Below are 116,834 nucleotides of genomic sequence, written 5' to 3'. Positions count from 1 at the left end.
CATGGTTTCATGGCATCTATTTTTGCCATCTATTTTTTTCTTCTGAAGATTCTAGATAGGGAGGCTCGAATACGAGAAAGCAAAGAGTGACCTCTCTTTGCTTTAGGTGTTTCTTCTCTGGGAGCCGGACAGGGAGATCTTCTCTCCTCACTGTGTTCTACATCCATCTCTCCCTGATCCGAATCGTCATGTTCAACCTGGTAAGTTCCAGACCTAATTTCAATAGATGAATTTTCATTCTCAGGTGTTGAAGCACAGGTCTGGATCAGATCTTCCTCACTACTTACTGGACTGCAGGACTCAACCCTTGACCCACATGGCAAAGAGGTACTCTTCACATGGGCCATGACAGTCAAAGATGACTGCTGACAGAATAACTGACATATACAGTTGAAGTCAGAAGTTTACATACACCTTAGCCAAATACATTTAAACTCAGTTGTAACTGCTAAGGATGGGCAAAGGAGGCGGGAACCGGCAGAACAGTCAGCATACCGTAAATGACATAAAAGAACTGAAAGATAACATAAAACACATAGACGCACATACACAGTGACCGCGAGTGTCTCTCTCTCTCTAGAACGGCTCGTTTTAATCCCCCTCCCGGCTGATTAGGTGACTCAGCACCGGCCATACACCCTCACGGCCCGGCCACGCCCTGCTCCTCATCACACTCCTCCACCACCCGATTCAGGCCGGGAAAACCTCCGGCATGACGTACTTCCCTCCCCTCCCTTCCTGGAGGGGAGGTGTTGCCCTTCCGGCCATCCTTCTGCCAGCAGGTCTTCCCTGCCTCTCTGGAGCCCTGGGAGAGGTGAGAGGAGGGACAGGGGAGAAGGAAAGAGCGAGGGGGAGAGATGTAATGAAGCCCATCTACCCACATCACTCAAGAATCTTTTTATTAAGGGGTCAAAATTAACTAACTAAATCAGACAAATTTGCTGGGAATAAAATGCCCAAATACTTAATGCCCTGTTTGGGCCACTGGAAGGCGCCTGGCTGGAAAGCCGTTACTGGGCAGTACGCTGTCAGAGCCAAAGCTTCGGATGTAGACCAATTGACTCTGTATTCTGAGAACTTAGAAAACGATTTAATAATTCTGTAGAGGCAAGGCATAGATCTAGTAGGGTTGGAGACATATAATAAAATATCATCTGCGTAAAGCAAAAGCTTATGCACCATACCTCCCGCCACCACCCCTGGAAAATCACCTTCCCTTCTTATCGCGGCTGCTAATGGTTCCAGGGCAAGACAGAACAATAGTGGGGAAAGAGGGCAACCCTGCCGGGTGCCCCTATCCAGAGTAAAATAATCTGAAATTAATCCATTCCTTTGTACCGCCGCTACCGGGTGTCTGTAAAGTAACTTAATCCATCCAATAAAAGTATTCCCGAACCCATATATTTCCAAAATCTTAAAAAGATTATCCCATTCTACCATATCAAAACTCTAGAAGCCTTTTAAGCATGCCTTTAGGTAGCAGGAATTGGCTGCTGGCATCAGGAGCCCCGCTCTCCCGTATAAAATCAGGCAGCAGCTCATTTCCTCTTCAGAATAAATAGCTCTGAAAGATGAGCTGGGATTGTGGGGCCATCCTGGTCTGTATCTCTCTCCTTTCCTTCAGAGAACCGAGGTTACACTAGGTAACCAGACTTTTTCTTTCAGTCAAGTCATTTAGAAACAGACCACTCTATGGGAGATGTTTTAAACACGCCCCACAATACAGTATACATTATTCATCCATCTCCATAATCGAACTTCCTGCCCCTAGAACAGCATGAGCCACATTAGACGTGGATGTGGATGCCTTCGACTCAATTCCAACAAAACAGATGTACTAATTATTGGACCAAAAAACTCTAAAAATAAGCCGCTAAAATACAATTTGACTCTCGATGGATGTACTGTTACATCATCTTCTACAGTGAAGAATTTATGTGTTATATTTGATACCAATCTGTCCTTTGAAAATTACATTTCCAGTGTTTGTAGAACAGCATTCTTTCACCTCAGAAATATTGTTAAATTATGACACATGCTTTCTGTTGCTGATACTGAAAAACTCATTCATGCGTTCATGACCTCAAGACTAGATTATTGTAATGCATTACTGGGAGGATGTCCTGTAAGTTAAATAAATAAACTACAATTAGTTCAAAATGCAGCAGCCAAAGTGCTGACTAGAACCAAGAAATATGATCATATTAGCCCCATTTTATTGTTGTTACATTGGCTACCTGTTACATTTTTTGCTTTGAATGGTCTAGCTCCGCAGTACTTAAGTGACCTTCTACCATGCTATATTCCATCACGTTCATTACTCTTGCAAAATTCTGTAGATCCTTTTCCTATTTGCCTCCTAAACTATGGAATAGTCTCCCTAACACTGTTCGGGACACAGACACACTCACTCAGTTTAAGTCGAGATTAAGACTCGTCTATTTAGCCAGGCATACACATAATTTATCCATCAACTCACAATTAAGCTGTGTTAGGTCTGCCAGAACCAGAAACATTTATCATGATCTATAATTCTGCAAAAAAGTTAATGGCATCTACGCTAATATTAATCTATTTGTTTCCCTGTATTCAGATCCCGAGGTTACCAGAGCCGACCAGATCCAGCTCCGTTCCTGCTTGGTGTCGGACTCCACTGCTACGTGTCTCTGAGTGATGCCGACTAAATGCAGCCAGCCAGACATCACTTCAGTCTATTACGATGGACTTCAGAGGATGAACTGATGCAGGCTCCAACCATAAGACATGGGATACATCATATGCCACTGTCTGAACCTTGGATAGACCTCACTGAAATGACCTGCCAGTTAAACTGAAATGACCTGCCGGTTAAACTGCGATGCACCTCACAGATCTCTGCCTGCATTACTTTGGTCTATTGATGGACTACACTCTTAAAATGGAATACATAGATTATCAATTAACTGCCAACAAAAGCCTTCATCAGCCAACTAACAAAGGACAATGCATCAATGTGAACTTCCGCAGTTAATCCAGGTTGAACTTCAAAGACATTAGTCATTAATCTTACAGTTCATACAATACATCTTTGCTTAAACACTGGCCCATAACACTTACTTAGTTTACACATTTTAAACCATGACTTGCACTGCACATAATTAAGTAATATTGCCATTATATTCATGCTGTTTAGCCATAGGGGAACTGGCGCCCACAGTGAGCCTTGTTTCTCCCAAGGTTATTTTTCTCCATTAACCAACATCTTATGGAGTTTTGTGTTCCTTGCCACAGTCACCTTCAGCTTGCTCACTGGGGTTCTAAATACAGTTATTATTTAATTGATAAATTATATATTTTTATACATAATTTACAATCATATTGAATCAAACTACGCAATGATGGCTCTAAGACTTTACAGATATTACAGTTTCATTTTATGTTAATGCATGATTTTCTGTAAAGCTGATTTGAAACGGTGTGCGTTGTGAAAAGTGCTATACAAATAAATATGACTTGAAATTTTTTGTGAAAAACACTGTTTTTTGTTTTCAGTGCTTGTGTTGCAAATATTAATTGGGGCAGTGATGGAACAGGGCTCTTGGCCTTTAATATTTTTGTGCATGTTAGAGTATTTGTGTGACATGAACACAGAATTGATTGCCTTGGGGCAGTGAGAACACACTGTGGGCCTTTCTCTGAACTTTGCCATTTTCAACAGACCCCTCACTACAAGTGGGGATAACTTTGAACGAGGGGAGACAGGGCAAACTATCACCGGCCTCACTCCTCTCAGGGGATCGCGGGGCAAGCACATAGCTACCCCTGCTTCTTCTTTTTCACGGGGTGGTTGCGTCCCTGAGGTCTCTCCAGTGCAGGAGGATGAGGTCTCCTTGCCCAAGCTCCTTGTGGGGCAGCAACATTAGGAGCATGCTAATCAATGATTAGTTTAAATCACTGGTAATTAGAATACAGTTACATTCAAAAAGTATTTTGATTACTGAAGAGATTACTTTGCATTTTATTGTAATTTGTTTCATTTAATATTTAGTCCTTTTCAGATGTAAAACATTTATACATATAAATGATGCGATCCAAAGTGCGTTTGAGCAGCGGTGAAACACTTTCTTATGATGTGTTACATTCATACGAGCAGACAGAGAAGTATGTTTGGAGCAGAAGAAATATAAATAAATTACCAGCTTTACGCTAAGCTAAAATGCTATTTCTAGCCATTTTACATGCACGTTACCAGACACGATCATATTTTTTTATTAAGAAACTTAACGTTGGATCATAATTTCTTTTTTTCTAGAAAGACCTTTGATATTAGGGCAAAAATCAAAATTGTTGTATTGTTTTCCTGTAAAAAATATCTAAAAATCCTTAAAACAAGATCAATTTGATTTATCTTGCTTTAGAAACAACATTGCATAAGATATTTAGGTTTTTCAGAGAATGTATTTTTAACATGTGTATTTTGTCTTACTGTACTGGCAGAGTTTTTATAGTCAAAACAAGTGAAAAAATCTACCAGTGCTGAAGAAGTAATCCAAAGTATTTAGAATACGTTACTGACCTTGAGTAAACTAACAGAATACGTTACAAATTACATTTTACAGCATGTATTCTGTAACCTGAAGAGGAATACATTTCAAAAGTAACCCTGCCAACCCTGTAAATGTGTGTGTTATATATATATATTTTTTGCACAGTACACTGTATATATATATATATATATACTGTACTGTGCAAAATTTTAGGCACTTGTGAAAAATGTTGCATAGTGAGGATGTCTTCAAAAATAATGGCATAAATAGTTTTCATTTATCACTTAATGTCATTCAAAGTCCAGTAAACATAAAAGCTAAATCAATATTCGGTGTGACCACCTTTGCCTTTAAAACATCACCAATTCTCCTAGGTACACCTGGACACAGTTTTTCTTGGTTGTTGGCAGATAGGATGTTCCAAGCTTCTTGGAGAATTCACCACAGTTCTTCTATCTATTTAGGCTGTCTCAATTGCTTCTGTCTCTTTATGTAATCTCAGACTCACACGATGTTCAGTGGAGGGTTTTGTGGGGGCCATGACATCTGTTGCAGGGCTCCCTGTTCTTCTATTCTAATCTTTCTATTTGCAAAAGTAAAGTTTGTGAGTCTAACATTTATATTTCCTACTGACACACTATATATATATATATATATATATATATATACAGGTGCATCTCAATAAATTAGAATGTCGTGGAAAAGTTCATTTATTTCAGTAATTCAACTCAAATTGTGAAACTCGTGTATTAAAGAAATTCAATGCACACAGACTGAAGTAGTTTAAGTCTTTGGTTCTTTTAATTGTGATGATTTTGGCTCACATTTAACAAAAACCCACCAATTCACTATCTCAAAAAATTAGAATATGGTGACATGCCAATCAGCTAATCAACCCAAAACACCTGCAAAGGTTTCCTGAGCCTTCAAAATGGTCTCTAAGTTTGGTTCACTAGGCTACACAATCATGGGGAAGACTGCTAATCTGACAGTTGTCCAGAAGACAATCATTGACACCCTTCACAAGGAGGGTAAGCCACAAACATTCATTGCCAAAGAAGCTGGCTGTTCACAGAGTGCTGTATCCAAGCATGTTAACAGAAAGTTGAGTGGAAGGAAAAAGTGTGGAAGAAAAAGATGCACAACCAACCAAGAGAACCGCAGCCTTATGATTGTCAAGCAAAATCGATTCAAGAATTTGGGTGAACTTCACAAGGAATGGACTGAGGCTGGGGTCAAGGCATCAAGAGCCACCACACACAAACATGTCAAGGAATTTGGCTACAGTTGTCGTATTCCTCTTGTTAAGCCACTCCTGAACCACAGACAACGTCAGAGGCGTCTTACCTGGGCTAAGGAGTAGAAGAACTGGACTGTTGCCCAGTGGTCCAAAGTCCTCTTTTCAGATGAGAGCAAGTTTTATATTTCATTTGGAAACCAAGGTCCTAGAGTCTGGAGGAAGGGTGGAGAAGCTCATAGCCCAAGTTGCTTGAAGTCCAGTGTTAAGTTTCCACAGTCTGTGATGATTTGGGGTGCAATGTCATCTGCTGGTGTTGGTCCATTGTGTTTTTTGAAAACCAAAGTCACTGCACCCGTTTACCGAGAAATTTTGGAGCACTTCATGCTTCCTTCTGCTGACCAGCTTTTTAAAGATGCTGATTTCATTTTCCAGCAGGATTTGGCACCTGCCCACACTGCCAAAAGCACCAAAAGTTGGTTAAATGACCATGGTGTTGGTGTGCTTGACTGGCCAGCAAACTCACCAGACCTGAACCCCATAGAGAATCTATGGGGTATTGTCAAGAGGAAAATGAGAAACAAGAGACCAAAAAATGCAGATGAGCTGAAGGCCACTGTCAAAGAAACCTGGGCTTCCATACCACCTCAGCAGTGCCACAAACTGATCACCTCCATGCCACGCCGAATTGAGGCAGTAATTAAAGCAAAAAGGAGCCCTACCAAGTATTGAGTACATATACAGTAAATGAACATACTTTCCAGAAGGCCAACAATTCACTAAAAATGTTTTTTTATTGGTCTTATGATGTATTCTAATTTTTTGAGATAGTGAATTGGTGGGTTTTTGTTAAATGTGAGCCAAAATCATCACAATTAAAAGAACCAAAGACTTAAACTACTTCAGTCTGTGTGCACTGAATTTATGTAATACACGAGTTTCACAATTTGAGTTGAATTACTGAAATAAATGAACTTTTCCACGACATTCTAATTTATTGAGATGCACCTGTATATATATATACACACACACACTACCAGTCAAAAGTTTTGAAACACTTTACTGAAATGTTTCTCATGATCTTAAAAATCTTTTGATCTGAAGGCGTATGCTTAAATGTTTGAAATGAGTTTTATAGTCAAAAATATAATTGTGCCAACATATTAATTTATTTAATTACAAAACTAAAATTTAATAAAAAAAAATAAAAATTTTTTTTTGGAAATGGATGACTTGGACAAATAATAAAGAAAAGCAGCCAATAAGTGCCCAACATAGATGGGAACTCCTTCAATACTGTTTAAAAAGCATCCCAGGGTGATACCTCAAGAAGTTGGTTGAGAAAATGTCAAGAGTACATTTCTGCAAATTCTAGGCATAGGGTGACTACTTTGAAGATGCTAAAATATAACACAGTTTTGATTTATTTTGGATTTTGTTTAGTCACAACATAGATCCCATGGTTCCATTTATGTTATTCCATAGTTTTGATGACTTTACTATTATTCTAAAATGTGAAGAAAAAAATTATAATAAAGAATGAGTAAGTGTTTCAAAACTTTTGACCGGTAGTGTATATAAGCTCTACTATTTAGATTTCATAATTTAGTATAGGCATTGGTAAATCATGTTCAGTTGACGTATGGTCAGTAGCGGTTTTAACCACCATGTAAACCACGCAATTGCGTGGGCCCCTGGACGTCGAGAGGGCCCCCACACTGGTAGGGAAGCTACGCAAAAACCGCTTGAAGTGCCAAGTTGTTCTGGGTACACACGCAAGCATGCCATTGTCAGCGTTCTCAGAGTGGTTCACGTTAGAAACTGCCGGGTTCAGGTCATTGGGACTTTGGGTTTGGGTTTGTAATTTATAAAAAAATATATTGGCCTTCCGAACTTGTTTCACTCACATGCTCAGATACGCGGGAATGGAAATCATTGTTTTCCTATGTAAACGTTCAGGACGAACGTCCTTGACTGCCTCGGTGTTTCTCCAGTGTGTCACGTAGTGACTGGCACATTTTTAGACACTGTTTGAAGTTAATAAGAACTTCAGATTTCAAAAACGCACCTTGAGACACCTGCGTTCTGTTTCATTCGTTGCGCTGCGTCTAAACTGTTTTTAGCGCAGGTGTCACAAAGATTTAAAGGTGCTATATGTAAGATTGACAACAAGCGTTTGAAATGGGAACTGCAGTCCAAATTCAAAATATTTGAGAGTTGCCTGCCCCGCCCCAGACTCGAAGCTCATGTGAGTTGCCAGAATGTTGACACGCAAATTAGCCAACTCCGCATCCGTTTTAAAGGATTTCTGGGCTTTAAGCTGTCTCCATCTTCCAAAGGCATCTCCAATATTTATCCTTGTTTTGCTGCGCCTCTGGTCATGGTGGTTTTTAGATGGATGGTGAGGCTTTTTAGGTCAGGTGGAATCTCTGATCCAGTTCGTTTGCTGGCTTCCATGGCTGCAGCACACAGTGTTGTTTGCCTGCAAACTTGTTCAAATCTGGCAACCTGCCGGTGTCGAAATACTTTTGGTGAGTGGGCAGTGGGCGGGATCACACAGGCCAAAACATAAACAGAAATTCTGGCCCGGAATGGAAACTTCAATGTAGAATATACTGGCTGTAGCATTGTTATTGGAGAAGCCAGTATTTCAACTTAGCATGTTTCCTAATTCTCTAATGACATATTATGGTCATTTTATTATTTAGTACATTAACAAATATTACATATAGCACCTTTAACGTACTGAACCAGTTCAGGTTACAAAGAGGTGACTGTTACGATGCTTAACATTATTCCAGATTGTTCTGCACCAAGCAAAGTTTCAGCGCTTGATAAACGGCAATATTTTTTTACCCTTCTGCTCTAGTGTGCTGAGGGGCCGCCGTGCCTTGTGTGTTTATTGTTACTGTTATGAATGTTGCCTACGGTGCTTACAAAAAATACAGCCTTTTGCAACATGGTGAACAACACACTGCAGCATCAGAATATAAGCTCCAGTTGATAGTCCAGATACTCAGGTGATATTTCACCCCACGCTTCCTGTAGCACTTACCATAGATGTGGCTGTCTTGTCGGGCACTTCTCACACACCTTACAGTCTATCAGATCCAACAAAAGCTCAATGGGGTTAAGATCCATAACACTCTTTTCCAATTATCTGTTGTCCAATGTCTGTGTTTCTTTGCCCACTCTAACCTTTTCTTTTTGTTTTTCTGTTTCAAAAGTGGCTTTTTCTTTGCAATTCTACCCATAAGGCCTGCACCCCTGAGTCTTCTCTTTACTGTTGTACATGAAACTGGTGTTGAGCGGGTAGAATTCAATGAAGCTGTCAGCTGAGGACATGTGAGGTGTCTATTTCTCAAACTAGAGACTCTGATGTACTTATCCTCTTGTTTAGTTGCTCATCTGGGCCTTCAACATCTCTTTCTGTCCTTGTTAGGGCCAGTTGTCCTTTGCCTTTGAAGACTGTAGTGTACACCTTTGTATGAAATCTTCAGTTTTTTGGCAGTTTCAAGCATTGTATAGCCTTTATTCCTCAAAACAATGATTGAACAATGAATAATTATTTTTTTGCCATTTTTGACTTATAATTGACCTTAAGACATGCCAGTCTATTGCATACTGTGGCAACACAAAAACAAACACAAAGACAATGTTAAGCTTCATTTAATGAACCAAATAGCTTTCAACTGTGTTTGATGTAATGACAAGTGATTTTCTAGTACCAAATTAGCAATTTAGCATGATTACTCAAGGATAAGGTGTTGGAGTGATGGCTGCTGGAAATGGGGCCTGTCTAGATTTGATCAAAAATTATTTTTTTCAAATAGTGATGGTGCTGTTTTTTACACGAGTAATGTCCTGACTATACTTTGTGATCAGTTGAATGCCACTTTGATGAATTAAAGTAACAATTTCCTTCAGAAACAGCAAAATCTGTACATTATTGCACACGTTTGGCCGCCATTGTGTGTTAAAATCTTCCTATTTTCATTTACTAGCAAGTCTAAAGCCTTGCTTATATGCCGTTTTCATGGGCGTGGATTATGATAATTGTGAATGAATGTGCTCGCGTGCTCTATTTATGAACATTTGGAATTCACTAACATACACAAGTTGTACTTACAAATCTGGGGAATACGAAGCGTTCATGAATCTGGTGGAAGGTTTTCGCGGCAGCTCCGTTTTACACGGAAATTGCTCCCAATAATTTTGTATATTTATGGAATTTTCATGAATGAGGCCCATTTTTTTAATTGTTTTAAATATCCTGGAAATTATCACATTTATTCTGAGACAAAATACTAATTTGTCATTTTCTATTTTGTTCAAGGTGATTATGTAAGAAAACTTCAACAACTCTCCAATAAGTGAAAGGATAGTATTTGGGGGTAAAATCCCCACTGTTGCAAGGGCAACATAAATTTTTGGGGTGAAAAGATTTGTTATGCAAACTGTTCAAAGTGGGCTCACATCGACTGATCCAATCACAATGGAAATTAATTTGTTTACAGAATACTTAAGTTGTAATAAAATGTCAAATGTGATTGAAATGAACAAGAATTATGCCCCGTTTTGTTTTTTTTTGTTTTTTTGTTTTTTTTTAACTCAAAAAAGCATCTTGCTCTCTCTGAAGTATTTGCATAAGTTGACAAATTGTGCACTATAACTATTGCCCTGGTATCTACTCTATATCAATATAACCCCCTTGGGGGACTTTTACCCCAGTTTTGGGGTTTAAAGTAATTAATTATATTCAGAACAACCTTCTGTTATTTCTTTTAACACAAATTTAGTTGCTCCATTGATATTAAATAAAAATAAATCTATTTCTTAAATCTTGAGACACATTGTGACCAGAAAAAAACTAATTTTCCTTAAGGTGTGCCTATAGCCCTGTTGTACCATATACGTATTTATATCTATACACTGGCGGCCAAAAGTTTGTAATAATGTACAGATTTTACTCTTCTGGAAAAAAATTGTTACTTTAATTCACCAAAGTGGCATTCAGCTGACCACAAAGTATAGTCAGGACATTACTGATGTAACAAACAGCACCATCACTATTTGAAAAAAGTCATTTTTGATCAAATCTAAACAGGCCCCATTTCCAGCAGCCATCACTCCAGCACCTTATCCTTGAGTAATCATGCTAAATTGCTAATTTGGTACTAGAAAATCACTTGTCATTATATCAAACACAGCTGAAAGCTATTTGGTTCGTTAAATGAAGCTTAACATTGTCTTTGTGTTTGTTTTTGAGTTGCCACAGTATGCAATAGACTGGCATGTCTTAAGGTCAATATTTGGTCAAAAATGACAAAAAAGAAACAGCTTTCTCTAAAAACTTGTGAGTCAATAATTGTTTTGAGGAATGAAGGCTATACAATGCTTGAAATTGCCAAAAAAAAAAAAAAAAAACTTAAGATTTCATACAAAGGTGTACACTACAGAAAGAGATGTGGAAGGCCAGATGTACAACTAAACAAGAGGATATCAGAGTCTCTAGTTTGAGAAATGGACACCTCACATGTCATCAGCTGACAGCTTTATTGAATTCTACTCGCTCAACACCAGTTTCATATACAACAGTAAAGAGAAGACTCAGGGGTGCAGGCCTTATGGGAAGAATTGCAAAGAAAAAGCCACTTTTGAAACAGAAAAAGAAAAGGTTAGAGTGGGCAAAGAAACACAGACATTGGACAACAGATAATTGGAAAAGAGTGTTATGGATCTTAACCCCATTGAGCTTTTGTGGGATCAGCTAGACAGCCACATCTATGGCAAGAGCTACAGGAAGCGTGGGGTGAAATATCACCTGAGTATCTGGACAAACTGACAGCTAGAATGCCAAGGATCTGCAAAGCTGTCATTGCTGCACGTGGAGGATTTTTTATTTTTTCCCCAATTTGGAATGCCCAATTCCCAATGCACTCTAAGTTCTCGTGGTGGCATAGTGACTCACCTCAATCTGGGTAGCGGAGGACAAATCTCAGTTGCCTCCACATCTGAGACCGTCAATACGTGCATCTTATCACGTAGCTTGTTGAGCGTGTTACTGCGGAAACATAGCGCATGTGGAGGCTTTACGCTATTCTCCGTGGCATCCACGCACAACTCACCACGTGCCCCACCGAGAGCGAACCACATTATAGCGACCATGAGGAGGTTACCCCATGTGACTCTACCCTCCCTAGCAACCGGGACAATTTGGTTGCTTAGGAGACCTGGATGGAGTCACTCAGCACGCCCTGGATTCGAACTCGCGACTCCAGGAGTGGTAGTCTGCGTCTTTACTCACTGAGCTACCCAGTAATAGTAATAGTAATTTTTCACATTATTAATGTCCTGACTATACATTGTGATCTGTTGAATGCTACTTTGGTGAATAAAAGTACCAATTTCTTTCCATAAGAGCAAAATCTGTACATTATTCCAAACTTTTGGCCACCAGTGTGTATATATATATATATATATATATATATAATGAACAATATTCTTACATATAAATGTGGGGTATTATGGTAATCAGTGGCACTTTGTGTGCCAGTAATCATTTTGGGCAGAATAATGGTCTTTTGCAATGGCTATGGGAATCATATTATTAATAAAAAATTTCACAATAATTAGTGCTGAAGTTACACATATATAATTGAAATGGTCTGGCTTAAAGTCTTTTTTAAATGTTTTTAAACTATATTGTAGTGTTTTCTAAAAATTTAAAAGCAAACTGTCAGTGCCTGAATGTATGGATACATATTTTCTCTCTCTGTTTCCTTTTTTTTATGTATTCTGTCACTTTTTATTTGCCTATACGTTATTGTTTGCATAATTTAAACCATAACGTTGGTAGCATGTTATTTATAGTACAATAAATACGATCAATCTCAATGTTTTTCACAAAAGAACCAATAGATGGCGATGTTGACCTTGTTGTGCCAAAAATTCAGACAAGAGAAGGAGTGTCAATAACATATTTCATTCACTGTTGTTCTGTGGGTTCATTGAATCATTCGTAAACATCACACTAAAAAGTCTGACTAGCTAATTTCAGTCTCATTAGATCAGCCGTAAGAAAACAGCAAACACCGGCTCCCGGTAAGACATATTATTCCTATATTCCCGTGTTGGTTGAAAGGTCTCGAGCTCTTTTGCTTTAGTTACTATATGAACCAACCATAGTTTCTGACCAAATACAAAGTTACTATGATTGTTACCACTGTGAAATCATATTAAACTCAAATAAATATGGTATATTCTTCAAAACGTGTAAGAAGTCACACAATTTCTCTGTTATTTTGTTTAATCTCTTGATGTAGTTGATTCCAAGTTACCACCATTTTATTGCATGAACAATGACTGTTTGACATTCTCGCTGAAACTTTAGCTAGCGTTTTTCTGAGGGTGCTTGGCTAGTTGCCATTTTTTAGCTGTTGACTTGTCTTTCAGCTGTCATTCAGTCCCCAGTCAATTCTGTTTAAAACAGGGATTAAAAACGAAATGTTTTCATTTCTGTTCATTCTGAGTAGAAACGGTATTTTTTTCCCGTTCCGGTTCCGGCGTTCACAGCCTCCTTTCCAATCGGTAACCCGTTAGCCTAGAACAAAGTTAAAGAGCGGTTAATAACGTTAACTGGCCGGTGGGTGATATACCAGGTGCAGTGTTACTAGATCTCTCAAGGAAAAAAAGGGACCTGATCTGGAAAAGCAAGCTCAAAATAAGAGACTTGCCTCAACCAAAATAACTAAAAATAAGCAATTAAATTTTTTTCCCATGTGGGGGAATTCTAAGCATAGAAATAATAACAAGCTAAGTATACAGTAGCCTATATATAACTATATAAAATAATGTCTTTTCAATAAATGGATTCTTAATATTAAATGTATTGCCTAAAATATTTCAGAAATACATCTGGCCATCTAAAATTAATTCATAGCCAAAATCTCTCTCACCTGCATGCATGCACACACTGCTTAGGTGTGTTTGGAATAAACGTCATCTTATGCAGGCCATATTATTATTATTATTATTATTACATTTAATAATTATATAATTATTTTACTTTAATAATTTGTTTTAATTACAGATCTGCTTCTCATTCAGAACCTGGCAGCATTAAATCTGTATTAATGCTCATATCTAACAATAATTCAGTAAAGACTTGGAAACAACTGAGAAATGTACTTTTTACATCTATATTTTTCCTTGTATCCGGATTAAGCGTGCATGTTTACGTAGTCGTTATATATAGTTCACGAAAAGGGCTTTAGCATGTCACAGAAGGCTTCATCCATAATGTGCATTAAGGCAAAGAAATGTGTGATGCATCAGTTTCCTTCAGAAGCCTCATTTGTTGGGCAACAGGGAGTGGTGTAATTTTTCAAATTTACTGTGATAAACCATTTAGACTAATAAAAAATGTTTTAAAAACAATGTTTTCACACCGGATCAATTGAAAGGGACTTCGTTCCCGTTTTCAGTTACGTTCTGCAAAAAAAATCAGTTTCCTTTCGGCTTTTGTTTTCATTCCTTGTAACGTTTTCAGCCCCTGGTTTAAAAAGGATCCCAGTTGGCACTAGAGGTCAACCGAAAGTGAATCGATCTAAGGTGGTGGAAAAGGCAGATAACCAGTTAATCGGCAGATTTCCTTACTATGGCGGTCACAGACACTGAGGCTACAAGAGTCCAAAATGAATAAAATCCCAGATGCAGTTTATTATTCCACCAAAATACCAATAATAACCAGAAAAAAAATCAAGATTTGGTGCATAACATGGAACTGGACTTGGCTCCGTTACAATGTGCTATATGTAAGTATTTACCAAATTAGGCTTTTTATAGCCTAAATATTCACTTCATAAAAGGTTTAGTTTAATGAGGAATACGATTTATTATTATTCACAGGATATGAAGTTGGAGACACAATGTACACTATATGGCCAAAAGTTTGTGGACAACCACGAATTTGGTTACTCCATTAAATCCAGTAATGGCTTGGGCTTTTTGTGCTTCCAAATTTGTGGCAACTGTTTGGGGATAGCCCTTTTCTGTTCCAGCATGACAATGCCCCTGTGAACAAAGTGAGGTCCATAAAGAAATGGTTCACTGTGTCTGGCATGGAAGAAATTGACTGGCCTGCACAAAGCCCAGACCTGAACCCCACTGATCACTTTTGGGGCGAACTGGAACAGCAACTGTAAGTCAGGCCCCATCGACTAACATCAGTTTCTGACCTCATTGATAGCCTTGTGTCTGAATGAGAGCAAATCCCTGCAGCCATGTTACTACATACCGTATAGTGGAAAGCCTTCCCAAAAGAGTGGAAGCTGTTATTACAGCAAAGGGGGAAATTGATGCCTAAGGTTTTGAAATCAAATGTTCATCAAGCACATATGGTGTACACAAACTTTTGGCCATATAGTGTATGTGCTGACAGGGGAAGTTTCCATATACTCACATACTCACGCTTCAATTTATAATATTGGATTTAAAAATCAAAATATGCATTGATCAATATAACCAATTTTCCGAATCAGTAGTTCCACAAAAATAACTATTGGGACTGATTAATTGGTAAAACCGATATATCGGTCTAGGTCTACCTGTAGTTGTAACCTCATGAAGTTAGCTGAGAGAATGCCCAGAGTGTGAATAGCTGTAATCTAGACTGAAGGGTGGCTACTTTGAAGAAGCTAAAATATGCGAGTGTTGATTTACTTAACATTTTTGATCACGACTGAATTCCCATACCTCCACTTGGGTTGTTTCACAGTTTTTGATGATGTTACAACAATAAACAAGGAGAATGATAAAGAGTGAGTAGGTGTGTCAACTTTTGACTGGTACTGTATACAGATTGATCATGGATGTGCCGGAGACCAGTCATTCTCAAGATTCACCATCGGATACCGCAAACTATTTAAATGAGTCCAGCGCGCCCTTAACGCCGCACATGTTGGCCAAAATTGAACGGAACAGACAACGTGCATTGATGCTCAGACAAGCCAGGCTCGCCAGCAGACCATCTTCAGCTGGAGAAGGTTTGTTATATGCCTAAAAACATCATGAATATTGCATCCGATAAATGTGTTGATTCCAGAAAACTGTACAATTGCGCGCCTTTTTATTTAGACTTTACAGGTGCTGGTCATATAATTAGAATATCAAAAAGTTGATTTATTTCACTAATTCCATTCAAAAAGTGAAACTTGTATATTATATTCATTCATTACACACAGACTGATATATTTCAAATGTTTATTTCTTTTAATTTTGATGATTATAACTGACAACTAAGGAAAATCCCAAATTCAGTATCTCAGAAAATTAGAATATTGTGAAAAGGTTCAATATTGAAGACACCTGGTGCCACACTCTAATCAGCTAATTAACTCAAAACACCTGCAAAGGCCTTTAAATGGTCTCTCAGTCTAGTTCTGTACGCTACACAATCATGGGGAAGACTGCTGACTTGACAGTTGTCCAAAAGACGACCATTGACACGTTGCACAAGGAGGGCAAGACACAAAAGGTCATTGCAAAAGAGGCTGGCTGTTCACAGAGCTCTGTGTCCAAGCACATTAATAGAGAGGCGAAGGGAAGGAAAAGATGTGGTAGAAAAAAGTGTACAAGCAATAGGGATAACCGCACCCTGGAGAGGATTGTGAAACAAAACCCATTCAAAAATGTGGGGGAGAACCACTACGCACAGACGTATGCAAGACATGGGTTTCAGCTGTCGCATTCCTTGTGTCAAGCCACTCTTGAACAACAGACAGCGTCTGAAGCGTCTCGCCTGGGCTAAAGACAAAAAGGACTGGACTGCTGAGTGGTCCAAAGTTATGTTCTCTGATGAAAGTAAATTTTGCATTTCCTTTGGAAATCAGGGTCCCAGAGTCTGGAGGAAGAGAGGAGAGGCACACAATCCACGTTGCTTGAGGTCCAGTGTAAAGTTTCCACAGTCAGTGATGGTTTGGGGTGCCATGTCATCTGCTGGTGTTGGTCCACTGTGTTTTCTGAGGTCCAAGGTCAACGCAGCCGTATACCAGGAAGTTTTAGAGCACTTCATGCTTCCTGCTGCTGACCAACTTTATGGAGATGCAGATTTCATTTTCCAACAGGACTTGGCACCTGCACACAGTGCCAAAGCAACCAGTATCTGGTTTAAGGACCATGGTATCCCTGTTCTTAATTGGCCAGCAAACTCACCTGACCTTAACCCCATAGAAAATCTATGGGGTATTGTGAAGAGGAAGATGCGATATGCCAGACCCAACAATGCAGAAGAGCTGAAGGCCACTATCAGAGCAACCTGGGCTCTCATAACACCTGAGCAGTGCCACAGACTGATCGACTCCATGCCACGCCGCATTGCTGCAGTAATTCAGGCAAAAGGAGCCCCAACTAAGTATTGAGTGCTGTACATGCTCATACTTTTCATGTTCATACTTTTCAGTTGGCCAAGATTTCTAAAAATCCTTTCTTTGTATTGGTCTTAAGTAATATTCTAATTTTCTGAGATACTGAATTTGGGATTTTCCTTAGTTGTCAGTTATAATCATCAAAATTAAAAGAAATAAACATTTGAAATATATCAGTCTGTGTAATGAATGAATATAATATACAAGTTTCACTTTTTGAATGGAATTAGTGAAATAAATCAACTTTTTGATGATATTCTAATTATATGACCAGCACCTGTAGTTGTATCACTCTTCTTGAAGGGAAAGACTATAATCTGTTTTTTTTTTATGGTGTGTGGAATTTGTCTGTCTTCCCTTAGGTGCTACTTGTGCCAAAGTGGCAAAAACTGTAGACTCTGGTGCAGGGTTCTTTATAGAGGAGGAGACAGCAGTGGATGAACAGCAAGAGAGGAGAGTTGTCCATCAACCTGGTAATCAGAAATGCCATCCATGACTGTAGTCTGGTAGATATTGTCTTTATCAGAATGCTTAGGATGAAGTTAGGTGTATAAAGAAAGCTTCAAGTCATCCCTATTTTAGTCAGAATAAGTACCGGTAACTCGAACTGTGTGTGTGTGTTTCAGCCCCAGTGATGGAGCCTGATTACCTGATGTGTGAGGAGTGTCAAAAGCCATTTATGGACTCTTATCTCAGCAACAGCTTTGATCTGTCTGTGTGTGACAAATGCAGGTACAACATCATCAAACCACCCATTCTGTATTTGAATGAATGAATGTTACATTTATATAGCCATCATGCATCTGTAATGGATATCATGAATGAATGAATTAATGAATGTTACACTCATATAGTGCTTTTCTGAAACTACACTCAAAGCGCTTTACATTGTGAACGGGGGGACTCTCTTCAACCACCACCAGTGTGCAACATCCACCTGGATGATGCAACGGCAGCCATAGTGCACCAGTACACTCACCAAACACCAGCTGTTGATGGAAAGGAGAGAGTAGAGTGATACAGCTAATTCAGGGATGGGGATGAATAGGGTGCCATGACTGATAAGGGCCAATGTGGGGGGATTTGTCCAGGACACCAAGGATACACCCCTACTCTTTACGAGAAATGCCTTGGGATTTTTAATGAGCATAGAGAGTTAGGACCTCCATTTAACGTCTCATCTGAAAGGCGGTGCCTTTTTTTTCAGTATAGTGTCCCTGTCACTATATTGGGGTGTTAGGACCCACACAGACCACAGAGTGAGCACCCCCTGCTGGCCACACTAACACCTCTTCCAGCAGCAACCTTAGATTTCCTCAGGAGGCCTCCCATCTAGATACTGACCAGGCTCAACCCTGCTTAGCTTCAGTGAGCAACCAGGCGAGAGCTACAGGGTGTTATGGCTGCTGGCTAGATGTGATCACGGTATGTGATCATAGCGGGTTATCGATTAGCATTTAATCAGTGTTACAGAGACTAGAAGTACAGTAATTTAGAGACTACAGATGTTATTAGCTGGTGTCACTGGTATGCTGTTGTAGGGTTTGTCTCGGTTTCAGTTTCAGTGCTTCAGTGTGTTTTCTGTGCACCTGCAGTCCAGAAAGAGCTCAAAACAACCACTGTTGTGTGTTTTTGTGTATCAGTATATATGCCTGTGTTTACATAGAGACAATGAAGTGAAACACAAGCTGATATCTCGCACGGAAGCGAAGCAGACTTTCCTTATGAAGGATTGTGATCTGGATAAGAGGGAGCCACCGCTACGATTTATCCTGAGGAAAAATCCTCACAACCCACGCTGGGGAGACATGAAACTCTACTTGAAGACTCAGGTGAGTTCAACATGTCATATGGGTAGGAACACAGTCACCTCTCTATGTTTCTCTTTGTCAAAAGATGTTAAGCAGAACTTAAGCTCTAAAGGGAGAACTGTTTAATTCCTTTTGTGTTGCTTTGTGACTTCATTGTGAACGCATTTGTGACTGTATTGTTAATGTTAAGGTGGTGAAACGGTCTCTGGAGGTGTGGGGCAGTGAGGAGGCTCTTGAGGAAGCCAAGGAGAGTCGAGAGGAGAACAGGGAGGTGCAGAAGCAGAAACGCTTCAACAAGAAAGTTAAAGGTATGGAAGCCTCTTATGCTGTTACTCATGGGTGGCAGAATAGACAGTTGTGTCAGTTGAACCCAAGTCCATTTTTCCAGTTATAAAAGCACATAAATGAATAGTAGTTTTTGTCAAACATGTTTAAAATGATAAGATGAAGACTTACTTGTGGTCTAGAAAATAATGATTTATTCCACATGGGGGTGATAGCCACCATGTTGAGATCACATGATCAGCCACATACTATACATCAGGGGCCAGTTGCTCCAGCTATACGGACGTTACAACTTAGTCTAGTTGTGGCGTAAATGGGCACTAAGTCACAATTTACGCACTACTAAATATTTGAGCATTGCACCATTAAACATAGGTAGGACGTACCTAAGCATTTATGCATTGCTCTCAATCTGCATCTGGCTTTCAGAGCTAAGGCGGGCAGTGAGGAGCAGTATGTTTAAGAAGGATACCAGCATTCACCAGCATGAGTACGGCCCTGAGGAGCTGCTAGATGAAGAGGAAGATCTCTACAGAAAGGTGTGTCGCACCTGTGGACACGAACTTACTTTTGAGAAAATGTAAATGTGTCTTTAACTCCTCGCTGCCGTGGTGGCTACAGTACAGGGAAGACGCAGGGTACAGATTCAAGCTGAAGAGTAAACCTGATGACCATCTTCATGTTTCTGGTCCTCCATCCAACAGCAACATTCTCTTGGCTCTCAATCCAATAACCAATATGGGTTTCTTCTGTTTCGATAAATGGTTGGCTTGAACTTCTGAACTACGATAAAGGACGTTTTTTTTTAATCAAGAAGGAGCCTCTGGTTAACTGTCGCCTTTTTTGCCTTCTGAAGAAGTTAAGAAACACCCTATAATAAAAAACACCCTATAGTAGTGTTTTTGGAGATTAGAGAATGCTGCGCTGAATTTACACACAAGAGGGCACTGTAGAGCTACTATATTCAGAAAATGAAGATAAAGGTGTATGGTGTGTTCTTGGACAAAATGTAAGAACACCTTAATATTGTTACAGTGTTGAGCATACTCTGTATCTTTGAAATGGCAATGGGGAAATGCAAATGACCAACATGAAATATATTGTACCCGATCAACTGCATATTTAATATTTAAAACAGTTTTACCAGAACAGACAATGTTATACTATAATGTTAATGCTAGCAGCACCAAACTGTTCCAAAGTTAAATCTGGAAACATGATCTCATTTCTCAGTCTTCTACCTCATGAAGTCCAGTGACTGTTTGTTCGCAGAGGGATATTGGTGATTCCATTCGTTGAGGGATGCAGCTACTGAGAAATTCTCTCATGGAGTTCTGTTTCAGTGTGTCTGTGTGACCACTGAAAGTATCAGACCTCCCACACTCACAAAAAGCACTTACACACTCATTCCTTAATAGTCACACTTTTACACAACTCGCCTTCAATGAAGTGTCAAATGAGGAGTAGATCATACCTGCTGGATGGAAAACAATGAACTTTGTCTATAAAAGTTGTTTAGAAAAGGACCTCTTGTTTTTAAATAAACTTTATACATATTCGCAAAAGCGTATTTTCTATTATGCTTAATTTGATCGTTTATTATCAGCTTTTATTATGTAATGTCCGAATCAACATCAACACATATGATTCTTCAGGGACCCCATATGTTAAAGGGATAATTATCCCAAAAATGAAAATTCTCTCATCATTTACTCTCCCTCATGCCATCCCAGTGTATGACTATTTTTTTTCTTCTGCTGAACACAAACGAAGATTTTTAGAAGAATATCTCAGCTCCGTAGGTCCATACAATGCAAGTGAATGGGTGCCAAAATTTTGAAGCTCCAAAATGCGCATAAAGTCAGCATAAAATTAATCTATAAGACTCCAGTGGTTAAATCGATATCTTCTGAAGTGATGTGTGGGTGAGAAACAGATTCAAATTTAAGTCCGTTTTTACAATAAATTCTCCTCCCTGCCCAGTAGAGGGCGATATGCATGAAGAATGCAAATCACCAAAAACAAAAGAAGAAGGACTTAAATATTGAACTGTTTCTCACCCACACCTATCATATCGCTTCAGAAGATATGGATCTAACCACTGGAATCTTATGGATTACTTTTATGTTGTGTTTATGTATGTGCATTTTGGAGCTTCAAAATTTTGGTACCCATTCACTTGCATTGTGAGGTCCTACAGAGCTGAAATATTCTTCTAAAAATCTTTGTTGTGTTCAGCAGAAGAAAGAAAATCATACCTGGCATGGCATGAGTATGAGTAAATGATAAGAACATTTTCATTTTTGGGTGAACTATCCCATTAAGGCCACATGCCCAATTTTACTGCAGTGCTTCTGGAATCTTGTGTGTATGTAAGAGAGGGAATGCGTTATGTTCCTTTTGTCGTATAGTTTCCACAGGGGCAGGGTTACAGATGCCTTGCATTACTGACATTATTGATGTTAGCTGTATATCTTGTTTGTTTTTTTGAAGTCTCTGGCCCCTTTGGGCCACCGTTGCAGTACGACCAACCAAAGGATACTGTGACTAGCTCCACTGCTATGCTGAAATGTCACAGCTAGGTGTTTTTTCCATATGTAACACCCTAGAAAATATATATAAGAAAATACTTTGACTAGCAACCAGGTATTTCCCTATAACCAACTTCTTAGTTCCCTCTAAAATACTTAAAATACAAATGTACATTATGTGTTATGTGGACCAATAAGTATGTGCATCCATGTTAAGTAGATGCAATCTCATGAAACCTGTCAAGAACATGTCCTGAAAATAAAGAGAAAAGGTATGCACATCCAACCCGAGTTGGACGCAGGTGCAAGACAATGCAATAATCAAAGAAAAAATGGTAAGTGTCCACACAGAGATTTTATTGGCTTACATTTGTAATGTTTCGACCATTAGGTCTTCATCAGGTAAAAAGATGAAGATCGAAACGTTGAAATTGTAAGTCAGTTAAGTTATTTTTGGAGAAGTAAAATCAGTGTGCGGACAAGAACATGTCCTGGTCATGTTTCGGACCAAGAGTAAAAGAAACAAATTTGCTTAAAAGGACATGAAGCCTATTTTAGGAACTTTTTTATTTATTTTTTTTTTGTATTGGGACATTATCATGACAATATACAATACACCCCTCTCCCTGTCAATTCTCAATAATGTCATGCTAAAAAATAAATAAAATAATAAATTAGTCAAATGGTATTTTTACATCATAGTAATAGTACTTGCTTTACTGCCTTTAATGTGTGATATGAATAAAAAATGTTTTACAGTAATTTATGAAAAATATAAATAAAATGTATGTATTACGGTAATTAGAATGCAATGAGAATCACCACTGAAAATAATGGGAATTACCAAATAATAATAATAATAATAACAAACAAGAAAAATGTCTGAGCACATTATGGTAATGAGAATTGGAGGAGAAATGTATTAATTGTCATGAAAACAATATCAACATACAAAAGAATCTTCCTAAAATAGGCTTCATTGTTTGTGCAAACATAAATTATATATATATATATATATATATATGTAAAATGTTTTACAGTAATTTATGATAAATATGAATAAAATGTCTGGTGGGGGGGATGTTGCTAAATTGTCATGAAAATAATGTAAACATGCAAAAGAAAATATAAATAAATGCAAAATTTGATAATGATAAATGATTTATTTGACTTTGGGCAGAAATGTGACCTGGACATGTTTTCGTGAGTTGCACCCACAGAGCTGCTAATTTATAAGCCACATGTTCAGACCATACATTTTCTGCTTCAGACCATAAATTTCTCCTCATTGAATCTATGAAGTGCACAATAATTTTATCAAGTTTTGTCCAGTGTCCTCAAACTCATGTAAACTATGGACATACTAAGAATGTAAAGTTATTTGACAGTGTTGACATATTAACAAATTATCCAGCTGGAATCACAACCATAATAATAGACCATGGCCTTTCTATACATACATACATTACTTTATAGCATCTACAGGCAATAGACATATTTGTCATTGTCTGATTTGTGCATGTTACAGTGGCATAATATTTGCATGAGCACAAAGTAGCTTATTGCATTTACAGTTAAATGCATTTCTACATACAGTATACCTTGTGCTGTACCACACCTGTTTTTTGGCAGACAGATTGTCTACTGTCTGTGGTGCTTCAACCCAGCTGATAATGTCCCATATAACCCATACTGACCTTTGGGGTCAACGTAAGGGTGAAAGTCCAGGACAGCGGAGTGAGTGTGAGAGAGAGAGTAGGACATACTACGCTAATGTCTGTGCTTTGATTAATGGCACTCATGATTTGCCACCTGCTGTTTTATATGGCCCTCTGTGAGTAACTGATCTCGAAGTGCTTGCGTGCATGGCGTCCACATTTTAAATAGCTGCCTAAATTTATCAGCTTTGTGGAGGTCGCTAAAAATTCAGACACCGACGAGTTTGCAAGCAGCTTGCGAGCTGGTGTGAAAATGACCTCTCAAAACCGTTTATTAGATATACGACTGTCAAAGAGAGGACCCACCTCAGCTTTTCCAACACGTGATGGTAATATACAGTATGTATGAGATCAGGGCTGGCCCATGTACTCTGTATACAAGTGCTTTGCGTGCTACAGCAGGTGTCCTAAATAGCCCTGCACTCGGCTCCTCCACGGCTCCCCGGAGGATAGATTACCGCAGACTGTGGTGGTTCACGCGCAGCTTGGATCACTTTCGGAAATCCACCTCTTTCCTTGTGTTGATAGGCGTACATTATTTTATTAAATTCACAACCCTTAAAATTCATACATTTCTCATCTACTCTTCTGCAACTATTTTCAGGAGGATGAAGTAAGTCTAAAATTGTTTTTGAAACAATAGTGCCCCGTAAAAAATCCTCTCAAGACTCGACAAGGTAAAACAATATTGTTCTAAATAGTACCAAATAAGGGTTCTTCGGCTTGTAACAACAGCAGAACCCTTTTTGGTGCTAAATAGAACCCTTTTTTTCATCCTTTGAAAGTGCTATATAGAACCTCAATAGTGCTAATAAAGAACCTTTTTGATGCTCTATATTTCTGCTCCTATAAAACATTATAGCCTCAATTTGTAACGTTGGGTTCTTGGAGAGGAGATGCAGGAGTAAACACTTTAAAAGCAATCGTTGGAGTGGAACCAACACTAAATCTTAACATCACAACATAACACTTCAAGGACTGACAAAAGAATGGGCAAAACTAGAGGATATTTACACAAAAGGAACTAATGAGGGAATGGAATACAGGTGAGGATAATAAGAAACAGATGGAAGTGATGAGGGCAGTGAAACATGGGAGATGTAGTCCAGAGGAAAATTTCAAAATAAGAGTCCTTGAAGAACGTGAGGGAGACAGACTGTGACACAATTATGGTTTTATATTCAATATAAACACAAACAAACAAATACATAAATAAAAGGCATGTGTCAATTAAGTACTTTTATTTTCTATTTAAATGAAAAATAGTGGAAAAAATAATGTTTTTACAGCAATTGTTAGCTGAATACATTAATAAATTATTGTGATTAAAAAAGTCATTGTGATTAAATAATTACAAATGCATAAATCACTCATTAATATATATATATATATATATACACATACATATTTATATTAATAAATACATCAACAAATACATAATGTGAAAGAGTCAATAAATGCATATGCAAATGAATTGGCAGACCCACATTGCTCCACACATTAAAGCTGGGACAGAAACATGTACATTCTTTTATCTTTTATAGAGAGAGCATTTTTCTTCCATACTGACAACCAATCATTCAAGAAAGAGCAAAGTCCCATGGAAACAAAGCAGATGCAATTAAGGCTAAATTTCACTAAAATATCTGCACAATCCTCTATGATGTCTTCACCATCCATCACTGTGTATTTTTGGTGTAATTGAGTGGCAGCCCCTCTCTGCAGGTAAAGAGATTGTGGGGTCCAACAGCATCTGTCTGAGTAGAAATACACAATTAGGTTAAGAGTCAGTCTTTCAGTATATGTGGACAATACACTACTGAGCCCTTCACAATGTGAAAAAGAAAAAGTGAAATAAAGTGTGATAGGTTTTTTATTTTATTTATTTATTTACTGACTAGTCAGAATGTTTATGCATAAACCCAAGTAAATAATTGAAACATTTCCAAAAATTCTATATGGATCACAAATTCAGTCTTATTCACTCACATGCTTAGTGGAAAAGCGGAGAGAAGTATCCTCACTGAACACAGCTGGAAGACATAGTGTAGCTGCTTTTTAACTGTAAACCTGTATGACACAAAGAAATTACATTGTATTAATTAATTACAGTGTATTGATTAATGACAAAAATAGATATAAAAAGGAAAGGGAGATAAAAAGGGCTACTTAAAACTCATAATCTGACAGCTTTAAGGCAGGCATAGCCTATGTTGTTTTCAGAGCAGACAACTCATACCATCGATGGGATGGATACCTGATCTCACAATAAAAATCCAAAATTACCTCCTTTTTTTTAAGAACATAATGTCAGTATTTTAAACAAAATGACAGCTCACCTCTTGAGTTGGTCACACTTGTATGTTCTGGTAGAGATCTATAAAAAATAAAATTAAAAAAAAAGAATCTTATGGCTAGGAAACCACCAGTTACAGAAAATTTTACTTTGTAAAGGTTACAAATTAAAGCGCTTAATATGGACTTGCTCAGCATTTAGCAAAAACCTTACCCATGTGCTGTGCTCCCTTTATCAAGCAGTGACAAAACTATCTATTGTCTGATAACAGGCATAGTTTTTATATATATATACACGGTGATTTTATATAGCTCAAGACTGCTTGCCTACTGAAGCTAAGCAGGGTTGAGCCTGGACAGTAACTGGATGGGAGACCTCTTGGGGAAACTAAGGTTGCTGCTAGAAGAGGTATTAGGGAGTCCAGCAGAGGGTGCTTACCCTGCAGTCTGTGTACGCCCAAATGCTCCAGTATAGTGATGGGACACAATACTGTACAAAGGCACTGTCCTTTGGATGAGATGTTAAACCAAGGTCCTGACTCTCTGTGGTTATTAAAAATCCAAGGACATTTCTTGAAGGGAGTAGGGATGTAACCCTGGTGTCCTGGCCAAATTCCCCCATTGGCCCTTATCAATCATGGCTTCCTAATAATTCACATCCATTAATTAGCTCCATCACTCTACTCTCTCCTCTCCACCAATAGCTGGTGTGTGGTGAGTGTACTGGTGCACTATCCAGGTGGATGCTGCACAGTGGTGGTTGAGGAGAGTCCCCTGTTCACTGTGTAAAGTGCTTTGAGTATAGTGTCAGAAAAGTGCTATATAAATGTAACGTTCATTCATTCACAACATATCTGTATTTAAAAGTATTATAAGATGTTTAATGGCTTGTCATCAATATTTCAAAAATGCAAATTATGGGACAGAATTCGCAACAAACATTTTTTTTTTTTTAAATGATAGCCTACATTTAAGAACGTTTTCAACTAGTGTTCAGTGGGTTGAAACCAACATAAAACCAGCTGCATTGATTAAACAAGCATTTATGCAATTGGACTTTCAATTCAAAATATTAGGAGATAGGCCAGCCCTTGTGACAACATGTGTCAACTCTCCCCGGCCTCCCCTGTTAATTTATTACTACATAAGTAATTTATCACAATTTAAATTGTCATAATTTATTATTCGTTCTAAACAAGTTCTAAATTGTCCCGAATCGTTTCCCCTAACACATTGCGTTTTGAAGGCTATGCAGTGCGTGAAAGAGCTGGACATCACCACCCTCTTCTTAACAAGCTTCTTCTAGTTATTGAAGAGATTATTTCAGTAAGTTAATACAAGTTATTAAAATACTTTACAGCCTTTTTTCCCCTTATTGGATGTAAGGGGAAAACATCCAATGTCCAGATTTCAGTCTGGACAGCGGTGCGTTCAGAAGTACCCATGTCCCTCACACATCCGCAGTTGTTCTGCTCGCTCTTTCTTTGTTGGATTGTGGTTCTCATGTCTCTTGCCCGGGGCCAACTGGCCTTTCTGTATGGTTGGCAGCAGACATTCACTCTAATACTAGCGTGCAGCTGTCGCGGGCCAGAGGCGGATATTGATTACACTCAGTTGACAACAAATGTTTCTAAAGTCGCGTTATATGTATCGATATGCGCTTCTGGGAGGCGCGCGCCTACAATAGACTTTGTGTGTTTTGCTGTAGCATTGTGTGGCATGACATCATGTCTAATAATACTTTGCATTTACATGCATAATCCATTCTAATTCAAATGCCAGTTATATGTAGTCATCATTTATAGAATTGCAATGTGTGGATTGTCATTGTCATAAACGCGTAATTGGACCAAATAGATATCCGGGGGTTAGCAAGAGTTCGTGCCACATGCACTGTTTTATCGGGACACCGTGGATGCCTATATTGACTAGGCCTAGTCATCTCTCTCTCTCTCTCTCTCTCTCTCTCTCTCTCGTCTGTGTGTGTGTGTGTGTGTGTGTGTGTGTGTGTGTGTGTGTGTGTGTGTGTGTGTGTGTGTGTGTGTGTCTCACTTTCTACCCCTCCCTCTCCCCTCGCTCACTTGGCCCTCGCTCACAGTTCCAGTGCACTCACTCGTACAATCCGTACTGCGGTCCGGTGTCATAGACAACACCATTGATCTCCGTGCGGGACGCCGTTGAGAGCAGATGGAGACTCTTCAAACGGCCAGCTTAGAGGACATCGGACCGTTCAAGAAGCCTCTGGAAGACAAGAAAGAGCACTACAACAGTGGCGATCACAACGAAACAAATTATGTAGACCTGGGCAATCCGGTGGACATGAAGTCAGATAGCACAAAGACAGTAAAAGTCACATTCACAGGCGAAGGAAACCAACTGGCCATCTTCAAATGTAAAGGCGACACCCCCGTCTCCGGAATTAAGAGTCTTGGAGAGCAAGAGGAGAACGAAAATGTTGATAACAGATCATCAAAAGACAGTTGCGCGGATAACGTCGGAATTGAAAAGTGCAGTTCGGAGAGACTTTATGGAGAGCGCGGTCCCCTTAAACTAAATGTTCCTTCGGAGGATGACTTTACAGGTGATGAGGACGCAAAAACTGACAATCCAAAATATGAAACGGAGGAGCTACAGTATACGGACATGTACTTGAACAGCCGCTGCGAATCAAAAGATGGCAAGAGCGCAGCGGACGCAGAGTCCCACTACATAACCACGCACGAGATTCAGCTAACGGAGCAGGATCATGATGTGGACTACGAGTTTGGCCGAGGATCCTGCTGGGATTTCGAGGATGATAATCTAGTATATTCGTTTGTTGACTATGCATCATTTGAGAGCGACGAGACGACACCTAGAAGAATTCAAAGCAAGTCAAAGAGCAATAAGTTTCAGCACACTTTACGCGCAGCGAAGCTTTCCGCCACCGGTGCGCTGGTCAGCACTGAGAGTGAACTTTGCGAATCCGACAAATGTGCCAGCTCGGATGAAGGCGCGAGTAAGATCCAACCCGACCGCAGAAATTCGGCGGGACATATTCACCTGTCGATCAAAACATCCTCGCGGGCTATCAACGACCATGCCACTGTCTTAGAAGAAAAGAATGTCCGCGTTCACACCAAACGCGCGGGCGAGCGAGGTCATTATTCGTTCCGAAGCTCTGACTCCAAAAGCGAGACCCAGTATGACCGCTACTTCATCCCACCTCCTGGTCGCCAACACTTAGCGAGCAAACTGAGAGGAAAAGACATTAACGAATATTCCAGTGGCGCGTCCAGTTCCGTTAGTGAACTGGATGACGCTGATAAAGAGGTGCGCAATCTCACCGCCCGGTCCTTCCGGAGCCTGGCGTGTCCTTACTTTGATGCAATAAATTTGAGCAGCTCGAGTGAGTCCTCAATGTCAGAACACGGACTTAGTATTAACAAATGGTCCGCTTTCGTCGACTTGAATTACAGCAACTTGACACAGGGACGCGAGCAGGACATGCTGGCGCACAAGAACTCTACGCCTCTTTTGGAGGGGAATAAATGCGCCGAGTGTAAAAACGCGAAAGATTTGCTTCCTACTAATGCACAAAAGCCACAAACTAACATATTGTCGCTGAAAAATAACTTGAACTCTCAGCAGGCGTCCTCCGGGTCGTCTAAGAAACTAGAGACAAGTAGCAATCCGGGTGTCAGTGAAACCATCACACTTACTGAAACCTTAAATTTCAGCTGCAATGTCGGAGCAGGCATACCTGCGCGCGAGAGGCGCGCGAAACGCGCACTGAATGCAGTAAGGTCACGTTCCACAGCTGACGTCACGGGCACCGTGCCAAGCAAGCCTGGCTGTGAAGCAGAAAGTCAGCTCCGTGAAACGGCTGAAACCTCGGAAGATACCCACAAGAAAGCCATCTTCGCCTCTAGTCTTTTGAAAAATGTCATCTCCAAGAAAATGCAGCTTGAGCAGGAGCGTAAAATGGAAAGAGGCGAAATATGCAACACCTATCCCACGTCACCATTGTGCCCTCAATCTAAGGATCAAGACGCCAAGAAAGAAAAAGAGATTGTGCAAAGACAGACCCCAGAAACCTCAGATGACCCCAGAGCTGCAACCGACAGCATGTCTCGTGTCTCAGACGACCAGCCACAAGAGAACCCGTGTTTCCTGGGTGCTGAACACACTGAGTCACGCTGTGAACCAGACGACGCCCTAAAAACTCCCCTGACCCCCAGTGAAAAGAGTGCTTTCAAAACCTGGAAAGATGGGGAGGAAGAATCTAAAGCTAAGGGTGATGGAGAGTCTAAGTGCGCGCAGGAGAACACCCCGCCAAACACCTCGATTACGCCCGTGATGAAAAGCAGTGAATGTGTTGAGGGCGAGAGTAGTAAGATGATTCAGATGTCTCACTTGTATGTCCCTAGCTCGCAGTTTATGCCTAAGGAGAAGGAAGCGGCCGGGATTTCATTACATAATCTGAAAGCGTCTGGAGAATTTGCGGAGTCAGATTGTGGAGGGTGCGGACAACTGAGCTCTGGCCAGCTTCAGTGCTCTGCGGACATCGATAAAACCCCACGGTGTCAAAAAGCGCCCGAAATCAAAATATGCCTTCGAAGTGTCAAAGAAAACAAAAGCAAACAGTTGAACATCGCCAACCTTTTAACCCCTATCATACATTGCAACGTCAGCCCCAAAAAGGCGACGAACGAGTCTAAAAGCCATTTGCAAACCGTATCTGACAAAGTGCCGCATTTTATGGTTAGGGATATCAGAGATAGTAAATGTAAGTTCCAGACTCCTATTCACCAGGTTAGAGATGTGCGCAAATTGGTTAAAAGCTCATACAGGTTTGTAGCCCTAGAAAACACCTGCGCTACATCCGGAACGGTCTCCACGACAACAGAATTACGCGAGGAGAGTAAACCTGTAAAGAGGGGACCGTGTCCTTCACCAATGGTGATCAAATGTCAGTCTGTGAATACAAACAGTGTCACGAAACCCCATGAGCCTGTAAATCTGAGAGAGTCCGAGAGTGTGACATCGGAATGTACTTTTAAAAGCGACAGATGCAGAGTTCCGTGCGCAAAGCAGCCTTTGACTGAACAGCCAGAGTTTAGCTTAAAAATCGATGCCAAAACGGCAAAGCAAAAAAAGGAAAAAGCAGCAGACGCCGGCGAGAAGAAACCTGAATCGAAGGTCTCAAATCAAATAGCGCTTGAAAAGTTAAAGGCGGCTGTGAAAACCATGGAGCAACTGTACGTTTTTGATAGGAATGAATGGAAGCGCAAAACGCAAGCGCCGCGACCAGTAACGGACAGTCACGTCCTGTCACTAATCACGCGAGAGGAGCAAGGAGTCACGACCAAAACGGACTTTGATAACGAATATGGAAAAGCTTACAATATGAAACGCACTAGCTCGGCCACAGCCTCTAATGCTGGTGTTGTGATAGATGAAGGTGAACTTTGCATGCCAGCAGGTTCTCACAGTCAGGAAGACGCATCTAAAGTAGTAGCCCAAAGGGCAGATTCTTTCAATAACAAATGTGTGTTTAGTCCGGGCAGTAACCCCAAAGCACCCACCCATGTAAGTACAGTGAAAGAAAGCGCTCAACAAATGTTTTCTAGCAGGGACTATTCTTTTAAATCCCAAAAAGTGCCTTTGTCATTGAAAATGTGTCCTCCTAAAGTAAAGAGTGTGGACGGAGAAAAAGGCAAGAGTACTGTTTCTGAGCACAAGCAACCTCCACACTCAGACTCTGACAATTACCTAACCATCCCTGTTAAAACTCAAGCTTCTGATTCCAAACTCACGCTTCACCCGAAGCCCTCCCTTCAGCCTATGCAACGCTCACCAATTGTCATGGAGCCTTGGTCCCCAGAGAGTCAGACAGCCACAATATATCACCACGCCGTGCCCCTGTCAGCTATGCCTGCTGTACCTCCCGCCCAACCCCAGGTGCTTTGCCTCACACCCCCTGCAGAGCCCCCAGTCCCTCACATCCAGCGGAAGCTGCTGCTGGACCCCACCACGGGCCAGTATTACTTAGTGGACACCCATGTGCCCGTGCAGCCAGCCGCCCAGCGGTTTTACCATCCGGAGAGTGGTCAGTACTTGGACATTCCTTTATCAGTCCTCCCAGTGCCCATGTCTGTCTCACCGGTAACCCTCAGTGCTGCGGCAACCTATTCCCCCACCTACCTCGTCTATCCCTCAACCTTACTGCCACCCCACACACACCCAAATCCCCAGTCTCACTCTTCCACCTGCTCAGAGGGCGAGGACACGGTCGAGACAGGCAGCTTGTATCTGATACCGCCGGGTCCGTTAGTACCCAGTAGCACTAAACCCATCATTAGTATTACATCACAGCAAGGTGCCCGTATTGTTGCCCCTCCCTCTTTTGATGGGACAACCATGAGCTTTGTGGTGGAGCATAGATAACTAAATGTAAGTAATCACTGCATCATATATCCTTGTATAGGTTGTCCCATACTGTAGTTTTTTATAGTTTTGATGTTATATTTCTGTTCAGACATTCTCATAGAACACTTTACATGTGTTGTCTCACATAATCAAACGCACTAACTTTAAAAGAGTTTGTGCACTGTGCGAGTGCGGTCTAGAGCAATATACGGGAGACCGGAGTTAGTTGTCACAAGGGCTATATCACTGCAGTCACAAGGTTTGGAGTCAAAAGTTCAATTGCGCCCAAATGTGTTTTCACTAACACCTTGTTTATAACCCTTCTAAATTAGAATAATTTTTGTGAATTCTTCCCTCCAGAGTACATTATTAGTATCATGATATTTTTGTTATAGAGCCTGGGAAAACAAGTGAACATCATCATACCACACTGGCATACATTCAGGTCAACTATGTTATGAAAGGCAGATTTTCACCGAAAGGTTTTAATGTGTTCTTATAGGATAAATATATTTTTCATGAAAGTCAGATCGGAGCATGTTGTCACATTTTTATCGGGGCAGGTTGTGTTTTAATGTCACAGATGTATACAATTTATCAGTTACAATATTTGTTGGCCAAAACAATATTTTGATATTTTTGTACAATGCCAGTTTTGTTATTGCATTAATCATTTTGTGCTTCATAACTGTTTTACTTAAAGAATCTGCTGAAAAGCCTATTATAGGCCATTTAATGCAGGTATAGATTTAAAAAGAGTCGTAGATTTTGTTTTGATGATTTTGATATCATGAAACATGCGGCACTGATTTAATGCAGGTTCCACTGTGACAACTTACCTCGTGTGACAGGTAAGCTGCTATTGGGGCATGTTGTCACAAAAGGCCAATATGTGTTGAATGAACTGTATCTTTTTTCCTGGCAGTATCAGTAAAAAGGCTTTATGGCTTTTTTGTACACTTCAAGGTATGCGGTTATGCAGAAACTGACTTTCAAAAATTAACCTACCCTGAAAAATATTCTCGGTCTCCCATACATATATGTACAAAGTAAGAAAAGCAAATTCATATTAAATTGTGGTGAGTCAGAATACCTTAAAATGTAATACCATTACATTTAGCCATGTTTAGTAAAATAGCAGTAATATGGAAAAGTGAATGTAAGAATTATTATTTGGTGTGGACTGCAAAAAAAAAGACTTGTCTAAGAGAAATGTGTGATGTCTAACAATTTATACTTATGTGCATGTGTTTATCTATGGGGGTTTTGAGAGTAAGGGTGTGCTCTGTTCTACTCTTTACATTTGAGAAAATTTACTGTAGTAGGTCACCTGGTTATTCCATGCATACAGAATATTTGCATGCTATGCACATTATGCATACTATATACCCCAACAATATAGAGTAATATAGTATAATTCTAAATAGCTCAACAGTGTGTGAAAATTCTTCTCAATCAAAAAAGTGCTTTTTTTTACTATCTTCGATATGCATGTGTATGCTTGTTTATGAGCTTATCAATGTGAACCGTTTATGGCCATATGAGATTGTTAGTATTTAGGATTTTGTGTAGCTGCTGTAGCATGTGTGTGTGTTTAAACATGACATTTATTCACATTTGCAATTTTAACAGGAACACATTGACTAAGGCAGAGTGTAGGAGTAATACCATCCTTTTTAATGCCATGTAATTCCTTTTATTTAAATAAGACATACTGATAGTGTGTAGTATTTTCAATATATGGTCAACATTTTGCATTACAGTATTTACTAAAATTGCATGGCTTTTTTAACTTGATTTATGCTGCCTTACACAGACACAAATTGAACAACAAAGGTGTGTTAAACACAACATTGACAAAATCATTTGACTGTATGCATGTGTGAATGTGAGCTGGAGCATGCATGGGGCATGTCTGTGTGTGTGGAAAGGTCAGTAGGCAATCGAAGTATTTGTTGTGCTGAGGCAGTAGGATGACAGCTGCTGGGGCCGATCAGAGGACCAACAAGCTGCAGCAGGGTCAAACCTTTTTATAGAGAGAGGCAGAGTGAGAGGGACTTTGTATGAGAACTCTACAGATACTAGTCTATTGCATTACTGTCACCACCGATGAAAGAAATATGGCCATTAACTACATACTAAAAGTTTAGGGTAACAGACATCAAGGATTCTAAGTTAAACTTACTTCCATGTTTTGTATCATACCATTCCATTTATCAGGGTTCCCAGGGTCATGAAAAATTTGGAAAAATCAGGCATTTTTTCCAGGCTTGGATGTTAACAAAATCTTAAAAGTCTTGAAAATGTACATATTGAAAATGCTTTTTTGTAGTTATGCTCCAGTCTAATATATTTCATCATATAAATATTGCTCTTGGTTATAGCTGGTGTATAGTAGAACTTGCTTGCAAGCCATAGTGATTTGGGAGCAAATTCTTCTTTTAAGTAGGTAATTTTCAGTTATTTGATTGAAATGGTTCACACGTCCGTCTGAATGAATGATTTGCGAATGAACAGAACAATGTGGAAAATGCTAATAAAAACAAAAATTAGTAATTTGTATATTCTATTCACCCTGTGCTATATTGAAAGCACTACAACAACACATTATTTGACGTCAATGAATAAATTTGTTTCCCCCCACTCATTTCAAAATGACTATTGCAACATGCTCCGAAAAAATTGGGACAGTCGAGTTTTTACCACTGTGTAACATAACCATGTCTTCTAATAACACTTATTAAGCGTTTGGGCACTGAAAACACAAGTTTGTTTAGTCTAGCAAGCATTTTCCCACATTCATCCATTATGCAGGTCTCAGTAGTGCAATTGTACGGGGACTCCGTTGCAGTATTTGGTGCTTCATAATGTGCCACACATTCTCAATTGGAGACAGATCAGGACTTCAGGCAGGCCAATCTAGCATCCACACTCTCTGCTTACACAGCCATGCACTTGTAATCCGGGCAGTACAGTATGTGGTTTGGTGTTGTCCTGCAAGAAAATGCAGGGACGTCCCTAGAAAAGACAGAGTCTGCATGGCAGCAAATGTAGCTCAAAATTTTTTACATATCTGTCTGCATTAATGGTGCCCTTACAGATGTGCAAGTTACCCATGCCATGGGCACTAACACACCCTCATACCATGACAGACACTGACTTTTGGACCTGACACTGATAAAAGCTTTGATGCTTCTTTTCCTTTTTAGCCAGGTGATCATGACAGCTGTTTTTTCCAAAAACTATTTGAAATGTGGACTCGTTGGACCACAAAACTATTCAGTCAGGGCCGTTTCAGACCATTCTGGCACCCTAGGCGAGATCCCTATTGGCGCCCCTGTTCTGGGGGGGTGAGGGGGTGTTTGGGGAGTGGCAGTGGCTTCCACTTTGCCCCCCCCCCCCCAACCAGCAAGTGTCTGGTTTAGAAACGGCCCTGCATTCAGTTACACTGTTCTACTTTCCATCTCAGATGAGAAGTAGACAGCGCTTCTGGACAGTGTTGATGTATGGCTTCTGCTTTGCAGATGCAACGACAAATGGTGTTTTTTTTTATTTTTATTTTCTGTGGGGAACATTGTTTTCAAAGCGCTGGATCATTTGCTGACAAATCTGTTGGCAAATCGGCAAGCATTGACCCAATCTTACTCATGAAGGACTAGGTTTTTTGGAGGCTTCTTATATACTATTACACGATTGCCTCAGCTGTTTAACCTCCTGTTTCACATCACCTTGTTATTTCAACTCGCCTAAATTGAGCGTGTTGCAAAAATCTGATTTGAAATGATTGTATATATATATAAACGAATTAAATTCACAAGCTAAAACATCAAATAATGTATTGTTGTTGTGCTTTCAATATAGCACAGGGTGAATAGAATGACCAAATCACTTATTTTTGTTTTTATTAGCATTTTACATACTGTCCCAACTTTTTCGGAATTGGGGTTGTAGTGTTTTATTCAACATTTGTATTATATATATGAATTAATGACTGTTCTGAGATGTACAGTAGTATGTCCTCTCCATAGCTAGTGTCTAATATACAGTTTATTGTCAAATGCAGTATTAAACAATATATAAAGCATTGTCCACTCTAGGTCTCTAGCAATTTTGCACACTCTACACATGTATTTTATAGAATTTTGAAAAAATAAAAATGAGCACCAGTTATAGATTAAGATAGTTCTTGATCTTTATTGTTCCTCTGATTAGTTTCTTCTCTCTCCTTTTCCTTCTCAGGATGGTCCATGTGTTTGTAGGACTGTGTCCTTTTCCCTTCCACGTCATCAAAACTTTCTCACACGTTTCGCACTTTCCCACACTTGTCTTCATCAATTCCTACCTGCTGTTACCCCCAGATCTGTGGCTTTTGGAACGTTTCCACTAAAGATGAACAACTGCAATATACTGAAGCAGTTTTACAAACTTTTCTAAAAAACATTTGCTTTTCTGTAGACATTATGAGACAACCGTTTTTGTTGCCTATTTAGACTTCTTTAAGCACTACATACTTAAGGGAAATGATGTTCATTAAATTTTCATCTTGTATATAGTGTTTTTATTCTTGTTACTGTTACTGTTTTTATTGTCAAGGTACAGTTTTTATTTACCATGTACATTTTGATTGTGTAAAGCATGGTGTGTGTGTGTGTGTTTGTGAGAGAGAGGGAGAGAGAGAAGGAGTAGAAGGAGAGTAAGAGAGCGACAGTGTTTGGTGTATGAGTGTGAGATAAAGAGACAGAACTAGGGGTGTGTCTGTTTCCTTTAACTGTGATTTGTGAGAGCAGTTTCATAAGATTATAAATGGATAGGGCAATGAGCAATTCTGTACAGTGTCAGTGTATAATGACTGTCATATTATTATAATGGAATTGAAAACACTTCGACACATTTAGGAAGTAATTCAGAATTGTAGCCAAATCTTTATGCTGTAGGACCTCTGTATGTAGTGCAGGCATGTTGCGGTCTCATGGTATTTTGCCTCCACATTTCTCATTCTCTTCTTTTGGTTTTCTTGCTTTCTCCCCTTCCTTTCCACCATCTGTCCTCCTGTTTCATTTTCTTCTATTTTTAATTTTGTTACATTGATCATACATTAAAGATATATGGATCTGCAGGCCAGTCTATATACCACTTAGAAGGAATGCATTGTTGTTATTGTCAGTGCTGGCAAATTTGTTTATTATAAATGTGCTATTCAAATTAACTCCATAAAGTTGGAAAGTCCATAAAGAAGACACTTGATTTAAATGCTATATAATAATAATATTGTTAGTAAAATTATAAAGTCTAATTTTGTTCAATACCTAAAACCATTGTTCCATCATGGGAATTTCTGATTTATATTTTGTTCCAACACAAGGACATAATTACAAATAAATGTTAGGACACAGATGAAACACAATACAAATGATATCCTGCTACATAAGTAGCAATAAATTATAAAACATAAATAATTTGTATGTTAAATATATTACAGTATATTGCTTAAGTTATATTAAGTTGTTTGATTTTTACTTTTCATGTTAGATTGAGTATTTAATTATATCTTGCAGGCCTGAAAATTAAGGCAAATATAAGTAGTTTGACTAAAAACTCTCAAACATCCCACTTTGTATGTAAAGTACCTTAAATGTGATACCGACCCATATCACATTATTGGCACAACAGATTTACTGTATTATATAACAGTTTTGATTTTCATTAACCAGATCAGACCAGTAAAAGTTAAAGGCTCACCCAAAAATGAAAATTCTCTCATAATTTACTCACCCTCTTGCCATCCCAAGTGAATGACTTTATTTCTTCTGCAGAACACAAATGAAGATTAAGAATATCTCAGCTCTGGTCCATTTAATGCAAGTGAATGGTGGCCAGAACTCTGAAGCTCCAGTAAGCACATAAAGGCAGCATGAAAGTATTCCATACGACTCCAGTGGTTAAATCTAAATCTTCAGGAGTGATATGATAGGTGTGAGTGAGAAACATATAAATATTCAAGTCCTTTATTATTATTAATTCTCCTCCCAGCCCAGTAGGTGGCGATATTCACGAAGAATGCAAATCGGCAAAAACAAAAGAAAGTGAAAGTGGAGATTTATAGTAAAACAAATTACTTAAATACTGATCTTCTTCTCACCCAAAGTTTTCATATCGCTTCAGAAGACATGGTTTAATTAAACCACTGGAGTTGTATGGATTACTTTTATGCTGCTTTTATGTGCTTACTGGAGCTTCAAAGTTCTGGCCACCATTCTTTTGCTTTGTGAGGACTTTTTTCTTCTAAAAATGTTCCTTTGTGTTCAGCAGAAGAAAGAAAGTCACACACATCTGGAATGGCATGAGGGTGAGTAAATGATGAGAGAATTTTCATTTTTAGGTGAACTAACCCTTATAGTACATCAATATTTAGAGAACACTTTAGAAAAATCACTTTGAGAAATTATTGAATAATTATTGAAGTATAAACTGACTGTATGAATACCGTGAAATATAGTAATCAAATAAACAACAGCAAGGTCAATCAAGAAGTGTCCTCAACTATGCATTGTTAAAAACACTTCTGACTGGCATATGATGGGTGCAACCTAAAACTTGCCTCAGTATCACTCCAAACACATTCAGTGGAACATGTGCGCCATTGCACTATTAAAACAGGATGTACATCCAGTTTCCAGTGATGTTATTAGTACACCAGTACTAGTGTAGGGATCTAGTGGCCCTCTCAGCTGCCTGTTGTTATAGAATTTGAGGGCAGCTGTAAGAGCAGTGTAAATGATCAGCTGGTATTTGGATTTGTTGGTTTGATTTGATTACAGGTTGAAAAATGCATGTTGAGAGAGATAGTCCATGTTTCAGTATGTCAGCATTTTTTCAAACAACTTCTGACATCTACAATGTAGTTTGCTTGTATGTGTGTGTATGTATATATATATATATATATATATATATATATATATATATATATATATATATATATATATATATATATATATATATATATATTTTTTTTTTTTTTTTTTTTTTTAACAGAGGACTTTGCAGGACTTTAGAGAAATAACCATTACGCCTAGAATATCTGACTGGTAGATTGCTCCTATGGATATGTCATAAACCAACAACAAAAAAATACATTTTACTGCATTTTAATGCAAACTTTTTTATTATAATTCCCATATAGGGACTTTAAAAGTAGTTTAATGTGTTCAAGGTAATTTCTTGCATAAATTCTGAGTGGATTATTTTGAGATTGTATGAAGGTCATGGTTCCTTCACTAATTTTATAACACATCATGTAGCCTTTCTCACACCCTCACATGGCACTATCGACCTCATAAAACGCCCTAACTCTTCAACAGAAACACATAGTTGTTGTGGGGCCCGTTTGATTTACACAGTTGGCTGGGGGTCGTTTGACCCGATGCCAGCGTGCTAGGTAAGTTTTCCGTGAGCTCCTGAAACTTCACCCGCCAAAGGCATTAGCTCGAGCTGACAGTTTGCGGGTTTGTTTACGCGGTCGCCATGACAGCAGCGCCAGTGACAGACACGCGCGCTCAGCTGCTCTGTACCGCGCGATAGGAATGTCCGCGAGAGTGCAGTTGCTAGTTTTCAGTTGCCAGCCGCCCCCAAGCGGAACTCACACAATAGACGTTTTTCACACTCTAGGTTTTGGAACGCGGAAGTAAACGTTTGCAGGGTAAAACTTCGACAGCGGTTAATGGAAGATCACAGCTAATAAAATTTTCACTTGCTCCAAGACAAAAAAAAAAAAACCACTATTACATTTGAATGACTTTCCAGAAGAGGGGAAAAAAAATAGAGAGCGGTGGATTTAGCAAGTCAGATGGGAGAAGATGACAAATTTACTGTCACTCAATTCAATTTCTTTTTTTTATTTTTTTATTTTATTTCAATTTGCTTTATTGGAATGACTGTATGTTATAATGTTGCCAAAGCACAAGTTATAATCAAATCAAACAGAGCAGAAACATGTATATAACATTAATCAACAGATTTAAACAGTGGATATTTAGAACACAGTAATTAACTACCAACTTTAAATCACATGTAACTGATACACAGTAATATACAGTATATTTAATTAAATAATATATTAACTAATGTGTACATTTAAGTGAAAAAGTTTGGTTTAGTGGATCAGAGTTCTTTCTCTCAGGTTGTGACATATTTAGCAGCTGTAGGGGCTATGTGTTCGTTGCAACACAATCTCACGGCGAAATCGTCAGGATTCGTACGACTTTTCTCGTATGAGATCGTGCGACTGCACTCGTTTGAATTCCTATGACTTTTACTACAGCCAGTGACGTCGCTGAACATTGTTTCCATCTAATACGTGACAATTACTTCCTTCTATCACACACAACTGATTGATTATGTTTAGATAAGGGGTTTGGGTAAGGGCATAATATTAATAAGTATGTCCTTAACGCCTTGTACGCGGGACTCGCGCTTACTTCCGCATAAATCCGGGAATTTGCACATGATGAAGTCATATGGTTGGTTCTTTCTCTCCTAATATGATTTGAATTTGTTCAATTTCAGGCAGTTCACATATTTCAGGTAAAGATTCACTGCATTTTGTGAAGAATGTGTTTCTCTAATTGGTATTTTCCACAGTGGTGGAGAAAGTTCATCTCGGTTTCAACCTCTCCATTCTGGCTGTGAACACATGTCCTGTTTTCTCTGGGGAGCCGAGACTTTTTAAGTCTCCATCTTTCTATAGCAAGGTTATAATCACTCAGCCTGTATTGATTCAGGATGTTCCCCTGTTTTACATCTCTGTTGGTGGACAGATATTCATATTTTCTTTATATGCTTCTATAGCATTCTAATTTGTGTTGTGATGTAGTTTCATTCTCCCAATGTTCCAAATAAGTATTTTTATTGTGCTTTATGATTTGGCCAAATTTGATATATTTTATTTCAGGAGTACTGGTCTGTAACTGCTTTGAGCAGGTGAGTTTCAGAACCAGCTGGCTGAGAGGACTGCTTTTGGGGTTCAGCTCTTGGTCTAAAAATGCTTCGTGTTCGAGCATTTGATGGGGGCTTGATTTAAGGTGTTTCCCAAATTTAATAGATCTCTTTTGAATGTGTAAAATTAATGGATATCTGCCTAGTTCGGCTCGGCATGCATTATTTGTCATTTTCTTTTGGACTCTTAAAATGTTCCTACAGAATTCTGTATGGAGGGCCTCAACAGGGTGTTTATCCCATTTAGTAAAGTCGTGACTACAGAGGGGTCCCCAGATCTCACTTCCATACAGGATGATGGATAAAATGACACTGTCAAATATTTTGTTCCAAGTTTTGATTGGGATTTCTATGTTATGAAATTTTCTTTTAATGGCATAGAATGCTCTCCTTGCATTCTCCTTCAGTTTGTTAATAGCCAGACCAAAGCCACCTGACGTGCTCATTTTTAGTCCAAAATAGTCATAATTTAGTGTGTGTTCTAGGGTGGTGTTGCCTAATGTGAAAAATAAATTTGTTGTCTTGATGTCTAGCTTTCTTTTGAAAAATCATCATTTTGGTTTTAATAGGGGATTGACTGCCAGTGCACAGTTTTGGCAGTACTGCTGGAGCAGGTCTAGGTGCTGCTGTAGACCTTCAGCTGTGCGCGACAGTAGCACCAGATCGTCTGCATACAGGAGAAACTTCACTTCTGTGTTGTTAAGGGTGAGGCCAGGAGCTGCAGATTGTTCCAGTGTTGTTGCCAATTCATTGATATAAATGTAAAAAAAGAGTGGGACTTAAAATGCAGCCCTGTCTCACCCCACGGCCCTGAGTGAAGTATTCAGTTCTTTTGTTGCCAAGTTCTATAGCACAATTATTGTTCCAATAAATTGATTTAAAGAGGCCCTATTTTGCTTTTTGGGATTTTACCTTTCCTTTAGTGTGTAATATAGCTGTTTGTGCATGTAAAAGGTCTGCAAAGTTACAAAGCACAAAGTCCACGCAAAAGGGAGTTATTCTCTCCCACAGACAACACTGCTCAAGAACTACACGAAACGGCTGGTTTGTAGTCCCACCATTTCTTCCATAAAGTCTCTACGTCACAATGTAGTAAAAACCGATGCCACTGTTACTGTAGTTACAATAGTGTTTACAGCTGTTAAGGAAGCCTGAAACTCAGTTGGTAAGGGGCAATGCATTTTCGACATGCGGTTGACCAATCACAATAGACTGGGCCAGCTGACCAATCAGAGCAGACTGGGCTTTTCTGAAAGGGGGGCTTTAAAGAGACAGGAGCTAAATCAGAGTGTTTGAGCAGAGGATGAAAATAGGTGTTGCAGCATTGTACAGTATGATTAAAATACATTAAATCATGTAAACATATTCTAGTAGACCCCCAAAATAAAATCGTGAACCTGTAAATTAGCATAATATGGGCTCTCTAAATGATATCATACACTTTACCACCTACACCAGTTTGGAGAATTTTATAGTATAGTCCTTCATGCCAAATGGAGTCACCTTGCAAAAATGTTAGATTTCTGTGTTTGGTGAACATGCTTATCAATCAGAGTGTGTAGCAGATCTATAGAATATTTCATTGATTAGTTTTACTGCCTTGTTTACGTCTGTTAAGGTGGGCTGGAATTGGATATCAAGGAATCTTTTGATGAGGTTGGTTATTTCTGCTGAGTTGATTGTTTTGATGTATTTGATTTCACTATCAAAAGTCCATTCATAGCTTTCCTTCATTTCTATTAGTTCACAAAGATTATGATCAGTTATACTGTGATTGTGGCTTCTTTTCAGGAAAACGTTAATTTGGCAATGATCTGTCAAGTATGTCTGTGGTCTGACTGTGAAAGCACTTGTATAGGAGGAATTCATGTCTGTGATAGCGTAATCAACAACACTCGAGCCAAGAGCTGAGCTGTATGTGAGGCGGCCCAACGAGTCTCCTCGGATTCACCGTTCAGAGGCTTCGACAGAGCTGTACTAACTCCTTACCATTTCTGTACAGCAATGTACAGTATGATAAAAATTATGTTTTTTGAACATTAAAGCATGTAAACCTATTCTAGTAGACCCCCAAAATAAAATTATGAACCTGTAAATTAGCATAATTTCTACCCATAACGTCCAGGAAAAAAAAAGATATAGTTCAATAAAAAAGCTTAACGACTATTGGTGTATGTTGTTGCACTATGCACTACAATAAATTGACATCTAGTTGTATCAAGGTCCTTTTTTGAGATGACACAACAAAACTGTCCAGTCAACTTAACATTTTAAGATGTGATTCTATCAACTGTAATAAGCTGAATCAGCAAGTGTATTTGTCATCTCAACTCGCTTAACAAAGTTAAGTGCTTGAAACCACACAACATACAAAACCACTGTTAGAGAAAACACATTTCTGTAATTGAATTTTTGACTCAAAACCTTACTGAGATATAGCCTGTATGACAACTTCCTCATGTGTCAACTTGCCCTGGTCACCCTGACATACTTTTCTTTGCAATTAATTGCCTGTAATTTACATATACAGTAATTGCATCCCTATGTGTGATATTTTTGTTTTTATAAACTTTATATTTTTTAATGTTTCAAAATCTGCCACAATGTTTGGCATTCAAAATCTAACTTTTTGTCTTTCATTCCTCTGGCTTTCTTCTCCTTTTCTACATTATTGTACCAAAAAATTGCACGATTCTTTTGCTGCCATGCAAGCACCGATAATTCCTTCAGGAAATGTACAGGTAAATCTTGTTGATACAGTTCTCAAGGCTAATACATACAGTAGTGAAATAAACAGACCTTATTTTTCATGCAACCTGTCCTCCATCTCACAAATTTCATATACTGAAGCTTCATTAAACGTTCAATACTTAGCTTTATTCAAGCCATGTTTTTAAAATACACTCGGATACACTGTTAAAAGGACTAACCATATTAATTAGCCTACTTACACCCCCATTATAGATAAATGAAGCCTCAATGATACAATGCATTGTGATACATAAGTATTAATTATCTATAGTATTGAAAGTTACCCCTTCAGTATTTATACTATCCCATACAAAAAGATGATGACAGAAAATAAAAAAGAAACTTTATTCATGAATGATTATGTTCCCATGTACGAGACTGCCATAAATATTTGCAAGAATGTAAACTTCCGATATAATCATGGAAATCAGGTGTTCTGAAATGCCTGTAGAGGGAAAATGTGTGTATTAAAGCCCTCTAATTAAATAAATAACACAGTAGCACCTCAAATACACAGTCCTTCAATGTACCTGTTATAATGCATTTATAAATATTTTATAACAGCAGAATTCTGAAACAAAAAACTCTGTTTTTTATGGGTTGAATAATACCTTCGGATGATGAGAGTGCCATTGGTTATACATAAGATTTTATCAAACTTATAAAAAAATATGAATTTAATTTGTACTAATCATTCTTATAAGGAGAAAACATTGTAGGACTTATTGTAAGGACCTTAAAATAATGCCTCCACAAGCCTGATTGACTCAAGGTTCAAGCACACACACCCACCCCAAAATATACACACTCATGCACATGCAAAAATGCAGAGTGGCTGTTTGTGAAAACCTTTAACATTTGCTAAAGTGTCCGGTGCAGACTCAGCTATTCTACCAGTCTTACTCAAAGACCTTTTTGCACATGTTAGAGTTCTCCTGGTGTAGAGGGAATTCTGAGCCTGGTACCAGCTGCTTTCTGCTCCTTCCTGAGGAGAAATTCTGTCCAGAGGGCAACTTCTCCTGCTTGGACACTGTCTCACTAGATTGCATGAGAGGCAACAACAGGTTAGTTTTGTTACACAAGAAATAAGGGAGTATGGAAAAAAATTTTCTGGGCAGAATTTGAAAAATGAAAAATGTTCTATTTGATACCAGTATGAATTAAAAATGTTTTATTTATTCTAGGGATGTCCCAATAATATTTTTTTGAGAACAAGTACGAGTACCGATCCTTAATTTTTGGTACTCGCTGATACCGAGTCCGATACGGTTTTTTTTCTTTCTTTTTTTTCTGTTTTTCCATATCAACAGTTTATTTAAATTTTTATAATCAAAATGGTGTTTAAATAAATTAATTCATTAAAACTTTAATCTAATGAAAATAAAACAATTAATTTTACAACATAATATTGTATTTCTTTTTATTAAATGAAGTGCTTGTATACAGAACCTCACATCACAATCCATAATACAACACTGGAGTTATAATTTGTCAAATAAAGTGCTGCATAACAGATCATCACCGATGTTAGATACTGCTTACGTGTAATAAAATTACTACTGTTTTTTATTATTATTATTAGTAGTAGTAGTAGTATTACAGTGAATATTACATAACTTTACAGTAGTGATATATTCCTGTCATCATTTTTTCCTATACATTTACCTTTAATTTTGACTGAGCTTTTATTTTGAAGTGTTTTGTGTTGTTTTGATCAAGGAGCTCTGACGTTATGATGGCAGCGTCCCACTCTGGAAAAGCCGGTCGCTACATGACTCAAAGTGATTATTAAACTGCAAAAGGCTGCTATTTAATTAAATAAGTATGTACTCTGTATGTGCCTCATGCTACAACTTGAATCTGCACTCTGTTTACTGTCATCTGCTACAAACAGTATCGGTACCACTATCAGTATCGGGACATCCCTAATTTATTCTTTTTGTGTTTTTCTCATATATAACTCTCATGTATAACAAGTGATATACAATACGTTTTGTAGACCTAGGTTATGATAAATAAGAATGATATGCAATTATTTACAAAATAGGCCTGGATGAGAATAAGAGGACCCATACCTGAAGGGGAAAGTGGTTTTGTCCATCTGCATGCAGACAAGGAAGGGGTACTCGGAAAAATGCACAGTGGTGATGAAGTCCAGGGCAACCTCTGTCTCAAAACTCACCTCCACCCCAGCGCTTACAAAGTCCATATCCACCGTCACGTTACCGATGACAACCAGTGCTCCCCTGCACACACAGTCAAGGGTGAGCTTAGTTAGCACGACTAATACTAACTAACCACAAGGGTCCCCAATGCCTTTAAAACATACTTCGTTATTTGAATACTGTTCAATTTTTTAATTTTACAGCAAATAAAACAAACAAACACACATTTCAGTGCTTAAGATTTGTGTAGACCTACTGTTTTTAGTTATCTATTAATTGCCTACCAAAATTTCAGCCTGATCTCATGAAAATTATGTGGCTGTGGTGACATTTTGCAAAATGAAATTATGTGGTTCATTATGTGTATCACGGCAGTTCCAAGGTGAAATATCCATTGTGTGGTGCTAATAGCAAATTAAATTTCCTCTCAAACTGATGAGGTTTTTAAGGTTAATGATCTATCGAGTTTTAAATCAACAAAACTTACCTCCCTACCCCAAACCTTAAGCCTAAACCGATAGTATCATAAGAGCAAATTTGAGATTAAAAACAGAGGAGTTTTTAAAGGTTAATGGTCTATCAAGTTTTAAATCAACAAAACCGACCTCCCTACCCTAAACTGAGTTGGAAGTGCGACGCTCTATTAGTTGAGTTACCGCGCAACTTGAATTTGCTCAAAAAAGCTTATAAATGTAGTTGGTATTGTAGTGCAAACATTAAAATTTATCGCCTTACAAGTTGTATGCTATAGTAAAAGTGTTTTGATGTCATAAGATAGCATTGTGTGAGAAACAGGGTGAAAAGTAAGTGTTTATAAATTGAAAATCTGCCCTTTTACTCATGATTTGTGAGTGAATAGAATTTGTTGTTGTTGTAGCGCCTCTAGTGTTTATTTCTGCCACAATATGTACAACTGGCCACGTAAAAGTCCTTTTGCAAAAATACCAGGTATAGTAACATGATTCTATGAGACCATGTTGGATAAAGATTTATCACCATTTCAGTCTCTGCTGAGTCAGTTTTGGTGCTTGAGCTCACATATCACATGAGACTGTCTGGCTCCATGTTTCCAACCTCCACCTTAAATGATCTTTTCAACATGGCTGCCCCTGACGAGTGGGCATGAGTGGAGGCATGCTAATCTTGTGTGCCCGAGAAAGCTGTGGTTTATACTAATCCTATACATAGCCTGCCTCTCTGTCTGACTATGTGTGTCTGTGTGTGTAACTATCTGTCTGTTTCCCCACAAGCACATGTGTTTATGTATTAGGTTGTGTGTCTGTCAGCGTGTCTTTGACTTTTCATAGAAGGTAAAGCTTGCCTCCCTGATCCATTCACCTGCCCCTGCCTGTCCTGAGGATTGGCAGATGTAGAAAACCAGATGCCACCTAGAAATACCCGTCGTAAAACAAAGATTAGCAAAACCATAACACTAAATGCGAAACAAAGAGACGTCTACGCAAAACAAAGTTTCACAATGGTAGTGTAGAAATAAAGCTATCTTTAACACCATTAAGTCATGTTCCTCGATTAGTGCTTCAGTTGTAAATATGAAAAATTTGTAAGTAGTCATTAACAGACTTTTTATTTATTTATTTCAAAGCAGTTTACAATTCACTTGTTACAGGTTCTATCTCCCTGGAGCAACCTGGGGTAACATACTGATCACATTCTGAATTCGGCAACAGTAGGTTAACTGTTGAATTCCGCCTGTGCTTACCGAAACCTAATCACTGCCCCCAGTGGCGGAAACTGGAACTGTTGTTTAACGTATAGGCATACGGAAGCTCCAGTTTTCAGGTGAAATGTCCACAGAGTGGCACCAAAATAGAGTATTTTTAGTTGATGTAATGCAGTCAACAAGGATGCATATTAAAGGAATGTTTCAGGTTCAATACTAGTTAAGTTCAATCGACAGCATTTGTGGCATAGCCTAATGTTGATTACCACAAAAAATTATTTTGACTTGCCTCTCCTTTTCTTAAAAAAAAAAGAAAAATAAGAAAAAATCGAAGTTACAGTGAGGCACTTACAATGGCCAGTTTTTAGAGGGTTTAAAAGTGGACATTTGAAAATGTATAATTTTATAAAAGCACTTACATTAATTCTGTTAAAACTCATGTATTATTTGAGCTGTAAATTGTAATTTTTACAGTCATTTTAGGGTTTGTTGTCATTACATTGTCATGGCAACGAAGTTGTAAAATTGGTTAACTTTACACAGAAAAGGTTAGTATGGGATTTTATCACAATAAAGTCATGTTTACACGCATATTGTTTATGTCTTGTGGCTATACTTTTGACACAGTGAGTATTTTAACGTTTCAGAATTGGCCCCCATTCACTTCCATTGAAAGTGCCTTTTTTAAAGGAAAGGAGGGGCAAGTCAGAATTATTTTTGTGGTAATCAACATTTTGCCAAAAATGCTGTCGATTGAGTGTAACTTGTATTGAACCCAGAATATTCCTTTAACTCTACGCCCTAATCCAAACCCCAACCCTAAACCTAAGATCAAAGAAGGAAATGTGTAAGTTTTGAGCGAAAATGCAACTTCTGAATCACACTCACCATTGTTTATGTGAACATGATTACTTCTTGGTTCCCACGGGACCTGAACCTGTGCATCAAAGGATACTTACGCTAGGTTCATTAGCGCTAGTGTGAAAAGTGATCAAGCTTAAACTGATGTCTGATGGGGGATGGTGCTTGTCAGTTATTCAGCTAAAAGTGGTTGATTTGGGGGTGTATGAACTTTCGGAAGCAACATGTCGATTTCCCGTGTTTGTGGTTAAGTGCTTCACTCAAGAGCACAATGGTGATGATGGTGATAATGGCTCATGGTTTGCTCTTTGTAGAGATTGAACCAGCAACCCTCTGATTACAAGCTCTGAGTTTTAACAACCAGATGATTTCAACAGCATACAAGGAAACATAAATTTACCCTCAAATCCTGATATTTACTCTTACTTCTTCCATTGCCCTCTTTTTCCATCTGTCTCGTATCAGCCAAGATGCCTTTGATAGCATCCACAAACAAACAGTGAGAGGGCAGGTGCAGATGTGGCTAAAGATGAGGATTAGCAGCATCAAATCTCTTGGAAGGACAATTGATGTTATATTAAGATGCACAGTCTCATATTTACGACAGGTATTTTGAAAATCTAGAGAAGAAAAACATCTGGCAATTGGGTTCTGTGTACATAGATGTGCAGTTTTAAAAGGCTGAACATTGTGAGTTGTGAGATTGATAAAGAATTCCTACACAAGACAAGATTTGAAAATTTTCTGAAATAAATGTGAGTGGTGCATGCCACTCAAAATCGCTGCTACACATTGTGTGCAATTGAAACGCCACTTCCGTCAGCTAAAAACTGTCAAATGCTTCCATGTAGTAAAATCCATTAGTGTTCCGTTTGGGACAATACTACACTTTTTAAAATTCATACACTAGATGGTCGAGTTCATAGTGTATAGTGTGTCATTTGAGACACAGTTTATAATATTCTGGTCCATACACAACTGCATGGCGGTTTTCCCACCCATTTTGTCATCTGGCTAGCGTAAATCATATTGCTTAGTAAAGAAAAGAGCACACCTCTACTCAATAAGCCGAAGATTTGAGGTATCATTCATGACCTTAAGCAATATGTGCGGGAAAAGACGAATCCTTGAGGTCAGGAGGTTGTTTAAAGGGATAAGATGTTAAGAAGAATATCTCAGCTCTGTAGGTCCATACAATGCAAGTGAATTGGTTCAAAATTTTGAAGCTCCAGAATGCACATAAACAGAGAATAAAAGTAATCAATTTGTCTCCAGTGGTTAAATTAATATCTTCTGAAATGATATGAAAGGTGTGAGTGAGAAACAGATCAATATATAAGTCCTTTTTTACTATCACTCTCCACTTTCAAGATTGCTTTTACATTCTTATTATTTTTTGGTGATTTGCATTCTTCGTGCGTACTGTATATCCACAACCTGGGCAGGGAGGAGACTGGTAAAAACGTAATTATTGTTCTGTTTCTCACCCACACCTATCATGTTGCTTCAGAAGATGTGGAATTAACCACTGGAGTCATATGGATTACTTTTATGCTTTTTGGAGCTTAAAAATGTTGGCACCCATTAATTTGCATTGTGTGGACTAACAGACCTGAGATATTCTTCTAAAAACCTTCATTTGTGTTCTGCAGAAGACAGAAAGTCATACACATCTGGGATGGCATGAGGGTGAGTTAATGATGAGAGAATTTCCATTTTTGAGTGAACTATCCCTTTAAATCCCTAAGCAAGAGCATAAGTGATGCTTGGTTTACCTGTTGTTGACGCTGGTCTTAGACTCTCTGTACCACAAGCTGAACTCCATCCCTCCAGAAATATCAATGGCCAGGCTGCCTTGGAACTCAGCACTGGCTCTTAGACCAGACTGCAGTGGAATTACCTTAGAGAATAGAGTAAAAAAAATCAGTTATGAACAGATACATATGGAGATCTTTCCTTTAGGCGGTGCTCTATAATGAACTTCACTAAAAATGTAATATAATATAATAACTTATGTCAAATCTAATATGGAATGCGATGAGTACATTGAGGTGAATGCCATACCTGTGAGTGATCTGAGAGCAGAATAAGGCCCTTCACCACACTGATTGGGTCTCCAGACATGGAGAACATCTTGGACATCAGGTCACTGTAGCCTTTGAAGAAGGTCACTGGGCGGAGCTGCACATCAAACAGCAGAGCAGACATTCCAGCAAAGGACTCGAGATCTTCTTCCCCCTCATCCGCTGTGGCTGCAATCAGAGACTCCAGACCCTGGGCTTCGATTGTCACCTGAGATCAGCATGGAAGAAAGTAATTGGTGGTGATGGTAAACTGTATACAGGTGCATCTCAATAAATTAGAATGTCGTGGAAAAGTTCATTTATTTCAGTAATTCAACTCAAATTGTGAAACTCGTGTATTAAATAAATTCAGTGCACACAGACTGAAGTAGTTTAAGTCTTTGGTTCTTTTAATTGTGATGATTTTGGCTCACATTTAACAAAAACCCACCAATTCACTATCTCAAAAAATTAGAATACATCATAAGACCAATAAAAAAAACATTTTTAGTGAATTGTTGGCCTTCTGGAAAGTATGTTCATTTACTGTATATGTACTCAATACTTGGTAGGGGCTCCTTTTGCTTTAATTACTGCCTCAATTCGGCGTGGCATGGAGGTGATCAGTTTGTGGCACTGCTGAGGTGGTATGGAAGCCCAGGTTTCTTTGACAGTGGCCTTCAGCTCATCTGCATTTTTTGGTCTCTTGTTTCTCATTTTCCTCTTGACAATACCCCATAGATTCTCTATGGGGTTCAGGTCTGGTGAGTTTGCTGGCCAGTCAAGCACACCAACACCATGGTCATTTAACCAACTTTTGGTGCTTTTGGCAGTGTGGGCAGGTGCCAAATCCTGCTGGAAAATGAAATCAGCATCTTTAAAAAGCTGGTCAGCAGAAGGAAGCATGAAGTGCTCCAAAATTTCTTGGTAAACGGGTGCAGTGACTTTGGTTTTCAAAAAACACAATGGACCAACACCAGCAGATGACATTGCACCCCAAATCATCACAGACTGTGGAAACTTAACACTGGACTTCAAGCAGCTTGGGCTATGAGCTTCTCCACCCTTCCTCCAGACTCTAGGACCTTGGTTTCCAAATGAAATATAAAACTTGCTCTCATCTGAAAAGAGGACTTTGGAACACTGGGCAACAGTCCAGTTGTTCTTCTCCTTAGCCCAGGTAAGACGCCTCTGACGTTGTCTGTGGTTCAGGAGTGGCTTAACAAGAGGAATACGACAACTGTAGCCAAATTCCTTGACATGTCTGTGTGTGGTGGCTCTTGATGCCTTGACCCCAGCCTCAGTCCATTCCTTGTGAAGTTCACCCAAATTCTTGAATCGATTTTGCTTGACAATCATAAGGCTGCGGTTCTCTTGGTTGGTTGTGCATCTTTTTCTTCCACACTTTTTCCTTCCACTCAACTTTCTGTTAATATGCTTGGATACAGCACTCTGTGAACAGCCAGCTTCTTTGGCAATGAATGTTTGTGGCTTACCCTCCTTGTGAAGGGTGTCAATGATTGTCTTCTGGACAACTGTCAGATCAGCAGTCTTCCCCATGATTGTGTAGCCTAGTGAACCAAACTGAGAGACCATTTTGAAGGCTCAGGAAACCTTTGCAGGTGTTTTGAGTTGATTAGCTGATTGGCATGTCACCATATTCTAATTTTTTGAGATAGTGAATTGGTGGGTTTTTGTTAAATGTGAGCCAAAATCATCACAATTAAAAGAACCAAAGACTTAAACTACTTCAGTCTGTGTGCATTGAATTTATTTAATACACGAGTTTCACAATTTGAGTTGAATTACTGAAATAAATGAACTTTTCCACGACATTCTAATTTATTGAGATGCACCTGTATATTTATGTTGTCCAGCATTGTGTTATGCTGATGGCTACCTGAAGGCCATGAAGGAGGGCATCTTTGTTCTGAGCATAAATGTTCATGTTGCTTCTCCTCAGGATGCCAGAGCCAGAGTACAAGATGTCCAAATTGTAGGTGGAAGTGACATCAACCGTTTCTGTTGGAATATATGATTTGAACTTTAAGGTAAAAATCCTTAGTCCATTTCCATAGAAAAGTAATAGCATTCCTTCCCTCAACAAATCACACCATTTGAGATATTAATGTCCATTGTCCAAAGCACAAAGTGTGCTGGATGAGTTTCGCTCCAAACTTTATTACATAGGGTTAGGGATTTGACTACATCTTCATCAAAGTACATCTGCAATACTCCCTTGCAGTGTTAATAAAAGGTATAGTATAAAACAGAAGTATCATACGTCAAAGTTTAAAAGTCAGAAGTCACTTACTTGCCATGAAGCCTGAATAAGCAGAGGAAGACCCAGTCTTTGAGAATCTGTCATAGTTGTGGGAAACCATGTCCTTCATAACTTGCTGTACCATTATGCTGCAAACCAGAAAATAGTCCAGAAAATGAACAACTTGTTGACTAGTTGCAGGACCGAAGATATACATTTTAACCTAATATTTTGATGTTGGCAAAGAAAGTCCATGGATATGAGATGGAAAACTGAAGACTCTGCCAATGTGTGAGTAAAGTGATATACTTGTGTGCAAGAGACCCACCGGGCTGGCATCTCAAAGCGCAGTATGTCTTGGACTTTAGACAGCATGTATTTATTCATCTCATGTGGCAGGTGTCCAATGGACAGCAGGAGGTTCTTTACTTCCATATAGGATGGATTACTGCTCATAATTACATCAGCTGCTGCGGCACGAACATTCTTTTCATATACACGCTGGTTCTGATGGTAAATGCGGTTCAATGTCTTTTTCACCTGTGGGAAAGACAGCATTAAATGTTTTCTGCTTAAAGGAATAGTTCACCCAAAAATGAAAATTCAGTCATAATTTACTCACCATCATGTGGTTCCAAAGCCGTATAACACTTGCTTTTGCAGAAAAGAACACATTTTTAAGACTGCTTTCCTTTCTCTTTTCCATGCAATTACTATGTACTTATTTATAAATTATCATCCTATAATTACTATTAAGGGGGGCTTGAAGCTCTCAAACTTCAAAAAGTTGTTGTATGGATTCAAAAGACTTGGAATATAGCAAGTCTTATCAGTCCCCATTCATTGTAACAGCATGGAAAAGAAAGACCAGTCTTTAGAATTTCTCCTTTTGTATTGGAACAACATAAGTGTGCGTAAATAATGAGAGAATTTAACATTTTGTGTGAATCGTTCCCTTGAAGAGTATTTTTTGTGGTTTGTTAATTTACCTCTGCTGTGATAAACGCAGGGTCGTATCTCTGCAGAGCTGTGATGGCAATGGTGCTAAACCCTCCCACCGCCGACTCTGCATATTTGGTTAGAAGAGGAATGGCCTCTGGCAGGAGAGCGTTCTTCAGTGCTAAAAGGTACATCTGCACCTCTGACTCCACTTGGGTGCTGTCAGGCCCTGCCAGCAACAGCTCCTTCACTTTCAACACCGTCTGCACATCAGAAACAAGAGAAATACAATCAGCCAGCTTGAATGATTCAACAGAGTTTGATTCATTCAATAAAAATTCTGTCATCATTTACAGTACTTACCCATATGTCTTTCCAAATCTGTATGACTATCTTTTTTCTATCAAGATGTTAGGCAGAATGTTAGCGATGACAGCCTCAGTCACCATTCACTTTCATTGCATTTTTTCCCATACAATGATAGAAGATGGTGACTGAGGCTGTCTTTCTACCTAACATCTCCTTTTATGTTATACTGATGAATGTAAGTCATGACTGAAACAGCGTAAAGTAAGGGTGATCATGTTATCCCTTTAAAGTTGATTCAGAGGGCCATGGATACAAGTAGCAATTTCATAATATGAATCTAATAGAAATTTGAATAATAATATAATATTTTGTGGACTCACTGGTAGTTCACATCCTCCACTGAGACAAAGTTTCCTGATCAGAGCCCCCATGATGATCACAACTGACTCCTTAATGTCTGTACTGCCAATCTTTCCTTGAGATACATCCTATGGGGGGAATATAGCAGAGATATTAGGATATTTCATTAAATGATAAACAAAAAAAATCTAAACACATTTAAAAACCTATATCACAAATGTTTACATTGGTAACACTTTACAATAAGGTAGTATTCGTTAACATTAACTACATTACAATTCTTTCAAAGCAGTTATTAATCTTGGTTCAATTCAATTTTTATAACATATCCAAGAACATTTTTAACATTAAGAGTTGTAGATGTTAACATTAGTTCATGCATTATGAACTAACATGAAATAACTATGAACCATTAAAAAATCCAGATATTAACCAAGATTAAAGGTATAGTTCACCCAAAAATGAAAATTCTCTCATTTACTCAGTCTCAGGTCATTTCAACTTTCTTTCTTCTGTAGAACACAAACAACCTCTGTAGGTCCATACTGTGCAAGTGAATGGTGACCAAACATTTAAGCTCCAAAAAGCACATAAAGGCAGCATAAAGGTAGTCCATATGACACCAGTTGTTTAATCCATGTCTTTAGAGGCAACCCTATCAGTTTTGGGTGAGAACAGACCAAAATATAACTCTGTTTTGCATTTTATGTACCTACAGAGCTGAGATATTCTTCTTAAAATCTTCATTTGTGTTCTGCAGAAGAAAGTCATACACATCTGGGATGGCCTAAAGAGAGAATTTTCATTTATGAACTTTTTCTTAAATAAAAGCTGTGAATTTTTTTAAATTTTTTTTTCATTGTTAGTTCATGATACCTAAACTCCATGTGCATGAGAACATTTAAATCTGTGACTAACATTTCAACAAAGATTTTAGGTATAAATCAGACTCTGCTTAATTCAAAGATTCGAAATTGGGAAATCTGACTGCAGATTAATTGGCAGCAATTACAGGAAAATAGTGCAATAAAAAAGAAAAGAAAAATAAATTCAGTGGTATGACCATTTTCTGGACATGGTAACATTGTAATACCCTATTATTGGATATGTGGCATGATAATAACATGGTATGCTTTGAGTAACTTGGAGTACCATAAATATCATGGAATATGAATATGGTAATCATTCAGTAGCATGGTATATCAAAAGTACCATGGTATTAATATCTAATAGAGATCTTACCAGCAGTGACTGTAACATGGTCTCTGTAGGGTGGGAGGCAAAGCCACATGCATACAGGAAGCGCTCTTGTAGGACTAAACCTTCCTTCTTACTAAAGTCCAAGAACTCCAGAATGGCTGAGAGAGATGCTGGAGTCTGAGCGGATGTCACTGCATCCACCAACTGAGGCCTAGAGAGAGAAAGAAAAAGGTGAGAAGTTTAGGAAAGGGACAATAATGGCTACTCCCCAATTCACATATTGTACTAAGCACTTAAAGTATGTACTTAGCTGGTGATAGCAAAATACATACTTTTGAGTATGCATAAGACAGTACGTCAGAATTGGGACATACTATCACGTCATGAAATTGCATCTTGATACCACACAGACACCCTTGTCGCATACTCTTTTCATTTACATGTAGCGTTAGCATCTAGCTAAATTCAGGCTTCATTACTATTTTGGATAGGTAGAATGCAAATTAGAACATTTATTTACAGGAAGCGGAGAAGAACAGGGAAAGAAAACTATCCAAAGTGATGCGTTTACAAATGAGAAAGAGGGAGATAAAATTAAATTAACAGTGTGGTCTTACAATGCAGTCTTGCTGCAGTTGCGCAGTACAGTCAGGATCTCTGTCTTGCTGGCTTTGCGTAGGCTGTGTAGGAGCGAGAGGAAACTTCGTGGGGCTGTCACTTTAGCCAGTGAGTCCGGCTCAAGCTGAGACCTCACAGCCTTCCATGTGTCCATCACCTATTGTATAGCACAACAACAAGCCAATGCCAATATAAATCAGAATGACTATAAACACATACGTGACCTTAAAGGTGCACTCAATTGAATTTTTTTGGTAATTGCTAAATTTTGAATTGTAACGAAATAGCAATAGTAATATTTTTGAAAAATCTGTTTAAATTGATGACATACACTTACAAGAGATTAAGATTCCTAAGAGGAAAAAGAAGCTTTATTCTACACATGGTGCTGGGTGCACATTCATGTGCGTCGCCATGTTGAGATTATGTGACCAGCCGAATATTACTCGCTTTGTCTCAGTAATAATCCTTTGTAATTGTATGCTTTCACTCACAGAATGAATTAAATATGGCTAACTGCAAATGTGCATTTTTACATTGACATCGGTAACTACAAACTTTTATTTTTCACTGATTCTTGGGATAAGGGGCAAAACGTGTCCTACATACAAAAGTCCTCTTTATGTTAAAAATCAAGAAATGTTTAATAATACAAATACTGAAAAAGTTCAATCTAATGGAAATGTGTATACTCAGGGCATTCATTACTTATATTTTAAAATAATTTCATTCAAATTTTTTAAATGGGTGCTCTTAACTTGGAAGCATATGTACTGTAACTTGACCTGTCCTCAGCTAGAGGTCACAGTGTTAAACTGCCAAACAAAGTGTTTAAAAATGCAACAAATTCTTAAAAATAAATATCAAATGAAAGGTAGGGATCTGTAAGATATCAAACATTTCATAAAGTAAACTTTAAATCATATTTCCTAAAAAAAATAATAATAATAATAATAAAAAAAATAAAAAAAACTGCCTGTCAAAATTGTGTCCTCACTTTGCGTCAACTCCGTCATTTTTTTATTATCCTGAATTAATCAGACAATGTCATGGTCAGCTATAACTCCGAGTACCCCTTTCCCACTGACTGCTCATGATGGATGCAACAGTAGGACATGTGGTCTGGCAAGTTTCATTTTTTTTATATTTTACACAAACAATGTTGACGTCTCTGCGGTCACAGCTTCAACATGTCAACACCGTCATCCCATTGTGATCATTTCTGTTAAGAATTGTGGAATAATTTTGGCATTTCAGTTTAGGTCATAGAGGCAGCTTTAACTGAGCAAAAAAACAAAATGGCTCCAGTGTACAACACATGGTTAAGATGGAAAAATATTCAATTTTGTCAACTTCAGAATAGTGTGAAAACAGAAGAAAAAAAAAATTATAGAATGTATTTGATCACTTAACTCCTTTACTGAACACTTTTTTTGGATGGATCAAATTAAAATAGCATGTTTTTAGTGTGTTTGACAGAGTTGACAAATTACAGTACAATTTCAGTTGTCAAATAAATGTCAATTTTCAGAAAAAAAAAAAGAAAAAAGCTTTATTATAAAAACCTGTTCCCTTACATGGTTCATTAGCTGAGACCTTTGTCTACAAATAGAGTATATCCATTTCAAATTAATTTAGTATAAATTTTTTTTTTTTTTTTTTTAATGTTTTGTCCCTTGTCTCATGAATCAGTGTTTTGCTGATTCTGCATCTATGCTACAATGTGTCAGTGCAACAAACACGAATTGTACTGAGTACACATTTAAAAACAAAGTTCACACATTTCCGTTTGTGATCATATAACAACATAACATCAAGCAGTCATGTCACTGTTATCATCAGCATGCACAGTATGCGTACAAACTAAATAGTTAATGAAGCTTACATTTGGGCATCCTTTGCATTTGGCTTTTACTTTCTCCGCTATGACTCCGACAGAGATGAGTTTGTCATTCAGAGATTTCACCACGCTTGCAGCGTCCTTACCAGCCACTTCTCTTGTGCCAACCTCAGTCTTTTTAAGTGTCAGTGACTGCCTGTGGGGAGCCATGAGAGTCAATCAGTTTCATTGACTGATTAACTGGTTCATTCTTTAATTCATTCATCTCTTTTCTTATTTCCTTCCTTATTTCTCTGTTACCTGGACAGGACTTTTGTTGCGGCCGTATGGCGAGCATTGACAGACAAAATATGTGATTCCTCCACATCAGCAGACTTAATGATGCCATTCTCCAGAGTGATGACTGTTACAGAAGTACACTTTCCATTGACACCCAACACCTGTGAAGAGAGTAGTGGGGAGGTGAGGAAAAGCCCTAAACTGTGAATAAAATGGTGTTTAATGAGGGCAGATAAGAAAAGAGTGTTTCTTCTTACTGGGCTGTGGGTTGTGAATCCCGTCTCCTGTGTTTTGCAGGTCTCTAAGTGTTTTGTGCGGATCACCTGATCTTTAGAAGCCTTGTACTCAACTAAACATTTCCCTGAAGTATCAGCCTGCAGATGAAACGCATACATTAGTCGTCCATTACAGATCAAAATATCAATCAACCAATCAGTATGTTCTTTATGCACACCCAAAATGTACAGTATTTTGCATCTATTTACAAATATCCCACAAATCTATGGATAAAAACCCTTAAAGGGGTAGCTCACCCAAAAAATTAACATTAACATCCTCATGTTTTTCTATACTTATAGGACATATTAGGAAGAAAGTTAGTTTCAGTCACCATTCACCTTCTTTGCATCTTTTTTCTTTCTCCATACAATCAAAGTGAATGCTGTCATTCTGCCTTACATCTCCACTTATGAGTTTGGACCAACATGAGGGTGAGTAAATGATTACAGAATTTACATTTTTGGGTGAACTATCTCTAAGTTGAACCAAGCCTCTCTGAATTTGGTTTTGACTGGTGGAGAACTTAAACTCATATCAGACTTTACCTCCATCATTTTCCCAGACTTTAGCTGGATCATTAGCATACTGGCCACACCTCTCTTCAAGTTTTTGATGGTGGCAGGCTCCCCCTTATTGGCATACATGCTTCTCAGCTGGGGAGAGTAGCATCACACAATGAGTCAAATCACTACGAAAAATATTTTGAAATTTCAGGACGAATAATACTCTAACTAACATTAATATATTTATGATGTAGGGAAAACGTAACTACTGATACAACTTTGTTTTGGGTGCCTTAGATGTTTGATTAGTAATTAATATAATGTATATAAATCTGGAAAATCTTTCTTACCTTGCCCATCTTCCAAAGCAATATGAAGGGCCTCTGAAGCATTTCATGCCTGTCTTTACCCAAAATGCTTTCTGGTGAGCTGCCATGGAAGATGTTGTTTTTGCGGGAGCGCTTAACAGCACTCTCAATCTGAACATTTGAGATCTGAAAACAGGACAGGAAAACATGTATGTAATTACAGTATGTTACTTTTCCACTAAATCATGAAGAATAAGAAATATTGGTTCGGAAATGGGATTCTAGCTTACTACTTATTGAATACTGTGCTGTATGCACTTTTTACTGTTTACTATAAATATATATATATTTTTAGTATGCTGCATTATCACATGACCTTGTCACATTGCATGTATGTGGTGTCCAATTATAAACATGGAAATTAAAATAATTATTTAAAAAAAAAATGTAATTACTTTTGTGTAAAAATGGCTTAACATTTGGCAGTTTGATAAAAGAAATTAGACAAAAACAAAAAACCAAAAAAAAATTACTCTAATTCCAGTACATTCATCATACAGTACACTAGTGTGCAGTGTATTCTAGTTGTGTACCGCACATTCTGGCACATATAGTAGGTCATCCGGGTATTCTATGCATACTAAAAATTAGCATACTGTGCACAGTAAACATATTATATAATGCAAAAATTGAAGTAGTATGTTAGTCTGCTATTCCGAACACAGCCATTGTCATTGTCATCTGAGATGTATTTGCTTCCCCTCACCTGCACTCGAAGTAGCTGCTCATCCTGGTTCTCTGGGTTCCTCCAGATGAGGCTGATGTCCACATCACTGTTTATCCTGAATCCAACATTCCCTCTAGTGGATCCCGTTGGCCTGTTCAGCCCGACCTCAGCGCTGTAGCTGTATCTGTAGAGTTTGTCATTATCCAGCCGAGGTCCAGCGCTCGCACCTGAAAAAACACACAAAACAAACTCCTGCTGTGATGCATTCTAGATCATCAACTGCTGACTGCAGGTGAGTGGCATTGTTTACCTATATTAGTGTTACTCAAGGCAGTGTAAGACAGCTGGTTTAGGTCCAGAGAGGAACGTGAAAGGAAAGAGGCATGCAGGAAATGTATTGAGTGTCTCCTAAAAAATCACAAAGGCTTTAAACTCAGTCACAAAGAGGGCTACACTTTCTTACTCTTCCTGAAATCTGATTTTAAATTAAATCCATGGGTTTTATTGATTTAATGCACTGGGTTTACATACATATGCATTCAAATGCATAAGAAAGCAAGTTTAAGAGGCACCCCTAAGGTCTTTCGCTGAATGATGAGAGTAGAAATACAGAAGGAAAACAAATGCAGCTCTATTGTAGGTGGGTGTCAGATAACAGCACACAGTGCACTATGAGCTATTAATCCTCTGGACAGTTATTTGTATCATATTCAACACTTACTGTAGTCTCATTTCATGACTCACCCTCAGTTCTGTAAGTCTGAAAGTTTTAGACTAGAGTCATGACACATTCAAAAAATAAATAAATTTGGCATAAATCAAGGTAATTCCTGAAATAAGGGGCCACGAAATTGAACAAGTCAAAAAGTAGCATGTTAGTAACTCAAATAGTTCTTTTAGTCTGCATCTTAGACTACAGTCAGGACATATTCAAAGTAAATTTTGCATCAATTCAAGTAATTATTGATGTTAGGGGAACAAAAATGAACATATCAGAAAGTTAATAGCTTTTTGTAATTTAATGCTCTGTACAAATATAGGTTGTGTGAACAAGTGGTTTAAGGATCATTGTGTTATAAAGCAATCTAAAATGACCACTCTCCTTTCTGGCAGTACAGTTCAGGCCTGACCTGTAAACACTGACGTGTCACATTCGGATTGCATCACCTTGACTGATTCCGAGATTATACTCTGATTTTATGTCCTGCAACAACTTTTATTTCATTTCATTTCATTAAAACTTAAATAAGAAAAATAAAACAAGAAAAAAAGTTAAGTACTTTAATGATGCCAAACCTCCTACTGAGTAGCCTTTTGGTTTGCAATGATTAACTCAAGCTGGGCACAGAATGAATGAAAAGTAGGCCTAGACCTGATGATTAATAAATTGCCATATAAATAAATTTTCCAGATACCCCAGTGCACAAGTCATTTTTACACTAATATTTGCCTAAGCCTCAAATATGATCATTAATTAAATTTTTTTTTTAAACACTTTTAACAAATTTGCAAGCTTCAAACAAGCAATTCTGTGGGAATAACCTAAACAGAAATTAAACAAAACATATGTTTTACTCCTTAGACTTAATATAATCACTTACCCAAAGATGAGGTACTTAAAAAGGAGGTCACACATAGTAAAACTCCAGCAAGCTGCCGCAGCATGGTTAGCTCGCTGTGTAGTTTGTGCGTTAGAGGTCTACGGGCCAAAGAAAGGATGGGTGCCAGGATCCTTCAGTTCTGTCTGTGTTTATCTGGATTCGGGGGGCAGACTCCAAACTCCACGCTCCAGTACTAAGTACGAGATAACGGCTAATAATTAACCAGCAGAGTTGACTGAGATTTGTCAAATTAACGCTGCTCAGAGTAAGACGCGGTTTGATTTTTATACTAGTATAGGGTCCCAATGGCTTTATCCCGGTATCCCTCCTCCTAGAGCACATCAATCAGCACACAGTGAAAGCAGTGGAATCTCCGATGGAGTGAATGGATGTGTCTCTCTCTTAATCACAATGATCAAACGATTAGGCCACATTTACTTTACTTTTTTGAGCCACATTATTTAAATGTAAACCAAACAAAATGCAATGATTGTTGAGCCTTTTAACAGGTGCTTGAGCTGATTTGGCAAAACTGAAAGATGGAGCCATTATGTGGATGATGTGGTGGATGATCTTTGATGCATGATGTGATTGCACGCGTGCGTAACCATATAATACTGCGGAACCTTTCACCTAGTTCTCAGCTGTAGCCTGGTTATCTGATCACAGCTAGTATCACTTTTTCTCACAGAGCTCAAAGATGGTGAATTCATTTTAACAGTACAGTATAAGGCCTTTCAAAAGAAGAGAATAACGTTTTATTAGGCTTTCTGTTCATTTGGACATGTGACAAAACGAGGGATTGATTAAATCAGGTTAAACTAAGTGCGGCTTTGTTGTTTGATTTTTTCCTGTAAAGAAACCACTGTCTGGACAACATGATCACATGTGAAGTCGGCATGATGTTCCCGATATTTTCAGTACCCTAGGATTGGCGACTGTATGCCGAAAAGGGTTGCCACTTTTGAAGTTTTAAAATAAGGGACACTTATAAGGGGGGGTTAGAAAAAATACATCTTTTATATGTTAAAAATATATTTTTAATCTTTTCGATTATTTGTCTCCTTTATCTTATGTATACATTTTGGTTGGTTTATGTGTATTTTTTTTTTTCTTCCTTCACCAGTACTTGTCTTTATGACTCAGTGATTGTATTCATACATATATAGAAAAAAATCCACAGTTTTAGCACCATTTGAGGACTTTTTGGACAGTCCTTTACCCACCATATGCACATTTTCCAACTTAGCCTATATCAATGTTAAATTAGCGATCTGGAACAATTTCGCTATCTGACCAGCTTAAATACGGGACAAATCGCGTCCCGTATTGATTCGATACAGGACGGATAAGTTTATCTTTAAATACGGGACGATCCCATATTTTACCGGACAGGTGGCAACCCTAATGCCGACGTGCTGACATGCAGCATTCTTATCAGACATGTTTGCAATGGTTTCATTGTAGTTTCCTTTCTACCTGGCGCAATTGGCAGTGCGTTGCATCAGCTGCGTGGGAGACTAGGGTTTAAAGCCAGACAGTAACCACGTTTGAATAATCAATGACGAGCATGATTCGGAGGTTTCACTTTTCCCTCTAACATTACATTTTACTCCTCTAATGGTTAAGGTAATGTTTGGATTTGGGGATAGAATCTATAAATATATGCTTTTCTCTTCATTGTATAATGTCATGTAAAGCTGAAAACAACTTGCTTCACTACTATCTTTTGGCGACCTCTCCTGGACATAAATGGAGCCTACACGTGCCCATATGCCCTACAACACTTACTGCTTTGGCCACTGGGGGCAGTGTTTCGACATTTCGGTCAACGTATGACGAAAGAAAAGTCGGTCTACTATTCCCGATTTCACTGTGAGATCAGGCTGGTCCGGAAATGATCGGATTATTGAATTGAGTAATAGTTCATTAGTTGCTGTTGTAGGCCTATGGAGTAGACCTACTAACTTTATTCACCACTTTATTCATAGGATATTTTACACAAACATTTATTTGTCATGGACGCCGGCCTGGCATTAAAATCAATCAATCAAACAAACAAAAACATTTCATTTTTACACGTTGCACATTGCCTTTATATAAATCTATAATGTGTTGAAATAGCCTACGACACGATTATTTTGAACAAAATAATTATTATGTAAAAATAATTATACACATAATAATAACTGTATGAATATAAAATATATAATAATACTATAAAAATAATAAAATAATTAGATAGCATCAAGAGTAATTAAAGATGGCTTTAAAATGGTTTAAATGTACCAATTATGTTCTTATTAGCTTACTGTTATAAAAGGTATAGGCCTACTAAATTGTTTTTTATTTCTTTTTATATGTATTATGAATTTTTGCACACACACACACACACACACACACACACACACACACACACACACACACACACACACACACACAAAATAAATAAATAAATTGACAAATAGGCCATAATTGGAATATATATATATATTTCCTTTCTTTTAGAAAATTCTAACAGGTGGTTTGTTTTCATTAGATGATATGACATTTCAGTTGGGTCTGACATACTGTAATTTGCTGGTTCATATATGAAGACAATAACATCAATTTGTAGTAAGATTACAGTAGTTCAGCACCACCTCTTGACCCAGGTTGTGAATTACAGTAGGCTACTTAAATCTTACTCAAAGACATTGTTCATCTTAAATAGCTCTTCTCATATAATATTAATAGCAACATTATAATAATATTTGTATTTTCTAATTTGCATTACTATAGTTAAAACCTTGAAAAAAAGACCTTGAGACCAGTTTCCAACAAACATCATTGTTTCTTTCTACACACTCTTATGGCAAATTTTCTAAATTTGTCTAATTCGTATGAATTTGTACGACTTTCACTACAGCCAATGACGCCGCTGGACATTGTTTCCATCTAATACGTGACAATTACTTGCTAATATGTACAGCTTTTCATGAGACTGGGTTGGTATCTTCTTTAGTAAATGGAGCTGTGTTGCTGTTTCTTTTTCTAGTGGTTTTGATTCCTCGGATTCTACATCAAAGAGTCATCCAGCTGAACAAAGATTAACCTTACTTATCTATTACTAGGCCTACTATAAGAACATAATCACTTGTTATCATAAACCTCCTAATGACCCTTTTGATAACCTTTCAGTAACCTCTGAAATGAGCCTTTGAATGTGTTGTAGTCGATATTACCTGATCAGGTTAATTATCAAATATCATTTCGGAATTATTTTGATACCAAAATGTCATACCGATTGTCTGGTCCCTGTGTCTTGTTACTAACATTATGAGGTCATTAAGTGCACTATTAAGAAATTCAGCTCAGTGGCAAGTTCAGCTTGAAACAGCATGCTGCCATATCTGTTTGTAATTCCTCTTTCCTGCAGGTGAGACTTACTGCAACATATTAATGTTAGCGTAATATGATATAATATTTCAGATTTACCTTTTCTTCTAAGAGTGTGCACTGGCCTGTTCCAGTCTGTAGATGGGGATAATGTTCATTGTCCAACAATTCCAGCACCAACAACAAAAAATGGGCCATTATAGTATAGACCACTTTTATAAACCGCCTATATCACAGTGCACGAGACAACTGTATTCAAATGTACACAGTACAAATACAAAAACAAAGCATATCCTGAATTTACAGTGTGTTTACTGTACAATACATCTTGACTTTACTGGTTGCTAGATTAGGGTAAGTGCTGTCATTTATTTTCAGGTTCTTAATGTTAAAATTATGGTGAAGTTTAAGATTCACTCTCAGTCTCACTTCTGACACTATTGTGGTGGATTAATTCTTATAAGAGGAAACTGCTATTCTATCATTACAATATCAATATCCCTTGTCCATTGACATAATTATAGATATATATGAATAACAGATAGCACATGAAGATAAACACATAATTCTATATAAATACATTATATAAAATGACATCTTAATGAATAAAAATCCTGGTTGAAGCACATGAACATAAGGCAGTGCAGGCTCAGTGGTTAAGGCTCTGGATTACTGATCAGAAGATTGGGGGTTCAAGCCCCAGCACTGCCAAGATGCCACTGTTGGGCCCTTGAGCAAGGCCCTTGACCCTATCTGCTCCATGGGTGCCGTACCATGGCTGACCCTGCACTCTGACCCCAGCTTAGCTGGGATATGTGAAAAAAAAAAAGAATTTCACTGTATATGTGCAAAATGTATAATGTGTGATAAATAAATACAATTATAAATGTAATTTTGCTTAGTAAGAATTATTCTTTTTTTCCCTGTCTGTGGGGATTTTTGTCATTTAATTGTGTTAGTCAGGTACAACATTGTCCTTCTCTCATCTTGCCCCAGCAACATGTCCTACCCTCATAAGGGGACTTTTCATTCTGTTCTGTTCATATACATTTTTTTAACCATCAATAATCAAACCTATTACAGATGAAAAAAGACAAACTTACACATTTATGAACGTCTTTACAATAGAAAACAAAATATCCAACCAAGTGTCATATATATTTAAAGAAAGATAGCACAAGCACACTTTTCATGCAAAACATTTCTCAAAAGGAAGTTTATTAGGCTGTAAATGACAAAACAACTGATCTTCTAAATGAGGTCAAAACAGTTTTGGATCCTGTCAAACTGGTTAAACATGTTGTTGGTTACTCTGTGAGGTCATCTGATAATGTCCACTGCAGAGTATTTTGCGTGCAGATAACATTTAGTTTCATATTTTGATATCAAATGTACTGAAATCCATACATTGCATACAGTGTGCAAGTGTTCAAATACGTTTTAGGTCTTTCCACTCTAAAAAGTTCAATACAATTTTGTATACAATGTAAAATGCCTTTTACAGCAGGGCAGTGATATTCCACCTAAACGGTCTTATCTCTATTAGAGTGGATCTGTGCTTTGAGAGGGTGGGAATATCTGTGTGTACTCAAGTGTTAGAGTTCCCACACTTCATAGTGGTCATATAAAGTCATGTGAGTATTGTAGGGATCATTCTGTGTTAAAATGTCTACAAGAGTGCTTCTGTTCTGCTTGCTTCTGCTGCTCACGTCAGGTGCAGTAAACACACTGTCATACATACTTCTTTTAAGATGTGTTGTGTAATCATGTTTTTGTTAATATTGTCCCAGTCAAGATGTGTGTCTCTGTGTAAAACGGCCAGTTGGCATTACATTCTTGTTGGCTGACAGACTAAGCTGAACAGGTTTAATGTTGGAAAATATTTTAAACAATAAAACATTTGTTCTAGGAGCGCAAGGCTTATCAGGCTCAAACCGAAAGGTATGAAGGGATTTTTTGTTGTCTCTGAATGATTAAATTGTGATTTTTATGATCATGCATCATTCAGTGTTTAAATGCATCACAATGGAGTGACTGAAGTTGTCTGCCACATTCATATGTGTGTGTTTGTTTTGTAGCCTGTGTGTTCTGAGATGGCAGAGATCCTGGCGTGTCCAATGAACCTTGCACCTGTGTGCGGTAGTGACGGAAACACCTATGCCAACGAATGCTTGCTGTGTGTGGAAAGACTGTAAGTCATGTACCAGGGTTGTCTGCCATTTAGAACTCTGAATTCAGATTCACTGGCTGAATATGAATTTAGGTAGCAAACATGAAGCAGAATTTGAAATAAGGAAGTAGAATTAAAAAGAATGAAATACATTTGTAAGTGTAGCTTTTCATTGGTCTATACATTAGAATTAGATGTTTTGATACAACATACAGGCAATAATAATATATTACAGCCAAATAAGATACAGCCAAAAGCAATAATGATATTTATGATCAATATTTGAAATGCCACCTATAGATATTAGTATTTATATATATGTCATTATATTTAAGAAATGTGCTTTTATTTATGGAATAACATAAATGGAACTATAGGAATTATGTTGTGACTAAACAAAATCCAAAATAAATCAAAACTGTGTTATATTTTAGCATCTTCAAAGTAGTCACCCTTTGCCTAGAATTTGCAGACATGTACTCTTTTTTTTTTCTTTCTCCTCTTTTCACCACACACCCCACCGAGAACGAACCACATTATGGTGACCACGAGGAGGTTACCCCATGTGACTCTGGGCCAATTTGGTTGCTTAGGAGACCTGGCTGGAGTCACTCAGCACACCCTGGGATTTGAACTAGTGAACTCCAGGGGTGGCAGCCAGCGTCTTTTACCACTGAGCTACCCATTTTCTTAACTAACTTCTTGAGGTATCACCCTGGGATGCTTTTTAAACAGTATTGAAGGAGTTCCCATATATGTTAGGCACTTATTGGCTGCTTTTCTTTATTATTTAGTCCAAGTCATCAATTAAAAAAATAAAATACAAATAATATATATATATATATATATATATATATTTGATAAAATGTTAGTTTTATAATAAAATTAATATGGTGGCACAATTATATTTTTGTCTACAAAACTAATTTCAAACATTTAAGCATACGCCTTCAGATCAAAAGATTTTTAAGATCATGAGAAACATTTCAGTTATGTTTCAAAACTTTTGACCGGTAGTGTATATTAGGTAGGTCTACAGTGACAGTAGATTTTGATGTAATTTCTGTTTCAGGTTTTGGAATGTTTTCTTCACATTCAGTATTTTCAGAGTTCATTTTAATTTTTGTCATCCAAAACCACTTCTTATTAGTTACGCACTCAACAACACTCACTTCAGAACTAATCCAACAGCTACAGGTAATTAGTGTCTACAAAGGCACAAAACCCTATACTAAATCTCACTAGATTGGCATATAAATAGAATTTGATGAAATATCAAAAACAAAAAGCATAGCCTTCATACAAAGAAAAAACATGAACAGAGGCATTTGCTGTGAGGGCTTTTTTTTTTTTTTTTTCAAATGTTTAAATATTTCAAATGTTTCCATAAAAATATGATCTACTCTTGTAGTGTATGTCCCAGTATTATACAGTAGGCTATCCTCCTTGTGTGCATGTGCGTCAGGGCCAGAAATTAACCACAGCTTGGGGCAAAACTACCCCTGAAAGTGACAAAATGCCTCAAGCTCTGGTTAATTTCTGGCCCTGACAAACATACACACAAGAAGGACACACTACTGGGACACAAGATTAGATCATATTTTATTGTACATTTCATAGTTTTAAAGCAGTTCATATTTTATGTCTTTTTCAGGAGAACCAAATCAGAAATTTTAATCATGAGAGATGGCGACTGTTGACCTCCTCCAGAGCAATGCAACACACGGGATCATATAAATGAATGACTAAATTAAAGCATCTGAAATTGAACTGCTGTATTTCTTCAAAAAAGAAATTCAATGAGAAAATTTAGATATTTTGCCAGCATTTCTTTGGTTCTACATAAGCTCGGCTTGTGTATACTAAATTGGATGGTTTTATTTAAGTCAATATATTGTTATTTTTCAATATGACAGAATCAAACCTGCATCTCAGAATAGCATTCTGAGATGATATTCTTCTCACCACAATTGTACAGAGCAGTTATCTGAGTTACCGTAGACTTTATCAGTTCGAACCAGTCTGGCTATTCTCTGTTGACCTCTCTCATCAACAAGGCATTTCGGTCCACAGAACTGCCCCTCACTGGATGTTTTTTGTTTTGGGACCATTCGGAGTAAATTCTAGAGACCGTTATGCGTGAAAATCCCAGTAGATCAGCAGTTACAGCAATACTCATACCCCCCACTAGCCATACTAGCCTATGAACATTAACTGAAGCTCCTGACCCGTATCTAGATGATTTTATGCACTGCAGCCACACGATTGGCTGATTAGATAATCGCATGGATGATTGTTGGTGCCAGATGGGCTGGTTTGAGTATTGTTGTAACTGCTGATCTCCTGGGATTTTGATGAGAGAGGTCAACAGAGAATGGCCAGACTGGTTTGAACTGACAAAGTCTACGGTAACTCAGATAACCTCTCTGTACAATTGTGGTGAGAAGAATAGCATCTCAGAATGCTATTTTGAGATGTGGGTTGGTGCTGTTTTGGCGGCAAGAGGGCGACACAAAATTAGGAAGGTGGTTTTAATGTTGTGGCTGATCGGTATGTGTGTGTGTGTATATATATATATATATATATATATATATATATATATATATATATATATATATATATATATATATATACACACACAGTGTATATATATATATATATATATATATATATATATATATATATATATATGAGAGAGAGAGAGAGAGAGAGAGAGAGAGACCCATACTGTACACCATGTGTTAGGACTGTCATATTGCAGGGATTTTTTTTTTTTTTTTTTTTTTTTTACAAGTATTAAAAATATGTTAACTTATTTCTAAAATTTATATTTTAATGCTTCAGGGCCAATACTCTCCCTTCACAAAGAGATTTGTTTTGTTGCTTAAAGAGTGCACAGCACTCCGATCAAAATGATACTGAAAGAATTAGGTAACACTTTACAGTAGTGTCAATGTTACTTTATGTAATAACACAGTAACATGGACAGTAATGTAAAGTTGGACTGGCAATCATAACAACTGATATGTATCTACTACTAAAATATTGTACCGTAAACTCATAAGATTTTTCTTTGAGTGTACAATCACAGAGAAAACAAGTTTGTATCTCATTTAAAGGCACTTGTGCAATATTCACATTAGTCAGTTATTCCTTGAGGTGTGTTCTTCACCAGTTACTTTATTTTTTACCAGGCTTAATTGGATCTTACCGTAAACATGATATCAAAACGGACTCTTTTACTTTCTTAATTTATGTTCCTTATTTCTTATATGATTTATCAGTGCATGTTATTCCAAAGGAAAACATTTATTGTCCTTGCGATCTTTCATCAATCTGTAATAACATTCTCTTCTTCTGAAACGACTTTTCCACTGTCATCACTTAGGCTGTGTGGTGTTAACCAATAACCAAAGAGCTATTTAGGCATTTTGTAGTCAACTCACGTTTAGGTCCCTTTCATGATTCCATCAATTCTAGCCCTACATTTTTTTTCTTGTTGAAGATCCTCTTACAGTCAGAAAAAACGGTATTGTGAACCACAATTCATGTAGACTTTAAAGTTTACAACAGGCAATTCTCGTGCTTTTGAGGCAGACAGATGCGTTGACCCATATTCTGTTTTTTTACAGCAGGATTCCTTAAATCGGAAATACTACTAAGCATGTTTTTCTAGTTCAAAATAAACAGGTTTCAAATATTTGAAATTATATATACAGTTGGACATATGTGTGTGTATGTATTTCATTTAGAGTTTCCCTCAGAAGAATTTTTGTCCTTCAAATGTTTTCAAGAACACCTATCATTGCATGCTCAGGAAAACAGCATTTCTTTGGGGAAAAAAGATGAAAGTTTCTTAGTTTACTAATTTGATAATTCTTAGTGAACTGTGCATTATGTGGAGGTTCCTTGAAGAGTTGCTGCAAGCTAAATGGCTCTTCCGAGCTCTAGAGGTTTCATGGCTTGCCGATGTCCACTGTTATTTTAGTGTAGAGTTGATCTTTCTCTATATCGATCACTTTATACTTGAGAGAATTGACTCCATCCGTGTTCATTGTCATTTGTGTGTGAGAAATTCTCTTAAATCTATAGAACAGAGAAATAAAGCTTTAGAACTTAATTTAAATGTTCTTTCAGGGCTAGGGTTAGTCTATAGTGTTTATAATTAGCTTTATATAAAAAAATTGAAGTCAATGATATTTTCTCATTTAGATAGCCAAGTAAAGAGACTATGTGTGTCTGGGTCAGGTTTCACCTACAATGGTACAAAGAGCTTACCTCTGTGGGTTTGGCTCATTTTTCTTGTCTCTCATGTGCCGAATCATTCGGCATTTACCAATGTCTCCACTTGGCCTTGATATCTTCATGCCTCGATAATGCAGCCTTCCAAAAGAAGAACATTCATAAACAGATTAAAAAGCAACTAAGTAATATCTTGTGGTCAGTGGCGAATGATCAGACTCTGGTCGCTGCCATCTCACTTGATGCTGAAAAGGCATTTGATATGGTAGAATGGGATTATCTTTTTAAGATTTTGGAAATATATGGGTTTGGGAGTACTTTTATTGGATGGATTAAGTTACTTTATAGACACACGGTAGCGGCGGTACAAACATATTGATTAATTTCAGATTATTTTACTCTGGATAGGGGCACCCGGCAGGGTTGCCCTCATTCCCCATTATTGTTCTGTCTTGCCCTGGAATCATTAGCAGCCGCGATAAGAAAGGAAGATGATTTTCCAGGGGTGGTGGCGGGAGGTATGGCGCATATGCTTTTGCTCTACACAGATTATATTTTATTATTTGTCTCTGACCCCACTAGATCTATGCCTTGCCTTCACAGAATTATTCATTTCTTTAGGATACAGAGTCAGTCGGTCTAAATCTGAAGCTTTGGCTCTGACAGCGTACTGTCCAGCGACGGCTTTTCAGCCGGGCGCCTTCCAGTGGCCCAAACAGGGCATTAAGTATTTGGACATTTTATACCTAGCAAAGTGGTGTGATTTAGTTAGAGTTAATTTTGACCCCTTAATAAAAAGGTTTGAACGATAAGGGCAGGTGGGCTTCATTACATTTATCTATGATTGGAAAGGTTAATGTTATTAAAATTAATTGTATTCCAAAATTCAACTACCTGCTACAATCTCTCCCTGTAAATGTCCCCTTCTCTTATTTCAAGCAATTTGATAGCATAGCAAAGTCCTTCATTTGGAATGGAAAGCATCCCAGATTACATTTCAATAAGTTACATAGGTCGATTGTCAAAGGTGGGCTAGGCCTACCCAAGATTTTGTTTTATTATTATGTGTTCTGTCTCAGACATTTGGCTCATTGGTCGCTTCCACCTGAGAGACCCTCGAGCATATGGCTGAACCCAAAATTATGTATTAATAAGTCCCCTTTCTGCTGGTCAGAGTGGATTGTGAGGGAGGTTAATATACTCGGTGACCTATATGAGAGTGGAGTGTTGAGATCCTTTGAAAATTTGGTTCAACATTTTGGGATCCCCAGATCTCATTTCTTTAGGTATTTACAGCTGCGCCACCTGCTTTGTACTATTTTTGGGAGTAGCATACACCCCCCTAAAGCAGCAGATACTCTGGGAGTGGTGATTACTGCTTTTTGAAAAGGTCATGAGGCATCAGTGTATTACTTCCTGCTAACTCAGAGTCTGGGGGACGGAGCTTTAACTTCTATCAAGAGATTATGGGAGAAAGATTTCAACTTGGTATTGGAGGGAGTGTGGGCTAGGATTCTAAAAAAAATGTCAAGTCTGTATCTAGAGATGCAAGGGTGCGCCTTATGCAATTCAAGATATTACATAGATTCTATTGGACCCCCTCTAGATTGCATAGGTTTGGTCTTAAAGACACACCCACCTGCTGGCGATTTTCAGAGTTGTGTGTGTGACGTGTTGGGTGCTCGGGTTTCGTTTTGCCCCAGACTTTATTTTAGGCGATGGGGCGGTCAACAATATAGGGGATAAACAAATAAATTGGGTTCTGACCAGTGTTATGACAGGCAGACAGATTGTTTTAAGGGGATGGAAGTCGGCTGGAGTGCCCTCATTTCGTGAGTGGTGCGCGGAGATGGGGAGGGTGGCAGCTTTCGAGGAGGCGTCATGTAGAAGGCTGGGGATCTGGGATTCATTTGATGGGAAATGGGGCAGTTATTTGGTGTTTTTGGGGGACTCTCGGGGAGGGGCTGTGGAGAGAGAGGTGTAGTTTTAGATGTGTATGATTATATATAAAATCACACACATACACACACACACTTTTTTATTATTATTTTTATATATATTTTTGGTGTGTGTGTACTTGTGTGACCACGGGGATGTTCGTTGGGGGTCAGGGTGGGGTGGTGACTGGGGAGGGGTAATAGAGGGAGTTAAATGTTGATTCAATGTATATATGTTTTGTTTTTCTTTGTCAACTATATGAATCAGTAAAAAATTAACAGGAAAAAGGAAACTAAATAGCTGACATGGAATACTTCTGGAAAGTTGCTGTGCAGTGTGACATCCAAAACTTTTTAATTAACTCATAGGTCTATTCATTGAAGACTACCAGAATTATATGTACTTTTTAAAATGTAAAAAAATATTAAAATTGTGAAAACTAGAAAATAAAATGAGCTTTTACAGCATCTATAATATATAAATAAACCTAAAACCTTGATGATGATAAAAAGGATAATTGACCGACACACTGTTATGTCCACTTCCCAATTATGAAACCAATGCAAAATTAAATTTCACATTACTAGCCTCACATATAACAGGACTCAGAAATTGTCATTAAACAGTTTTCTATTTTCTTCACCTCCTGTAGATGTCATCGTCCTCTCCTCCCCAGCCCCAGTAGTTATTGGGAAAGCCATTGATACTCTGAAATTGCTGTTTACTCATTGCGGATACACCTCCATAATAATATTTGTATGGCAACCTGTATTAAAAAAAAAGCATAAAATACACCAAAGACTGTGAATACTGGTATATAATACATATCAAACCAAATCTTGATGCCACATTATTATGATCTATATAAGACTCTTCTTTTAGTACATAAATAATTACTTAGAATAAACTACTCATCAAATGAAGCCCTTTCTCCTTAAAGGTCATTGACTGCCATGACTGTAAAATAATCTTGCCTGCAAGACAAGAAACAGCACTGCAATCAAGTCTGTATGACCCCTATGTGTTGGGTTGCTCCTTCAATCTAAGTCTAAGAGAGTTTTTGATTAAAGGGTCAGTTCACCCCAAAATAAAAATTCAGTCATTGTTTACTCACCCCTGTGTCGTTATAACCCCATATGACTTTCTTTTTCTTAACACAATGAGAGAAATTGTGAAAACATTTTGTGCTCAGTGATGTCATACAATGGCAGTTTATGGTGACCACCACTTCGGTCTTCAAAAGCACGCCAAAGGATAATTCAGAAGTCTATTAAATGATTCTATGAGACTCGTGATTGTTATAAAAGCATATGATAAGGTTTGGTGAGAAACAAACTGACATCTAATATATTATTTAGTGAAACTGTTGACCAACCATTGCCCTCTTCTTTGCGTTTATGAGACCGCATGAGAGCAAGTTCAAGCAGACCCGCTCACAAAATATTTTTTCAAGTGAAAACTCATTTTATCTTAAAACAGATCCACCACAGTGACGGAAACAACAGAACACAACACAGTTGCATGCAAACCAGAGAACAGAACTTACTAAACCTGTCTGATGAGATAAGTTTGTAGTCGGAGAATCAATGCATTTCAGTATCATTTAGATCGGAGTGCTGTGCACTCTTTAAGCAACAAAATAATCTCTTTGTGAAGGGAGAGTATTGGCCCTGAAGCATTAAAATAGAAATTTCTCAATCAAACTGAGAGATTTTCTCAGAATATCTTTAACCATATTGGGTTATAACAACACATGGGTGAGTAAACGTTGACTGAATTTTATTTTTGGGTGAACTAACCCTTTAAAAACAAACGGTGGAGGATGAGTTACGCACGCTAGTTTAATACTTAAGAGTTAGAGATTTTAACAAGCCCCTAACCCTAAACCATTAGCTATAGTGTTGCTTGCACTGCAACTAATTTTGACATTTAACTATGTGCCTGACTCTTACCCTTAGCTGAAAAAGAACACTTTTATCATGGGGAAAACATTAGCCACTAGGTAGACCACTAGCTATTGGACTCCAAAAAGGTACATGCGTCCAATGACATACTCCTGGTTTTAAATAGCAACATTCTGATGCTATTTAATGAGTAGAGAGGGTGCATTCCTTTCTTAAATAAATCTTGTTCTGAGGAAAACGAAACTGTGGGAATACAAAGATGTTACAGAGAACACTTTTGATATTGTTGGTCAGATTCTGCTAGAACTATTTTAAATACTTGTAGAGCAAGCATTGAGCTCCAAACCAAATGATGCTGATTAACTTCCTTGACTCAGCTAGGGATTTTTGAGATCTTGTGTGCTACTCATACTACCTTTTCTAAACCCAAACAATTCCAAATAGTTGGATAAGTTATTTCATAAAAAAAATTCCAGTAAATATTATGCTTTTGTGTCTGAATTTTGACAGCTTATTTGATTCACTGCCCAAAAAATAAATAAAAAAAAAAATAAAAAAAAATTACAAAAGAAATCTCTTTAATTTCTCAAAGTTTCTTCTTGGCAGAGAAGTTTACACTCATGTCAGCCAGATGTTTTGAATGCAGTGTAGTGACTGGAAAAACCGACATTCTGAGAATTTTGAGAATGTATAACTGTGAAAACGGACGTGACGCCATGTGAGGATCGGACGTGTGAAAGCAGAGCTCTGTGCACTTTGCTTGTTTTTATACCTTTTAATGACATAAACCGGTGAGATTCGATACACTCTGTTCCATAACTATTCTAGGAGGACAATATGTCAAAGAATTCAAAATCCTCGGGCTCTGGAGACATTTAAAGACATTTACGTGCTCAGGCTGACACCCCTAAGAAGGCCGCGGACCAGGGAGAGCAGTGACGCTTCTCAGGATGTGTAAAAATCTTGGTCTTACAGATATTTGGAAACTTTTGAACCCATCTGGTAGGGACTATAAATGTTTTTCTTCAGTCCATAAGATTTAATCTAGAATAGTTTTTGTTGTTTTTGTTTTTTTTACAAGTCCCTCATTTCATCTGTTGTTGATTGCTCAATTGGAAACATTTTAGTCTCAGATCATGCTCTGGTATGTTTAGAGGTGTTGCCACATATGGATACTGGTCCCCAGTATCCTCTGTGGGCGTGGCTTGGGAGGCACTTAAGGCGGTTCTTAGGGGCCGGATGATACAGTGTGCCTAATTCACCAAAAAATCCAAAGCACAAGAACTCGTGGAATTGGAAGGGAATATTAAAAGTGCCGAGGCAGAGCTGAAGCGCCGAATGTCATCTAATGGCCTCAGAGAATTTACCCGATTGAAATACAGATATAATACTATTTTGTCACGGAAGGTGGAGTTTTGGCTATTCAGGGCTAGACAGTCATATTTTGAGTCGGGGGACAAAGCAGGGAAGCTTTTGGCTAGATATATAAAACAGAGATTCTTTTTCTACCATTCCCTCAGTGAAATCTGCTGGTGTTGAAATTTTTACCTCAGCCATTGATATTAATAATGCTTTTAAAGAATTCTATCTTGATCTCTATAGTTCCACATCTACTGATGAAGATACTAGAAACTTTGTGTAACAATTAGAACTTCCTAAACTTCAGACTGAGCAAACAAATTATCTTGATTATGAGATAACCTTGGAGGAGCTTGGCGAGGTAATTAAGGCAGATAGCTTTGCCGCTGAATTTTTTAGATCTTATGTTAGAAGTTTATACAGAATCATTAAAGAATGGAAAGCTTCCTCCAACCATGACACAAGCCTGGATCAGTTTGATTCTTAAAAATGACAAAGATCCAAACGAGTGTAAGAGTTACCGTCCAATTTCCCTGACCCAGCTAGACGTTAATATATTGTCAAAAATGTTGGCAATACTTCCTCATCTGATGAAGGAAGTACAACCTCTGCTGGGCCTTTTTCACAATGGACTCAATGTGGGTCTCCAACTTCAGGTCCTGTGAGATGGTAGTGCCCAGGAACCTGAATGACTCCACTGCTGCCACAGTGCCATTTAGAATGGTGAGTGGGGTCAATGTTGAGTGTTCCTCCTAAAGTCCACTATCATCTCCACTGTTTTGAACATGTTGAGCTCCAGTTTGTTATGACTGCACCAGTGAGCCAGCTGTCCAATTTCCCTTCTGTATGCACACTGATGACAGTAGTGTTGTCTGCAAACTTCAGGAGCTTGACAGAGGGGTCCTTGGTGGTGCAGTCATTGGTATACAGGGAGAAGAGTAGTGGGGAGAACACACAACCCTGGGGGGCACCAGTGCTGATTGTACATGTGTTGGAAGTGAATTTCCCCAGTCTCACTAGCTGCTGCCTGTCCGTCAGAAAGCTGGTGATCCACTGACAGATAGACAAGGGAACAGAGAGCTGGGTTAATTTATTCCATAGGACAGCTGGGATGATAGTGTTGAAAGCCGAACTGAAGTCCACAAAAGAATATCCTTGCACATGTCCCTGGTCTGTCCAGATGTTTCAGGATTTGATGCAATCCCCATGTTGACTGTATCGTCAACAAATCTGTTTGCTCTATAAGCAAATTGAAGGGGATCCAGAAAGGGTCCAGTAATGTCCTTCAGGTGGGCCAACACCAGTCTCTCAAATGACTTCATGACCACAGACCTCAGAGCGACGAGTTGTTGGAGGAGGGTTGTTGTAGGAGGTATTGGTGTTTGGGTGTAGTGAAGGTCAGAGCGGTTGTGGGGTGTGAGACTGGGCTTTTCAAATCTACGGTAAAACATTCAGGTTGTCAGTCAGCTGTTGATTCCCTACAGTGTTGGGGGATGGTGTCTTGAAGTTAGTAATGTCTTTCAGGCTTCTCCACACTGATGCAGGGTCGTTAGCTGAAAACTTGTTTTTCAGCTTCTCAGAGTAGCTTCTTTTAGCCACTTTAATTTCCTTAGTGTGTTTTTGGCCTGATTATACAAGATTTTATCCCCGCTTCTGTAAGCATCCTGTTTGGCATGACAAAGCTGTCTGTGTTTTGCTGTAAACCATGGTTTGTCATTGTTGAACGTTTAATAAGTCCTAGTAGGAATGCACATGTCCTCACAGAAATTGATATATGATGTTACAGTATCTGTGAGCTTGTCCAGATTGGTGTCTGCAGCTTCAAAAACACTCCAATCAGTGCAGTCAAAGCAGGCTTGTAGTTCCAGCTCTGCTTCATAGGTCCATCTTTTTACAGTCTTTACTACAGGTTTAACTGATTTAAGTTTTTGCCTGTAAGTTGGAAGAAGATGAACCAGACAGTGATCAGAGAGTCCCAAAGCTGCTCTAGGGACAGAGCGATATGCATCCTTTAATGTTGTGTAGCAGTGATCCAGTATATTTCGGTCTCTGGTGGGGCATGTAATGTGCTGTCTGTATTTTGGCAGTTCACGGGAGAGGTTGGCTTTGTTAAAATCGCCGAGAATAATAATAAGTGAGTCCGGGTATTGTTGCTCCATGTCTATGATCTGATCAGCCAGCTGTTGCAGCACTGCATTCACGCATGCTTGTGGCGGGATGTACACACTCACCAGAATAAACTAGGATAACACCTGCGGCAAGTAGAAAGGCTTACAGTTGATAAAGAGCGCTTCCAAATTAGGACAGCACATCTTCTTTAACGTTGTTACATCTGTACACAAACTATCATTGATGTACAAGCGTGTTCCACCGCCTCTCATTTTGCCCGATAACTCTGCGATGTGATCCGCTCTGAACAGCTGGAAGCCCGGCAGATGTAATGCACTGTCTGGATGGTTTCACTCAGCCAGGTTTCTGTGAAGTAAAAGGCAGCAGAGTTTGAAAATTCCTTGTTTGTACGGGTGAGATGTAGTTTGTCCGTTTTGTTAGGGAGAGAGCAGAGATTCACTAGATGAATACTCGGCAGTGCTGTCGAAAGCCGTGCTGTCGGAGCTTGACCAGCGCGCCAGCTCGCTTCCCTCGCTTGCGTCTCATAGCGCACTTTAACACCACAGCTGTGCCTCCGACTAAAATGTCCAGCAAAACGTCCGAATAGAGCAAAACCGGGAAAAGACTGTCTGGTTTGTGCTGCCAAATGTTCAACAGTTCGTCCCTGGTAAAACTGATTGGAAAAAATTACTAAACCCAGGAAAAACAAACAAAAACAACAAAAGAATTGGAGTGCTCCACACCGAGGCAGACATCCGCTGCGCATTCTTCAAAATCTAATATAATTTTTTTTGGGGGGGGGGATTTTTCCCCTTTTTCTCCCAATTTGGAATGTCCAATTCCCTATGCGCTCTAAGTCCTCGTGGTGGCGTAGTGACTCGCCTCAGTCGGGGTGGCAGAGGACGAATCCCAGTTGCCTCCGCGTCTGAGACAGTCAACCTGCGCATCTTATCACGTGGCTTGTTGAGCGCGTTGCCACGGAGACATAGCGCGTGTGGAGGCTTCACGCCATCCACCGCGGCAACCACGCTCAATTCACCATGCGCCCCACCGAGAACAAACCACATTATAGCGACCATGAGGTGGTTACCCCATGTGACTCTACCCTCCCTAGCAACCAGGCCAATTTTGGTTGCTTAGGAGACCTGGCTGGAGTCACTCAGCACGCCCTGGGATTCGAACTAGCGAACTCCAGGGGTGGTAGCCAGCGTATTTTTACCACTGAGCTACCCAGGCCCCACAAAATCTAATATAAATCTTAATGTAATGTTCTTAATTACAAGCAATTAATAACAAGCAATACATTTAATCTGTGATCACTTTGTCAAAAACTATGGCCAGTTTGTGCATTAGTGCAGTCCACTAATAACGTTAGTGCGACCAGCAGCAGGAACGCCTACTAATGAACAACAGTACAGGAACAAGTAGCTTTAAGTGATAAAATCGCTGGCAGTGTGAACACGGCATTTCCTGTATTGTCCTTGTTTGGCTGTTTACCTGATTACATCAGATGAGGTTATATTATGTTATCCTGCTCTGTATTTACAGTTTACACACAATCCCTTGCATCTTGATCTAAATCTCGATCTTCATCCAGGAAAAAGATTTATAAATAGACCCTATCACTGAGTCATCATACTAGCATTACAGTCATTAAAAATAATATTTTAAATCTGTATAAGCTTTTGAATTGACACTTGTGCTTTATCTCAAGGTCATTTTTTTTTTATGTAAAAATGTTTTGGAGAAATGGGAGCAACTGTTTTCTTTAGGCTTCAACAAGGGAAGCACTGGAACTTGAGTTACCACTATGTTTCACATTATATTGAAAAGGGGTGACCGGGGTTAGTTGTAGACACAAGGAAGTTGTCACAAGAGTCACACCTCTGTAACTATAAGGTTTTGAGTTTCAAATCCAATAAAATAAATGCTTGTTTCTCTAGCAGTGGTTTTGTATGTTGGTTTCAAACACCAAGTTCATAACTGTCCTAAATTAGGAAAAATTTTGTGAACTCTATCCTCCAAACTAAAATTCCAATATCTTCAAACAGTATTTTTGTAATAGCTGTTGGGCCAACAAGTGAACACAGGGCCAACTATATAGATTTTAACCCAAAGGTGTAACTGTGTTCATAGGATAAGGGTCATTTTCATAAAAGTCAGGTCAGGATGTTTTCACGTGTTTTAAATGTTGTCATTTTATACAATTGATAAATGACAATGTGTTGGCCAGAACAATGGTTGCACATTTTTGTATTTTACCTTTTACAGTTTTGTCATTTAAAGAATCGTTTTGTGCTTCATAATTGTTTTACTATTGAAATTTTGTTGAAAGGCCTATAATAGTCTATAATAGGCTATTTTAGTAATAGCAGGTTCCGATTGTGACAACTTTACCCATATGGTACAGTATATATCCATAAAAGATTAGAAGACGTGTTAATTGAAAAAATGATATCCTTTTTCCTGGACAATAAAAGCTTTTTTTGTAGTCAAAACTTGACAGAATTAGACTGTTAAAAATAAACCCACTCTGAGAAATATGCATTCGAGTAAAAGTGTGACAAGCCCCGGCCTCCCCATACAGTGCCAAGGTGTAACTTTGATTGTCCTTTACATCACCAGAATGTTAATTTGTGAGTGGAGCGTCATCCTACCTAAAGCCAAACTTGTCCATAGACACAGAGAGGTGACGTGGCTGACTGGAGCACTTGTAGATGTTGCGGTCGTCCATAGGGACGATGTCTACGTCACTGAAGATGAAGCAGTCATAATCGTATTCCTTTAGTGCCTCTACATATCCCACATTGAGCAGTTTCGCTCTGTTGAATGTGACATCTCCATCCTGAACAAGCAGCACAATGGAAACATGTTTAATGTACAGTAACTTTCATGACTCAGATAGTAAAGAACAAGGGAAACACATGACTCTTTTTTCTTGTGATTAACATTTTTTTATTGATTCATATATTAAACAAATAAAAGCAAAACGAATACAAACAGAATCAATACTTAACCCCCTCTATTAACCAAGCCTATATAATCTATAGGGGGTCCAATAAAATCTATGTAAAATCTTAAATTGCATAAGGCGAACCCTTGCATCTCTAGATGCAGACTTGACATTTTATAGAATCCTAGTCCACTCTCCCTCCTCCAGTACCAAGTTGAAATCTTTCTCCCATAATCTCTTTATAGAAGCTCCGTCCCCCAAACTCTGAATTAGCAGGGAGTAATGCACTGATGCCTCATGACCTTTTCCAAAAGCAGTAATCACCTCTCCCAAAGTATCCGCCGCTTTAGGGGGTGTGTGCTACTCCCAAAAACAATACAGAGCAAGTGGCGCAGCTGTAAATACCTATAAAACTGAGATCTGGGAATCCCAAAATGATATAGGTCATACAGGTCACCAAGTGTATTAACCCCCCTCACAATCCACTCTGACCAACAGAAAGGGGATTTAATACGTAATTTAGGTTTCAGCCATATGCTTGAGGCAACATTTCAATAAATGTCCGAATTAAACACTCTGGACACTTGTCCAAACCACGCGCAAATGCGAGATAACGGGGTGTGACTAAACTTCTCTGGTTAGTTTGATAGAAAGGCTTTGCAATGGCGAAATAGGGGCAAGGACTTCCTTTTCAATATGAAACCAGGGAGGGGCTCTCTCAGGTGGAAGCAACCAATGAGCCAAATGTCTGAGACTGAATGCATAATAATAAAACAAAATCTTGGGTAGGCCTAGCCCACCTTTGTCAATCAGCCCATGTAACTTGTTGAAATGTAATCTGGGATGTTTACCATTCCAAATGAAGGACTTCGCTATGCTATCAAATTGCTTGAAATAAGAGAGGGAGACATCTATAGGGAGAGATTGTAGCAGGTAGTTGAATTTTGGAATACAATTAATTTTAATAACATTAACCTTCCCAATTATAGATAAATGTAATGAAGCCCACCTACTCATTAGCTGGGAATAAATGCCCAAATACTTAATGCCCTATTTGGGCCACTGGAAGGTACCCGGCTGAAAATCCGTTACTGGGCAGTACGCTGTCAGAGCCAAAGCTTCGGATTTAGACCAACTGACTCTGTAACCTGAGAATTTTGAGAAGGAACTAATAATCCTGTGGAGACAAGGCATAGATCTAATGGGGTCAGAGACGAATAATAAAATATCATCTGCGTAAAGCAAAAGCTTATGTGCCACACCTCCCGCCATCACCCCTGCATAATCATCCTCCTTTCTTATCGTGGCTGCTAATGGTTCCAGGGCAAGACAGAACAATAATGGGGAAAATAATCTGAAATTAATATGTCTGTACCGCTGCTACCGGGTGTCTATAAAGTAACTTAATCCATTCAATAAATGTATTCTCGAACCCATACATTTCCAAAATCTTAAAAAGATAATCTCATTCTACCATATCAAACGCCTTTTCGGCGTCAAGTGAGATGGCAGCGACCGGAGTCTGATCATTCGCCACTGACCACATGATATTGATGAAACGCCTAATCTTATCAGAAGAGCTATGGCCCAGAATAAACCCCACCTGATCTATAAGAGATGTCATAACTTTACTTAGCCAGAATTTTGGATAACATTTTAACATCTAGCTGGATCAGGGAAATTGGACGGTAACTCTTACACTCGCTTGGATCTTTGTCCTTTTTAAGAATCGGACTGATCCAGGCTTGTGTCATGGTTGGTTGAAGCTTTCTGTTCTTTACTTATTCCGTATAAACGTCTAACAAGTGGAGCCAGTTCTGTAGCATAAGATCTAAAAAATTCAGCAGCAAAGCCATCTGGCCCGGAGCCTTACCTGTAGGCAGGGCCTTAAAAACTCCTCCAAGGTTACCTCAGAATCAAGAGAATATTTTCCTCATTCATCAGTTTAGGAAGTTCAAATGGTTCCACAAAGTTTCTAATATCTTCATCAGTAGACGAAGACGTGGAACTATAAAGAAAAAGATGGCTTGAGGTAAAAATTTCACCACCAGCAGATTTCACTGAGGGAATGGTAGAAAAATTTCTCTCTGCATTATATATCTAGCCAAAAGCTTTCCTGCTTTGTCCCCCGACTCAAAATATGATTGTCTTGTCCTAAATAACAAAAACTCCACCTTCCGCAACAAAATAGTACTATATCTGTATTTCAATCGGGTGAATTCTCTGAGGCCATCAGACGTCATTCAGCACTTCAGTTCTGTCTTGGTACTTTTAATATCCTCTTCCAACTCCACGAGTTCTCGTGCTTTGGATTTTTTGATGAATGAGGCATACTGTATGATCCGACCTCTAAGAACCGCCTTAAGTGCCTCCCAAGCCACGCCCACAGAGGATACTGAGGTCCAGTTGGTCTCCATATAAACATTGATTTCGGCCTTTAACATTAATTGGAAATCAGGATTTTGAAAAAGGGATACATTAAAGCGCCAGCTATATGATTTATTTTTCTCTGTATGTGGCAACACCTCTAAACTCACCAGGGTGTGATCTGAGACTAAGATGTTTCCAATTGAGCAATCAACAACAGATGAAATGAGGGACTTGGATATAAAAAAATTTTTTTTTTTAAATCTATTCTACAATAAATCTTATGGACTGATGAAAAAAAATTTATAGTCCCTACCAAATGGGTTCAAAAGTCTCCAAATATCTGTAAAACCAAGATTTTTTACACATCCTGTGAAGTGTCAATGTTGCTCTAGGGGGCTTACACACTTTTGCTTCACTATGATCAAGGACCGAGTCCATCAATAGATTAAAGTCTCCTCCCAATATTATATCATGAGGGGTGCCAGCGGCTTGCAACATCCCTTCAAGATCTATAAAACAAGCCCTGATCATCAGCGTTAGGTGCATAAATATTAGCCAAAATCAACCTTTGCCCCTGAATTTCTGCTAAAACAATAATGACTCTTCCTAATTTATCTTTACTCTGTTTGAGATATTTGAATTGTAGATGTTTATCAATGTAATGACTCCCCTGCTCTTACTTGAGAGCCAGCACAAAAAAAAAAAAAAAACCCATGTCCACCCCATATCTTCCCAAATTTTTCAGCTTCCTGCGGGGAAAGATGTATTTCTTGAAGAAACACTATATCATATTTTTTACTTTTAATAAAAGAAATAACCTTCCTTCTTTTTATGGGGTTCCCCAGCCCATTCACATTCCACGTGGAGATAAACAATCCACTCATATTAACATCTGACATTGACATTTTAGAAAAAATTTATTGCGTGTCAAAAATAAAAAAGACCACATTCCAACATTTGTGTCACAGTCAGACCCCGAACTTCCCCCAGAACCAAACGAACAGAAAAGAAAAACGTGCGCATTGACCCCGCGCACGACACGCCAACCGGCGTCCATCCCTCTAAACTCAAACAGTCCACGTACACCTACGAGAGTCCCCGTGACAACTCTGCCATCGAATTGCTCAAGTCCAGTGTTTCTATACAAATTTTGTGAGACAGAATTACATAACAGAAAATAATCTATAAAACAAACTCCAGCCAATAGGCAGAACACAAAGAACATGTAGATTCATTCAGTCTCAAAGGTGTGATCCTCCACAAAACAAACTCCAGCTGCAGACCAGCACACACACACAAAAAAAAACAAAAAAAACAACAACATTCAGTTTCCTCAGACAGTCAAACGAATGTTCAGTTAGCCGGCTTCATGAGTGCAGCAGATGCCCTAATCCTTCCAATGTCCTGCAAAAAAAATACTCCACAAAACAAACTCCATCCAATAGGAGGCATAAGCACAAAGAATGCGTAGATTCATCCACAACTGTCCAGAAGGAGTGTTATTCCACAAAACAAACTCCAGCTGCTAGGCGGAACCAGCACAAAAAGAAACAAAAAAGGCGCCCAGCTTCCTCGGACGGTCAAGTGTATGTTCAGCGAGACAACTCACTTGAAGGCACGTGAGAAACACACCATGACTTCCTCAGTCCATAAATTTTATGAAAGACATCGCTTGTTGTGGGCATGTAGATATTTTGGGGCCATCCATCTATTCTCAGCTTGGCCGGGAACATCAGTGCAAAAGCAATCTTCCATTGATGTAAGAGTTTCTTACATTCCTTGAATCGATCACGTTTCTCATTGTTTCACAAAATCTGGGAACAAGATGATGCAAACAAAGCTTTCCTTTGCTCCTCGCCTCACGAGATCTTTATCGGATGATCTCAGAAATTTGGCCAGAATTGATCGGGGCCTGTCTCCCTCAGCTGATCCATGAGCCGGGATTCTGTGAGCTCGCTCGATTTCCAGCTTATGGCCTGTTATGTCGAGCTGACTCGGGAAGAGCTCGTCTATGAATTTTACCATATCTCGGCCCTCCTCATGCTCAGGAATTCCAACAATTCGGACGTAGTTTCGCCTATTACGATTCTCCAAATCCTCTAGTTTTTCCCAAACGCGTTGCAAGTCTGTCTTGGTTGCTAGCAGGTTAGCAGCTAATTCCCTCTCCGATGACTCCAGATAATTGATCCATCTTTCGACGTCCCCAATTCTTGCAACCAACTCAGAGAATTTCGTTTCCATCGCAGTAATCGATCGACATATTACAGCAAGATCCTCTAAGTCAGCAACAACTTTCATCAGCATCACAGACAACTGAATCAACTGAATAATACAGGTTCCTCAGATGTGTAGAGGTATGACAGAGGTATGACAGTCCAGTAAAATATGTTTAATGGATAGTGGGGGCATCTGACAAGATGAGCACTTTGGTGAATTTTCTCCTGATAGTAAAAATTGGTGTGTGAGTCTTGTATGTCCTATCTGGCATCGTGTATAAATGACTTCATCCCAGCGATTATTAAAAGGGAACACATATCTTGTTCCAACAACAAGATTTATTTCTCGTAATTTGTTGTTTAAACATTGATCCCACTCCGACTGCCATTTGTTTTTGATATATACATTCAGAGTTGGTTTCAGATCTGTGGAAGGTATAGGGCATTTTACTGGTTCATAGTTAGTGCTTCTCTGGCAGCTCTGTCTGCATGTTCATTACCGGAGATTCCTGAGTGTCCAGGTACCCAGCAGAAAATAATATTAAAACTCTTTGCTTCAAGAGATGACAGTTTGATTAAAATCTTCACAATTGTTGGGTGATCAGTTTTAGCAGCTTCCAATGCTTCAAGACATGATTTTGAATCAGTTATTATTTAAAAAAAATTAAATTGTGGAGCAGTCACAATAAACTTCAGTGCCAGTAGTAGTGTTTGCCTCTGCAGTGAAAACTGAACTTTGGTCAGGGATGCGGATACCCTGACACAGTTGGTTTGTTGCAAAAGCTGCTGCCACTTTATTTGCAGATTTAGATCCATCTGTGTATATTGGGATATGTTGTGGATATACTGCTCTTATGTCCAGAAATTGTTGATGGAAATCATTCAGATGTGTTTTGGATTTTTGATTCCTTATTAAATCCAAATGGATTTGAGGCTTTTTGAGATCCCATGGAGGAATTTTGCAGAAATGTGTCTGTTCCAAACTGTTTAGATCCACTTTCAGATTCTCCAGATGGGTTTTTATACGTATAAAAAGGATTGGTACAAATCCTTTAAAATTCCATGTTTCCATGTTGTGTCATAGGCTCTCCAAATCAAAGAAGACAGCTTCAACGTGTTCTTTTCTGGTAAAGGCGTCACGAATATAGCTTTCAAGAAAAATAAGGTGATCTGTAGTGCTTCGACCTTTCCTGAAACCACATTGGGCATTACTTATGTGGCGTTTAGATTCCAGTATCCAGACCAGGCGATCATTGACCATCCTCTCCATTGTTTTGCATAAACAACTGGTTAAAGCTATAGGGCGGTAGTTTATGGGGTCATTATGGTCTTTTCCTGGCTTTGGAATAGGTATTATTTCTGCTTCATGCCAGGCAGATGGGATTTTTCCCGATATCCAGAAGGAGTTAAAAATTCTAAGGAGCATTTTCAGGGAAGGGTGGGGTAGATTCTTTAAAAATTGATAGTGGATTTTATCCGGTCCAACAGCTGCATCGTGGGATTTTTTAATGGCTCGCTGTAGTTCTTCCATAGAAAAAGGTTGGTTGTATGGCCGAACTTAATCTTTTATTTTTCTTGTTGAGCAAGAAAAGTTCGAAAAGCAGGAAGGCAGTTCTCAATAGATGAATTGTTTTCGAAAGTTTTTGCTAGAATGTTTGCAATTTCTTGTTTTGAAGTCAAGAGTGTGCCGTGCTGTTTGATGTGTTGTATTTGAGGTCCGTTGTTTTTTCCCTTCATTTTCTGTATCAGGTTCCATGTTTTGTATGATGGAGCACTTGTTGTCATGTTGGAAATTAATCTTCTCCAGCTTTCCTTTTTTACTTCATTTATAATTCGTCTTGCTCGTGCTCTACTCATCTTGAGTTTGATAAGATTTTCAGTTGATGGATGTCTGAAGAACAGTCTTTCAGTTTTTTCCTCTCTTTTATAGCTTCCTTACATGTATCATCAAACCATGGAAGTTGTCTATGTTTTATATTTAAAGATGTTCTGGGGATTGTATCATTAGCTATAGATATGAGCGTTTCAGTGAAACTGTGCATAGCATCTGGGCTGTCTTCTGGAAACCGTGTCAGTTTTTCATGACAGAGGGTTTGAAATTGATACCAATTTGCTTTAACTTGCCATGTTTGTACATTTGTTTCTTCCTCTCTGCCTTTGATGGTTACAATGATTGGGAAATGGTCATTTCCACAGAGGTCAAGCCAAACTTTCCATGATTTGTCTAAAAATAATTCAGGCTGACAAATTGTTAGGTCAACTGCAGAGTACGTTCCATGTCCTGGATGTAAATAGGTATTCAATCCATTATTTAAAAGACATAAGGTGTGGTTATCTATAAAATCTTCAATCTACTTTCCTTTTGTGTTACAGTGATTACTGCCCCACAAAGTGTTATGACTATTAAAATCTCCCATGAGAATAAAAGGAGATGGGAGCTGAGCGATAAGGTGATCTAGGTCCATGTGTGTCAAGTTAAAATTAGGAGGAATGTACATAAATTTTTTCAGGAATTATAGACCTCCTTGGTAGATTCATATGAAAAATTATGATTTTGAACGTCTGTTCGGGAGACGTTCATTTCACAAAACAGTCATGCTGCAGTTAAAATTAGGCTTGCTTGAGCATTAAGTGTCCTTTCAAGTTCTGGCTTTCGTGTGTGGACATGTTTTTAAAATGTCCCTTGGTATCATTAGTTAGCTGCAACATAATGCATGATGCCCAAAGACATGGGGTGTCTTATTCATTGTGAAACTGTTTTCTTAATGGCATGAATCACACTGAAGGTCTAGCCTTTTAATGCACAGCCCACCACTGGCTTTAAGCGCAACATACATTTTCAATAGCAGTGCCCTTATTGGGTCATGTATTTCCAGCCGAAAGTTTTCTTATCAACTTGACAACCACAGTCAATCCACAGTCAATCAAATAAAGAATAATTTTAAGCAAGCGATTCTACCTACAAACATGGCCCAATTCATGCATGAATAAACACAAACACAAACACACACACACACACAAGACAATAAGCAAATCCTCATCAATCTGCATCTTCTTAGTCTGCAAGGCTATTTGCATGCTGATTTTCCATGTTTAAGGTGAACAGACTGTGTAAGGAGGGCAAGAATGACAAAGACAAGTAGAGGAGGAACCTACAGAGGTAGTAAACATAGTATAATCATTTATCTCACAGCGACTAAACTTTTCTATCAAAATTGATAGACACGAATATGTATCATTTGAAACATTTGAATTTGCGCACATGCCAAGACAATGTTATTGAAGTGAACAAACAGCTAATGCAATGACAAATTTAGAACTCTGATTACCACACCAAATCCCTGTATCAGGACTTGACCCAGCATCAAAGACCCCACACATCCATCAGAGCTCAAGTTAGGTTAAAAGATAATACTACATAGCATTAAGACGATCTGGATCTGTCATTATGAGAAGGGCTCACATAGCCACACCCAAACACGCTGAAAGAAACGGGTGTTAGATTCACTGTAGAACATTAAATGTCAATGTCGAATATTAAACCAAGCCTGTTTTTTATGCAAAGCCAAAGTAGTAGCATTTCCATATGTCAAGGTGAATGACTCCTGAAGATGCTTGTCATGGCCTGATTTCTCCTATTTTTTATTTTGGCCTTGTTTTTCCTATTTATTTATTTTTTATCATCTATCTGTCTGTGCACAAAGGTGTGTGATTTTTGTTGTGAATCCCTGCACTGAGGTCACCTAGTACACACATGAATGTGTGTATGTCTTGATAAGCAGTGAGTGTATTTCAGTCAAGTCATTTTTATTTGTATAGCGCCTTTCACAACACACATTGTTTCAAAGCGGCTTTACAGGAAATCATGCATTAACATCAAATGTAACTGTAATATCTATAAAGTCTTCATTGTGTAGTTTGATCAAATACGATTGTGAATTGTGTTTAAAAATAAGTAATTAAATAAGAATTGTATTTAGAAACCCAGTGAGCAAGCCGAAGGCGACTGTGGCAAGGAACACAAAACTCCATAAGATGTTGGCTAATGGAGAAAAATAACCTTGAGAGAAACCAGGCTCACTGTGGGCGCCAGTTCCCCTCTGGCTAACATCATGAATATAATGCCAATATTACTTAATTATGTATAGTGCAAGTCATGGTTTAAAATGATTAAACTAAGTAAGTGTTAAGGGTCAGTGTTTAAATAAATATTTTGTATGAATTGTAAGATTAATGACTAATGTCTTTGAAGTTCATCCTGGATTAACTGCAGAAGTTCACATAGATGCATTGTCCTTTGTTAGTTGACTGATGAAGAGTTTTGTTGGCAGTTGATATGCTCAGGACAGCTTCTCTCTTTTCAACCTTGTTCCTGTCATCTGAGTAAAATGGAGTAACAGTGAACATGTTGTATGTGAGTGTGTTACCTGTTCTATGATATAAACTCCATAATCAAGCTGCTGTCTCTGTAGGACTGGGTGAAGGTAGTGGAGCCAGTACTTTAGGTGTTCATCTCTGTTTCTGAATGGGATGATTATTGCCACTTTTTGATGAGCCACACAATTGCTGGGTTTATACCTGCCGCCCATAAACAGCAGTGGATTCTCTTCACGCACCACATCGAAATGCAATGGCTGTGAAAAATTGACACGCATTGGACCCACTACAAGAGAAACAGGGGGAAGAAAAGTGATAGAGCGCCAACAGCTTTCATAGATAAAAGAATATATGCATGGGTCAATGACGAGACACACATTTTTGGTCTGGATCTATGAAGTTATTCAAGTTAAAATACTCTCAGTTTCTGATTTGATGTTCATCAATCAAATGAGTAACTCTAATAAATACTGTACATTCATGATTCTAAAATTAAAATGAATTCATTTATGATTTATATTAATAAGAATTAATTTTCAAATTACTTTTTATTATCTTTGTTCAGGGACATGCACAGACATGTAAAGGGATAGGGGCTCCTAACCTAGTTGAGGGGTAGTCCCTTCAAATGTATCGGACGGACGGGTTGGTCGTGTGCGTGTACCGCCAAAATCTTAGCCACATCATCAAAGTGGCAGTGGTTTTTTCATAGGAGGGGCACCTCTTCAGAGAGGCAGGGGCTCGAGCCCCCAGAAGAACCCCCTGGATTTCCCTAAAATCCAACTGGTAATTCCAGGAGTTACAGTTAGTGACTGAGAAGAACATGGGGTGGAAAAAACAAACATCCCCCAGTTTCAGTGAGAGAAATTGTTCATTTTAAGCAGGACTATCAGAAACATTTGTACAGTTGCTTTTTCTGCTCAAGCATTGTATTTTTTTTTTTAGTTTTTAGTTTACAACAGGAATTCTACCACAGGATCATATTATGTATATGCAGGGGAGTTACTATAAAGGTTCTGAACTGTCCAATTGCATACATTTCTCTAGCAGCTGTTTAGTACATTGATTTCAAACACCTAGTTCAACACAGTCTCAAATTAGGAAATGTTTTATTATTTCGATCTTCCAAACAAAATTCCAATATCATCATATATCTGCAATAGCAGGTAAATAAGTGCACACAATAAAACAAAGACTGAGTGATGCATTGAGGCAATAATGAAGCTAGGTTGAACTGTTCTAAGACAAGGGTATTTTTCACAAATGTCAGGTTGGGGCAAGTTGTTACAAAATTACAATTTCTGTTGGCCAAAACTGTAGTGGTGTTTTTGTATATTGTATTATTTATATAATAGGTCACATTTCATATATTATTTTCTAATATAGGGCCTATCCATTTTTACAGTTTTGTTTTTTTTTTTGTTTTTTTTTTTTTACTGAAAAGCCATCAAATAGCCTATATTAGATTTTAAATACAGATATGTTGTGGAATATGACGTTTTTAAAACTTTAGATAGGATTTCAAAATTTCATATATAAAAAGAAATTTCTGCCATAAGGGGTATATCACAAAAGGTCAATGAACTTCATCTTTTTACGGTGGATATGCTCAATGGCTTTTTGTAGTCAAGCCTTCAGAAGTACGTGACAAAGACAAATTGACTTCTAAAAATAAACCTACCCTGAGAAATATTCACTGGAGTAAAAAAGCCTGAACTCGACAAAGTGAAAATCTTGTGGAAAGCAGAAAAACAGGTTGACAAAACAGATTGGACAAATAATTCTGTGTCATGTCCAGGTAAACTTACCCAAAAGTGGTGACGTCTCAGGACACGGTTCTAGCACTTTGCTTTCATCTGCGTTAACTTTAAACTCACTTGCATTAGAGAACAGTTTATCTACATCTATTTGTACTGTCCCCTTGGTGTCCTGTCTTATTAACTCCAGTGCGGCTGCTCGAGGACTTTGCAAAGTGACTAAATCAGGAAAGTTTGATGACACTTGCCAGTAATTCGTGTATCTATAACCTACCGATTCTTTTAAATAAAAGAACAACGTAACGAAGGTGTGGACCCCGCTGAGAACGCCGACCACAGCGCATGCTTTAGTGAGAAAACCCACATTCAACACTGCCTCCTGCATTCTCCCAAAATGTTATAATAACTATCAGAGTCCTTTTCTTTTACGCAGAATAAAACTCCAGATGATAAAGATCCACCTTTATCTCGCCGTTCGGTATAATCCTTTTTGTGAAAATTCTGATAAAGAGTGAGCGTATCTCGCTACTGCAAATATCTGCTGTTCAGCTGAGATGCACTATAGTGAATTAAGTGGGCGGAGCAGTCTAAATGAAGCTGTGTCATTATGGCAAGCCGTTTTAGCTTTTATTCATTTACAGGATATGAATTGTTGATATCAACAATTACATTTTCGCTAGTTAAAATTCTAATTCTTGATATCAAGAATGTTATTTTCTCTAGTGGAAATGCCAGTTGTTGATATTAATAATTACATTTCCACTTGTAAAAACGTGAACTCTTGATATAAAAAATGACGTCATCACTCGCAGCAATCACATTCTTGAAATCAAAAATGGAATTTCAACTAGTAAAAACCATAATTCTTTATATCTGTAATTTAATTTTCACTAGTTGAATTTCACAATGACCTCGGATACTGTTGCAAGCCGAATTCACTTTTATTAATTTGCCAGATATGAATTGTTTATATAAACAATTACATTTTCACTAGTTAAAATGCTAATTCTTAATATCAAGAATATAATTTTCACTAGTGGAAATGGCAGTTGTTGATATCAGTGATTACATTTCCACTAGTAAAAACGTGAATTCTTGATATAAAAATGACATCATCACTCGCAGAAATCACGTTCTTGATATCAGAAATGGGATTTCAACTAGTTAAAACCATAATTTTTGATATCTATAATAGAATTTTCACTAGTAAAGTTTCACACTGATATGTCATTCACTCTTATACATCATGATGGCGCTGCGGATGGCCGCCTCGGTGTGGAGCGCTTCTATTGATTTGTTGTTTTTGTTTGTTTGTCCTGTGTTTAGTAATCTTTTTCCAGTCAGTTTTACCAGAGATGAACTGCTGAACATTCGACAGCATATACCAGTCAATCTTTTCCCGGATTTTGAATATTCAGACATTTTGTTAGACATTTTAGTCGGAGGCACGGCTGTGTTGTTTAAATGCGCTATGAGACGCAGGTGAGGGAGACGAGCAGGCACGCTGGTCAAGCTCCGTCGGCAGGGCTTTCGAACAACGCTGCCGAGAATCTTGCGAATATCCGCTCTCTTCCTAACAAAACGGACAAACTACATCTCCTCACCCGCACAAACAAGGACTTTTCAACCTCTGCTGCCTTGTACTTCACAGAAACCTGGCTGAGTGAAGCCTTTCCGGACAGCGCATTACATCTGCCGGGCTTTCAGCTGTTCAGAGCGGATCGCGTCGCGGAGTTAACGGGGAAAACGAGAGGCAGTGGAACATGTTTTTACATCAATGAAAGTTGGTGTACAGATGTAACAACGTTAAAGAAGATGTGCTGTCCTAATTTGGAAGCGGTCTTTATTAACTGTAATCCTTTCTACTCGCCGTGGGAGTTTTCCTCATTTATTCTGGTGAGTGTGTATATCGCACCAAATGCGTGTTTGAATGCCGTGCTGCAACAGCTGGCTGATCAAATCACAGACACAGAACAACAATACCCGGACTCAGTTATTATTATTCTTGGGGATTTTAACAAAGCAAACCTCACACGTAAACTGCCCAAATACAAACAGCACATTACATGCCCAACCAGAGACAGAAATATACTGAATCACTGCTACACAACAATAAAGGATGCATATCGCTCTGTCCCTAGAGCAGCTTTGGGACTCTCTGATCACTGTCTGGTTCATCTTTTTTCAACCTACAGACAGAAATTAAAATCTGCAAAGCCTGTAGTAAGGACTGTAAAGAGATGGACCAACAAAGCAGAGCTGGAACTACAAGCCTGCTTTGACTGCATTGATTGGAGTGTTTTTGAGGCTGCGGCCACAGACCTGGACGATCTCACAGATACTGTTACATCATATATCAGTTTCTGTGAGGATATGTGCATTCCTACTAGGATTTATTTAACATTTAACAACGACAAACCATGGTTTACAGCGGAACTCAGGCAGCTTTGTCATTTTTATTCAATATATATATATATATATTGTCTATTGTGTATTCTATATATACTTTTTTCTTTTCAATATTTATCTATTTTTAATTCAATTTTAATTATTTTTTTAAAGTCTTGTTGCTGTTTTGTATTGTTGTGTACTGGAAGCTCCTGTCACCAAGACAAATTCCTTGTATGTGTTAGCATACTTGGCAATAAAGCTCATTCTGATTCTGATTCTGATTCTGATTCTTATTTAAAACTCAATTATTGATATCAAAAATTCTTTTTTTACTACTTGAAATTCCAAATTCATTTATCAACAATTCTTTTCTTACTAATAAAAATAGAGATTTTATATCAAGAATGTAATTTCTACTAGTGGAAATGGCAATTTTTTATATCAACAATTGAATTCCAACTAATAAAAATGCTAATTTTTGATATCAGTAATTCGGTTTTCACTAGTGACAATTTTAATTTCTGATATCTGTAATGTAATTGTAACTAGTAAGAAAGTTTTGTTGATATCATTAAATACACTCCAAATTATTGATATCTGAATTCCACTTCCAGATATCAGAAAAACCAAATGTAACATGTTGAAATTAAATTAATGATATCAGAAATTACCATTTTCACTAGTTGTAATTCAATTGTTGATATCAAGAATGAACATTTTACTAGTAACAAGGTATTTATTGATATCAGTAAAGGGAGCTCTACTAGTAACAGTTATTGCCTTGATATCTAAAATAGCCTTTGCAACTAGTGAAAATAGAATTACTGATATCTTTAATGTGTTTTTAACTAGTAAAAATACTGTTATTGAGAAATACAATACAAAATTGAAGAAATACAATTTTAACAGGTAAGAATAGCTATGGTAATGAGTTTATGAATATTAATGAGACCTGGTTTTCCCATGAATCCATTTTTGGCACCAATAGTAGCAGGTTAAAAAATGGAGGGAGACATTCCATGTGGTTAAAAACAGCTCGTTTTTTTAAGTTTTATTTTTATGTTTCAGAAACGGAAAATGAGAATTCATTAAAAATTTTCTTTTTAGTCTATTGTTAAAAATATATATATAATAAAAACAATATTACATTTACATATGTGGCCAGCACTGCAACGGCCCTTTCATCTGATTGGCCAACCCGTGCCATCTTCTACTGCTTTAATCCTTTTAGCCAGAATAACAGTTCGTACCGTTCTGCATATTTGGCTTAATTTAATTAAATATTGTACCGAACTACCACTCACTGTAAACTACACATGCCGTATGCGGAAAAGTTTTGTTGCTGGGCACAAAACTGGTGCTGTTGCGAGGTGTTGTCTCTAATGGACGACTCGTAAGAGATCACAAGCCACATCATATGCTGACTGGGAGTTTAGTCTCATATGTATAATATATAATTTTTATATTGAATAAATTGTATGATTTTGTGCTATATTTGTTTTCATGACGTTTTAATAAATGTAATGGCGAATGAGATTAAGGGAGTACAGAAGGAGCAAGTGTAAATTGTATTCAATCCAACTAACATTTTATAAACTAATACCTTAATGAATGCTGCAATATACTGCTCATTATTCATAAATAAGGGTCGTTGGGACCAAATCACCTTTTTAAAGAGTGCGGGGGACATGTCCCCCACATCCACCGTGACTGCTACACCCATGCTGAAAAAGTCATGTATGTATACACTTTTCAAACTGTCTGATTGCACAATTATTTCCCTTCAAATCCGATTGACAGGTAGAACATTCACCCTACACTCAAAAAATATTTTAGCATATATACTGTGTATAACTGTATATATATATATATATATATATATATATATATATATATATATATATATATATATATACATATATATATACATATATATATATATATATATATATATATATATATATACATACATATATATATATATATATATATATATATATATATATATATATACATACATATATATATATATATATATATATATATATACATACATATATATATATATATATATATATATATATATATATATGGACATTTCTCGATACACATTACAAAATCATACAATGTTATTAAATATAAAAATAATATACACCTTGTGGTGTCGATATGAAAAATAAAAGTGGGGTTTATAAACGACAGAGGAAATGGATCATGGGGATGAATTAGTGGTTCTCTTTTCCCCTTGCATATCCCCTGCGAGGTTCCATACTTTTCTTTTTTGAATATTCATAAGGTACGTAAGGAACTTGTAAGCACTCCTCATTACTATGCACATTTCCAAAAAGGAATTTATGATATCTGAAATGACCATTTTAACTAGTAAAAATAACATTTTAACATGTAAGAATTCAGTTACAGATATCAAGAATTATGTTTTTTACTTTTCATATCAAGAATGTATTTTCAATGACGAGTGATGATGTCATTGTTGATATCAAGAATTCACATTTTTATATCAACAATTTGCACTTCCACTAGTAGAAAATACATTCCTGATATCAAGAATTAGCATTTTAGCTAGTGAAAACTGAACTGTTGATATCAACCATTCATATCCTGTGAATGAATAAAAGCTAAAATGGCTTGCCATATGCAAAGGTAATTACAGTTCAACATGTTATAATTGGGATTTCTGATATCTGGAAATTGATTTCAGATATAAATAATTTGGAGTGTAATTAATGATATCTAAAACGTATTTCTTACTAGTAACAATTACATTACAGATATCAGAAATTAAAATTGTCACTAGTGAAAACTGAATTTCTGATATCAAAAATTAGCATTTTTACTAGTTGGAATTCAGTTGTTGATATCAAAAATTGGCATTTCCACTAGTATAAATTACATTCTTGATATCAAAAATTACATTTTTTACTAGTATGAAAAGAATTGTTGATACTTTATGTGAAATTGGACTTTCAACTAGTAAGAAACTAATTTATGATATCAATAATTGTGTTTTGAATAGGAGTGAATAACATATCTGTGTGAAATGCTATAAGTGAAAATTCAATTATAGATATCAAAAATGAATGTTTTTACTAGTTGAAATTTTGATATCAAGAATGTAATTTCTGCGAGTGATGTAATTTTTGATATCAAGAATTCACGTTTTTACTAGTGTAAATGTAATTATTGATATCAACAATTTACATTTCCACTAGTGAAAATTACATTCTTGATATCAAGAATTAGAATTCTAATTAGTGAAAATTGAATTGTTAATATCAACAATTCATAGCCTGTAAATGAATAAAAGTGAATTCGGCTTGCCATAAGTACTTGTAGCAACACATTCAGTAGATGGTTTGTACAGAGGATATGGGCAACAGTGACTGTAGAAGCCATCTCTATAAAATTTGGTCACTTTTTTTTACCTCAAGGAGCTATTTATGCCTTATCTAACCATTAAAATTAGTTGTGTTGGTGTACTCTGTTCTCATTGTTTCAATGATGTTAAATAACATGTTTAACTTGAATCAAGCCAGTTAGTTTAGATGTTATCACTCAAAGCACATTTTTTAGGTTACCTGACAAAATGATTATTATTTTTTCCATATTTTTATTTTTTTATTTTATTTATTTATTTATTTTTTGTGGTGGGTGCCAGAACTTTGAAGCTCTGAAAAGCATAAAAAGGCAGCATAAAAAGTAATCAATATGACTCCAGTGGTTAAATCCATGTCTTCAGAAGCGATATAACAGGTGTAGGAGAGAAACAGGTCAATATTTAAGTCCTTTTTTAATATAAATCTCCTCTCTCACTTTCACTTCCATATTCTTCTTGTTTTTTGGTGATTTGCATTCTTTGTGCATATTGCCAACTACAGTGGACATAGAGAAGATTTTATGGTAAAAAAAAATAAAAACAAAAAAATAAAAAATGGGACTTAAATATTAATGTGTTTCTCACCTACATCCATTATATAGCTTTTGAAGTCACAGATTTAACCACTGGAGTCTTACAGACTATTTTTATGCTGCCTTTATGTGCTTTTGTAGCTTGCATTACAGAGCTGAGATAGTGTTCTTAAAATCTTCATCACGAGGCAGGAGGGTGAGTAAAAGATGAGATTGATGGGAGAATTCCTTTAAGAGACCATGATCAATTGCTTACCCATGGGCTCTTTTCAACTTGTCTACATCGCCCCCGTGTGTTGACTTCAAAGGTCAGCAGCATATCCTTTTATAACATGCTCTTCAGCTGTTACCTGGCCTTCATCTGCATCTAGAACGGGAGTCATTGATACCCTCAGGCAAAATCATGTGAGTAACTTCTGCTTTTGAAACACAGTATTGACAGTATGTAGAGTTTATCTGACATCAATAGTATAATTAGAAAATACATTCTGCTTAGAAAAAAATTGACATTTCAAATGTATTGTTTAGAGATTCAGAGAACTGTTCACATAGTGATTTTTATGATATGATATGTTTTTATTTTAAATTATTCATGGGTCCTAAAACAAAAACTTCACACTAGGTTACTTCACATGAAAATGACAATTCTGCCATCATGTACTCAACCTCATGTTGTTCCAACCTGCGTTGCTTTTGTGCAACACATGAAGACAATGTTGGAAGAATGTTGACACTGCTCTTTTCCATTTAATGAAAGTGAATGGTGACTAACGTTGTCAGTCCCTAACATTCTGCTAAACATCTCTTTTTGTATTCCATGGAAGAAAGAAAGTCATATGGGTATGGAATAACATGAGGGTGAGTAAATAATGACAATGAATAAATTTTTATTGTCAGGGTGAACTATCCATTTATTTAATAATCTAATAATTTAAACACCACAGAAACACAAATTTTACCTGATACATTAAAAAAATAGACAAGTATACAGTAGAAAGACACTTTGGATGTTATATGCTGTTGTGAAACTCATTCTTTATCAACTGGTAGAAGTGGTTAAAATTAACCTTAAAGTGCAGTAATTGATATGATATTTAAATTGATTCGGACAAAATAAATAGACCAATAAAAAGCAAATTAAGCTTTTAGAATTAGGGCAAAACTTGATGCAAAAATAATTTATGATTGATAAGGTGCACTGTTTTTATGTCATTGGTGTTGTAATGGCAGCGGCCCCAAAATAAATGGAAGCAAATGTTATTTAAATGAAATTCGGGTGCCAGACAGGATTTGGCCTGCCAACATGTAAAAATGTAACCTGGGATAGCGCTCTAAAAAAACACCGATCAATCACTGCAAATATAAGAAACCTTATAAAGCACAGAAATAAAACACAATTATCAATAACTTAATCCTTGGTTTGTTTATTCCAAAAACAACTACCAATCAAACAGATAAATGTTAATGGCAATAGTCCATATGATTAAATAAATAAATAAATTACCATAACAGTCAAAATGGTGGTGAGTGTGTATTTGTGCGTGTGTGTGAGAATGTGTGTTTAGGTGTTTTGGGTAGTGGAATGAGTCTGCGTTGAGTCTGGAGAGTTTGCATGTACCTGGATGAATGAGGCAATAGATGCAGGAGCGCAGAGTAAAAAAAAGTAAGGGAATCCAGGCAGATCAGATGTTCAGGTGTTTTGAGGTAGGGGAATGAATCAAACGACCTTTAGCTTTTGACAGTTAGCTCCAGTAAAACTCTGTAGTAGTAGAGCACTTCGGCGGGCCAGGTTTTTATACTCACGCCACTCCACATCAACATGAGTTGCCTGTTTGGTAGCTCTGTCCCGGTATATAATTCTAGCTACACCATGCTGCAAGAAGCGCTGATTATCAGTCCCTTATTTGGTTTTGTCCTCTCTTCTCCGATGGTGTGTGATAAATCTTATCTGTGATATCCAGATAAATTATGTTTATAGGACACATCACCTTCTTATATATTAACAATAAAATCGATAACACTGATGGTAATTAACCTGAAAATAATGCTCACTTTGATGGTCTTCTTAGGTAACTGGGTCACTTTATGTGTTGATCATACTATTTGAGAACTGTCTTGATTCAGATTCTAAATTCTATTCTATTCATGCATTCTATATATTCATGCTGTGGTCCTACTGTTCTCTTCCCAGGGAGAATGCAGTGGAATTTCATGGAGCATCTCTCCGGAGAGAGAGAAAGCGGTAAGGGCGCTTACACCTGAGCTAAATTATGTCTAACACCTGTCTCTAATTTCAGTGAGCACGGGGAGAGCAGCATAAATAGACACACCGCAAATAGAAGAGAGAGAGAGACTGGGCATGACAGACCCGAACCAGAGCAAAGATTTTTTATTACAAGTAATGAGAGTTTATTTTGTGAAGCGGTGTGTGATAGTGGTTTAACTTAGTGCATAACGTGAGACTGTAAATTGTGCTGCCAAGAGAGAAAATAAATCCTTACCTAAACAAGGAAAGCTGCTTCTCGCCTCCTCCTTTACACTGGTGCCGAAACCCGGGATTGAAGTTTGGGTCGAAGATGGATGGAAGTCGTCCCGTAGAGTCCTCCCAGTTGGCGGAGATCCTCCAAGCCCTCGCCAGCCTACATCAGAGCCACCAACAGACACTGCTTGAGCTCCGACAAGATCAAGCCCGCCGGTTTGTCGAGCTCCTGCACGCTCAAGCCGAGGACCGGCAGGCGATCCGGAGCCTCCTCAGCCAGGAGGTGTCCTCAGCCGTGACCCCGGGCACTCCCACGCTGTTACCCCCACCAGCTTTACAGAAAATGGGGGCGGCGGACGACCCTGAGGCCTTCCTGGATTTGTTTGAGCGGACCGCCGAGTTCTGGGGCTGGCCGCTCGGCCAATGGGCGGCCCGACTGATCCCACTATTGTCCGGGGAAGCCCAGCTCGCGGCTCAACAACTGCCAGCGACGAGCCTCCTGGCCTACGGAGAAGCTGTCCGACTTGCGGAGGATCACATGGCGGCGATCCCGAGGGCAGAAGAGTCCTCCTACATCTTCTCTTCTCCCTCTTTTTCTTCCCCCTCCCCTCTCTCCTCTCATTCTGCTCTCTCTCCAGGTCCCATTCCTGCCCCACGCAGACGAGGAGGACTTCAGCCCCTGAGACCAGTTCCCCTGGTGTGGGAGGCGACACCTTCCCCTACTCCAATGCTCTGCCGCTCTCCCCCTCGGGGGGGGGGCGCCCGCCGACACAAGTGCGGGCATAGCGCCTGGGCCTGCCTGCTAGAGGTGCGGAGACCCGAGCCACTTCCGAGATCAGTGCCCTCTGATGGAGCTGGGGATGGTGGTGCGGGTCTCTGACCTCCCACAGGCTGCCCCCGACCGGGCCGGAGCGTACCGGATACCGGTAAGTGTCAAGGGGGGTACTCACCAAGCGTTGGTGGACACCGGTTGTAATCAAACCACTATCCACCAACGCCTGGTTCAACCCGAGGCATTGGTCACAACTAAAACGGTGAAGGTGAAATGTGTACAAGGGGATATTCACAAGTATCCGGTGGTGACCCTGACAATTAAATTCCGGGGGAAAAAGCATAGAGTGGAGGCCGCGGTCAGTTCCCGCCTCACCCATCCGCTGATTTTGGGGACTGATTGGCCTGATTTTAGAGTTTTATTAAAGGGAATTTGCGCGTATGGGTCCTGTACGAAAATAGGGAGATGTGTGATGTGCGATGCTCTGGCAGGGGAGGCGGAGCCGGGGCCGTCCTCGACAGCTCCACGTCATAATCACGAGAGAGGGGGAGAGGCTGCAGCCCCTCCCCTTCTCAGGGAATTCCCTGACGGGGATTTCCCTTTGGAGCAGTCGTGAGACGAAACCCTCAAACACGCCTTTGACCAAGTGAGAGTCATCGATGGTCAACGACTCCAGCCTGACATCACCCTTTCATACCCCTATTTTGCAATTATAAATGAGCGGTTGTATAGAGTGACACAGGACACTTGGACCAAAGAGGATACCACCTAACTTTTGATTCCAAGGAGCCGTCGGGAAATGGTATTCCAGGCGGCTCATTATAATCCCATGGCGGGTCACTTAGGAGAAAGGAAGACACTGAACCGTCTAATAGCCCGTTTCTATTGGCCGGGCATTGGCGGCGATGTCCGCAGGTGGTGTGCGGCATGCCATGAATGCCAGCTGGTTAACCCACCTGCCACCCCAAAAGCGCCATTGCGCCCTCTCCCTCTGATCATGGTCCCCTTTGAGAGAATTGGAATGGACCTCGTCGGGCCATTAGAACGGTCAGCACGCGGACATTGCTTTGTATTGGTCCTAGTGGACTATGCAACGCGATATCCAGAAGCAGTGCCTCTTCGCAACATCTCAGCACGCAGTGTTGCGGAGGCACTCTTCAAAATAATTTCCCGGGTGGGGATTCCAAAAGAAATCCTCACCGATCAGGGCACAACGTTTATGTCACGGACACGAACTGTACGAGTTGTTAAATATTAAATCGATTCGCACCAGCGTGTACCATCCTCAAACGGATGGCCTGGTGGAACGATTTAATAAAACCCTCAAAAACATGATTCATAAGTTCGTACACGATGATGCTAGAAATTGGGATAAATGGCTCGACCCCCTGTTATTTGCAGTACGAGAGGTCCCGCAAGCCTCCACTGGCTTCTCCCCATTCGAGCTGCTGTATGTGCTTGATGTATTGCGAGAAGCCTGGGAGGAGGGACCTTCAAACAGTAAAAATGAAATTCAGTACGTTCTTGATCTTTGAGCAAAACTCCACACTTTGGGGCAGCTAACACAGGAGAATTTGCTCCAAGCGCAAGAACGACAGCGCCGACTGTATGACAGGGGAACTCAGCTAAGGGAATTTGCACCGGGAGATAAAGTTCTTGTATTGCTTCCCACATCGAGCTCTAAATTACTCGCCAAGTGGCAAGGACCCTTTGAGGTCACACGACAAGTGGGAGATCTCGATTATGAGGTTAAACGAGCCGATAGAGGGGGCGCACGTCAAATATACCACCTCAGTCTCCTGAAATTGTGGAGGGAGGCGGTTCCCGTGACATTGGCTACGGTAGTTCCCGAGAAGGCGGAGCTCGGACTGGAGGTGAGTTCAAAACATAAACAGTTCACCCCGGTCAATTGCGGAGACCACCTCTCACCGAGCCAACTCGCGGAGGTTGCTAGGTTGCAACAGGAGTTTGCAGATGTGTTCTCCCCTCTACCGGGATGTACAAACCTCATCCATCACCACATCAAGACCGAGCCGGTGGTCGTGGTACGTAGCCACCCCTATCGACTACCCGAACACAAGAAGAAAATCGTTCGTGAAGAATTGGATGCGATGCTCGATATGGGCGTAATAGAAGAATCCCACAGCGATTGGTCCAGCCTAGTTGTTCTAGTGCCTAAGAGCGATGGGTCTGTGCGATTCTGTGTGGATTATAGAAAAGTCAACGCGGTGTCTAAATCTGATGCGTATCCAATGCCTCGCGTTGATGAGTTGCTCGATTGGTTGGGCACTGCTCGTTTTTATTCGACATTGGATTTGACGAAGGGTTATTGGCAGATCCCCTTGACACCAATTTCCCGTGAGAAAACCGCCTTCTCCACACTGTTTGGATTACACCAATTTGTGACACTTCCGTTCGGTTTGTTTGGGGCCCCGGCTACGTTTCAGCATCTCATGGACCGAATCCTCAGACCGCATTCAGCTTACGCCGCTGCCTATTTAGATGACATCATCATTTATAGCAATGATTGGCAGCGGCATATGCAACATCTGAGGGCGGTTCTGAGATCGCTGCGCCGAGCGGGACTCACAGCGAACCCGAAGAAGTGCGCAATTGGACGGGTGGAGGTACGGTATCTGGGGTTCCACTTGGGCCACGGGCAGGTGCGTCCCCAAATTGACAAGACAGCTGCGATTGCAACCTGCCCGAGACCCAAGACCAAAAAGGGGGTGAGACAGTTCCTGGGGCTGGCTGGCTATTATAGAAGGTTCGTACCTAATTATTCAGACGTCACCAGCCCGCTGACTGATCTCACTAAAAAGGGAGCTCCAGATCCCGTCCAGTGGACGGAGCAGTGTCAGTGGGCGTTCACGCAAGTTAAAGCTGCACTTTGCGGGGGGCCGCTTTTACATTCACCTGACTTCTCTCTCCCTTTTGTTTTACAGACAGATGCTTCAGACAGGGGGCTGGGGGCTATACTCTCGCAGGTGGTGGAGGGGGAGGAGCGCCCGGTGCTGTACATTAGCCGTAAGCTCTTGTTAAGGGAAACTAAGTACAGCACTGTGGAAAAGGAGTGTCTCGCCATCAAGTGGGCGGTCCTCACTCTCCGATACTACCTGCTGGGGCGGGCCTTCACCCTCTGTTCGGATCACGCCCCACTCCAGTGGCTCCACCGCATGAAAGATACTAATGCCCGGATCACCCGTTGGTATCTGGCTCTTCAGCCGTTTAAGTTCAAGGTGGTCCACAGACCAGGGGCGCAGATGGCTGTCGCCGACTTCCTTTCCAGGAATGGGGGGGGAGAGGTAGGCAGGCCGGATGCCGCCCCGGCCTGAGTCGGGCGGTGGGGATATGTGGCAGCGGGGGCGTGGTCAAGCATCTCTCCGGAGAGAGAGAAAGCGGTAAGGGCGCTTACACCTGAGTTAAATTATGTCTAACACCTGTCTCTAATTTCAGTGAGCACGGGGAGAGCGGCATAAATAGACACACCGCAAATAGAAGAGAGAGAGAGACTGGGCACGACAGACCCGAACCAGAGCAAAGATTTTTTATTACAAGTAATGAGAGTTTATTTTGTGAAGCGGTGTGTGATAGTGGTTTAACTTAGTGCATAACGTGAGACTGTAAATTGTGCTGCAAAAAGAGAAAATAAATCCTTACCTAAACAAGGAAAGCTGCTTCTCGCCTCCTCCTTTACAGATGCTTCTCGGTCAGATAAGGACTATTGGTCCAGATCCACAACATGATTACATGAATATTAGAGAGTATAACCTCAGTTCAAATTAAATTATAATATAGTCCAAAGCAAAATGCTTGTGTGATCTTATTTCAACAAACCAGTTATTTAACAGTTTTGAGTTTATGGGGATCAGGTATTGTTGTTTCTTTGAGTTGTGATTACAGTCTTATGTTCATATCTATGGTATATCTATTGTTTTATACAGTATATTGTACCATAGGGCTAAAGACTCCATGGAGTAAAAGGCACTTTTGATTTTATTTTCTCCCAAAACACGAAATAGCATCAAAAACTACCACAGGACTTTTCTAAACAACTATTTGTCATTATACACTGCAAACATTTATGTTTAAAGTTTGATTTTGAGGTCATTTAATCTAATGTTTAATCATTTTTAAAATGTTGCAAATTTATGTAGCTATTGAATATCCTGGAAATTATTACATTTATTTTGAGAAAAAATACTTATTTGCTAATTTCAATTATTTTTTTCAAGGTGATTTTATATATATATATATATATATATATATATATATATATATATATATATATATATATATATATAAACTTCAGTAACTGTACAATAAGTGAAAGGATTGTTTTTGGGGTAAAAAGCCCCACTGTTGCAGGGGCAAAAGGCCCCTATTAAACACATTGTTTTTCTGAAGTGGGGGGAATAGATTTGCTATGAAGAATGTTCAAAGTTGGCTCACGTTGATTGATCCAATCATTTCGTAGATTTAATTGTTTATAATTTAGAATACTTCAAATGTAATGAAATGACAAACGTGGTTGAAAGAAGAAATGATGCACTCTTTTCTGAAGTGGTTATTTTGCATAAGAATTATCATAATTTGTTACTCAAAAAAGCATCTTGCTGTCTTGAAAGTATTTGCATAAGTTGACAAACTGTGCCCTGTAACTATTATTCAAACAACCTTCTGTTGTTATTTCTTTTCACACAAATTATGTTGCTCCATCAATATTCAATACATATGAATTTCTTAAATCTTGATACACCTTGTGAAAAAACACACAAAAAAAGTTTGCCCCGTTCTACCCTTATTTTAAACTGTACAAAGTTCTTTTTTGAAATGTTTTGATTGAAGAGTGTGCTTGTGTTGATATTTTGATATTTAATGCTGTAAAAAAAACATTTTTTTTTTTTTTTTAAGTTAAATACTTTGTGGGGTGCCTGTATATCAATTTGTATTTACCTCTGCTTTATTAGAATTATTATTTTTATATTATTAGATCATTGGGCTTGTCTCACAATGTTTTTGTGGTGTGTCATCTTTTCTGTTTCAGATTTGTATTGTGGTTCTACTCTCCTTTGTACAACACAGAGCGAGGAGCGCTTTCCATATCTCAGGGGTCGATTTGGCATTGTGGTGTGAGTTATCTGTATTTTATTTATTTATTTGACCAAAATGTATAATACAGTTCTTAGTTGAATATTTTTCCCTTTTTTAAAGGGGCATTCAGTAGTTCTCTAGCTAGCGTTAGCATTGCTCTTCTTCGTGTACTTTAAGTACCGATGTGACAGTGGTGTTAGACGCTGTACTGCCATCTTTCGATGTGGATCGGCATGATCGTCTCTGCTGCCTCCTCCAGCTCTGGAATATCATTTGCATCTAGAAAATGTCGGAATTTGAGGTAATTTCTAAAGTTATTTATTACTACTATAATATAATTGCTTTGCTTAAAAACTACTTTGCACTACACAAATGAAGACAAACAATCGTTTTTATCTATTTCATTTTATTGATTTATTTTTCCATTTACTGGTTTACACATAATCCTCAACAATCGCTGTGCCAAGCTAATTTGCACTAATCGAATGAAGACGTAGATGCCGTACCGATGTTTACTCTAGTTTATTTATATTTATTTTTTTGCCTTTGCCTTTGCCGGTCTTTCTGTCTTCTTGCTTCTGACCTCTTCGGCAGTACAGCTACTAAATCTTCTGTTGTCTCTGCTTCTAAAGCACGATAATTAAGTATGTTCCATTGTGTTCTTTTCGCTCTTCGCATCAGCAAACAGCACTGTGTGCTACATAAGCAGAGCCAAGTGTATCTACATAGGCGGCAGCCAATGAGCATGAGTATTCTTTCGACGTTTAATGAAACACAGCGGGTCATGTGATTTCAACATTGCAAAATACATTGAAGGGGGTGACCCGCACCATGTATAATAAAACACCTATTATAGAAAACTATTATGAGTACAGTCTTCATCTCATGTGAGTGTTCACCATTCAGATCAATCTTCACAAAAACACAATTCATCCGTTAAAGTGTAAAACTTTTAAAAATAGCTTCAAACTACTGAATGCCCCTTTAAGACTCTAATATTTGACTTATAACGAAGATATTTTTTCTTATTTTTCTTAGGCCATTGGATTTCATTTGCAGTCTAAGTAATCGATGGTCTTATGGTTTTGCATTCGGGGCTATTGCTTCCAGTGTGCTTCAACTGTTCTCTGAATCCTACACCCCATTTTCTGTGCCTAACTGGGCTAAAGGTTCATAGTACGTTATATAGTACATTATAAACAGTGTACTATGCATTACAGAACTTTTCACCTGCACGTATTTAAATGTGCTTAACTGGAATTTGCTATAAATGTAACTACATTGCAGTATTCCATGATGCTCTGTACTGTCCTACACAAAATAGGTGCAACTGAAATGTTCCATTCTCCATTTGTAATTGAAGGAATTTTACGATTGAATTACCTCTGTGTGCCTCACTCAGCCATCGTGTACCTGGTGGGAGCAATTGAAGTTGGTGTAGCCTACCTGCCATTTTTTGCTTGTCTATCAATGCCATACGGAGCACTAGGAAGGGTTTAAGGTCTTCTATACACCTTCATCTGGTACATGAAAATACTAATTTACACAGGAAAAAAATGCTCACGGTTTTAAACTATGGAATCCTGTCCAAGCTAGTTAATTATCTAACTAGCATCTAATGAACTCTCTTGTAGCTAACAAGTTGGTATAGAATCATGTTACTATACCTACATTTTTACAACAGTATTTTAACGTGCCTCATTCTGTAAATATCACAGCAGTTTTCTGGTGAAATAAACACTAGAGGCACTACAACATCAATGACTTTTATTCCCTTTCACACAAATCGCGAGTAAAAGAGCAGATTATTAGTTCATAAAAGCTTACCTTTTGCTCTGTTTCTCACACAGTGCTATCTTATGGCATCAAAACACATTTACTGTAGCGCATTTTCAGACAATACATTTTAAAGGGATTGGTCACCCAAAAATGAAAATTCTCTTATCATTTACTCACCCTCATGCCATCCCAGATGTGTATGACTTTTTTTTTTCTGTAGCAGAACACAAACAAAGATTTTTAGAAAAATATCTCAGCTCTGTAGGTCCATACAATGCAAGTGAATGGTGATTAGACCTTTGTAGCTCCAAAAATCACATAAAGGAAACATAAAAGTAATCCATATGACTCCAGTGTTTAAATCCATATCTTCAGAAGCAATATAATCAGTGTGGGTGAGAAACAGTACAATTTTTAAGTCCTTTTTACTAAAAATCTCCACTTTCACTTTCACTTTCAGATGTGAAAGTGAAACTAAACTGGCACCACATGTGACTTTAAGATGTAAAAGTTAAATTGGAAATTTAGAGTAAAAAAAAAAGGACACTGGAGTCGTATGGATTACTTTGATGTTTCCTTTATGTGATTGTTGGAGCTACAAAGGTCTTAACTCATTCACTGTCATTGTAAGGACCTACAGAGCTGAGATACTCTTCTGAAAATCTTTGTTTGTGTTCTGCAGAAGAAAGAAAGTCATACATATCTGTGATGGCATGAGGGTGAGTAAATGATGAGAGAATTTTCATTTTTGGGTGAACTATCCCTTTAACATTTGTATTGCATTAACAACTACATTTTCAGGCTTATTCAAGCACAATCAAGTTGCGCGGTAGCTCAACTGAGTGAGCATTGCAGTTGCGATGCAAAGGACCGGGATACGAGTTCTGAAGAGCACTTGAGTCGATAGATGATTCCAAATTGTCATAAAAGCACCACAAAATGGTGTGGTTGTTATAGCAATTGTGTTTTTCATCTCACATTTGCTTTTATGACACTATCGGTTAGGTTTAGCTTTAAGGTTTAGGGTAGGGAGGTTGGTTGTGTTGATCTAAAACTCAACAGAGAATTAACCTTAACAAACCCATCCATTTTTCATCTTACACTAGCTTAGGTTTAGATTTAAGGTTAAGGGTAGGGTAGGAGGAGGGGCCTGGGTAGCTCAGCAAGTATTGACGCTGACTACCACCCCTGGAGTCACAAGATCGAATCCAGGGCATGCTGAATGACTCCAGCCAGGTCTCCTAAGCAACCAAATTGGCCCGGTTGATAGGGAGGGTAGAGTCACATGGGGTAACCTCCTCGTGGTTGCTATAATATGGTTCTCGCTCTCGGTGGGGAGGAAAAAAAAGGGGAGAAAAAAAATAAAAAAGTTAAGGGTAGGGAGGGTTTTGTTTATTTAAAATTTGATAGGGCATTAACCTTAAAAACCTCATCTGTTTGGGAAAACATTTAACTAAAATTTTAGCACCACACAGTTGACATTTCACCTCAAATCTGCTGCGATTGGTGTAATGAAGCATGCAATCTAATTTTGCTAATGTATCGCCACCATCAAATAATTTTCATGAGATTGGGCTGTTGATGTCAGAAGTATAAAGATTTCTTTATAGGGTTGTTGATTTAACTGTTGATTCTGTATATTGTTTGGATTTCAGGCTCACTGTGAGACTGTATGACACAATAAGCTCTCCATCTGGAAGGGTTGGTGAATATCATTAATGTTCTCATGTAAGCTATAATTGCACATAATATCCTCAGTGTTTAAAGTTGTGATAGTGTCTCTTAGCTAAAATGTATTGGTGTGATTGCTAATAAATAAAAAATCAAATGCATTTTGATGGTTGCAGGTTTTAGGCAGCATGAGAAATTGATCATCTTGTAGCCATTCTTCCTGTGTCTCTGTTTCCTGCTGGGTCGGATTGTGTACATTATTGTGAAGGCAGTAAGAATCTGCATGCAGCTACAAGCTGATGAGGTCAGACCCTGAGACAGTTTTATAGTAATTTATGTTGCAGTCATTTTCTTTTTGATTACATGGTCTAAATCCACAATTTGATTAAAGTCAACATGAAACAGAATTTGCAACCCATTTTACTCCTGTAATGTCATATATTTTTGAGTGAAAAAGAATATTCAACGAGAAAATGTGGAAGAATTGAATGATCGAGAATTGATTGGAAGTAGGTGTTAAAAACTGTACCAGATTGGAGCCCAATCTGAATGCCAGTTTCCTAAAGCAATGCCTAAATTTGGTTATTGGTTAACAGTATCCAACAGCCTGTGAGGGCTAAGTGATGTCAACAGAAAGTTCTTACATTTTGATTAAAGATTATCAAGACAAATATACAAAGATATGAATCATTCTCATCGTTGATATTGCTTTGTTTCCATGACCTAGAATGAAGAGTTACACTCCCATCAATTCAGATATGTACAGACTCTACTGAAATGCCCTCCTAAATGGTAAGCACTGATCCAAAATGAACATATGCAGTATTTATCAATGTATTCATACAAACCAGCAACATGCATACTCACTGTTCTATCTCCCGTCAGGCCAGAAGAAAAGAGTTGGTTCCGGAGAAAAATGTATGACTGGGATCCTCATTTCAAATTTCCTAACAGAATGATTGGTACTTCAATTATCTCTCTGACTGGCTTGTACACGGTCAGTTAGCACTCACTAATATACACAACTAATTTAATATACAGCCATGGACTGATATTGTCCACGCTCAAATGCTATTCACATTATTCACATAATAAGTAACTTGCATAATATAAGTAACTTGCTTATGTGTCTATGTGTAGATGACCCTAGCAGACTATGGCTTGAGTGACTACACCTTTGATAAGTTAGATGCACCGAGGGACTCGCTTGCAGAGATAGCATTCTCCTGAAACCAAACAGACAACATCTTCACATCCCTCCTACCCGGGCTGAATGAGTTCAGCTATGTTGCACGAAGTAAGATACTTTACTTTGCTTGTCTTATCAATAATAGATAGACAGACAGACAGACAGACAGACAGACTTAAAAGTGTTTCAAGTTTAATTTATTTGAAATGTGTTTTTTCTCTAGAGTTCTTTTCCTCCAGAGAAGTTCCATAAGCCAATACCGGCAGTAAGTGTGGTAAGTAAAGTGAATGTCTGACTTTCTGTCTTACACTTTCACACCTTGCTCAATGGGTTTCCTATATTATAAATTGAAAGACAATCTTACTGACATTTAAAAACGAAGTCTTGGAGAACATTGCTGACCATAATTCTTTCTCAGGCAGCTATAATGAGTTACTCAGGCTGGCAGATTGCCTTCACACTTTGGGGTATGCAAAACGTTCCTATCAAATGTCTAAAATTTTGACTATAATAGTTTTTAAATGTTTCAGTTTCAGTGGAGACCCTTTCTCTAGCGACTCACCATAACCTCATTTCCTGATCGGAAAATGTTGTGAGATCAGTTCACAATGTTTACCCACTGTTCAAAAAGATCACTGCCTTTACGGACATCTATTCCTTGCATACTTTGAATACTTTTAGACTTTTTTTTTTTTTTTTTTTTTTTTTTTTTGTCAGCTCTAAGAGTGACCCAGAAATCCAGTGGGGTTTTCATTACAAATTATAAAATCAATATTACCATTTCACTGAAAAGCTTTAATGACAACATGCAGACTTTGTTGATGGTTTAACGTATTAATTCAATGTATTATTATTATTATTTTCTTTCTTTACAGGATTTCTGATAGTTCAATTTCTATTTGCTTTGCTTTTTGTGTATGGAGTGGTTGTTTTACCAATCCAGCAGAAGGGACATTTTCTCAGCTGGCTTACTAGTGTAGACATAATTATGTGAGTTCCATTGAAGACATCTCATAACCCAATTAAATTTCATAAGCACAGTCATTATGCCATATTTTTGAACTTGCATGACAACATCTTATTTTAAAAGCAACATCATAGCATCTGTTACTCTGAAGTGTTATGACATGAACAGCATCGCTAATTGTTGTTCATCATTGTTGTGAAGTGTTTTTTGAAGCATTGACTTGCATTATGTTATTGCAGGCTGACAATATTCATTGTATTGTGCTGGTTCAAATGTTCTTCTTGCAAGAAAAACTATCACCTGAGAAGAAAGAGAAGCCCCTTGCACTCAACAACAGGTAGAATAACCGCAGTTTTATTTATTTTAATCTTCTGAAATCTTTGTAAAAGCAACCTTAAAGGATAAAATTAACATTTTTATTGTTATTGAAATAACCCAATCTATTTCTCTTCTCCTTCAACAGAAAGGTGTTCCACTGCTTTAACTGCTTTTTCGTCTTCTATAATGTGATAATGGGGTTGAGCAATTGCATTTTACACCTATTAAGCAGGGCAATTGTTGGAACATAGCTGGTCTCGCGAATTGATTGGACCATCATGCAGCGGGGCTATGAGTCCATGGATCCAGGTAATAAGGGTACAATTAGGTCCAGTGCTGTGCAGTAAGAAACTAAGAATACACTATTTTTTTTTTCTTTTTAATTGAAAAGTTTCTCCTTTGAGTAGATCACAACTGTGAAATATTAAATTAATTGTTTTTGTACAATGTTAAATACATACTGTGGTGTCCAAAATATACCACAGCAAAAACACGGTCCACTTGCTTGAGCAAGATAATTTTGACAGCCGCTAGATTAATCTTGGTCAGTCTTTCTGTAACAAGGCAGGCGAGGGTAAAGGATCTAAATGCAGCTTTAATGAAACAAAGATAAACTAAGTAACTCAGAATATAAAGAAACAAAACATAGGGAACCAAGCACAGAGCATAACCCACGCAAAGACTGACAAAGAAACCAGGGGAAACAAGGGCTTAAATACATAAGGGAAAACAAGGGAACGAGGAACACCTGGGGAAAAGCGATATAAGTGTGGGGGAGAAAAAGATAAATGTTTAAGTCCTTTTTTTTCCTCTAAATCCTCCTCCCTGCCCAGTAGGTGGTGATTTGCATGAAGAATGTGAATCGGCAAAAACAAAAGAAGAATGTGAAAGTGGACTCTGGAGGTCCATACAATGCAAGTGAATGGTGACCAGAACTCTGAAGGTCCAAACAGCAGATAAAGGCAACATTAAAGTAGTCCATTTGACACCACTAGTTTAATCCATGTCTTCTGAAGTGATCCAGTCAGTTTTGGGAGAGAACAGACCAAAATATATCTCCTACATTCTACCATTGCAATCTCTAGGCACGATCATGATTTCATGCTCAATTACACTTCCTAGTGCTTGAGGCATGGGCAGAGCGCTAGATAGTGCTATAGGAAGTGTAATCAAGCTTGAAATCATGATTGCCAAGGAGGCTGCTGTCAAGATTTATAGAGAAAAAGGAGTTATATTTTGGTCTGTTCTCACCCAAAACTGATTGGATTGCTTCAGATAACACTGATTAAAGAAACGTATGGCTTACTTAAATGTTGCCTTTATCTGCTTTTTAGAGCTTCAAAGGCCTGGCCACCATTTGCTTGCATTGTATGGACTGACAGAGCTGAGATGTACTTCTAAAAATCTTTGTTTGTGTTCTACAGAAGAAAGTAAGTCATACACAAATGGGATGGAATGAGGGTCGGTAAATGATGAGAAATTTTTCATTTTTGGGTGAACTAACCCTTTAAGTAGGCGCTTAAAATGTAATTTTGTCTATCTGCTGTTTGACAGGATATTCAGTAGGGGGCAGAGTATGCCTGCACTGGCTGCTGCTCTACACACTGCTGAGGAACCCTGCACTCATCCTTTTGAGAAAGAGAAAAAAACAGGATCAGAATGACAACCAAGACCCTCTTCTGTTAGTCCGAGCCATCACCTCACAGGCTCATCAGGCAGATGGACTGTTCAACAACAAAACTGTCAAAACAGAACCAACACAGTCAGACATCTGAAAGAGCTGGGGCTCTTAGAAGTACTTCCAGGAGATCAGAGCAGGGTCTGGTTCTCGGTGTAACGAAGAGTGAATTTTACCAGAGAATTGAACTGGGAGAAAGTTGGACTCAAATTTAATTAATTTGGACTTAAATTAGACTGAATGTTTTTAATATGAGTGAATTTTTTTATGTCTTTTTGAAACTAATTTGAATGTCTGATTTGTTAACAACTAAGTGTTATTGGTCAAATATCATTTTGTAATGAAAAATGTAAAAAATTTGTTTGGGTGAGTTAACTGCACTGGTATACTCTGGCTGCAGGAAAAATAACTTTACTGTGTTTTATCAGCGGGACAATCCAAAAACACTTTTAACAACAGTAATACCCACTGATTCACTAGGCAAGTTAAGGCAATTTATTTATAAAGCACAATTAAAAACAGCAGGTAGTTGACCAATGTGCTGTACATTATTAAACATAAGTACATAACAGCAAACATAAAAAACACTACTAAAATCAACATAATACACAAGGGTACCAACATATCTCCAATCATGGTTTAGCTAACCTAGATTTAAAAGATACCAGTGTAGGAGCTGTTGTAATGTGCAGAGGCAAACAAACTATTCCAGAGCTTCGGGGCCACCACTGCAAAGGCGCGGTCACCCCTCAGCTGAAGTCTGGACCTTGGAACAGTCAACATTTTCTGATCTGAGGACCTTAGGGATCTAGATGGCGTGTGCAATTGCAAAAGGTCTGAAAAATAAGAAGGTGCAAGACCATTTAAGGATTTAAAAATAAACAATAATATCTTAAAAGCTATCCTGTAACAGACCGGCAGCCAGTGCAGAGAGGCCAATATTGAGGTAATATGATCTCGTTTGCGAGTACTGGTCAAGAGTCAAGCAGCAGTGTTCTGGACAATTTGCAGTCGTGACAAGGAGTACTGACTAACACCTACGTACACTGAGTTACAATAGTCCAGACCTGATGAAACAAATGCATGCATCACCTTCTCAAAATCATGAAACGAAAGAAAAAACTTAAACTTAGCCAGTGTTCTTAAATGAAAAAAACTTGATTTGACAACAGAATTAATCTGTTTGTCAAATTTAAGCAAACTATCAAAAAGTACCCCTAAGTTCTTCACCATCGGTTTACAATATGTAGCTAGAGGACCTAGATTGAAATGAGATGACCCCAGAACATCAGGAGCCCCAAACACAACAATCTCTTTTTTACAATCATTTAAATGTAAAAAAAAAAAAAAATTCAAAGACAGCCATGATTTTAAATCCTTTAAGCAAGCTAAAAGAGGTTCTAATGAATTACTTTTCTTTTTCATTGGCAGATAAATTTGAGTATCATCTGCATAACAATGAAAAGATATTCCATGTTTGTTAAAAACTGACCCAATTGGAAGCATCTATAATGAAAAATAATTGGCCCCAAAGTAGAGCCTTGTGGGATCCCACAAGTAAGAGGGGCTGTAGAAGATGAATATTCACTAAAAGTAACTGCAAAGCTTCTATTACTTAAATAGGACTTGAACCAATTAAGGAGAGATCCTTGGATCCCTACAGTAGGGATGGCCGTATTAATACTAAAGTATCGATACCATGCTTCACAGATGGTATTCTTTTCAATATAGGCCTTATTGACCCCTCTCCAAACATAGCGCTTATGGTTGTGACCATAAAGCTCTATTTTGGTCTTGTCACTCCAAATTACAGTGTGC

General features: G+C 38.3%; 6 protein-coding genes across 8 annotated transcripts; 4 read left to right on the top strand and 2 right to left on the bottom strand.

Moving 5' to 3' along the window:
- Positions 1 to 12,720: 12,720 nt before the first annotated feature.
- Positions 12,721 to 21,074, top strand: xpa (xeroderma pigmentosum, complementation group A). Of its 2 annotated transcripts, none has more exons than XM_051704731.1 (7): positions 12,721 to 12,867; positions 15,625 to 15,809; positions 17,552 to 17,662; positions 17,816 to 17,921; positions 18,856 to 19,021; positions 19,191 to 19,308; positions 19,715 to 21,073. In XM_051704731.1, exons 2-7 carry the CDS (start codon positions 15,632 to 15,634, stop codon positions 19,867 to 19,869), a joined length of 834 nt encoding a protein of 277 aa, XP_051560691.1. In that variant the 5' UTR covers positions 12,721 to 12,867; positions 15,625 to 15,631; the 3' UTR covers positions 19,870 to 21,073. The 2 variants fall into 2 exon arrangements, with proteins under 2 accessions (XP_051560691.1, XP_051560690.1); XM_051704730.1 differs by lacking the exon at positions 12,721 to 12,867 and adding an exon at positions 14,087 to 14,579 and having other exon boundaries at positions 19,715 to 21,074.
- Positions 21,075 to 27,921: 6,847 nt separating this feature from the next.
- LOC127445011 (uncharacterized protein C4orf54 homolog) lies at positions 27,922 to 37,368 on the top strand. Of its 2 annotated transcripts, none has more exons than XM_051704725.1 (2): positions 27,922 to 31,920; positions 36,480 to 37,368. In XM_051704725.1, exons 1-2 carry the CDS (start codon positions 28,017 to 28,019, stop codon positions 36,497 to 36,499), a joined length of 3,924 nt encoding a protein of 1,307 aa, XP_051560685.1. In that variant the 5' UTR covers positions 27,922 to 28,016; the 3' UTR covers positions 36,500 to 37,368. The 2 variants fall into 2 exon arrangements, with proteins under 2 accessions (XP_051560685.1, XP_051560684.1); XM_051704724.1 differs by having other exon boundaries at positions 27,922 to 32,264.
- Positions 37,369 to 44,308: 6,940 nt separating this feature from the next.
- Positions 44,309 to 62,102, bottom strand: mttp (microsomal triglyceride transfer protein). Its single transcript, XM_051704727.1, has 18 exons — positions 61,979 to 62,102; positions 60,417 to 60,604; positions 59,693 to 59,836; positions 59,385 to 59,492; positions 58,818 to 58,934; positions 58,582 to 58,721; positions 58,327 to 58,477; positions 56,441 to 56,598; positions 55,866 to 56,034; positions 54,644 to 54,751; positions 54,005 to 54,217; positions 53,344 to 53,555; positions 53,067 to 53,164; positions 52,653 to 52,774; positions 50,754 to 50,981; positions 50,465 to 50,589; positions 46,058 to 46,228; positions 44,309 to 45,020 (listed from the first exon to the last, which is right to left on the bottom strand). Exons 1-18 carry the CDS (start codon positions 62,040 to 62,042, stop codon positions 44,882 to 44,884), a joined length of 2,655 nt encoding a protein of 884 aa, XP_051560687.1. The 5' UTR covers positions 62,043 to 62,102; the 3' UTR covers positions 44,309 to 44,881.
- Positions 62,103 to 66,938: 4,836 nt separating this feature from the next.
- spink4 (serine peptidase inhibitor, Kazal type 4) lies at positions 66,939 to 69,296 on the top strand. Its single transcript, XM_051704732.1, has 4 exons — positions 66,939 to 67,070; positions 67,266 to 67,297; positions 67,435 to 67,547; positions 69,181 to 69,296. The coding sequence occupies exons 1-4, from the start codon at positions 67,022 to 67,024 to the stop codon at positions 69,224 to 69,226; spliced, it is 240 nt and encodes a 79-aa protein (XP_051560692.1). The 5' UTR covers positions 66,939 to 67,021; the 3' UTR covers positions 69,227 to 69,296.
- A 1,085-nt stretch (positions 69,297 to 70,381) lies between these two features.
- Positions 70,382 to 93,383, bottom strand: b4galt1 (UDP-Gal:betaGlcNAc beta 1,4- galactosyltransferase, polypeptide 1). The gene is made up of 6 exons (XM_051704729.1): positions 92,803 to 93,383; positions 91,045 to 91,280; positions 81,736 to 81,923; positions 74,350 to 74,472; positions 71,805 to 71,909; positions 70,382 to 71,612 (listed from the first exon to the last, which is right to left on the bottom strand). Exons 1-6 carry the CDS (start codon positions 93,134 to 93,136, stop codon positions 71,483 to 71,485), a joined length of 1,116 nt encoding a protein of 371 aa, XP_051560689.1. The 5' UTR covers positions 93,137 to 93,383; the 3' UTR covers positions 70,382 to 71,482.
- Positions 93,384 to 111,030: 17,647 nt separating this feature from the next.
- stra6l (STRA6-like) lies at positions 111,031 to 114,239 on the top strand (the record flags this gene model as incomplete). Its single annotated transcript, XM_051705707.1, is given in 11 exon segments — positions 111,031 to 111,168; positions 111,592 to 111,656; positions 111,750 to 111,861; positions 112,005 to 112,277; positions 112,280 to 112,327; positions 112,472 to 112,520; positions 112,929 to 113,043; positions 113,260 to 113,273; positions 113,276 to 113,357; positions 113,484 to 113,647; positions 114,175 to 114,239. Coding segments are annotated over 11 exon segments (1,125 nt in total), but the record flags the coding sequence as incomplete, so codon positions are not given.
- Positions 114,240 to 116,834: the final 2,595 nt, after the last annotated feature.

This window comes from Myxocyprinus asiaticus, chromosome 8, assembly GCF_019703515.2.
Source record: "Myxocyprinus asiaticus isolate MX2 ecotype Aquarium Trade chromosome 8, UBuf_Myxa_2, whole genome shotgun sequence".
Taxonomy (NCBI): domain Eukaryota; kingdom Metazoa; phylum Chordata; class Actinopteri; order Cypriniformes; family Catostomidae; genus Myxocyprinus; species Myxocyprinus asiaticus.
The sequence above is the reverse complement of the archived record's forward strand: the minus strand, read 5'-3'. Positions and strand labels throughout refer to the sequence as shown.

Coding starts and splice junctions, on each gene's coding strand:
- xpa (XM_051704730.1), top strand. Junction 17,922..18,855: donor TCTGTGTGTGACAAATGCAG/GTACAACATCAT, acceptor GTGTTTACATAG/AGACAATGAAGTGAAACACA. Junction 19,022..19,190: donor AACTCTACTTGAAGACTCAG/GTGAGTTCAACA, acceptor GTTAATGTTAAG/GTGGTGAAACGGTCTCTGGA.
- LOC127445011 (XM_051704724.1), top strand. CDS start 28,017: ATGGAGACTCTTCAAACGGCCAGCTTAGAGGACATCGGACCGTTCAAG.
- mttp (XM_051704727.1), bottom strand. CDS start 62,042: ATGCTGCGGCAGCTTGCTGGAGTTTTACTATGTGTGACCTCCTTTTTA. Junction 56,035..56,440: donor AACTGCAGCAAGACTGCATT/GTAAGACCACAC, acceptor TTCTCTCTCTAG/GCCTCAGTTGGTGGATGCAG. Junction 46,229..50,464: donor AAGACCAGCGTCAACAACAG/GTAAACCAAGCA, acceptor CTGTGTGTGCAG/GGGAGCACTGGTTGTCATCG.
- spink4 (XM_051704732.1), top strand. CDS start 67,022: ATGTCTACAAGAGTGCTTCTGTTCTGCTTGCTTCTGCTGCTCACGTCA. Junction 67,298..67,434: donor TATCAGGCTCAAACCGAAAG/GTATGAAGGGAT, acceptor TTTGTTTTGTAG/CCTGTGTGTTCTGAGATGGC. Junction 67,548..69,180: donor TTGCTGTGTGTGGAAAGACT/GTAAGTCATGTA, acceptor TGTCTTTTTCAG/GAGAACCAAATCAGAAATTT.
- b4galt1 (XM_051704729.1), bottom strand. CDS start 93,136: ATGCAGGAGGCAGTGTTGAATGTGGGTTTTCTCACTAAAGCATGCGCT. Junction 81,924..91,044: donor GAGTTTATATCATAGAACAG/GTAACACACTCA, acceptor CTGCTTGTTCAG/GATGGAGATGTCACATTCAA. Junction 71,613..71,804: donor AATGAGCCAAACCCACAGAG/GTAAGCTCTTTG, acceptor TCTGTTCTATAG/ATTTAAGAGAATTTCTCACA.